Source organism: Lemur catta, chromosome 11, assembly GCF_020740605.2.
Source record: "Lemur catta isolate mLemCat1 chromosome 11, mLemCat1.pri, whole genome shotgun sequence".
NCBI lineage: Eukaryota > Metazoa > Chordata > Mammalia > Primates > Lemuridae > Lemur > Lemur catta.
Genome location: NC_059138.1, coordinates 30,777,540 through 30,921,718, shown reverse-complemented (window position 1 = coordinate 30,921,718; position 144,179 = coordinate 30,777,540). Strand labels below are relative to the sequence as shown.

The window sequence follows — 144,179 nt, the reverse complement described above, 5'->3', positions numbered from 1 at the left end:
CAAGAGAACAAAAGAGATTCTATATCACTGTTATTTCTTATAGCTGAGTAATACTCCAAGTTATACATATACCACATTTTACTAATCCACTCATGTATTGATGGGCATTTGGGTTGTTTCCACATCTTTGCAATTGTGAATTGTGCTGCTATAAACATTCGGGTGCAGATGCCTTTGTTATAGAATGTCTTTTGTTCTTTTGGGTAGATGCCCAATAATGGGATTGCTGGATCAAATGGTAGGTCTACTTGTATCTGTTTAAGGTATCTCCATATTGCTTTCCACAGGGGTTGCACTAGTTTGCAGTCCCACCAGCAGTGTATGAGTGTTCCTATCTCTTTGCATCCACGCCAACATGTGTTGTTTTGGGACTTTTTGATAAAGGCCATTCTCACTGGAGTTAAGTGATATATCATTGTGGTTTTGATTTGCATTTCCCTGATGATTAGAGATGTTGAGCATTTTTTCATATGTTTTTTGGCCAGTCTTCTATCTTCTTTTGAAAAATTTCTATTCATATCGTTTGCCCACTTTTTGATAGCGTTGTTTGATTTTTTTCTTGCTGATTTTCCTGAGTTCTAAATAGATTCTTGTTAACAGTCCTTTATCGGATGTGTAGCATGTGAAGATTTTTTCCCATTTCATAGGTTGTCTGTTTGCTCTTGTGACTGTTTCTTTGGCTGTGCAGTTTTTTAATTTAATCAGGTCCCATTTATTTATTTTTGTTGTTGCTGTGATTGCCTTTCACTGGCCGAAATAGCTCAGTTGGGAGAGCATTAGACTGAAGATCTAAAGGTCCCTGGTTCAATCCCGGGTTTCGGCAGGTGTTTCCTTTCCAAACTTGTTTTCTGTTTATGATCAAGGTAGCCACAGAGAGAATTGGAGAGATTCCTTTAGGTTACCAAAAAAAGTCCTAAGGTTGCTTAATGAATCTTGGCTATAATTTGTTTCTTCTTCAACTTTGAAGCAGAACAGGACTTGTCCTTCAAGTTGTGTTCTACAGCCTGCTAATAATGAAAATCTTATAGTGAACACAGAGCAGTTTTATCTCCCTAAACGTCAGTCCCTATGCACTTTGTTATACGTTTGTTTTAGATGAAGTCTTCCAAAGAAATCAAGTCACAATCACTTCAGGTTGGAAAATCTCCCTAATAAACGCTCACCTAAGCTCTCCATTTCTCAACATTCAGGGTCTAACACTTTTGGAACATTTGGATTCCACAAGCTACCCATTATTTTAAGTCTCTGCTCTGATCCCAGGCATGGTGTTGCCTAAAGTTCTTTGGCTTCTGGTAAGGATAGACACTCTGAGTGGTTCCAAAGCCTGCTTGATTGCAAGCCACAAGAGGGCAGCCATGCCTCAGGGCTTCCATTTCTGCAGACTTACGGGGCAGCATCGTTAAACCAATTTGAGACATTAATATCTTCTCCCTATCCAAACTAGGTGTTCATAGAGGTGGAGATAAAAACTAATTTTCATTTCACAACTTCATAAATGAATTTTGAAAATTAGATATAATATCACATAAATCTATTTTCCCCCCAAAAGATCTGGTTTTAAACAGGCATTCCCCCCTCAAAAGAGAAATTCCAACATCGGTATTGTGTTTAACATGTCTCTCTAATTTGAGGTTGTAGTTTTAGAACCACAACTTTCCATGTTTGGAAATGGGCACCTCTTTCCCACAAAAATCTAATAGTGAGGTAGAGGATTTCTTCGGCTGAAGTCTAGAAAGTAATGTTTTAATCTGAGGGGCAGTTAAGCATATTACCTAAGAGTCAAAATCTCTAAAGAACCTCCAAAATGTAAAAGGTGGGACCTCACAAGACCCTCCTTTAAAAGACTTGAATTCTAAGAAACACATCTTCAAAAACCCTTTCCTTTGAGTCTATCTGGCATCCCATCACCTGCTGCCACCAGGAAATGGAAATACCTCACTTAGAGAAGTGTGTGTATATATTGTAAGTCTATTATGTCAGCATTTCCTATTGTTCCCCAAAGAGCAAGATGATTCCTAGCTCCCCTGGACATCTGAACAAGTGTGAAGGCTATAGTCCCAAACCATTCAACTCACGAGTTTATCATCACGTTATTCCTCCTGCACAGTTTCCCTCCTCTTCCACTCCTCTTACTACCTTTAGCTAAAGGATGGGAGTTGTTTGTCATCACTCTCTGATAAAGGACAGAGCTCTGTTCCTTCTCAGCCCAAAATGGATTCAAAGCATTCTCCTTTTCCTACCTGCTTTCCATCCAATGCCATCAGTCTCATCACACACACACACACGCACACGCACACGTATATTGTGTAGCTCACTGCATTTCCACTTGCACGGTGCCATCCTATTTCTCCTTTGTCATCTATCCTCCTTTGTTTCCTTCCTTTTCCTGAGATTGGCCAGTTGTTTTTCTTTCTAGCTTTGTTTTCTTCATTGATTTTTTGCAAAATAGATGGGAGCAAGAAGGATTACTTGAAAGGCTAGGTTACTAATCAATGATTTCCAAACCCAGTTCATTATTAGAATCCCAGTGAAAGGTTAAAGAATACATTGGCTAGTCCATTCTCACAGAGTAGTACAACTCCTGTGAAGTCGAGGTATCTGTGATTTTAAAAAAGACACCACAGATAATTCTGATAGCTAAACCCTGTGCTTTTTAGCCTTAAATCTCCAGTACCTAGACTAGCAGCTATGAATAAACATATATGACATAATTATATATTTATTATCTAGTTAATTGATATTATAACTAATAGGAATGATAGTTGGTGATGATTACCACTAAGTTGTTGAACAGAAAGTTAAATATTCCTTAAGGAAGCACTTCTTTTTACATAAGATTTTAGGGAAATCTGAGCACATCAGAAAAAAGTTTAGTTAAAGCAGGATTTCTCAGATCTTTTTATTGCTAGTGTGAAAAATGAAACTCAGAGATATATGCATCATCAAGCTTAGTGGCATAGTGCATTTCTCCCTTTTAAGTTACTTCTTATTTATTTATATTTTTAAGGGAGCATCTTGCTGGACCGTGCTATGCAGAATATAGTTTAGGAAACCTACTCTAGAACTGGCTCACGTGCTGACAATGCTATACATCTGCATGAGTTATTTGGACCAGATCTTTTCAGCTCTAGCTGCATGTTACAATTATCTGGGGAACTTTTAAAACTCATAGATGCCTAGACCTCACCTGAGACCAATTTAATTAAAATCTCTGGGGGTAAGACCACATATTAGAATTTAAAAAAGATTAAAACCCAGATGATTCTAATGTGTTGATGAGGGTGAGAACCACTGCATTGAAACTATAAGAAAAATGTTAAATATATTCTAAATTATTGGCTGCCAATAATAGCTAACATTTATTGTTAATTTTATGCCAAGAATTTTCCTCATGTATTCCCTGACCAAATATTTATGGTTACTGTATGAGGCAGGTACTGCTATTACTCTCTGTCTTAGTTTGTGCTGCTGTAACAAAATACTTGAGACTGGATAATTTATAAGCAGTAGAAATTTATTTTCACTGTTCTCGAGGCTGGAAAGTCCAAGACAAAACTGCCAGCCAGTGTCTGGTGAAGGTTCACTCACGGCTTCGAAGACGGTGCTTTGTTGCTGTGTTCTCACGTGGAGCAAAAGATAGAAGGAAAAGAAACTAGGGCGCCCTAGTCAGCCTGTTTTATAAGAGCACTAATCTCATTCAGGAGCTCACTGCCATCATGACCTAATCACTTCCTAAAAACTCCACCTCTTAGTACTATCACATTGGTGATTAAGTTTCAGTATATGAATTTTGGAAAGAAAACAGCATCCCCATTTCCAGATGATAAAACTAAGGCATTAGAGAGAAAAAGTAAGTTGTCGAAGGACATGCAACTTGCAGGTTAGAAGGTTCATACCTAGGCACTTTGGTGCCAGAGCTTGGGCATTTGACCATTATACCATACTGCTTCGCTAAACACTCTCTCTCTCTTTTTTTTTTTTTTTTGGCAGACTCTCTACATGCTTAAAAGTAACACATTTACCATTTTAAAATGCTAATAAGAAATTTAATTAACTCCAGTGCTAAGTTCTTCTACCCATAAAATCAAATACTTGAATATTTTGACCCCTTTAAGATATTTTTGTATTTTTTATTCTACTCTACCAGAGACTTCAGTTATTATGATAATTTTGCCTATAGAACATAACCAACATTTTCTCCACTCCACTATCCCACTTTTGATAATGAAATAGGGAATTGATTTAGGCCAAATCTTCCTGCCAGTAAAAAGACATTAATGTTGATTCTGGTAGTCAAATAACTTAGCCCTTCTTTCTCTTGGGTGGTAAAAATGTTTGTACTGAATTCATATCAACTAAGTATTAAAAAAAAGGCTTAATCTAATTATCATTTCCTTATTATAGCAAAACCTTACTTGAATGGACCCCAAATAATAGAACTTTTAAATTATTAAGGAAAATATTCTATTTCTCCCTCATTGAGAAGCAAAGGAAGAGAAAGCAATTTGAAATCAGAGGCCTTCAAAGGGTACATCGCTATTGTTCCTTCCTGGGAAATGCTATTCCACTAATTACCTGCATATTTAAATAATGTTAGTTTTCTCTTGGAATCCTTTAGAAATCAACACAGAGCTGGCTGGTATGACCTCAAAATTAGGAAGACAGATAATCTTCCATTTGGAATTTAGGACATGTAAAATTGTATTGTTATTTATTCTTCTTTCTCTTTTAAACATCCATACTGTTGCTGCAATTAGATATTAAGTCTCTAGGGTCTGTGCATTCTTTCTCTTTTGATTCTCAGCTCCTAGCAATAAATGATGATTTCTCCTAGCAAATAAGGATGGTTGGGTGATGATGGGAGCAATACAGAACCAATCTTCTGTGCAGCCAGCTTTTATAACAACCATAACATATAAATAAGTTGATATTCCTCAGGCATTTTAAGATAATGAATCAATAAAAATTATTAAATTTTATTGATATATTTGCAATGCTATTCTTGATATTTATTATAAGTTATTTATATTTTATATATTTGCTTATATATTTATATATCTATATTTTATACATATTTTATTTGTATAAAATATATTATATATAATATGCAATTAATTTGGCCTGTTATATTATAATCTTATGGACAAACTTGCTATTCAAGGTAAAATAATAATGTCTTACATTTCTTTAGTGCTTTTTATTCTTCAACATTTTGTTGTCTCTTTGGATTTTCATAACCCCTGGACAGAAAGCAAGGTAGATCTTTCTTTCTGTGGGTCTCTTTGCTTGGAACAAAATTTTGCTCAAAAGGCACAAAGCAAATGGTGTCTGTTCTAATAACTAGTTATGATTTTACATAAAAATGAATTTTCATTTGGGATAATTTAAACACCAGCTTTCTAATTTGAGACAAAATATTGATAAAAGGGTTCTTCGCAAAACATATACAGCAAAAGAAAACACCATTTAGGAGCTGAGCATGATTGTATCCTCACTGTTTAACTGTATGGTAGCCATTGGAGGGCATGGTGGGAACTCCCAGCCTGGCTCTTCCAGCGGCAGATGTTACACAGAGAGGCATGCGCTGGGCTTCCTGGGTTTTGAACACTAAAGATTAGGATCCTCTACAAATTACCTGAAAACTCTTACCTAATACCAAACACAGTTTCAAAAATTGGGCTTTAAATATGTTCTTGTAAAGGAGTTTTTATACCTGATATCAACAAGTACCAATAACTTAAAAGGGTTTAATCTTATTGTGTAACAGACATTTTCTATATGTAAATATTTCTCTCTTTTTCTTTCAGCATAGAATTTCTCTTAGTTTTTGTCCTCTTCTCTTTTGAAAAACTTCACATGTCTTATCCCAGCTCAGTAACTTCACCCCTTTAACTTTGCAACTTGTAAAATGGGGAGACTAACAATATTGCTCCATAAATGCTGTTTTAAGGTTACATAAGATGAACCACTTCAAGTACTTAGTAGATTGATTTGCACATTCTGGGAGCTCAAACAATCATGGATATCATTAATAATAGCAATTAAAATATAGTTCAATAGAGCTCTAATCATATAACTCTTTGCAAAGTCACATAAAGATAAATTATTATTTGGGGTAGTTATAAAACAATTTTCAATGTACTTGAGATATAGCTTCAAAATATATTTAAAAGATCTTTCAGACCGGGCGCGGTGGCTCACACCTATAATCCTAGCACTCTGGGAGGCCGAGGTGGGTGGATCCTTTGAGCTCAGGAGTTCGAGACCAACTTGAGCAAGAGCAAGACCCCATCTCTACTAAAAATAAAAAGAAATTATATGGACAACTAAAAGTATATATATAGAAAAATTAGCCGGGTATGGTGGCACATGCCTGTAGTCCCAGCTACTCTGTACGTTGAGGCAGGAGGATCCCTTGAGCCCAGGAGTTTGAGGTTGCTGTGAGCTAGGCTGATGCCACAGCACTCACTCTAGCCCGGGCAACAGAGTGAGACTCTGTCTCAAAAAAAAAAAAAAAAAAAAAAAAAAAAGATCTTTCAGATAATATAAAGAAAAGAGTATTTCAGACAATGTGGAGAAAATCTGTTTATGTGCAATAATTTGTTTAATCTTCACAAAACCCTCCTGAATTGTTATTATTAATTCCTTTTTACAGATGTGAATTCTCAGTAGGATCATCCATAACTTTCCCCAGCAAAATTGTTCTGTTAAAAGTTAGCTGACAACATTTTGGGCTGGATGAAAAAATAATAATAATATAAACAAACAAACAAACAAAAAAGTCAGCTGAGCTGGAACTCAAACTCAGGCTTTGACTCCCAGTCCAGGGCTTTTTCCACTCTGCCATCACTGAATTCCATATTTTTAACTTTAGCCACTTCCACTTGTTCAGCTATAAAACGAATCACAACATAAGAACCTTGCATGCTGCACTGTTTATTACTTTTTATTTTTCAATAAATAATAAACTACAGTGATATACTTGGGGCTCTCAATCTTTACTGGCTAGGAGCTATATTGGTAATTCGAAACCTAATTCTCTCTCAGTCTTGAGAATCCTCTTACAACACAGGCGTTATGCCACCTGCCTCTAAGAAGGACATCATTAGACACAGCAGGTGAGAAGCTCCTTGCTACCTCTCCTGTAATGATGTGAACTTCTTGTCCATTCCTTTATAAAATATCCCCTCTCTTCCTCTCAGATTACAAATCAAACTTGACAAACGTCTATACTAATGCTTCAGTTTTCTCTCGTGGATACTGTCAACCTCATAATTAAACACGAGTTCCCGTTGATGTTACAAGCTTAGAGAACATTTTGAGTTCACCATTAGCAAGCGGACACCACCTCATGCATCTTGTGTCTTGCACTTATTTCTGGTGCCTTCTTCCTTTCCTCCTTTATGTTTTTTTCTCTCATTTTCCCTATAAGTTTGAAATTATTTTTATTTTGCTGCACTGTATACATATTTGTAAATACCTAAAACTCTTCGGGAACAAATCATTCAAGTAACTTCAGTTTTTGTACGTAATTATCTGATTTCTGGATACCTGGCCGTTCCTAAGAAAAACTCAGAGATATCTTACTTTTTGTCTTCGTTTGGTTCACCCAGCCAATTTATAGTGTAACATTCTTGGGGTCCGTACGAGGTTTAGGACTGCTTGTGTGTGGCAAATATGACATAAATAGATTAACTATCCCTGCAGAAAGTTGTAAACAAGTTTCTCTGAGAATTATTAGGTCACAGAATATTTTGTTGAGGAAATTGTAGGAAGCAAAAATAAAGCCTTTCTTACTAGTCATTTTATTAAAAAAAAAAACATTAAACAAGGCATTAAAAATTATGCCATGGAAAAGAATGCTCTGCTGAAACCTGGATTGACTGGGAGCCCCAAGACTCTAAGTGAAATCTCTCATTCATAAATCAAATGATTGGATAAAGATTCTGCTTAGAAAGAAAATATTCATTCCTTTACATAATACTTTAGTCTCTTACAAAACATTTATTTAAAATATTTCAAATAGTGCCATCCAACTGCCTTCCCTTTCCACTGACCTCCTACCCAGCACCTTTAAATTGGGCAGCAGGAGACGTTGTACTGAACATATTATCTTCATAATTTCACAGGCCCCTCAGCTGGAGTTCAGGATCAATTCTCACACTTTAATCCTATCTGCCAAAGAATTTTTAAACTACATAACTGACAAATAACCTCAGCTGTAATTTACGGATCTTTCCTCCACAGGAAATAGATAGTCATAGCTGGTTTTTAATACAAATCACCTTATAATACTGTAAAAGCTGAGTAGTCTTACCAAGACCGCTGACTCCAAAACAAACAAAAACGAAACAGAAGAGCAATATCAAAACAACTGCCAGGTCTTGTGTCTTTAATGAAGGACAAATTCAGGATTTAGCCCCATTATATTTTTCATTCTCTGATCTTACTGTATTTCCTCTTTAAAATTTATTTTAAATTTTACCGATACTCTTCCAATTCCTCCCCCAAAAGGGTACTCTGGGCAAATCATCATGACCTTCCTAATTAGAATATCATTACTTTAGCATGGTCTGTAATGGATTTAGATGGTGGTGGTTACTGAGTTGTACATGCATATTTGGAAAAGATGACAATTTTAAGAAATCTTATCTATATATCAAGACTATGTGCAAATTTTCCCACATATGCTATTGTTTATTTGACATCCACATCCAGGCTTTTCAAGAGAAGGACAGTATGTCCAAAACTACGTTTATCACCTTCCCTCCCCATGTAGTCCTCTTTCCATGTTCATATTTCAGTGATTACCATGGCCATCTTACTTTCCCTCACTAAGCACATTTAATTACATACCTCTTAAATAGCTCCAAACCCATCTTCTCCCCTCCTTCCCCAGCGCTATCGTAACTTCTTACCTGGATTAACATCATAGGCTCCCAATGCAGACTCTTCTCCTGGATTTTGGTCTTAACACTCCTTCCATTCATTCTCTAAACGCAACCAGAGAGATCATTCCGAAGTGCTGATACAATCATGTTGGGCCCCCATTTAAAACTCTTTGGTGTAGTTCTTGGTCTATTTCTTTCTTTCTAATCTTTTAGAAGAAGTTTAAAATCTTTTGTATGGCTACAGAGTTCTTCCAGATCTGCTTTCTTCTCCAGCCTCACCATTCTCCTTCTGTTATCCATTGCTCTATCATATCAAGCTGTCTTTATTTCTGCAGTGGGCTTTGCATTCCTTTGGGCTCATTGTCATTCCTTTTTGGACAAGAAGTCTTCTTCAATGACCCCTTTCTCTGCCAAAACTCACTAAGGTGTCCCTGCTGCTAGGTACTTGGATATGATCCCCCTTGTTATATTACTTGTCCACTCTATTTTAATTGCTTATCTCATGTCTGTATTTTGCCCACTAGATTGTAAGCAATCTGTGTCCTGTTCATCTCCTAATGCACAGTACCTAACATGTTTTTTAATTCATACTTTTTCAGTACAATTTTATTTCTCATTCTCAAGCTTTCTTTCCATATTCCTTCAATAGCAATTTATGTTATAGCCTCATTGTTTGAATTATTTTAAAAAGTACTTACAGATATATTAAAGATTCAATTACATATGAAAATAAAAGTATGCTAGGTGACAATTCAATTCTGTTAAAAATTTAAAGATATTCATTATGGGGACATAAAAAAGGAACTTTAATTTACTAAAAACATTTTTATTTTACTAAAAAGATCTTTTGAAAGCTTAGAGTATTTCTAAGTTGTACTATTTCTTTTATTTTGTTTTTTTTTTTCTCATTGGAAAGATTTTTTTTCTATTAAACATATAATGTAGGAACTATTAACTTGATTTATATGCTGTAAATGATGAAGCTGAAAAGGGCTTTAAGAAGTTATTCTTCTGCCCTTTGATAAGGCTGCACTTAAAACTTTTCAAAGGTAAATCTGTTTAGTTTCAAAATGACCTCAGAATGTATGTTTTAAAAACAATATAGCTTGGGCTTTAATTATAACCAATATTTATATGAAGATAGAATGCAGTTCATTCAAGAATTTTATTTTGTCAACGAGTAATACTGATGCTTGACATTATAAAATACTGCAATGGATTTTACAGCAGACTTCTAAATAACTTCTTTTAAATACTGAAATATTTATGTATACATTCAGATAGCAAAGATAAAATATTGGTCACATTTTTCCATTTGGAAAACCTTAGTGTTTCTTTGAGCAACATGATAAAAATCTAAGTTTAACAAATAGAGTAAGTTTGTAGTTCATTCCCGGCTTTGTGACCCCTTGCTTGTCTTTTCCTGTTTAGTTTTTAGCTTACTTGGTTACATAACCATTGCTTTTGCTTAAAGGTCAGCCAAGAGTAAAGTTATATCTTGCTGGAGGTGAGATGTAAACAATGTCTGATCTTGCCCTGCCATTTTTCTTAAATCTTTCACAGAGCTGGGTGAAATTGTGCCAGTATTCATAAAAGAAGATTATATTTTAGAATCTGTATTGTATTATTCAATAAATATTTCAAGGTGTCTGCAAACAGGGATTAATGGGTATTATATTTCAGGAAACCAGAAAGGTATCAACCCAAAGAATTAAATAAAACATTCATGTTTGATGCTCATATAAACTGTAACTTAAAATAAAATGTGTGTAAACTTCCTTTTCCTTTTGTTTCATTTTCTTGTCATAAGATAATATAGCATGAAATGAAATGAGACAAAAATGAAAGGAGATTTTTAACAAATCTAAGATTGACCTTCACTCTAAAAAGTAATGCCTTTCTTCCGTCGTCAATGTTAATAGTCAATGACAGTGTCTGCATGCAATTAAAACATCTGGATGAAAAGTGCATGCTTCAGTGTTTCAGCAGTGTGTTTCACTGATACTGTACTGCACGCTGGTGCAATTGGAGGCATCTGGACACGAGAGAACAGTACTACAAAGTATTTCAACATAGATTTGGGGTGTAGTGTGTATTCAAACTTACAGTCATACTAAAATGACTGGAATCTATGGAAACGTTCTTGGCTTTTTAAAAACATTCTAATTGTGTCATTATTAGAAAAAAGTATATAACACGTTGGATCTTCATTCAATGCTTATACTTAAAAGATTCATTAGTGATCTTAAATGGGTTTCTCATCTGTTGTAAAACTCCTGCAAGAGCCAAATACACTATGCTGGTGTGTCTGTCTGTGTTCCTGCCTCTGAAAATTCTGTAAACAGGTCAGTAACCACTACCTGGAATATTCTATAGATATAATTTAATAGGTCTTCTCTCCTCATATTAGCTATATTCATTTTAGACACTACTCATTTTAGTGGCCAGTAACTAACGATTTGATATGCAGAATGCAATAAGTAATGTTGTTTTTTCCAGTTGTTTGGGAATTTAATTAAATTTAACAAACTGTATTTATATAAATTGTAATAAAATAGAATAGTTATTTCCTTGTCAAAATATGGAATACATAATTATTATATAATATTAGGAAAGACAAAAATGACCCTTTCACAATTAATTCTTCCATGATCTCTTTGGTATTTAAATCTATTTTCAACATAGAACTCCTTAAACATCCCACTTCAGAATTTCTGTAAAAGATGATCAACCCTTTTCTCAGGTTTGTGAATCATGTTCTAAAAGTCCTTATGGGCAGTCTAAAACTTCTTTCACCTATAATATAGGAAAAGTTGGACTTCTATCTCTTCTGTGGAATTTGTTAAGCTTCTTAGAGATTCTAACTTTGGCTAACTGACTCTTTAACTGTAGTTTCAGAGTTTTCAGTAATCTAAAAAATCTCAACCTATTATGTCTTAGTTAATATTGTTTATTGTAACTTGGTACTACCCTTCCGTTTTAATATATATTTAGTAAATTATTTACAGGCATTACCTTTCCAGCAATCAAATGATGTAGATGATTTTTGGAATATTAAAAATTGGTGCATTTTAACTTGAAAAAAAAAGAAAAGAAAATTAATCACACTGTTATTCTGACTATGTGATAAAAGATCTATGCTGAGGATAAACACTAGAAGGATATACCAAAATATTAATAGTAGAATAATGGCCTAGTTAATGTATACTGAAGAGATTTAGTCAAAGCAATGGTTACCAAAACTGTCCTTTCATTGGAATTATTTGAAAAATTTTTAAAAGATACAATTGCCCAGACCCTATTTTATATCTATTGAGTTAGAATCCCTGTGGGCAGTGCCTGGTAATCTGTATTTTTAGTCCAAGGTTTTGTTTGTATTTGAAACCTGCCAGGCTGAAGAATATAGTATCTATTTGTTTCTTGAGAATACTCTGATTTGTAGAATTCCCTCAGAGGAAGCAAAACTTAACATGTCCTTCACATTTATTGAGAATGGCTATAAGAAATGGCAACATAGCCTTTCTGCCTATTTTGTAAAATTATCATTAACAAAAGTCTGAGTAGATGGGTATTCATAGGCCTGATGAATGGACTGAGGAGTAACTTGCACCATTTGTCCTGAGTCTAACCTATAAGGCAAAGGTCACCATGAATGAAGGTCATCAAATTTAGACTTTTGACACTTTTATTTCAAATGAGATTTGTGTATGCTAAAAGGGTTAAATTGTTATATATTTTAAATATATCAAAAAATGTTTAATCCTACTTTCTCTCCTGATTTTTTAATGTATTAGAGACTAAAACACTGAATCTCTCTCAACTTTGAATGATCCTGGCTAATAAATATCTTTTATTTAAAGTCTCATGAAAAGAACTGCCATTGAAGGTTAGAGGTAATGACAAGGTTGTCTCTCCTGACGAACTTTGAGCCTGGGAGAAAACACAAATGCTGACCCGAGTTCAAAGATTGACAATAACAACTGGGACTCAGTTTAAGGTTTCTTTCTTCTTGATTTAAACCATCAACCCAGCAAACCAACAGGGCAGGTTTTTCATGAGATCAAGGAACCATGGGGTAGATGTGTATCTCCTTGTTGCCGCCCTTTCTCTCACAGCACCTGCATTTCAGTGGTCACTTCACCTTCAGTGGTCACTGATGCCTTTGCAGAGTGACAGATCAGTTAATTCAGAGGAGCCCAGGGCCAGAGATTTCTAGCTTTTATATACTAGTCTCCATGGAAGTGAGGGGTGGTGATTGGCATTCAAGGTCACCCTTAGACTTGTCACTATGCTACAGTCTCATCTTCTGAGCTCTACTTTATCTTATTACTGGGCCCAGAATGGCCTAATCAAGCCTACCACAGGAGATACCTCATCATGTCATCATGTTACCTTTTTCTTGGCTTCTTGGATCTTCTGTATTATTTTTGTGTTTGATCTCAGGTGCATATTCCATGAGGGCAGGTACTTGGTCTTGTTCATCATTGAATCTCGAGTACCTTCAATCATAGTTGGCCCAGAGTAAGTGCTCAATAACTATTTATTAATTAAATGAATGAATGCAGGAGCGTCTCTTAACCTTAAAAAATTTAACTTTTAAAACTTATAACACAGCTATTTTTGTCCTTTTTAAAGTCTCCTCAAATTTCTATCTATCTATCTATCTATCATCTATCTATCTATCTATCTATCTTTAGAAAACTATTTTTAAAAAATACTCGTTGTACCAAGACACGTACCTTAATTTAGTTCCTTTTTACTTTCATTTTTTTGTTAGTCAATCAATAATCTTCACTGTGTGTGGAAAACTATACTGGGCACTTGGGAAGATGCAAAATATATATTATAGAAGACATAGCTTATAATGAGATTTTAGAAACCATTTAGTCATCTTCATATTTCTTAGAAAAATTAAATTTTATAAAGTATTAGCATCTTTATAAAAATGAATTTACATGCAAGTATATATTTTTAGGTAAATATATAAGGAGGTAGTTATGTGCCTAAAATTCAATACTGGTTAAAAATGTTATAATTACACAAATCATAAGAGAATACCTCCTCAATATAAAAGATTTACTATAACGCCAAAAAAGAAATGCCAGCTTAAACAGGAAAAATTTCTCTTTTACCCCCAACTCCTTATTTTCTATTTATTTCCCCTAAAGTAACCTTAGAAGCACTATTAATAGTTTAGGTATGTTTCAATTATTACATTTTTAAGGCACTTACATTTCCACATGTATGTATTTTCTATATCTTGCTTCTTTCACTCAGCAAATTTTGCCTTGGGGAATCTTTCAAAGTTAGTACAAAATAGATTTATTCCATTCTGATAATGCTAAATTATTTGGCGTTAAACATTTTTTAAATTTAACCTAGTTTCACATTTTGTCAATGGGCATATATGAACAATGTTTTATTTTCTAGGCTAATTTAGTTTTCATTATTTTATTATATTTCATTTTATAGCAAGATACTGAAATGACCTTATTTTGAGACTATTTAGTGCTTGAGATACTGGTTGATATAAAATGTATTTTATCTGTATTATATTCCTTTAATACAATAGTAAGTGATCTTGTTAATTTTTTGCCAACTTTTTAAGATGCAAAGTGAATTATGGATCCTGTTTTTCTAATTATATAGCAGAATCAACCCCTCATGCAGCAGGATTGCTCTTTCTTCCTTTTATCTAACTCTACCACTATGTACCTGGTGTTATTTGAGAATTGAATGTTTCTAGGCAAGAGGTTAAAAAAGAAAATAGTTCTTAAGTAATCACTGATATATTTACAGAAAGCGAAAGAATTCCAGGAATAACTACTACAAAAGAGAATATTTTGTTTGTTGTTTGTCTAAAATCCTTTTATCTCACTTCATTTGGATGAACCATGACCAATCTAACTGGATGTCACTTTAATAGAAAATTTGGCATTTACATACAACTCAGATGGTGTATGTCTTTAAATATATATTCCTAGTATTCAGTAACCTCCTTTAACAAGTACATTGCAACAATATGTGTTTTCTCAGAAAACTCAATCAAAATTTGTAATTTTTTAAAGCAGGTAACAAGTCTAATCAAGAATAAAAAGTCATGCTCTCTGGCCCTGAAATGGAGCTTTCTATGCTAAAAGTGTACAACCGAGTGCTAATGGCCAGAGAATAGGAATATTCCGAACTGTATTATTCCAAAAGGCTGACTCAAGGAGGTCACCAGCCATAGAAACAAAAAGGAAGGGCACGATTAATTCTCATTTATAAAATGCAAGCATATCATGCCCACTGATCTAGATTTAGATCCAGGCTACAAAGTATTTTATGTGAAGAAATTATTAAATTTGCACATTAGCCTACTTTTAAGTCATAATCAGTTTCTTTAGCAAAAATGTCCTAAGAGTGAGAAAGGGATTCCTGCTTTGCCCCAGAGAGCAATGTAGCGATTAATTCCACCACCTGAAGCAAAAGTACTCAGAGCAGAAGATCTGCCTTCTGCATGACAATCCCAACTTAGAAAATAGTTTCTCTAAGTGTTCTTTAATATATTTTGTTTCTCCCAATATATCAGATTTCTGAAGCTTATATGCCATATTAATTATCTTTCATAGTCAGGATACTTTCTAAATCTTAACAAATACTAAGCTGAGCCATTCAACTCTTTATATGTAATTCATTATAATTTGGTCTATTAGAAAGGGTAATTTCTAGTGGTATTTTGAGTTCTAAGAACATATCTTTCCCTTATGGAAGCTTTATTTGAAATACTTCACTTCCTAAAGAATGTATACTTAAGTTCATAAGTCAGAACTGCTTTCCTAGTCACTGAACTAAATAGTTAACTGAACCAAAGCTGAATTTCCTGTGTAGCTCCTATTTGCAGTTTCCTTTCTCAGCTTTAAATTAGATGGATTATAATACTGGGGATTTGGTTTATTATTTGTGAACAAAAACTACTTAGAGATTCTGTTGAGTGTGTGTGTTTGAGGCAGGTAGTGGTGAGGATTGAGAGAATTTTTTAAAAAAATTATGCTAGTCCTAGGTGTTATTTAATAAATCACTTGAAAATTAGCTTTTATCCTCAGTAGTATAATGAAATTACTGTTAGAGATGACTGGTAAATATTCAAAGTAAAAGGGAATGATCCTTTTTCTTCAATCTCCTTGATTTCACAGTAACATAGATGACCTTGTTGCCATCTGTTTCCTGTATCAACCAGGACTTTTTGGTCACATGTGACAAAAAGCCCAACTCAAACTTGCTTAAGCAAAAAGAGAATATATTGGTTCACAGAACTTGGAAGAAGAGGGATACTTCTGCTTTCAGGCAAACTGAATCCATAAATTGATAAAACTCTTGTCATCTCCCCATCTCTCTTTCTGTATATTAGGCTCTTTCTCTCCCTCAGAGAATGAATGGCTACTTACAGCTTGAGTCATATTCTTACAGTTTGTGAATCATGGGGAAAGAGAACTTCTCTTTTCCAGTAACTGTAAACCTCTGGGAAGGACTCTAGTTGGGATCAACTTTGGTCCACCATGATTACTCAGGCCAAAGTCATATCCATCCTTGTGACCACAAGGCAGTACACAATGATTGGAAACAGGAACAGAACCATGTTCAGTTGGGGAGAAGGTGTTAGTCCCCAAAAGACACAGAGGAGAGAGGAAAGGGAGAGGGTCTAAGGAAACATTTCATTGCTCTTGATTTCCCTCTGGTTTCTCTGATTTCTTTTTCCCAATGACTGCATTGGCTTTTCATCTTTTTACCCACTGCCTCTCATTTAGACATTCTCTAACATTCTACTCTTTAAAACAATTATATTCTCCTCCAAAAATATCTCTTCTTAACACACAGTTGCAACTAGTGCATCTATGCAGAAGCATTGTAAGTTTCTACCTTTAGACATCAGTACCATCACTGTCCACTTGTCACACAAGAAGATAAGTGTGAGTTATAAATCTACCCATCTTTAAGAAGCTTATATACTATAGAAAAAATAAATCTTGATAGAAAATTCTTAGAAACCACATTTTGCTCTTTCCCAGAACCCCTGAGACTTAAATATGGAATTGACATTCTTGCCAACAAAGTTAGCTAAGAAATGTAATTAATGGAAAGCACTGATTTTCACATATCAGAAACATCAAGTACATATGCAGAAACTCCTGGAAAACTCATCCTTTGAAAGAGAAATCTTTGCAATATATTTTACATTATGGTACTGAGTCCAGTGACATGAGTCCTTCCCACTATCTGTATTAGTCACATCTTTAGTTCTTTCTCTCAGGCACAATACATAACACAGTGTGAAAGCAATCATAAAGACCCTTTAATATATCACAGCAAAACATAACTCTGAGAAGTCAGCCTACCTGTGTTCTGCTATAGGTGCTCTCACCCCATGTCTGCTGAACAAAGAACCACTGCAGGGGAAGGAAGAGTGTATTCATTTTGCTTAAAGTGGTCACTTTATATTGCACTCTCTGTGTCACCCATTATAGGGCAGCTAGGGACATAATGTGGCAAGTGCCAAAGAGAGGAAGCAAGTGTTATAGGAGTAAAGGAAGAAGAGATTATTTTTTGAAGGAACAGAGTGGACCGAAAAACAACTTGAGGATGAAGACAAGTACAATATTGGACATTTTCAATTTTAACTTTTAAAAGTATCCATCCAGAGATTGAAAATTGTAATCTAGGTAGGACTCAGGTCAGAGATTTCTGCTAGAGACTGAAATATGGGAGTCATCCAATTAAATTCTACAAATGTTCAGCTGTGTAACTGAGCAAATAATTTCTCAGTACCCTGGTTTCCCTATCTTCGTAATGGGGAAAATGATATGTAATTATTAGGATTTTTTTGTGAGTATTACAAATTTATGTAGGAGAATTTCTCTGCCCAGTTGTTATCAATAAGGCAGCCACTGTTATCAGTATCCTAATTGCCATCATAGTGTGCTTGGCTCTGTGTCATGCTCAAAGAGCTCATCCTTTGCTGGGAGTAAACGAAGTTGTCAAGAAAGAGTCTCATAGAAAGGACCGCTGTAGTAGACTCTCCTGATCACTGCATTCAGGGGCTATTTACCACCCTGTCCTGACCCTCTCTCTCTTCATCTCCCAGGACATCCATTCCTTCAGTTTTATATCTTGAATGCCTCCATCACCAGGACTGCTGAAGTATTTGATGTCACTGATAGATTTCTGTTTTATTACTAATAGTATTATGCATAGCTTATATTTACTAAGTTCTGACCAAGTAATCCCTGCAACCACCCTGTGAGAAGAAAATTGAGCCAGAGTCATATCAAGTAACTGGCCCATGGTGACAGAGTAAGTGACAAAGATGGAATATGAACCAAGATAGTTTGAAATAGGATCCCTCCACCTTTCCCACCTTCCTAAGCTGCCTCTTCTTATAAGAGAATTAATTGTGCCCGTTTCTTCTTTATCCAAATTCTACCCATCATCTGATACCTATTTCCAGTCTCAAATTCAGGAAAGCACTTCATGAATATGTGACAATTGATGGTCTTCTCTAAACCTTGGTGTTCAAATACAACATCTTACCCAGGAATATAAGATTTGGAGAATGGAAACTTCTATGTGAGTTACAATGATTGGTGCAAATAGTAGGACAGTGAGAGTTTGGAAAGGCACATAAAAGGAAAAGAACCTATTATGCAGAGGTATGGCAAGAGCCTGGGTACCACTCAGGAGTGAACATGGATTGAGAGGAACAGTGGGGACCCTCCTGGGTTGGAGAAAATCAAGATAAACGTGAATAAGGAGAGTTAAATTGGACATTTGAATGATAGATGGAGGTTTTTAAACTTTTTCTTGAGTTAGAAAGAAAATACTAGAAGAAACTAATAATAATTCAAGATTTCAGGAAGACTTAATCCATATTTTGTATCTATAATGGATTGAAAAAGAAAAAAACAGAGTCAGGAAAACTATTAATAACCGAGAAGCTGTTGCAACAATCCAAGTATGGAGTAATAAGTACCTGAAATGTGACAATAGTGAAGAGAATGAAAAAGAATTTGTTTTCTAAAAATGGAAGAAAAAGAAAAAGGGAGGAGGAGGTGGAGGTGGAGGGGAAGGGGGAGGGGGAGGGGGAGGAGGGGGAGGAGGAGGTGTGTTCATTCGCAAAGCACTTGCAGGAAGACCCTAAGGAGCTTGCAAAGTCATAGGTTCAGGTCAAGATGATTGGGAAATACAGTGACTCACATCCACTTAGGTTTGTCAAATGTATGTGCTTCTTTGAAGTGTTTTCCTTTTTAGTGGGGAAACAACAAATGAAGAGCTTTGTAGGATTATGTCCCTCTTGACTTTGCTTCTTATTCCAAGGTGTGGATTTTTCCTAGTCCTGGGAACTGTGGCTTTATCCATTTTTGTCATCTTGCCATCCTTATTGTCAAGGTTTACAAGCATACTTTTGAGGGCTCACTTAATATTAAAGGATCATGGCATTGCTTTATTTTGACTTTTTTTTTAGCCTTCACTACTCTTCCCTGGCTGTTCAGAGAGGGGGCAGAAAATAGGAGAAAGAGAATTGTGGGGTTTCATGAAATATATGATATAATTTAATTTCAGATGGTTAGCCCCATAAGGTAAAAGCTCTATTCACAATAGCTCTCTAACTTGGGGAAGCACGGAATCTACTTTGAGTTAGGCCACCTCCCACTCCTCCTCAGGCAGAAGTCATTCATTCTCTTTGATTATTTCTTTATTATAGCTTTTATCACATTTTGTCTTAGTTCGGTGCATATTGCAGTCACTACCATCAAGTTTTGAGTCCTCAGGGAGAGTATTTACACCTGAAAGTAAGACTTTTAAGGTAGCTTCTCAATTTTTTTTTAGAAGGAGATGGAGAAAAAGAAGAAGAAAAAAAGAGAAAAAAGAACTTTTATCTAGGGAGATACAGATATATATGTGTGTGTGTGTGTGTGTGTGTGTGTGTGTTCGTGTGTGTAGCCAAAGAGAAGAGGAAACGAGTAATAATTAGTAATAATTACACATGGTCAATAATTTATACACTATGCACACACGTGCATGCACACACACAGTGTCTGGCTGTTAAAAGCCTGAGGAATTATCTGTTGGGAATGTTTTGAGGGTTTATCTATGGTATTGACAAAATTAGAGCAATAAGGCAGTCTTTTTGTTTCTTTTTGATAGTTTTAGATTCTTCCTTGGGTAATATAATGGTGTTATTATCAGGAATGAAGCTGATGATGAAGTGATAAATCATTTCCTATAGAATTAATGATTCAGCCAAGAGACAATGACAACAAGATGGAGCTGCGTTATTGGGTGAGTAAATACAGCTTCTTTTTAAAGCACTACAGCCACCCAGTTCTATTTGTTTGTGAGAACAATTGTTCCTCCTGGGTATCCCCAGAGGACAGGTTCCAGGACCCATTATGAATACTGAAATCTGCGGATGCTCAAGTCCCTTACATAAAATGGTATAGCATTTTCACATCCTTCTGTACACTGAAAATTTGTGGTTCCCATCCGGGGCTGCGGACCTGTTCAGGTCCCCAGCCTGTTAGGGATCACTGCAGAGCTCCGCGGGCCTTCCATGAAACTTAGGAACTGGGGGAAGGTGGAGATGGGGGTGGGGCGGGGTGCACAGCAGGAGGTGAGCAGCCAGTGAGTGAGCTTCACCTGTATTTACAGCTGCTCCCCACCCCGGGCATCACCGCCTGAGCTCCGCCCTGCCAGCTCCGCCTCCTCCCCCCACCGCGTGGAAAAATTGTCTTCCATGAAACCGGTCCCTGGTGCCAAAAAGGTTGGGGACCACTGCTTTAAGTCATTTCTAGATTACTTATAATACCTAATACAATTGTGTTAATGCTGTGTACTACAATGTACATGCTATGCATTCATAGTCATTATGCTGCACTTTTCAGTTTGGTTGGTTGGTTGTTACTTTTGTTGATCCTAGTTTGGTTGAATCTATGGATACTAAACCGCAGATATGGAAGACCAGCTATGTTTCTGAGACACCTCTATATTTTCTCTGTATATAGATATCATTTGATGTTGCACAGTTTATCTCTCTTATGACCCCTATTGCATATTGCCTTGGGCTTACTAATAAATAATTTAAGGCAGAATCATCTTATTTGCTTTGAAATTCCCCACAGTACTAAACTCAATCTTTAGACTATAGCAGGTATTTTTATATATTTAGTAAACTGAATAGAATAAAATGAATTAATGCTAACCGAAGTATTGCAAGAATGGAAAAACAAACACCGTTTGTAAATTAAATGTTATATTAAGCACATACATTCAATATATGTTCTATCAAGAGTTAGCTTGTTTTCTGTTTTTTCTTCTTTTCATTGTTTTTGACCAACATGTACTGAGTACATTTGCCCAACACTGAAATAAATTCTAGGAAATTTGAGAAACTAACTGAAAGAAATACAAAAAAATATGGCACGTATTCTCAAGGAATTAACTTTCATGTCACATAGTGTCAACCCTATCTCAATTTTTATTTGCCTAATGTGTTTCTACTTTCAAAGACCACCTGTCTGTATCTAGTTTTTCAGAATTATGTCATTCTCTATAAAGAGTGGAAAACTTTCATTTTTTGTAGGAATTGAAACATATGCCTCCATTTGTCATTTCTACTTTCATCCCTTACTTCATCTTTCCCTTTCTATTTAAAAGAGAGATGAAATTAAATGGTATCTTTAAATACTAAGGTGATGAGTGAGATGATAAAAATTGAGAAGAAGCAATAGAATATGTGACGATTGGTCGTACCTAGCTAAGGTGTGAATGTATAAGAATATGTTTTATGGGCCTATACTTCCTATATACCTCAAAATTGTATAACAATTTGAAAAAAATTTGGAGTATCTACTTTGTCATCAATTAAGAAATATTCCATGACATTTGAGGTTGTACTACTATACAAATTTTGCTAGGATATAAATTCTGTAAAGAATTTAAGAGCTGACATTCTGGTAAGGTAGTTTTACAGATGAGGTAACACTGGCACAAATCCCAATGATGACAAATTTGCAAGGTAAAAGAGAAACTTTGAACAGAACCCCAAATTCATGACTCTCATCTAGTCTGGGAGTCTTTGTCTTACACTGTGTGTCTAAAAATGTCATGTAATGTATTTTATTATTTCATTTTCTATGCCAGGTATCTTCATTGTCACAGCAATTCTAACACAGTTGGATATGTACAGCTTTGTCTGAATGACACTAGATGAGGTTACAAAAAGGAACAACATTTTAAGATATTCATTTATTTCATGCATTCAAAAATATTCAGAGTGCCTACTCTGGGCTAGGCAACTTGAAAAATATAGAAAGTTCTGAGGTATAACATAGACTTGGCCCCTGACCTTTAACAGCTGAGTGGCTCACATACTGTTTTTCAAACTGCTTCTTTAAACCCTCCAGCTCCATGGAAATACATTAATGATAAGACCAAAACTGAAAAAATGTCCACTAACCAATAAAAAATTTTAAAGTAGCTCATTTATTGATATATATTTTTTACTTAAAAAAACAAAAAATAAGTTTATTTCAAAGTATTATGGGGGCACAAATGTTTTTCGTTACATGGATTGCTTTTATAATGCTTGAGTCAGGGTTAAAAGTATGCCCGTCACCCAGATAGTGTTCATTGTACCTGTGAGGTAGGTTTTCACTCATCCCCTCCTTCCTCCTCACTCCTGCTTGATTTCCATTGAGTTTTACTTTCCTCTATGCACATGTGTGCTCATCAGTTAGTTCCAATTTAATAGTGAGTACAACAAAAATAAATAAATGGGACTTGATTAAATTAAAAAGCTTCTACACAGCCAAGGAAATAACCAACACTTACCGATATTTATCTGTTTTGAACATGCTCTTGGGGAGGATTTCATTTAAAGAAAAAATTCTAAATCTAGTCTAGTAGAATTGACTAACTTATAGAAAACAATGAACTATATTTGGAATAAAAGGAGAACATATCACTATTCATCCATAATAATAGACACTGTTTTCTCTAAAATATAAATGTATTATAAACACATTTCTGACTTTTTCTCTCTGTTTCTATTTTCAACACTCATTCCCACAGATAGTGTGGTGATTTTAATAATTATGAAACTAAGCTGATCATCATGTTGAAGAAAGAGCTACTTCCTCATAAATGTAAAGGTTTTGCATTTAAAAGGATATTTTTTCTTGGAATGATGTGACAGTTTTATTTTGCAGTTGATACAATATTGCATATAGGCATTTTGTATTAGTCACATGAGTGGAATGAATGACTACTGGCTGTAGAAACATTATCTAGATTATGAAGTGACTTTAGAACACATGACTCAATTGAAATCCTCTGACTAGATGTCTTAGATTTCATTGTCATGTTAGTAATGCCTCCTGAGTGCAGGGGTCTGTCTTGTTTGCTTTGTGCTATTGTGAAATTTGATTTCATTGTGGTAATTCATAAGTACTCTGCCTTTCCAGAGAGTTCTTGGATTTCTTAGCTGCTTGAAGTCACTCAGACTTCATCTTATGGCCCTGTAACACTATCCAAGGTATTTAAAACCACACAAAACCTCACAGCTCTTGTTGCTTTTATTTACTCAGCAACCAGCTAAACTTAAAAGATTCCTCAGAAATCTGAAAGACATGTTGGGTTGACATTATGAGTTTAGGTCATTTGGTTGATGAACAACTATCTAGCAATGATACCATATGATTTGTTAAATAGCTGCAAATTTTATTTCATTTACATCTTGCAGAATTTGGGAACTTTCATAAGTTTATCCAAACTTTTGCATCTCTTACAGGGCCTTTAAAAACAAGAGCTCTGAAATGAGCTCATAATGAAAATGTGTTGATTACAACTAACGTTGCTAATTCTTTTACCTATGTAGTCTATAATCTGATGCTGATGATATCAGCAGGAAGGATCCTATTAAAAAAACAAAAAAACTTTTAATATGATAATGTAGTCCTCTGAAAACCTGAGTTTCCTATGAATTTCTACTCCAAAATATAGAAATAACATTTAATGAATAGTAGAAAAGTAAAGTAACATGTTTAAGTTAATAGCTTTTGAATATTATAACTATATTTTTATAAATATTTTACTATCCATTCAATATGATGAACTCATAATATGTAAATGTATTCTACTGTTAATATGCATTCACGGCATTTGTTGATAATGGTTCCAAAGGAACTGTTATAAGAGATGCTCTGAATATGAATGAAGAATAACAGACACATGTTATGGGTTCACTATATAGTAAGGGTCCAAAAGGAAGAATACGTGGTTTTGTTAATCCTCATTCACTAAAATGCTGAAGCAACAGAGACACATGGTTTAAGTCTGAACACATATTTGATAAATAGCACAAACTTAGCAAGACTTTATGACTTCATTGATACTGCACAGTAATGCTATCAGTAGTATTTGTTTTATAGAACATTAGCTAGTCCATAAACATAAAAATAATATAGATCGAATACATAACTCATATTTTAATAAAATGAAATACTTGGAAGACATTTTGTACCTGTGATCTATTGATCAATGTATAGGCTTAGAATGCCTGCTTCTGTTATGGAGGAATAATTTCCTAAGAGACTGATTCTCACTCAGATTATAGCTATAAATTTTAGAGAAAACACAAAAAACAATTACCTGAAGGCTATGAATACAGATTATGAACAAAGGCTGGAGATTTTGGGGAAGGAGTCAAACTTGAATTGAGGAAAAGGCCCTCTATAGATTGCTGGATTTTGTAAGCTTTGGACTGATGGTGGGAAGTTGAAGCTCCAAGAGAAAGTTCATGGCCTTTCTGGCCTAAGAAATCAGAAGACAGAGCTCAAGGTGGCTGCTGTCATAGGAAAATGAGGGTTAATTCTGGGAATGAAAGAGCCAGAGAAGAGGAAGACCAATTCCCCTTGGGATTGATACCTCTCCAACAGGTGTCAATTCTGCCCATTTCTGAACCATGCATAAGGACAAAACAAAACAACAACAAAAAAACCAAACTGAGCTAAGATTTGGGATGACACAAGTGAGATAATGTTTTCAATTTGAAAATCAAATCAAGTTAGTTGCCTGGCAAAACAAAACTATCAGCACTTTTCAAAGGAATGTGATACAGTACAGAGTCTCTGTAGCATAGTATTCACAATATCCAGGATACAATCCAAATTACTTGACATACAGAGAACCATTAAACTGTGATACATTCTCAAGAAAGAGACACTTGATAGAGGATGTATTAGTTTTCTTTTTTTTTTTTTTTTTTTTTGAGATAGAGTCTCACTCTGTTGCCCAGGTTAGAGTGCTGTGGCATCAGCCTAGCTCACAGCAACCTCAAACTCCTGGGCTCGAGCAATCCTCCTGCCTCAGCCTCCCCAGTAGCTGGGACTACAGGCGTGTGCCACCATGCCTGGCTAATTTTTTCTATATATGTATTTTTAGCTGTCCATATAATTTCTTTCTATTTTTAGTAGAGATGGGGTCTCGCTCTTGCTCAGGCTGCTCTCAAACTCCTGAGTTCAAACAATCCGCCCACCTCGGCCTCCCAGAGTGCTAGGATTACAGGCGTGAGCCCTGCGCCTGGCCAGTTTTCTATCATTGTATACCAAATTGCTGCAAATTTAGCAGCATAAAACAACATACCTTTATTATTTCTCAGTTCCCATGACCCAAAAGTCTAGGTACAGCTTAGCTAAGTCCTTTGTTCAGAATTACAAGGATACAATCATGGTATCAATTGGGCTGAGTTCTCATCTGGAGGCTCTACTCTTTCCAAGCTCATTCAAATTGTTTGCAGAATTCCTTTCTGGTAACCAATAAGGCAAGTCCACCTCAATGTCCTTCTTTATCTTACTTTGGGTTTTTGGGGTTTTTGTGTGTTATTTTTGGTGGGAATGGGGGGAAGAGAGAGGTAGCTATTCTAAGGTATTTACTCTTCCATACTAATTTAAAAATCATTTTACCAAACAATAAAAAGAAAAAATGTAACTGGAAATCTAATTGGTGTAACATTAAGTGTATAAATTACATTTGAGAGAAATGCCATTTTATAATATTAAGAGTTTTCATTTAAGGCCATAGCCTGCTTTTTCCTTTGTTCATATCTTATGTCTTCTAATAGAATTTTACACTTTTTTTATATAGGTCATGTATCTTTCCTGTTAAATTTATTTCTAGCAATTTCTTAATCTTGGTCACTATTGGGAAAGAAATAATCATCTCACTTTCATTTCTAGTTTCTTTTTTTTTGAGACAGAGTCTCGCTCTGTTGCCCAGGCTAGAATGCCATGGTGTCAGCCTAGCTCACAGTAACCTCAAACTCCTGGGCTCAAGCAATCCTTCTGCCTCAGCCTCTCAAGTAGCTGGGACTATAGGCATGCGCCACTATGCCCGGCTAATTTTTTCTATATATACTTTTAGCTGTCCATGTAATTTCTTTCTATTTTTAGTAGAGACGGGGTCTTGCTCTTGCTCAGGCTGGTCTCGAACTCCTGACCTCAAGTGATCCACCCACCTCAGCCTCCCAGAGTGCTAGGATTACAGGCGTGAGCCACCGCACCTGGCCCATTTCTAGTTTCTTATTGCTAGAATTTAGAAAAAAGTTATGGATTTTTTAAAAATGCATTTATTTTGTATACATCCACACTACCATACGGTAGTTACTGTTTTTACTAGTCTCACAGTTCTCAGTGTACAATTTACCTGCAGCCAATAGAGAATTTTACCTGTGCCCACTCCCACAATGTTTACATTGTTTGTTTAACTTTCATTTGTATTATACTTGCTAGTTTCTGAGAATAATATTAAATAATGGGTAACATTATTTAACATCTTTTATTAAACTGGGTTTAGTATTAGCTATTTAGAGTAATATTTGCTCTTGATTTTTATTGAAGAGGCTACTGCATTTAAGTAGTTTCCTCAATCCCTTTTACTTAATGCTTTTATAGGTAATGACTATCAAATTTTATCAAATGTTTTTTTGGCATTAACAGAAAACGTGATGTTTCTCTTTAAATTATTGATTATATTTTGTTAAGTTGATAGATTTCCCACTATGGAATCACCTTGCATTACTGGAATAAATAATGTTTTATTATGCATTTTTATTCTTTTGCTACATGGTAGATTCCTATTTGGTAGTGCTTTATTTTAAATTTTAATGCATGATCATAAGTAAGATCTATCTATAGTATTATATGTTTATGTTGCTTATCAGGTTTTAGAGTTATTGTCATTTCAGAGTTTACAAAATGAATAGGAACCTTTTCTATCACTTACTTTAATCTACAATACTGCATTTGGCATTTAATTTATCTGTTCTTTGAAGGTTAGATGAAGTTGGCAATGAACCCCTCTAGTCCTAGTGCCTTTTTGAATGATAGATATTTAATCACCTTTGCAGGTGTGTCGATGTTAACAGGTATGGTCTATTATAATGGCTAAGATAAAAAAAATTACTGACAAGCTGAAATGTTACCAAAGATGTTGAGCAACTGGAACTCTTCAAGATTTTTGATAAGATTATAAAGTGGTATAACAACTTTGAAGAACTCTTTGGCAGTTTTTCATAAAGTTATCATATGCTTACCCAGAAATCTAGCTCCCAGGTGCTTACCCAAGACAAATAAAAACACAAGTTTACAGAAAGACTTATACTCAAATATTCACAGTACATTTATTTATTTATTTATTTATTTATTTTTTGAGACAGTCTCGCTCTGTTGCCTGGGCTAGACTGAGTGCCATGGCGTTAGCCTAGCTCACAGCAACCTCAAACTCCTGGGCTTAAGCAATCCTACTGCCTCAGCCTCCTGAGTAGCTGGGACTACAGGCATGCGCCACCATGCCCGGCTAATTTTTTCTATATATATTTTTAGTTGGCCAGATAATTTCTTTCTATTTTTTTTTTTTTTTTTTTTAGTAGAGACAGGGTCTCGCTCTTGCTCAGGCTGGTCTCGAACTCCTGACCTCGAGCGATCCACCCGCCTCGGCCTCCCAGAGGGCTAGGATTACAGGCGTGAGCCACTGCGCCCAGCTAGTACATTTATTTTTAAGAGACAAAACTTCAAATTACTCAAATGCTCATATAAATATAAAAATTATAATGTTAAGCTAAGTAAGCAGACATAAAAGAATGCACAGTGTTTAAATGCAATCATATTAAATCTAATTAAGGCAAAACTAGTCTATGTTGATAGAAATTATTAATAGATAGTAGGGGGTAGTGGGAGAAGTAAAAACAGAAAATGTGCAGGAATAAACTTTCTGGGATGATGGCAAGATGCTATAGGTTATTTTGTGTGGTGGTTACATAGACATATACAGTCACGGAAACCTTACAAACTAAACATTTATCCTCTGTTCATTTTATTATGTCTTAACCATACATAAATTTAAAAATATTAGAATACTTGATGTTTTATCAAGGTGGAAGAATTCACTTATTCACTGATTTACTATGATGAAAAATTTAGACTCTAACACAGTAGGCACACACTTACCCTTTGACTGAAAGAGAACTGTATTTATTGGGTTGAGAAGCAAAAGAACAATGATCTGCTTCTGGAACATCAGTGTTAAGTGCTGGGCACTAAGGCAATTGGCAAGGCTTAAGCTCTTATAGTTCTGAATTGTATTCTATTGTACTCTGTGAATTTAGAAAGGAAAAAAGTGGCTAAATGATTGTTTTGGTTATCTATTGTTGGATTACAAATTATTCCAAAATTCAGTGCTTTAAAATAATATCCATTTATTATCCCATAGTTTCTGTGGGTCTGGAATCTAAGCAAGACTTGGCTAGGTTCTCTACTTCAGGATTCCTCACAAGCTGAAATAAAGGTGTCAGCTGGGCTGTGATCTCATTTGAAGGCTCAACTAAGGAAGAATCTTCTTCCAAACTTACTCATGTGATTTATGACAAGACTCATTTTTCAAAAACTGTTGGCTGAAGGCCACCCTCAGTTCCTTGCTGAAGGGAAGATGGAGAGGGTTAGTGCCAACATGAGAGAGAGAGAGAGAGAGAGAGAGAGGGAGATATCACATAAGATGGAAGTCTCAGACTTTTGAAATCTAATCATAGAAGAGATATCCCATCACTTTTTCCTTATTATGTGCATTAGAAGCAAGTCACTAGGTCCACCTCACACTCAAGGGAAGGGACTGACTACACACAAAAGGAGGATCAAGGAAGTTTATCTTAGAATGCTACCTACCAAGATATTTACTAATGGTGTCTAGGTGAGGAGATACTAAGTATAGAGTAATATTTTAAGGTAAGTTATATTTTCTGCCTTTAGTATGCATGAGTTCTTTTACCTTAATGTGGAGAAATTTATATGATGCTACAAAGAAAATATAACAATGTTTAATCTATTTTCATAATGTATAGTTGTAAGTGTATAATATAGACAGTGGTTGACAGGGGAATAAAGTAATCTTCCAGAGTTATAAATTATTAAATTTGCATTACAATTTGTAAAGTTAATTACTAGAGGGTATATGGTCTACATAAAGTTATTTTAATTTGATTTTTTTAGTTGACTGTATCATTTTCAGAAGTATAAATCTGTACCTGGTGTATTTTAATAGTTTGTATAATATAGTAGGAAATATAGCAGATATAATTTGATAGTATGGACAATTAATTGCTTGTTGGCTTAATATTTCAATGAAAACTCATCCCAAACCACCAAAAATAGTTATTTAACTTTAAAGTTAGTTTTTTGAAGTATTAAATTTTTAAAAATTTATTAAATATATTACTATCACTATGCACTTAAAATATCTAGAGAAATAAATTTGAAAATATTTGTAATATAGGAAAATTATATTTCTTTTATTCAATATTTTGAAATTACCCCATTTGGCTTTTACTGAATACACTAAACTCTGTGCACGTAGACAGGTAAACATTTTTATAAATATATCTATTAGTCAAGTTTCTGTATCATCTATATTCTGGAAGCAAGATTCTTTTAAGGAGAGGTTATCACTTTTTGGAGGAATTTTAACAAACCAAAAGTATGATGTTAAACTCATCAGAGACCAAAATATGAATTTTCTTCATTTTATCTCATTTGAAATGTGCAATTTTTTATGTATTTGTTGCCTTGGGTCAAAGGCCACTAGGGAAATATTTCAAACTGCTGGTTGTTTTGTTCCAATATTTCAGCTTTCTCTTGGGTTACAGTTTAGAATTCTCTAATTAATCAAAAGTCTTCTCTTTGCCTGTTGTTTCATTGTCTACCATGAGTGGGGAGACTGGCTGGGGGATGCGATGTGGCTCCTTGACTTAAGAACCACTGTCTTCAAAGCATGACTTTAGGAAAGCTAAAGAAAGGGAGTGATTTATATTCTTAATGCTGTATTAAAAATTAAAATCACAATTTGAGTTATTTAAGAATCCTCCATAGCCTTGTTTTGAAAATAGTTGTGCTTACTTTGAGAATTACACTCAATTTTTAAAATGCCTTTAAAAAAGTGATGCTAAGAAAATTTCAGAACCTCTACAAGAATTGATTTTGGCCGGGCGCGTTGGCTCACGCCTGTAATCCTAGCCCTCTGGGAAGCCGAGGCGGGTGGATCGCTCGAGGTCAGGAGTTCAAGACCAGCCTGAGCAAGACCCTGTCTCTACTAAAAAAAATAGAAATAAATTATCTGGACAACTACAAATATATATAGAAAAAATTAGCCAGGCATGGTGGCACATGCTTGTAGTCCCAGCTACTCGGGAGGCTGAGGCAGTAGGATCGCTTAAGCCCAGGAGTTTGAGGTTGCTGTGAGCTAGGCTGACGCCATGGCACTCACTCTAGCCCGGGCAACAGAGTCAGACTCTGTCTCAAAAAAAAAAAAAAAAAAAAAAAATTAAAAAAATTAAAAAAAAAAAAAAAAGAATTGATTTATCAGAAAAAAAAATCCTAAGAAGTTGCTTCTGTCTGGTTTTGAACGCATTCACACCATTGTGTAAGAGAGGTGTAGTCTTTGTAATCCTGAGTGGTCATAGACAATGTTCGTCAGCCAGTGTAAGAGAAGAGCATCCTGGGTCCTAGTACATGCCAAATGGAATATTCTACAGGCATTCATTCCACAGTTTCATTTTGTAATGGTTTATTCAACCTCACCTTTTTAAATAATCTTTGGCATTAATGGTTGTTTCATATGGTTTTCTTCCAATACAGTTTAACAATTATATCTTTATAAGCACCAGTCTCTTTCTTTCGTTTAAAAAATTATCTTTTACTCATTAGTAGGCTCTCCAAATACGATCTTCTTGATCACAGAGAGACCCAGGAGAGATTTTCTGCTCTTCAGAACCTAAAAGATAAAGAGTACAGGATAAAAAGAGATCGACCACACAAAGGGCCTCTAGCCAATGTCACACCCCAGCAGCACTATGGGACCTATGAAGTGCAGCAACATTACTTTAATATTGACAGTGCAGTTTATGGTGAAAATAAAAGTCAGCCTTCTAAGCATACTTTTTTTATTTTTTTATTTTTTTTATTTTTTTTTTTTATTTTTTGCTATCAGGTAGATTTTCCAAGCGCCATATAGCCAATAGCATCTTGGGCATACTTTAAATGGATTTTCATCTGATCACTTAGGGGGAAATAGCATGAACAGTCTTATTGTTCAAGAGTAAAAAATTAAGTATAGAAAGCCCTCTAATAGAATTCTAAGTTGAATTAAAACTTCTAGAATGTATAAATGAGGTCCAATTTTGATACAGATATACACGTTGTAAGAAAGATAGTAGAATAGGCATGAGGTTTGGAGTTCTCGGCATGTGCCCACTTCCACCTTCTGCATGTTTGTGCTTGCTGCTCCCTTATCCTTCCTCTTCTTTCCTGTGGTTAACTGCGTCTCATCCAGGGTATCGTCTCCAAACCCAGTTCATTCTTCAAATTCCCCTCTTTTCAGACTGGCTTCTGTGCTGCCTCTCTGTCCTGCCACAGTACCTAATTCCACCTTCATGGTATGAACAACATTATATTTTATTTTACTTTATTTTTATTTGTTTAACTTCAAAACAACTTTTATTTGGGAAGAATTTGTCATTTCGTCAAAGCTGCAAACAAGTTCTCTCACAATTACAGTTCTAGAGATCTAGTAATTTCTGAGATCCCAGTGTTCAAAAGTATATTTCAAAATTAATAACAAACCCAAACCCACACCAAAAGGAAATAGCTTTTAGATTGGTTTGGAATGTACAGCCATTGATTTCAGCTATTCTCAGAAACAGGCCCACCACCTCCTTGAAAAACAGGTAAGATGGAGTCAATGCCCACAGAAGGAAATGTCTTTAAATAAGTTAGTCATTTGGATAAGATTATTCACTCCTTAGAAAATACAGTAAGGTAACAAGACGTAGCTGACAGGATATGTGGTACAGCACCAATTTCACAGGGAGCTTACAGGGTCCTGGGGTCAGCAGTTGTTGGCTTATGGCACACACAAAATAAGAGCAGTCGCCATTAAGTGGGGAGAGAATGCTGAAGGGGGTAGGCAGCCACCGACAGTCTTGCCCAGCTCATTAATTTACTAAAAGGAGAGGCTGTGTTCTGCATCATCTTTGGAAGAACATTTGAGACAGTTCAAAAGTAATAACAAAAACCCCAGTATTCTTCCCCAGAAAGTCGGTGTCTGAAAGGAAGGCAGACTTGGCTGGTCAGGGTTCCCACAGTGGACTTGCGGCTGCCATCCACTTCCGTCTCCATGTGATACATCAGCAGGGGTGTGCTCCACCACAGCGCCCAGCCCATGTCTCTCATAGGGTGATAAGTGAGGTCTTTTGGAGGGTACCTGAAGCACGGTCCAAAGTTAATGGAAACCGTACAGATCTTGTACAGTGAGATGGCTGAAAATAAACCCCCTGAAAAATAGCTATGTAAGCCACACCTTGACTGACACCATTTGGGAGTCTGCTTTAGGCTCTTCTCTCCTTTATCCATAAAGTCTTTTTCCTCAAAATACAAATAACTCTTGAACTTTATCAAAGCCTTATCTTCAGAATTATCAGGCAATGATTTGGCTGTCTCTGTGTTTTCAGGAAAGTTAATATAAAATCCCAGAACGTCTCCCTGTCCACAGCCAGAAGAGCAGTATTTGCCAATGGACGGACTGGTGGAACTTGGTTCCCTTTTTTGCTCCACCAAGAATAGCTAAACCTATCATAACCTAAGGGAGCTTGAAGGTTACCTAAGGGCTGGGACCAACACAGTCTGGCAGCGGTGTCTGGCGCCATCTCATCCATGGTGATTTCAAAGTACCAGGCACTTTTCCATACCCCACAAAAGGCCCGCACCATAGAGTAACCCTTCTCCTCAACCACACTCAGCCAGTCATTGGAGATCTTTAACTGGGGAGCTCAATCATGTAGGGCTAACAAAACCCGTTCATATAAGCAGGTTGTGTAGATGTCTCCAGGAATAGGTTTTCCTGCCCATCAGTCAAGTTTAAGCATCTCAGGTCAGGGGCATGGGGGTCAGGCTCAGCTAGAATATACCGACAGCTGCCTTTGTTAAATGGGTGTTCCAAGGCGCAGCCGTGAGGGGGAAGGCACTGAGCAGAGAACAAAGGGTCCCTCTGGACCTTCTTGGTGGCCCTGTGGTCTCTCCATCCTACTGTTTGAGCTTAGCACCTCTTCCTTTTCCACTGCCTCCTGCTGTGATTCCCCATTTAGATTCCCACCGGTAGACACTGCACTGCTTTGTTTTTGATTGTCATAAACAGGGCCGATGTTACTAAGATCTTCATCCAAAAGTTAAAATTTGGGGTAATCTTTTTCTGGGTCTTTACTCCCAGGATCAGGGTGATCCTTTACCAAGAATACATCCCTTTCTTTATTCATTGTTTTAACAATGTTATTTGGCCAAATCATTTTCCCAGGTCTCTGTCTGGTTGTCATGCACTCCCGGTATTTACCAATAAATGGTATGATATCCTTATCTTTAGGGAACATGGTTTTGGATGTTCATCCTGTGTTCGGGACTGCCATGTTAGGTTGGACAAGGCACTAAGGCACATTTCCTTCCAGTCTGCTCGCTTCCGGAGGAAATAGGCATTCCCACCATGATGGCATGCACTGCAATGAAAACTGTAGTTGGTCATGAAAGGTGGACAGGATGAGGTATCTATGCCAAAGGTGTCGGCCGTAAACCATTTTGTACGTTTCCCACATTGCAGCTCTACCTTTCTCAAATGCCAGCAATTCTCTTCATCCACTGAGCCAGCCTGGGTATCCATCACCTCTGAAGTATCCCGGGCACCTTCTAGTGTACTTTGCCCATTAGAGGATTCTATCTCCAAACCACCACTTACACCAACCAAGTTTGCATTCGGCTTTCAGCCTTTCTGGAACTGGGCTCAGCTGCCGGAGCAGGCGACGTCCCCTCTCAGGCCAGAGCGGTTGCTACGACCACCAGCGGCTTCCTCTTTCTTCCGTCTTCTACTGCTGTTGCATTTGCGGTGCTCCGGTGCCCGGTCTACTGCCCTCCGCCTTCAGACCTCTCGAGAGAATACTCAGCCACATTGTATTTTAATCTTTCCTTTGCTTGGCCTTTTCTCCTGCTCTATCGTTAAATTCCTTTAGAGCAGAGACTTTGTCTCTTATTCTATGCCTCTCCTACACTCTCTGAGAGCATTGCATCATTTTTCATCACTAATCATCGTTGCTATTTGTATATTTATATATGTGATTAATTGATTAATGTCTGCCTCAAGATTGAACTTTATAGCCAGGACACATCCACCTTGTTTTCCATTTTATTCCAGTGTTTGGCAGAGCACCTAATATTTTGTAGTTGAACAAGTGAATTCTGTATTGCCAGGACTTAACAGGAGGCCTGGTGTAGAATTGCACCCAATAAATATCTGATAAATAATTAGATGCTAATTTCAGTTTAAGTCCAAGCTTTTCAACATATACAGTGGGAATTACAATAGTTGACACCTATCACATGAGGTTATCCCAAAGATAAAATTGAGGGATGGATGGTAAAGAATGTGTATATTTTAAAGGACTTTGTAAATAAGAGTCATTATAATTAATGCTAAGAGATGGGCTGTAGCTGTGGAGGTATTAGGATGGACATATGTCAGCTGGGAAAAGGCTTTGATGAAAGGATTGAGTCCCTTCAGGAATTCAGAGTGCTTTTCCCCTTGATAGTGAGAGAACAACAAAATTTAAATAATTAGCATTAGCATATTGGGCCTGAATAGCCTCAATTTCACTATGCTCAAAGATAGTTATGGTAGTTTCCTTTGGCTGCTGTAACAAATTACCCCAAAATTGGTGACTTAAAACAACAACAATTTATTCCCACAATTCTGGAGACCAGAAGTCTGAAATAAAGTTATTGGCAGGACCACCTGCCCTCTGGAGGCTCTATAAAAGAATCTGCTTCATGACTTTCTGGTTTCTGATGGTTGCCAGCTTCTTTGGCTTACACCCATTTAACTCTGAGGACTGAACTCTTATCTTTTGCTTTGTCCAAAAAATTCCTTTCTAAGGGGGCCTGGTGACTCACACCTACAAATGACAAAATCTCAGTAAACAGGTTTTTATGATGTGGTTTACTTCCCAACCTGATTTTGGTATAGCATCACATAAAAGACAGAAGACCCTTATCTTAACTCAAACATTCCTTTCTGCTGATTCCTAGTCTTTTGCACAAAGTCTAACTCTTTCAGCCAATTGTCAACTAAAGAATCCTTAAATCCACCTATGACTTGTGAGCCCCTGGTTACAGATGTCCCACCATTTTGAGCCAAACCAGTGTAAACCTTCCATGTATTGATTTATGACTTTACCTGCAATTCCTGTCTCCCTAAAACGTATAAAACCAAACTGTAACCCAGCCACAGCGAGTCCACTTGCTCAAGGCTTCTTGGGCATGGCTCCAGGCCATGGTCCTCAAATTTGGCTCAGAATAAACGTCTTGTCTGTCTTCTTTTCCATTGACAACTACAAGGGGTGGGGAACCTGCAGCCTTCTGATTTCAAGATTCTTCTTTTTTAAGCAGTAAAGGAGGAAAGAAAAGCTTCATCTTTCTCTGCTGCACCTCTTTTAATAAAAGGGGATTTATTCTGCAAAATTTGGATTCAGTTAAAAGGCCACACTTAGAGACCTAGAAGGCCACATTTCACCTTAAAGCCACAGACTCCCTAGGCCTCAGCTGTGGTGTCCATCTTTATAGCACCTTCTCCCCTTTGTCTGTCTTCTCTGTGTGTCTTTTATAAGGACATTTGTCATTGAAGTTTGGGCCTACCTGGATAATCCAGGTTTTTCTCATCATCTTAAAATGTTTAACTTAATTACAATTGCAAAGACTCTTTATCCAAATATGGTATTATAACATTCACAGGTTCTGGGGATTAGAACATGGACATATCTTTTAAGGGGCCACCATTCAGCTGACTACAACAATCTATAAATGTTGAGTGTCCTTTATCTGAAGTGCTTGGGACCAGAAGTGTTTTGGACTTTGGATTATTTTAGATTTTGGAATATTTGCATATGCATAATGAGATACTTTGGAGATGGGAACAAGAAATTCATCTATATTTCATGTACACCTTATACACACAGCTTGAAGATAATTTTATTAAATATTTTTAATAAAATATGTGATCCATCATATGAAGTCAGGTGTGGAATTTTTCACTCTGCATCATGTTGATACTCAAAAAGTTTCAGATTATGGAGCATTTTAGATTTTTAATTAAGGATGCTCAACCTGTAGGAGCTTGGGTAAAGGTATATATAGAAAAATCTATACCTATGTACAGATTTGCTGTATTAACCAAAGTGTTCTGGTGCTGATCTTAAACAAAGACGAATTAGGTAGCCACTTCTACCTAATTTTAGGTATTTTAGGAATATGTGGAAGGTATTCCTCCCCTAATACATATTTCTAAAACATCATTTCTTTTGGTAATTTTATTGCATTCCCTGATAATCTAGCTATACAAAGATAAGACTTTTGTCATTATTATTATTTTTGGTGGTGGTGGTAGTACTAGTAGAAGTTGTCATCCCCACAGTCATAGTCATTGTTTTTGGACCCCTTAGGGCAAAGAGTTGAATTAATCGACACCTTTGTGTATGGCACATTATCTTCATTGGTCTGTGCAAGGCCCCTTTCTTATACCTGTTTGTCTACTTGTGTTTATTTGTTCTCTCTGATTCCCATTCTTTACTCTCTTCTCTGTCTCCCCAGAGGTCACCATTCTAACACATTTATGTACATCTTTGCTTATATGTATTCTTATAAAATGTGTTTTGTTTTGTGTGCACATATTTTTAATTATTAATGGATATTGAACTATATTACATTTTGCTTTTTACTCTTTTTACTAAGTATCATTTTTCAAGATCCAGTTTGTTTCTACATGTATATATAGTCTGTTCCTTCTAATAGCTCCGTGGTAATCCATGCTTTTCATCTACTTTATTAACTTTCTGCTTTCACAGGGGTTGACTTGAACTCTCTGCCACACAAATAATGTGGAATAAATAACCTCCTCATGTCCCCTTTTGGGCCTGGATACATTCTGAGGAGGACTCTGAATACAGGGACATAATTATTGCCCCTAGAGTAAGAAAAACTATGAATTATTTATATCTTTGTATTTAAGGTGTTAAATCAGATTTGTTCCTTATAAAGTTTGGCATATATCTGCACAGAGTCTAAAGTTGGGAACGTGGGGTAGCAAGAGAAGAGTATGGGATGCAAGTGCCTGGGGGACAGACTGGGGCTGTTCCAAGTAGGAGAGAGGAGAATAATAGTAGGTGGGAGGATATTCAAGAAAACTTTTCCTTTTTCCCAGAGTTGATTAAAGGTCCCATAATGGGTGAATGATCCACACTCATGCGTCACCTAACGACAGAAGTGTGTCCTAAGAAATGTGTCTTTAGGCAATTTTGTTGTTGTGCGAACATCGTATACTTACATAAACCTAGTGATATAGTCTACTACACACCTAGGCTGTAGGTATGGCCTATTGTTCCAGGCTACAAACCTGTGCAACATGTTACTATACTGAATACTGTAGGCAATGGTAACACAACGGTAAGTATTTGTGTACCTAAACATAGCTAAGCACAGAAAAGGTACAGTAAAAATATGGTATAAAAGATAAAAAATGGTTCACCTGTAGTAGGGTAGCTCCATTATAATCGTATGGGACCACTGTCATATATGCAGTCTGTCGTTGACTGAAACATTGCTATGTGGTACATAACTGTAGTTTAGTTACAATCCTGTTTTTATGATTTAGTGTCTATTTCTTAAAACAAAATTTGGAGACATATAGTTAGTGATTTAAATGTCAGAGTTGATATCTCCTCTCTTTACCTGAGAATCTAAATGAATTTAGAGGTCATACTAACAAAAGAATTCTCATCATCTATGTCATTTTAACCATCTTTGTCATGATCATCATGCTAACATGATCTCTAACTGTAGCTTCAACAGATGAGTCATCATTTTCAAGGGCCTCTTGCATTTACTACTTTTCTGTAATTCTTATTCTCCTGGTATATCTAGGTTCACTTTCTATATATGAAGCATTGTCTGCTGCATATGTTATGACCATTTTCATTTCTGTCTTCCATCGTGTTGCTCTTATCTGACATGTGTCACTGCATGCCTTACCATCTCGTCTCCCTCCCTTCCTTCAAAACACAAGCAGGGAAGAACAGTGACAGCAAGGAGAGACTCTGAATGCCAGTGCCCCAGCCCAGGAAAGTCAGACAACTGAAAGGGACACTAACTGAGAGCTTGAAAGGGGAGGACACATCTGGCTAATTCAGCAACAGAAGATTTTATGCCCAGTTCTTCAGTCACACATCCACAATAGAAAAATATTTGAGCTCCTAAATATGACATCAAGTGTACCTTTGTTTTTGCCATCACTTAGAAATGATGGATTCATTTACATGCATTATCCAGATAACTGGATCAAGAAGCCTGCATGTCGAGAAACTTAGGCTCCCAGTGCTGGCTCTGTAATTAACTCACTAAATGACCTTTGCCAAGTCATTTAACTTCTCTGGGCCTTTCACATTTCTGTACTCTTGCAAGTGTTTTCTCTTGTATCTGGAATTCCCTAACCTCTCTGACAGGCGAGCTTTTACTCATTGCCAACACTCAGTTTGGCATCATCTTCTCTCCGAACCATCCCCTGACTCCCCCCACCTACGCCTGAGCAGAGTTAGTTGCTACTTCCTCTGTGCTCCTGTAGTTTGGTAATTATTTATGTGAATGTCCCTCTCCTACTCTGCTGCCTTCTTATTCCCCTTGCCTTACAGACTATGAGCTCCCAGAAGACTAAAACAGTATTTCCTCTATTTTTGAAACCCCAGTGCCTGACATGTGGGTTGACATATAGTAAACAGTCAATATGTTTGTTGAACCTAGTGAATGAACTTTATGTCTTTATATTTCTTTATATGTCAAATGAAGGAGTTAGACAAGATTGCTGTTTTTTTAAACTTTCAAAACTGGAAGAAGCAGTTTCAAATTGAAGAGAAGGACCAATACATTATAGAAAAAAAGAAGAAAATGCTCTGTTTGAAGTAAGAACCGGATTTCAGAAAACTGTCCACTTGAGCTCTCCTCTTAGAATATAGTACTAGGAGGTGCAGCAATATAATCCAAACATCTAGGCCCAAAATCATCATTGCTAATTTCCCTTGCAGCTATAAAATTGTTATTTTGTGAAATTCACTCATTCAAATAGCAACATTTTTTATTTGAACATTTTTGAACGAACTTTTCCTAAAATGTAAAAAAATATTGACCTGGCTCCATAAAAAGTAGAGCATGGCACTCACATAACTGACTCTTTTCTTAATGACTCAGATCTTCATTAGGAACACTGAGTATTTCACTGAGCCAAATTCACAGAGGCGTTGTTACGACATATTTATTTTCCTGTATCTTCCTTGTCTGTCTGTTGTCATTTCTTCTGCTGTCCATATTACTAACCTAATAGCTCCCTTAGCTAATATCTTTTCAAAGCTCCGGTGCCCGAAATTTTCTTCTTTTATTATAATACACAGTGAGCTAAAATAATGGAAAATAAAGTTTATTTAGAGGTATGTGTTCACAAAAGAATGAGTAGGATTTGAACAAGTCAATGGTTTTTGTGTTGTCACTTTGTGAGGGTCATGAAGGTTATGTTAGATATTTAGTGAGATGGTGTTATTTGTTTGGTTTCTAGGTCTTTGGTTTTGCAGATTGCTAAAGTTGTGTTTCTACACAAATGAGGTATATATGTTTTCCAGAAAAACCATCCTTGGTACAATCTGGGAATGACTGAATGAATGTACCTTGAATGATTCAAAGCATTTAAATCATTTTTTGTTTTACAAAGAAACTGATAAAATATTTGAGTATGAATCCCTAATGTACGCTCTCTTATAAATTATACCTAAGTACTTTTTTACTACTAGGTTATATACCTTACAAAACATATAAAAAATAGAAATGAAAAATGACAACATGAAAACAAATATAAATGCTCCTTCTAACATTTTCTGCCCACCTTCCACAGGATTGTCTTGTACACCCCCTGGGATGTACGCCCTACTTGTAGATCTCTGCTTTAGATAACTATGTGAGAATATTAACTTTGACTTTAGCTAGGAAAATAAGCCTCTGCCCAAGTGAAAACTAATTTAGCTGATTTTTAAGGCATCAAAACAAATTTCTTTATCTCTAGAGCTTAACATGTGTCCTAGCATATAGTATGTGCACGATACATGTTTGATGAATGCCTATTGAAGGACTGATGAAGATTAAGTAGTCCATAAGAATGCTTTATAAATTCTTTTAATTAGTTCTTTATTTTTATCTCCCTAGCTCATGTCAGACATCTTTCACAATGTAATCACATATTATTATGTTATTATTGGCATGTATATCACTAAGTAGGAATGGTTGTAAGGCACACTGGAATTTCAAAGGCAGGGGCTTTTGATACAGGGCTAGGGCATTTAACTCCAATGGCAGGTTGGTCCTCATGGTAAGTTTCCACTCATCCAGATCACTGTAGCATAAGACATGGCAAAATCTATCTTAATAAAAAGATCATCTAGGGGAATTTGGGATAGCAGGTGGGACACTGGCAGTAGTAGAACTTAAATAATGGTGATTCTCCAAGCTGGAAAAATACCAGTATCTCCACACTGGAAAGGATGTGGAGAAAAGGAAAGAGGCCAGTAAGGACATGTTTGGTTTGAGTTTCAGGGCGTAGCTGCGCCTTGGGCCCTCTGCTTTCACTCTGCACGCTCACCTTGGGCACTCTTATCACCACGTAGCTAGTGAAGTACCATCTATTTGCCTGTATTTCAGACACATACCCAGCAGCCTACTGGACAGTTCCAATTAGCTATCTCAAAGGTACTATATCATTCACATGATTAACTCAACAGTTTTCCCCCAAACCTGCCTGTCCTGAATGTTTCCATCTCTGTAGGTGGTACAACCACCATCCACCTAGATGCAGAACCCTGGAAGTTTTCCTTTATTCCTCTAACTGCCTCATACTTTACCCTCATCTACTTGGCTCCATTTCCACTGCCAGGATCAGCTCTTGCCTCTTACTTGGACTTCCTAGATCCAATCTCAGTACCTCCAAATCATTTTACACATTTATGCCAGGGTGGCATTCACAAATGGTAATTTAGATAATGTATCCTCACTGCTGTGGTCTGAATGTTTGTATCCCCCCAAAGTTCATATCACCAAGTGAATCCTAATCATCAAAGTGATAGTATTAATAAGGTAGGGCCTTAGGGAAATGATTAGGTCTTCACATGGCAAAGAGCAGAGAGAGAAGAAGCAAGCTCTCTTGTGTCTTTTTATAAGGGTACTAATTATATTCAGGAGGGTTCCACTTTTATGATCTAATTACTTCCCAAAGGGCCCACCTCCTAATACCATCATATTTAGTGGGTGCTAGGATTTCAACATATGAATTTTGGGGAATGCAAACATTCAGCTCATGACATTGAGTGAAACAATGATCGAATGAAGTGGAGGTACAATCCTGGCAATTTACTTAAAGGGCTGATATAAGAATTCATTGCGATAATTTGTATAAAGTGCAGGGCATGTTACCTGGTATTTTGATATGGCCCATGTGATATAGTCATTATGCCATGCTCACGGCATGTACCCATCAAAATGCTTCTGTTATATAATAGTAATAATAGTCAGTACTTTTGAGTACCTTTTCTCGTATCCAACATTCTTCCAAATGTTATAGGAGAATTACCTTATTTGGTCCTCATAAAGAAACTCCATGGTGCGTTTCTCTTATCATTCTCATGTTATGAGGCAACCAAGACGTAGAAGGGTCAGCTAACTTCCGTGAAGTCACATGACTGAACAAAGTTCAGCATTTGGCCATTTTGATGATTCTATGATACAGCCTCTCATTTATTCCTAATAGTTTTATTTGAGCTTTATTTCTTCCCCATTAAAGAGTAAGATATTTAAATTTAATTCAAGGAGTATTTACTGACTCATTCACCATGTGAGCAACATTAACAACTGTGTGAGGTTAACAAATATTTATCACTGACTATGACTGTCTAGAAGAGTGCTATAACTTCTTGATATTTCTGGACCTTAACATCTTTGTGAGAGAATTAAGAAAAGGCAAGGTGAGGGATAATAAAGCAATAAAAAAGAATTTTCTAGAGCAGCTGCATTCTAAACAACTTCTTTGAATACAGATTATGCTGCAGTAGACAGTGAGGCTTCCTAAATGTTTATTCTCTGATAGTAATGCCTTCATCCTCAGAATTCATCTGTTTCCATCAAGCCAGTTCTATAATAAATAGTCCAGGCCCCCAGACAAGTTTTCAAGTGAGTTAAGGCATTTTCATACATACCATTTATGAAATCTCCACATTTTTTTTAAAGCATTTGTTAGTTATGGGTCATTGGGCAAAATGTCATTTGTCTTTGGAAGACTACGGTCTTGAATGACTGTCATCAGAAACTTCGAAGACTGGCTTTTTCAGGATGATTGAAATCAAGTTTGAATGCACTGGCTACAGGTAAGAGATGGATTTTTTTTCAATCAACTGGAATCTATTCCAATGGGTTTTTTGAGGAAATGAAATTCCTGGGCTATTATTAATGATACATCTAGAAAGAAGGTGAATCCAATGTACATTTTCTCCAATTTCGATAACATCACTGTGATTCCTCTTGTCCTAGAGAGTCGAAGAATGAGTTCCTTCTAGCTTTCTACAAATGAATTCTACATTTCACTCACAATGAAATAAAGAACAAAAGTTATATGAATATATTAGAGCACTTTATATCTCTGAATTATTGTGCACTTTTTATTGTTGGCTCATCAGATTAAGACACAATCAGAACATCTCATTTATGCACTGAGTGTTCACCAGTTTTTTACTTCCGACCACAAGTTTATCTCCCCACGAATACCACTGGTCCAGTGAGCCATGCAGCCTGCAATAGGCCAGTCTGGGGACCCGAGCCAGGACACCCTCAAAGGCGTCAACGTTGCTTGCCTGGATGCCTGGGTTTACGAAACTGCAACTGGTTCTACCTGATCAGGGATCCTGCTTGACCGAAAAGTGATTTCAGAGTCAAAGATGAAGAGATTAAACGCTGTTAGGGGCTCAGGGTTTCAAATGCACTGTCCCACCAGAAAAGTTAGTATTTTTCCGTTTTTCTTTGTCATCCTATAGATTTCTACTCCCCCGGGGCATTCCCAGAGCTTCTGGGGAGACATCTGGGCGGCCAGGGGCCGGCCCGCTCGCTCCCTTTTCCCAGCCCGGGGAGGGCGCGGCGCCCGGTGGGGAGCCCGCGCCAGCCAGTCCGGCCTTGGCCTCCTGACCCAGACAGCCTCGGGCGCGAGGGAGCGCTCGGCCGAGCCCGGGTCGCACCGCCCCCCGGCCTCGGGGCCGCCCGCCAAGAGTTCGAGGCCTCCCCGATCCGGATGTGATGACAAGGAGCAACAGCGGGAGAAGCGCTGGAGTGTAGGAGCGGTGGAAGGGGCGCGAGAGAGGCAGAGGGGGAAAAAGGCCCCCTCGGGGGGGACCGGCCGGAGCGAGCCGGCTGGGAAGAGGGGGCGGAGTGCGCGGAGCCAGGGGAGTCGCCGCTGCCGCAGTTGCCGCCACCGCGGCGTCTAGGCTGAGCCGGAGGGAGGCGGGGAGGGACGCGCAGGGGCGGCCGCCGCCGCCGTCGTCAGGCCACCGGGGCGACATGCGGCCGCTGCCCGAGCCTCGCTAACTTTCCGGGCGGAAGAGGAGGAGGAGGAGGAAGGGGCTGTGAGCTGTTGGGGGGATGCCGAGGTAGGTGGTGGTCTCCGGGCCGAGAAGAGGAGGGGTTTCATCCCCACCCCCGAACCTCTCCCAAACCCGACCCCTCTTCCCGGCACCCGCGGGGCGCGGTCCCCCCGGGACTCCCGGGGCACCCACTCCGCCGCTGTCAGCTTGCACTGGAACAGTTGTCCTCGCTACTTTCAAATCAAAACTTCCCCGGGGTGGAGTTTGGGGGAGGGCGGCAGAGGGGGAGGGAATGTCCCGCAGGAGTGGTGTGCTCCTCTCTGAAAACACTTTTTTTCCCCCTCCAGAAGCAGTCAGTTCCCTGCACCCAACACCTAAGGCCCTTCCTCCGTGCGCCCCGCGGGGCGGCGAGCTGGGCGGCGGCGCGGCGCGGGCTCGGCGGCGCGGCCCATGTCCGGCGCGGGCGAAGCTGCCGCTCCCCGGCCCGCGGGGCCGCAGCGCGCGGCCGAGGCGGGCGGCGGCCGGCCCGGCGCCCGGGCCCAGGGTGAGTGCGCGCTTGCAAGTTGCAAGCCTCTTTCGTTATTGCGTCTGTCAGTTTGCCCACACGGGTGCTGGTGGGGGGACGGTGATGGTGCCGTGAGGACGGTTTCCAACCTCGTAGTTGTGAACTTTTGCACAGTTCGCATTATTCAAGCAAGTTCTCCAGGATTCCTGCCCTGGATCAACAACCGGATAAGAGGGCGGGATCCGCTGGTCCCTCCACTCCCCCTTCCTTTGGTTGGGAAGAAACAGGATGACAGGATGGCTTTTTTCTTAAGCATATGCATTTCTGGGCCTAAGACTCAAATGTGAGTTCTGAAGCAGGTCCCTGAGTCTCTTCAGTTCTTGCGTCCTCATCAGATCCAGGACTTGGCGCTGCTCTCTGAACAAGCATGCAACCCTCCCTTTCATCTTTCTGTTTCTTGTGGGGTACTCTGCAACCCGGTTGATAATCCAGGTTTCTGTGACCAATTGCTTTGGAATGGATATGTTTTCAGTAACTGTTTTGTTTTGAAATAAACATGCTTTAAAAGAAACACTTTCCAAGAATGAATTAGCTCCTTTGTGTTCTTCCAAAGTGTAAACACATACAGCCTATAAAAGTAAGTAAGTACTCTTGTGTTTGGGAAACTTCCATAAGAAGCTTATAAACAAGTTAGACAGTATCTTTTCTCTCTTGAGGTTAACATGCTTGAGGTTTTCATTGGGGACAGAGAACAAGGTTCTTCAACTTCTCATGCGTTTACTTTAAGGGTGGTTCTGATTTAAAGAGTTCTGACACTGATATATCAAAACTAAGTACTTTTCCAGGGCTCAAAGCCTACCTTATACCCTTGATTTTAAGCATATCTTATAGCTTTTTTTCCTCCTGTGATGATAATGTAGTGAGCTTCATAGGATTTTTTTTTTAAGGCAGCAAAAAGTGGAAAAGAAGTTGTCAACGTTCAAGCCACAGTAAGTGAAAGCAGAAAACATCCATGGTTAAATTAAAATGTTCTGCCATCCAGGGCTGTTAAATTGAATTATATTTATCATTGTTTTTTGCTTCTAAAGAATGACTCATTTTTCTAAACAGAGAAAATAAAAACGATTAGCTGCAGAACATCAGAAAACTAGAACGATAAACATATGTTTTCCCAGAAGCAGCCTGTGTTCTACACGTTGTATTGTCAAGACAATCATTTTCCTGTCATTAGGCATGCCCTCAGTAGTCATATCGACTCATTGATGGGCTGTTTATGCTCACACTTGAGCTGTTAATCATTATTGTTAAACAAGTCTTATGTCAAAAGTCAACATCAAGCACCCAAGGAAAACAATTGGATTTGAAAATAGGTGATATCTACAAAATCCAACTTTAATAATTTGCATTTTCAAATCAGCTGGAAGAACTTGCAGTGGTACTTAATGCACCTGTGCAGTGTGATGCTGTGTGGTATAATGTGACCTAACCTTAAGGAGGAGGGCATCTAGAATGGCTTGAAGTAGGATGTTTGCTGTGTACATCGCATATTATCAGTAGAAACTCATGGGTTATATTTTACCTGAAAATTGCCTTAGCTTCAGCAACATAGTTACATGTTGCTTTTTTATTAGTTTAACTTTGACTCATAATATTCTTTAAATAGGGATCAATTTAATCACAAGTGTATTACACAATTGATTTTTAAAAAAGGAAATCCTTGGAATCTTGTTAAAATATTGTATCTCAAACAGGCAGATTTCATCAGGTATATTTAAAGAAAAAAATTATGGTGAGTGGGTACAGAAAAGCTTCAAGTGTAGCTTGCCATGGTTGGTTTTATTGATAAAGATGTTTGTGAAGAAGCTTTGCTCAAAGGCCGCTATTAAGCCCTTTCTGAAGTTCTTTTATCCTTTCTTTCTGGCCTTGGATTCTTTATCATCCTTTCTGAAGAATAGTTTGATAATTCTCCTGTAGGACATGGATGTGTATTTAATTGGAACTTAATTTTATAATTCTGTATATTAAAGTCAGCGAAAAAAACTGAATGCTTTGTAAAAGTTAACAGAAAATATTTCATGAAGAAGGATATGATCAAGTCTTCCTCTGCAAGCAGTTATATATATATATATATATATATGTATATACAAAAAGACTTTATAACCTATGCATATATTCTGTACTATGTTGTATTGAGCTGTCCATATTGTTAACCAAACGCATGGAACCTTAAAGTTGAAAGTAATTTTAGGGATTCTCTAGTCTGAACTCCCTATCAAATCTAAGATGCTATTCTATATCCCTTTTGGTGGTTGGTTAGTAACCTACAGTGTAGCCCCTTCTAAGTATCAGCCTTAAAAGTTAGGAAGATTTTCGTTATTAAGAGTCTTACTCTCCTTCCTTAAAACTTCTATCTTTTCGTTGTGATTCTGCAAGCTTTACTATTGCTTTGAAAGCATTATAAAGCATTGCAAGTCTTCCCCAGGTGTTTTTAAAAATTGTTACAGAGTAGGGACATCAGCTTGTGTGCTCCAGGCTGTAAGGGGACCAGGATGGTTGTCAGACAGTAGAGAGCAGTGGGGATTTCAGGAACTGGAGAACTCATGGGCCAAGACGCAGCATTCCTTTGTTCTAGCTAATTGTTGCCATGTGAGTTAGTATCTTCCAGTATTTCAAGTGATACTGGAAATCTGGATTTTCATGTATCATCTCTCCATTTTCAAAAGTTGGCAACTAATTAAATATAATCTTTGTCCAAGCCAAACAAAACAACCACACCTGCAGGCTGGATGTGGCCTCTGAGCAGCTGATTTGTGATCTGTGTTGTAGAAAATAGAAATTAAATGTGTAATTTAAAACCATTTTCCTATTTATGACTAGCTTGTGAAATATTGATTTACTTTCTCATGCAAAATACCTATATAAATATCTTGATAGGTGAAGGATAATTTGGCCCATACTTAACTTTTGTTTTAAGAAGGAATGGCTCTTGTATATGTGATTCTTCTAATGGTTATTTTTCTCTTTTTGATTAAGCACTTAAAATTGTGTTATCAAGCAACATTAAAAGTGTAGGTATTTGTTCTTTGATACAGTAGTTACTAGAATCCCTATAATTGAAAGAAACTTTTAATTAAATTCTTCTTTCATAAGTTTGTGATTTATAACTAGAGGGATCTTTAGAAATAGTTTAGTCCAGCCTGTTCATTTTTTTAAATAAGGAATTTAAGTGACTTGCCCAAGGTCTCATATACAGTCAGTAGCATGAAATCAGGGTGAAAGCACAAATTGTAAAATATATGTCATTGTGATAAATGCAGTTGAAGTGGAGAATCAATACAACTTTTTTATAGGGATGGATGCATTGAAGATAATAGGCTTTGGATATTGTGAATCACTTGAGCCTGTTCCCATCCCTGTATCATCTCCCCAGCCCCCACCTCATTGCATTTGCCAAGATGCAGATGGTTGGACTCTGAGTGCTGGAATATACTTTAATGTGATAATGTGTGATTTAATGCACTCTTCTCCCTTGGGAGAGTCCTCTGAGACTATTAGGCGGACTTTTCATAGCAGGATGCAAAATGCCAGTGAAGTTAATTAAAAATAATCTAAAATAGTAGCTAGGGAGAGAATCAAGTTGAAATTACATAAGAAGAGCTTTTACTTAGAAGCTTAACTGAATTGTCAGAAGTTTATAGTGGTTAATCAGATTTTCTTTCTGGGAAGCCTGTTTGTTTGAATTTATATAATGTATGCTTGTAGGTATCTATATTCTACTTTTATCATATTATTTTTGTTTTTCAAGTTCCAAAATTTAAATTGTTACCACTCTATGTAAACTCTGTAATAACACTCTCAAAAATTTTTATCACATATCCTAGTTCATCCTCAAAATATTCCTGCATATTCACCTTCAAAAATGTTTATTTCTTTTCAAAATATATATACTATAATGCAAATATATTTTGAGCATTATAAAAGAAATATATTAGTAAAAATAACAAAGGATAAGAGAATAAATGAATAGAATTTTAATACTTTCTTTTATCACCTCAGTAGATACTCTTGTCTTGCTACCTTGCACTTCTCTTTGGAGACTCCAGGATATGGCAAAACAAAGAAAAAAGTCCCAGTTTTTACATGAGTTGTGTCCCTTTGTAAGTTAGACTTTTGGAAACTGGATTATACTTTCTCATAGAAACAGCATGATAAATTATATTTAGTTCCATAATAAATCTCAAAAAATTGTTGGAAGTAAATTTTATTAATTTTTTTATTCTTACAATGATAAATCACAGGGAATACACTATTTATTTTCCCTTTGCAAAGAAAAAGAATCAAATGAAGAAGAGAAGGATGTAAGTGGGAAAAGAACTAAGAAGGGAAGAAGGAAGGAAGTGGTTAAAGAAGATATGTCTATAAATCTAAGGAAGTGTTTGGAGAGATTGAACTGTTTGAGTTGAGAACTGAGGGAAAAAAAGTCTCTAAGGAATGGCATGGTGTGCACTGAGCCTGTGACTGGCGTTAGGGAAATAGGCGCTATAGTAGAGACCCAAAGAAAGTGTGACGGCAGGACATGAGGGAGAGAAAATGTCTCTAGTGGGGCATTTGGAAAAACCTCAAGAAAAATTTTGGTTTGAGTTGCACCGGGAAGCATGCTTGGAGGACTTGGTGGTGTGGCGATGCATGGTAGAAAACAGGGCTCAGAGGGGATGGTTACAGAATATTGGGTACTTCACTAAGACCATCATATGGGCTGTATGAAGGGGCAGAGCATGGGGTAAAGTTGTAAAGATAGGCGAAAGTCAGTTTCATCAAGAGGCCCTGATTCTCCTGTTCAGGAGCTTGTGTATCCTTTCTGTTGTTGGTGGTGACGCACTGAAGGTTCTTGAGAAGGGGATGGACAGGACCCAATTGTTGTTTTTAGGAAAACCAGTTTCCGAGGATGGGTTTGGAGAGAGAGGCAAGAGTGGAGGCAGTGGTTATCAGGAGGCTACTGCAATAGCTTGACAAAAGACTAGAGAACCTAGGGCAGCATCAGTGAGAATGGAATTGAGCAAATGGACTTTAGAACAATAGCAAAAGTAGGATAGAACTCTTCCTAATTTTGAGAACCCCTTGAGGGCATCAACGTTTACTTATCCATCTTTGAATCTCCTGAGTCCAAGTACAGTGTTCACATTTTGGTGAATTGAACTGATATGGTTGGGTAAAATATTTAATATAGGAGATGGTGGAAAAGTAGAAATTTAAGGTAATTTATAAATTTGCATTGTATCCTGAGTGGAAACGTAGGAGGAGCTGTTGAGTCTTCTTTTGATTAGGTTGATTCCAGGGACTTTATCCCTCACCGTGATAGCCAATAGGCAGATGGAAAAGCAAATTTGTAGCCAGGAGTGTGGTGAGGGAGGGTCAGGCTCACAGACTAAGAATTCACCACCAGGGAGCTGATGGATAAGCATAAGAGTGAGGGAGCGGACTGAGGACTAAATTTGGGGGAATGGCTACACTTCAGGGAGGAGTAAGAAAAGAATACAGAAGTTCATAGTGCTTGGTCACAGAAGGATGAGATGTTTGGTGCGTGCAGAAGATGAAAAGAGTTGTGGGTTGTTGAAGGAGAAACCAGGTGCATGGAGGGCTTCTTTTGGATGGGCGGATTGAGCGTGCTCACCACGCACTAATGGGAAGAAAGCCAGGGGAGAGAGAGATTGCAGATCAAAGGGGGTGGGGGGGATGTTAATGGTGCAGTGGGTATTTGTATTAATAATTGAAATGGGAAAATTCTGGGAAGGAATGGGATAAATAGGACAGTCTTAGGACAGTTGGGAACATTCTGTTTTGAGATAGGGGTGGGAGCAAAGGATGGGTGATAATCTAGAGAAAATTTGTTATGATAAAGTATATCGAAGGCCTAGATCTTCTCTCTAAAGAGATGGTAACATTTGCTGAGAGCAAGGGAGGTTAGGATGAGTCAAGAAATTTGAGATTTGTGGAAAAGATTTGGAAGAGGGAAGAATTCAAGAGAGAGTGAATCTGGGGCAAACAAAAGGGCTGCTCAGTAACACTGAGGGCTTAACTAGGAATGAATGCCATGAATTCTGGTTAGCAAGATCAGCATGGTTGAGTGACTTTCCCAGCGATGAGCATGTGCGACCTTGAGAAGAGAAGCAGATAGAATGGATTTTGGAATTAGCATAGGGCTGGATGTTGGCAGGCTGGAAGCAACGGGAAGACAAGGGATCCGTATCACACGTGTGTGGGAAGAGTGTGTTTGTATTAACTGATCTCATGTTCCAGGCTGGGAAGAGGAGCCAGAGACCAAAAATGCAATTGGCAGGCTGACGCTTCTGGCGAGCAAAGCCTGCGGCTGTTGCTTTGTTTGGTCAGTTCCCATACAAAGATTTAATATATATGATCGGGTAACCTTTACACAGATTATGAGGGAAGCTGTGGAATTTTTGGGTGTATAAAAGCTTTTCCTGTTTCTTTGAACCTTATTTCCTGGATCTTGTTGAGGTGATTTCATGGAAAGAAGGCCTAATAACAGCGTGCAATTATGTTGCATTTTTTTTTTACATTATTACATTTTTATAGTAATAGAAGATTTGGGAAAAAATAAGGAAACATAAATTGATACAATCTAAAGGTATACCATTTGCAAATGGAAAATTATTTAGAACAACAAACAAAAGAGAGAAGAAATTTAACCAAATTGTCTTTCTGAGATAATGTAAGTGTAAAGACAGAGGATAAATCAAGTGATTTCTTGATTTTTAATAGTCTTTATTCAGTTTTTATTATGAGAAGACTGATTCTGGGCTGGCTTGAGACTTTGGATGGTTTAACTTCAGTGATTCATTAGAGTAGATCAAAGATGGATGCTTCTATCTTAATCAGTGCAATGTATATGTAGCAGTATGTTGGATGCTTGTGTGCTTTCTCTCTCTCTCTCTCTTCCTCCCTCCCTCTCTCCTCGTTCCTTGCCCTCTCACTCTGTCTTGCCAGTGTACTTTACTGAAGTTACTCAAACTTTTATATCTTCTTTTTACATTAGCATACATGTCCTGAAGGAGGAAAGCTTTTTAACCTTAAATTTTTGAAATCGAATTACATTTTATAGTTTCTACTCTAATCACTCAGGCTTCACTAAGTAGGAACTATGAAAAGAGTTATTTTAGCATGAATTTAATTTTGTTTGTGGTTTCTACTTGCAGTCTACTTCTGTTTTCAGATTCACACCCACATGATCTGAAGTAAGATGATTCATATACATGTGCCTCCATGCTCTAGTTTTTAGTAGTTCCAGAAATGAAATCTGAAATCAATTTTTATGCTAGCACATACATTTTACTATTGAGAGACTTTGAAGGGGAAAAACCCTGTTTACAGATTTTTTGTGTGTGCCTACAAGGTTCTGTGATGAAGAATATATATTTTTTTCCACAAGGAATTTGTAAACTAGATGAGAGACGATGGAATATGACTGTGTACCAAATTAACTTGCAATCTCTTATTTAAATATCAATTCAAGATTACAGTAAGAGTCATGCTGCCAACTTGCTTGTGTAATTCTAGAGCATATAAGTTTAAAGGTTGAGAGAGAATCTGAGGATGGCATGAAGGAGTCAGTTGTGTCTGGGTTAGGCTGCTAGTGACCCCAGCTGAAGAATGTAGTTTGTAGGTTTTTTTTTTGTGTGTGAATTATACAGAGTTGAGCACTAAAGATAAAGCACCTTGTGGTTGGGCAGGTGACAGGCACTCTGAAGCTACGTGGCAGAGTGCAAAGGAACCAGCTTCCTGTCTTTACTTTTCTACTATGAACATAGACCTGCTCTGTTCTTATTAACCTTTCATCACCTAAGCAACACACAGGATCTTTAGTAAGATTCTCTGTGAGGGGTTATACTATTTATTTCTCATTGGGATACAAGATGAAATTATCAAGCATGGGAAAGGTATAGGAGTTTAAAACCTTGAAAATACGTACAGTGTTAAGTAACTACATCAGGTTTTCATCAATATGCAAAATGAGTGTAATTCTTACTTTAGCTAAGAAGTAACATATTCAATCTTTGTGTTAGGAAAGTATTTCTGGTTGGAGGGGAAAGAGATTGAGGCACTGGTAGTGGGCATGGAGAAGAAAGTATAGATTTGAGAGAAATTGGGGAATTGTAACTTGCAGGATAATTGATTGTGTAGGGATAGGGGAAATAAGGGGAAAATAAAGAATTGAGGGTGATTCTGTGTCTACTATTGACCAAGATATAGATCACAGTTGGAGAAGAAAAGTAGTCATGAATTTTGGGAAATGTTGAGTTTATATCCACATAGAGTTATATCCATGTAGAGCTGAAATTTCAAATCTATAGCTCAGGACAGGGATCAGGGTTAAGATAATGGATCTACAATTGTCCTCCTGGAAGTGACTGAAACTGTGGAAGCTAATGAGCTTGCAAAGATGGTAGAGCCAGAAGAATAAATGTTGTGGGCTTAAAGGAGAATCCAAAGTATGCAGTGTCCCAGAGCAAGGGAGGAGTGTCCAGAAGGCTATGAGAAGCTCCTGTTTGGGCCTTTATGACAATTAAGAGAAAGGACACACCTTCTGACTTCACATCCATGTCTGTCATTCTGAAGTCCAAGAAATCAATTTCAATATACTTCTAATTGATTTACTATGAATTTTTTTGTGCTTTCACCACTGTTTGAAATGCTCTTCTGCGTCCTGTCTTTATTTACTTCAGGATAAGACTGAAATTATAACATGGAAATGCCTTTACAGATTAAAAAAGCCTTCTTTGGTTTACTTTTGTTATCCATTGCCCTTCATTCTTGTAATAGTGCCAAATAAGGGCTCATTGCTTAACCAGAGAGCTTGAACAAAAAGTGCTCTTGACAAATTAACTCTTAAAGTGAGAGTTAACAGAAAGTTTTTAAAACCGTGGCACTTATACAAGGGATCACACTGAAAGACTTAAGATGGGTATGTATTATCATTTTTAAAAAGGGGAAGATGGTAGCATCCCCAATTCCTTTTTATAGTAGAGTTGACAGACTGCTAATTAAGAGAACTGCTGTAGATATGACATCTTTGGATTTCAGCAGTCAGACAAACTCTCTCATGATAGCTTTCTAGACAAGATTAAGAAGACTATTGTGCCTATGAGAGTGAATAGAATGTGAAGCCTTTGAAAACCCATTGAACGAACTGAACTGAGGGTATTTCGCACAGGGAAGGTAAGACAGAAGAACATGAGATATTTTCTCTTTTTTTTTTTTTTGAGACAGAGTCTCGCTCTGTTGCCCCAGCTAGAGTGCCGTGGCGTCAGCCTAGCTCACAGCAACCTCAAACTCCTGGGCTCAAGCGATCCTATTGCCTCAGCCTCCCAAGTAGCTGGGACTACAGGCATGCGCCACCATGCCCGGCTAATTTTTTCTGTATATATTTTTAGTTGTCCAGCTAGTTTCTTTCTATTTTTAGTAGAGATGGGGTCTTGCTCTTGCTCAGGCTGGTCTCAAACTCCTGAGCTCAAACGATCCGCCCACCTCGGCCTCCCAGAATGCTAGGATTATAGGTGTGAGCCACTGTGCCTGGCTGAGATATTTTCTAATATGACACTGTCATATGCAGACAGGATTAGAGTTTACTTGTTTGATTGTTTACTTTGTTTGATTTTGCAAAGAGCAAAATATAATGAATAAGTGAAAATTTTACAAAAGCAGATATTAGCCAAATATGAGGATGGTCTGAATAATTCAAACAGTCCTAAGCTGGAATAAGCAATTTTCTGAGGCTGTTTCCCAATCCCTGCAAGTATTCATGGTTTCAGTCCTTGGCCTGTTTTTGGGGATGTTGGATGTTTATTGTTTTCATCTGAATTCATTTTATCAGGTTATTAGAAGGGGGCTCTAAGAGCCTGTCTAACTCCAGATTCCACGAGCCTATAAATCTTTGGCTTTAGCATGAGTCATGACTACTTTTTGGCTAAAAAAACATAATTGAACTATATTTGAGGAGGTAGGCGTTTACTGTGCCTCAATGCCAGTCATCCTGAAAATATGTTCTTAGAGTAAGGACTTTAGTTTAGATGTAAAAGGTGCAAGGGATTAAGATGACTGAATTAATATATCCTGGTCCCCCATATCGTATTGCTGTTATCTAACTTCCCTTACCTTTTGTTAAAGTGCACAGTGCAGATTTCTCCTTCTCACCTCATTTGTTTAGAGCCCTGATTTATTGAGGTGTGTTTTAAACTATTACTACATTTTGTACCTATTCCTTTGCATATTCATACTCAATTGCATATTCATATAATTTTGTAATTGTTTCCCACTTTGCTGTGTGCATATTTCACTCTTTTCTACTCAACCTAAACCTGTAAAAGTGATTATCAATGTCACTTTTTTTCATTCTTTTGAATTTGAACACACCATAAGCTTCTAAATACATAGGAAGCCCTTTAAAGGAATGTATTTTAGATCTTGCTCAGAAGTCTTATTATTTTTTAAAATGCTGATAACAATTAAGTTGATTTAAGCATTCAATTCATTCAACAAACATTTATAGTATATCTGTGGTTATATAATAACTTTCTTGTGTTTGGACAATTATGAAGTTTTATGCGTATGTTCATTCATCTGTTAAAATGCTTTGGTTATCTTAACATTTTTTGGACAATGTGATTTTAATATATTTTAGAATGTTAGGCAAAGCGGGTTGGTTTTGCAATGTTCCTTAAAGGTCATTAGGCTTGAGGTTTCTTTTTTTTTTTTTTTTTTTTTTGATCAGTGAAGAAGTAAAATTCCAGAGCCTCCGGTCTTCCTGAAAGCTGCCTTATCTTTGGTTTTTTAAAGGTTACATTTAGGAAGCATTTGTAGAATTTCCCCATTGTTCTGAGCCACTGGGAAAATACAGACCCAGGTTTTTTACTTTTCTGAGAGATTTTAGTCTCAGATTACTTGAAATTTCATAAACTGGAATATACATAGATCATTCATCATAATGTTGGTTTTTGGATAAAAGAATAAATATGAAATTGTTTAAAGTGATTTTGTTTATAGATAAAGGATGTGTGAATATTGATTGCATAGCAGTAGTGATATATGTATTATGTAGATTATAAATGATCTGTTGCAGATTATCATCTAATATTTAATTGAAGAGCATGAGAGCTAACATGAAAAACTCCAAAATTTAAGCAAAAAGAGAGCTACTTATATTCTTTTCTATAAGGATGTAAATATATTTTATACTGATTGTTTTGTGAGGTTTTGTAAAGATTTCTGCCAAGTACCATTATTTGTATTAGTCTTTCATGAAGTAAGCACAAATGAAATATGGATAACAATTAGAAAATGTATTTGATGATTGGTTTGTGAATTTGCACACACCTCTGCTTACTTCAGCAGAATATTTGAGATGGCTTATAAGCGCACATTTTAAAAAAAGATTAAAACAGAATAATGGAAGATGTAGGTAGCCTAGGAAGTCTAAGTCTGAGGGAAAATCAGAATGTATAGGTATGGACTGTAGGGTCAAACCTAGTTATTCAATTCTGTCTATAAATTTGAGTTAAAAAGAAAACTTTTTTTAGTATGATTTTTATTGTCTATAGGGAAAAAAAATAACATCTAGCTTGTCAGAGGAAGGACTACTTTCCTTTTCTTCAGTCTGGAAACAGATTTACTGTGTGGTTTTTCATATAGGGTTTATTGATTGGATGCTGCTCTTAACAGCCTCCCTATGATACATTTGTAGTGAGTTTTTAAAAGGTGCTTATTGTAATAACACTTAATATAATAATAATAGCCAGTGTGAATGAGCCCTTATTTTATATCAGACACTGTGCTTTCCTGGCATGACTCCATTTATTTCCACATCCACCTTATGAGGTAGGTAGGTACTGTTGTTATTCCCATTTTAAAGATGAAGAATCTGACAAAGATTAACTTGCCCAAGATCCACATCATTAGTGGTGGACTTAGGCACTCTGATTTCATTCATTCATTCATTTATTTATTTAATTAATTAATAGACAGGATCTTGCTTTGTCCTCAGCCTCCAGAGTAGCTGGGACCACTATGCCTGGTTAGCTTTTTTTTTATTTTTCGTAGAGAAGCAGTCTTCTGGCCTCAAGTGATAGCACCCTGCTTTCAGATCCTGTGCCCTTAACCACTTCTCTAGTGCAGGGTACAGTTTAGGGATTGGTATGTCTGTCCCAGAGACACTAATGAGAATCTTTGTATTCATCAGGAAGGTTTCAGCTATTTGGGCATTTAAATGGTAATATTATTCCTATTTTTTCTGAAAACTGTGGCATGCATAGACCTTTTACGTTTTGAAGTTCAATTAAACATATGTCTGTAGTAACTTTGATAAGCTCATTTCATCTTGAAGCAATATTCCTAGGTTCTTCTGTTACTATTATTTGTTGAAAGCATTCAGCTATTGAGCTAATATTATTGCTTGATTACAAACTGATAGAAAAATATCCCTCTTCAGTAGTTTGAACAGTTGTCTTATAGAAAAGGTTAAGCTTACTATTTCTACCTACCAAGAGCAGAACTAGAACTAGTATAGATGACCCGACAGCACATTTATGTTCAAAATAAAGAATAACTTACTAATGCACCAAACTGACCAAGAATAAAGTGTGTTCCCTTATGAGGTACCATTCTTTGAAATTTTGAATGGCTGAATATTGCAGTAGAACTTTATATGCTGAGTTAGATACGAAATTAGTTGAGCTGCTTAGTTGAGCTGCGAGATCTTTTCCATCTCTGCATTTTATCATTCTGTTTCTAACTGAATATCTACCTCTGAGACCTACTCTGTTTTCTCATCAGTAAGACTGAGCTAATGTGCTTTTTCCCCCCTTACTACATCATTGATGGTTCTAAGGATCAAGTAAATATTAAAGTCTTTTGAAAACTGCTAATACTGTAATTGCAAAAATTCATTAATTCTTTCAACAAAAGAAAGCATTTTCTTTTTTTTTTCTTTTTTCAACTCTTATTTAACAACCACATGCCAGCTAAGTGGCTGTTATATGGCATATATAATATTTTACATAAATTGTTTTACAATTTATTTTTAATGCTCTTAGTTTTTTCTCTCTTGCTAATCACCATTCTACTATTTTATTCCTCAACTGTTTGAGATAAGTAAAACTATCAAAGTTTTAAATTTGGATAATGCCAACTAGGTAAAATATTATAGCATTTTAAATTAAGAGGAAATTCTATTTACCTGAGTATTTTCCGTTCTCCTTCAGCAGAAATAATCGAGATTGCAGAGGTTTGCTTCCATCATTTATGCCCTTCTTTAGAAACAGGAAAAAATAAAAAGTATTGATCCTGTAAGATAAATAGTCATTTCTGAGTAGGACATATTGTGTTTAAATTGATCATTTGGAACCCTTTTTTTTTTTCTTTGACTTATTCTTTTGCTTAATTCATGCTTGCCACTCTTTGAGAATTAACTCAAATCCAATGTCCTACTCAAATTAACTCAACTCCAATGCCTTAGAAAAAGCCAAGTCTTTTCTATGATTTCCTCTACTCCATTCTAAACACCCTTCAGCCTGTATATGAGATTTTGGCTCTATTGTTTAACCTTTGTGCAGAGTCAGATTTACACAGTTGTAGAGCTGGAAAGGCCTCTGCAATCAGCCAGCTCAGTGCTGTAATTTCCCAATGAAGAGGATGAAGAGGATGAGGCTGGTTCCAGTCACACAGCTGGTCAGCTTTTGAGCCAAAACTATGACCCAGAGCAGTTTTCATTACCTTCTTTTTTGTGGTTGCTTGATTGATTCATACGTGTGTGTTTGGTCTCCCCAGAGAGAAGGATTCCTTGTCAGGGACCTAGCCTTTTTTCCTCATCCAAAGATTCTTCCTCACTTCTGTGTCCAGAGGAGGCACTCTGGACTGCTTGGGAGCTAGCCTTTTGGAAACAATTGCCATTGGTGTGCAACTATCCTTTGGTCTAGTACTATTTTTAAAGTGTCTTCAATTTTTATTTTAATATCTAAGACATGTTTCTTTCATCCCATCTATTAGTAGAGTTGATTAGCATTGTATATGATTCAGGTTTTTTATTCTGATAGTTGTCCTGACCTGGAGACAGAACTAAATACTTCTATATTAATTAGATGATTAGATAAAATTTTATTTTATGATTCCTTGGAACAGTGTGACAAGGCAATGAGTGGCAAGATCTGTATCTTAATATTTTATATGCTCTTCTAAGTTTTTTTCTAGGTAGTTCTGCAGTACAGGACAAAAGCTCACTTAGAACAGTGCCCCTCAAACCTGGCCATGTATCATGATGACATCAACACCCCACCCCACACACCTGAATTGAGACCTCTGAGGTTTATATTTAAAGAGCTCTGCAGTGGTTCTGACTCAGAGCCAAAGTTGAGAGCCATTGGCTTTGAAGGACAGCATTGTCAAGATGATGAAGGTCCCCTTTTAAGGTAAAATTGCTGTGTTGGGGAGAAGTGCCTGTTGGATGTGTAAATGGAAATCTTGTTGAAAGGTATAGTCTGATTTCATACATCAGTGAAATCACCTGATTGCCTGTCTTACAGGCCTACGTAGTATTTGAATTGCAACTGCTAACCTCCAGACACCAGAATGGAATTGATTAAACCAGGACTGTCCTCTGCTTCCCCATTCAGAAGTGACACAGCAAACCTGAATCAGTAACAGAAATCTATTATTAGAAACTGCCATTTTGTCATTGTAATGAATAGTGGCTGACCCAACCAGTTGCAAGTTGTAGTAAAGTTGGTTCTGTGTTTGTATAGCATGGTGCCTGTCTTAGAATTGTCTATCAGTTAAATCTTGCTTTCTGTTCAGTGCATTTCTTCAGTGTTGTGTTATATGTAACTGCTCACCATTTATGACGCTGTCTTATGGGTATTCCACTAAAATGAGTAAATATTAAGGACATATTAATAAAATAATATGCATATAGTAGAAAGTCATAGAACAGTCACGTGGTCACAGAAGTTTTGTTTTACCAATGGAGAACTGACAAAAGTCAATTTAAATTTTTTTACTTTGACCCATTTGTGAGCCTTGCTTTGGGCTGGGTGCTGTGGATCATAGCAAAAACCTGAGACCAACTTTTGAGCCAAGACATTTAGTTTTCAAACAAGGCAAAGTTGGATACACTGATGATTGTGACTTTATTGTAATTGCATACTATTTATCATTTCTTGAATATAATGAAACAGAGAATAATAGTTTGTGTTTTTTTTTGACCTGAGAAAGACACTGGGAATCAACTTTATTCTAGAATTTCCCAGATAAGGAAACTTTTATGAAAAAGTATGATAAACTGTCCATTAATAAAAATGTAGAGCAGGAAGAACTTTATTTTCCTCCTAGAGTGGGTCACATGATTGTATGTCTACGTGTATATGGACCACATGGCATTTTTATGTATTCAATGGAGAATTGAAAGGGGCTGTGTTTAGCACTCGAATATTGGACATGATTCAAATATGAGTCAAGTGTGTCTGGAGACTTTATTCAAACCTATTTTCTTTTAGTCAGCAATACTTCATAATGCCTTGGTTTCATGAATTAATTTTAATGGAATTAAACTTGAACAGTTCAAAATTATATAATTAATTTCATTCAGCTTCAATTAAAGTTACTAATTGAATCAAGCCTACTAGCATGACACCTGGCGGCAGTTAGCTACATAACAGTAGCAGCAAGTATGTAGGACTCTGCTGATGAGCCGGTTCATGTGTACTAGTGGGTTTGTATAAAAATCTCTTTTATTGATAATCTCAGAAAGGCCGTGAGTTGACTGTAGCAGTGGAAAGATTTCTGGAGTTGTTTAAAAAAGTAAAGGTTTTAATTGAAACTAACACATCTCATGAAGATTACATTTCCTCTAGGATAATGCTGAGTAAATGTTACATAAATCTAGAACATATTGGTTTAGCGTACTTTTAATTTATATTTTACTGCTATTTGAATATGGTTTGGCTTTCTAAAAATACTTAGAATTTATGCCCTGTTTTTTTTTTTTTTTTTTCAGAGATCTTAGCCTCTAGACTTAGTCCCAAGTGGGTATCCATCTATTTTCATGTGTTGAAATGTGTTTCATGGCAGAACTTTTCAATTGTTGTGAAATCCCCATGGGACATGAGAAATTTTTGCATGTGCAGAAATTTTTTCCTTCCACTGGAAATGTTAACACAGTTGACTAACAACTTCTGTTTGAATCTCTTTCCTTTCTTTGCTTCCATGACTTGACATCATCCAGGTTCTGTTACTTCTCTAACTCCTTCCTAATTGTACAGACTCTTCTTGGTACTCTTAATATAGTCACTGTTTTGGTGAGCTCATTAATTTGCATGATTTCAGCAATTAAGTTTAGAAAGATGGCAGTTTCTGGCTATAACTTTTTTTTTCTGACTTGCAAATTCAAATGTCTGGTACTGAACTCATCCTTGTAGGCCTGGGTTGCATATTATAATTCATTGTATCCTCATCACCTAGCACAATGCCTAAACATCTACTGTGTACAAATATATATTTTTAAAAAGAATAAATTATTGCACTGATATCTAGATTTTCCCAATCAAATTCAGACTGAGATTGGTCATCTTTAGTCCCCATCTTCCTTGATTATCTATACAAGCCTCTAGTTAGTTTCTCACATTTACATCGTTTCTATTTGTTTTCCAGTTAATTAAACTCTCACCTACTTCTATGTGGACTGTTGCTAAGTCTTTCTTTTAGTTTCTTTTACTCTATTCTGCCTCTTAGATGTATCCATACTCTAGCAATTGTAAGGATGTAAGTGCTGTGGAATCATCTGTTGCAGCCTCTTCTCCTCCATTTGAAATAGAATCTTTAGTGGTGGGATCCAGGAATGTTTCTTTTAAAGCTTCCAAGTGAATTAAGGTGCAGCCAGGATTGAGAACCACTGATGTGCACAGGTTTATTAATCTTCCTAATACATGGCTCTGATTAGGCATTTCATAAAGCTGCAATGGCTACTTTGACTTATTTTTATTGCTTTTGAATTAGGTCCAGATTTCTCACCTTTGCATTCAAATACCCACAACTATGTCTGTAATCAAACTTTTATAGTCTTAGCTCCCAATGTCCCCCTTCAAGTACTTCACAGTCCAAAGAGTTAGAACCTTTGCCCAAGTGTCTGCTTTTGGAGTTTGCTCATGCTGTTGTTCAACCTTTCTCCCATCTGTACTTTTTGAAATCCTACTGATCTTTTAAAGACCATCTAACATGCATCGTTTTCTACAGTGCCTTTCTTGATCTCTGAATCCTGATTGAGTATTTTTTCTTCCTTTGAACCTCTTTAGTTCTCTGGACCTCTCATAGCATGCATTTTACCTCATATTATAGTTTGCTTTTTGTTTGAATTATTTTCCCCAAAAGACTTTACATTTTCTTACATATTGTCTTTTCCCCTGAGAACCTGTAAACCCACACATGAATCTCTCATCCTAAACACCCTTCTCTGAGGATGCATGACACAGTCCTTGACTTTTTCCTAAGTTTCTATAGCGTGAACTCTGTCCTTGCTTTCTATACCTCCTCCTACTCAGTCACTCCTCATTCAGCTCCAGTCTAACTTTCATCCTCACCATTCATCAGAATCTCTTCTCTGATGCTTTCGAGTCTGCCCTCACTCTGCATGCATGGACTCATTCACTTTCATCCTTGATGTAACCTTTCCACAGTTCTCTATCATGGCGGATCACTTGCTGTGTTAGAATTATTTGTTTACTATAATAGATTATTTTTATTATGAACACCTCTGTTTCTTTAATGCAAGCAGATTGTGGATGCTCAATAAATTTCTGTTATTGAGCCAGTAACGTGTGCAATAGTCAATCAATGTATACCTGTCCCATTTCCTTAAATTACGGAAGCCTTAGAATTATTTAGAAAAATCTATAAACTAAAAAAAAAGAGAAAAATATGTAACATTCAGTGATAATAAACGTATATTTTTTTTATCAGGAAAATGTGATAAAGACAATACTGAGAAAGATATAACTCAGGCTACCGATAGCCACTTCACACATGGAGAGACGCAAGACCAGTCCATTTGGGGAAATCCTCTGGATGGTGAACTCATCAGAAGTAAGTATTTTTAGGAAAAATTTGAGTGATTTGGGGATATGACTATGATAATATGCTCTCAGTTAATTGTCCCATATTGTTCTGCTGCAAATCTGTAAATCAACAGCTTATCAATGGTGTTTTTGTTAGTTTTTTAAATTATAGAGCTAAAACTAGGATATAAATAATGCTGTCAGCTTTCATCCTTTCATTAGAAAGGAGGAATTGACCCATAAATTTTGGACTCTTCTCTGAGAGATTTAGTCAAAAATCACTTCCTTTTTGAGCAGTGACTAAGTGGAAGTCTAACAACTCTTAAGTATATGTGGACTATGAAACTGAAAAGAGAGATGGAACTAAAAGATAAATGCTCTTGTGGTCTCCGTTCTCCTAGCCAAACGGTAACACATTTTTTTATAATTAATATTTTATTTACTATTACTATTTACTATTTTTAAAAAACTTTTTCAATCCTCTCCTTCTTGAAATTGCTGTGTAGGATATATACAAAAGTTTTGGGGGGTGTGTGTGTGTGTGTGTGTGTGTGTGTGTGTGTGTATTTTACTCTGGGAATGCACTGAAACACCTGTTTTTTGGGTGCTGTTCTAATGCTGATTCCATGTCACGTTCTGTTCTTGACCTTCTGGAGCTTATATTCTGGTTGCTAAATTCCCCCCAGGTGGATTCAAGATGAATTTGCCACCTAATGAATTATTCTATGTAGCCAACATGTAGGAGTGAAGATCACTGCTGTGCCACACCTGGAGGAGCACAGGAGTACATTTTTTGAAATTCTCATTCATGGTAACTAAATTGCTATGTCTCATTCTCAGTTTTTCGGAGTAGACAAAGGAGAAGAATTTATTTCTGGGAATCAAGTGTGTTAATTTTTAAAATTTAATTCTTTAGTTCTGACAACTTTATAATATAGAACCTTTCTTGGGTTACATAGTACACTTATTTTGAAACTTGGAGTATTTCTTTCTTGTATACAGTGTTCTGTACCTGTCCCTATGTGGAAACCAAACAGAATAAAGTAGAAAAAGGAAAGAAGGATGAGACCAACTTAGCAGGGAACAAACAATAACAATAAAAATTCTATTGAAGGAAATTTTCAGTATTCAAACAAAAGCTCTAAAAATGAGTGTCTTTCAGTTTTAATTTTAGAACAATTTTGGTTTTTATACACTTTTGTCTTGGAGAAGGGAGTAGGAAGGAAGGAAATGAGACTCAGAAATTAGTAAGGAGCAAAATTTATCTAGCTTTCCCAAAAGAATCAAATAAACATTTTTTCAGGTAACCATTTATCCCCCAAATGTATATTGTTTGCCTTTTATCTAAATATTGAATATGCTGTTGTGAAACTTAGGTTTTATGAGATACTGGCATATTTTATCTGTGATTTCCTAGCAAGTAGAGTTACTAAGTGTTAGAAGAGGTAGGTCTTAGTGATAATTTTACCTCCACCTGTTGGGAAGCAAGATTGTTTTCTCACTTTATTTTGTAGTAACAGAATTTTAAGTGTGTGTGTTTCATTTAATTGATTTATTTCCCTAATCTTCTTTTCCAAGGCCCACACTAGGAAAATGTGAATAAGATCTCTTAGGGCAAAAACAAACAAACAAAAATACAAACACTGTTGAATAAGGATATGAAGAGTCATGTTAATGTATTAATATTAAATGTGTTTGTGTTATATGTTAAAGTTCATTGTAGTCACAGATTTCATACCATTTAAAAGGATAGGTTTGAAATGAATTTCTCTATTGCCTATACTGGTTAAGAGGACATTGATCAAAAATATTATAAATTGCATGACAGAATTTCTTTATTGAGATAATGATATACTCTCTGCCATGAAATACTGGAACATTCGGGAACAACTGTCTGGTTTCCTACTAATACACACTGAAGGAATGCAGAGATAGAGAGATTTATAGTGCCCTCTGAGAGGGCTGCTGGGAAAACTGACAGATGAATAGCTATAAAAAGGATAATGGCCAAAGACAATAGTGCCACTCCTGCCCGGAACAAGCCGGCAAATGTTTCCAAATATTTGTGGGTGACATCTGACTGAATTCTGATTATAAATTTCAAAAACTCTGTTCTTGTTATTTTCACAGTCACACTTTTTTAGACAAAGGCTACTTTGTTGGATCAACAGAAAAAAATTGATATCTGGATTTGCAAAAATGGAACATTTTATATCATCTTTAAAACTGACTCAATTCTGGATAGCATTTGAAAGTTTTGTCTTGTGGATTCTGCTATTCCAACTCCCTGATAAAACTCTGCATAGCTGCCTGACTTTCCTTCTTTGGCTTTCCCCATAGAGTCATTGGCCATCTCTGCCTAATTTCATGTCTGTGTCTCTTAACTCCCAGGTTAGGGAGATGTGTGTTTTCCTTTTGCTCCAGCATCTAGCACGTTTCTGGGGCCCAGTAAATCTTTGGTAATAACAAAGGGCCCTGGAAAGGGAGACTCCAGCTCAGAGCTCCATGGGGGAGGAGAGGCACATCTGTGGTGAGTCAGCACTGGGCTGGCTCCCATTCCAGGAGTCCTGTGTGGCTCCCTGAGCACCGTGGAAGAGGCGGACAGCTGGCTCCCACGGAACTGATGTTAGTGTTCCCACTCTAGTGCGAGGTTGGCTGGATGGAGGGATCATCAGAAAAATGAGACCGGCTGGGGTGTGGGAACGTTTTCAAATGCACAGCCCACTCTTTTTCCAAGCTTCCATGGCACAGCTCAGCAGCTTAAGCAAGAAGTGAAGGAGAGGAACTCTGTTGACTATGACTGCTTTTTCTTTCTGTGTTCCTGAGAGTGGTTAGTGACGGCTGGCAGCTCACGTCTTCATTGTCCCAGACGGGCTGCTGCCTTCTTTGTCAGACATTTAGGGCTTAATTTATAGGGGACCGTTAGCTGTCAGTGTAATGAGGCTGTTTTTACTTTTCTTTGCTGAGAATAACTGAGCTCTGGAAAGTCAAGGGAGTGGCTGCTTTGGAAATTGTATTCTAATTAAAGGGTGTATTCTCAGGCCTCATAAACGAGATCCAAGCTGAGAATAATTTCCAAATTATTTTGTGAACTTTAACCCTAACCTCAGTGGACCACCCGCTTGTGGCTCACACTTGGTTCATACTCCACACAGAAGTTCTAGAAAACATTGCAGGTGGCAGATTTGGGGTACTGCAGTCTTTCAGGGTGTGGGTTTCAAATTGGTCACCCTTGAGTTGCTAACTTATTAGAGAGAATCCTTTCTGGAAGTAATAAATAAAGAGAAGAAATCCATATGGAATCGAACATTTCAAATAAAATAGGCCACAGGCAATCTGGTCAGGGAATGTACATTGTGATTCTGTTTCTTATGAAATTTAAATTTAAAAAGATAATTCCAGCCACTTAACTTTGTTTAAAAAATATTCTAAATCAAATTAGTAAAGAATTAAAAGCACAATGGAGGTTTTGTGAGGAAATTTTATATTTGGAAAGTTTCTTTTTTTATTTTATGATTTTTTTTATCCTTTTTACAGTTCAAAAGGCTTTCATATTCTGAGAAAATATTTTGGTGTATAATTATTTTCTGGAATGGGGCTTAAATTTTGAAGTTTATAAGAGCATCTTTTTTATAGGATCACCAGCTAAAACTTTGCCTTTTTCCCTCAGATTAGCATACATGGTACAGTATATAATTTGGATCTATGCCTTGTTTTGATAATCACTATTCCTCTGACTTAGTAAAATAAATGTTGCAGTAAAGTGACACCCTCAATTAATATTAATTTTTCTGTTTAACCCATAATATGCATAAACTAGTAACAGGCAATAGGCAACATTTCATGTTTTAATTAGACTAGAAAAGAAACAGAAGTAACATTTTGATCTCAGTCTTTGGGGGGATTTCTAAGATAGGAAAAAGAGAGAGAGAGAGAGTGTATGTGTGTGTGTGTGTGTGTGCGCGCGTGTGTGTGTTCCTGTGCTTACACTCAGGCATGTGTAATATTTTTCTTTAATTTAGGTCAAATTCTACTATTCTAATTATTTCCTATAGAGAGCCTACATTTTCCTTTGTTCCTCTTTATAAAGTGCCTCAGGTCTCTATCTCAGGTTTTTCTAGTTCTTTCTGAAAATTCTTATTACTTAACTTTATCCTTGGACATTGCTTTTACATAAACGTCTCCTAATTCTAAATGTCATTACTTAACTCCAGAAATTTTCCTTAGCTTCTCTTCTGAAATAAATTTCCCATTAAATTAAACTATTTTGTTCAGCTAATTCTCTCCTTTGTGATTTTATAGAATTCCCATGGTCTGAAGCAAAGTTAGAATGCTCTACTTAAATGGTAATCCCCATTCTATTTAACCCATTTATTCATTCTGAAGAGTTTTTAGCTCTCATAATAGTAAGCACTTAATTGGCAGTGGAATGCCATCCCTTCTCTAACTCACACTTGCTCACCCTTAGGAGCTCTGGCATCATGCCTTTTCTCATCCTGCTACTTGAAACCTTCCTGTTGGCATCATCTGCATTTCCTCTCAACATCAACAGGCTCTGTTCTTAGGAACTCTATTATTTCTTTTCCTAGCCTTTGCCAGCTTACTGCTGATCACCCTTTAATGAATACCATTTCATCACTTTAGGGAATGCCTACTTTATAATAAATCACTGAAAGAAAAGCAGATACTCAGGTATACTATTTATATACGTAAAATATTTTTTACTTTGATGATAAGGAAAGAGCATCCAGAGGTTTGTATTTAAGTTTCTTTCATTGCTTAGCTCTCTTGTTTGAATACACATTTCAGTAAGTACTAATTTGGTTTTATTTAGAATTCACTTTACATAAAAAAGGCCATAAACAAGCCCCAGATAACTACAACCTAGTTAAGATTGGTAGATACAGCTTTCTTTCATGTTATGTTTCTTAGATAATCTAGTATTTTTTCCCTGGTATTTCATGCTCATTCATTTTTGGCGGTCCGTATTGGGAGCAAGTCATTCTGACTTTTGCCTTGCTTCGTGTTTTTTCCTCCTCCACTTAGCTCTCAGAAAAATTCTCTATATTTCAATGTGCTGACCAAATAGTTATGTGGCTTCAGTTCACATGCTTTGATTATTGTTTTAGAAAGAAATCTTTTGCCATCATTTATTCCAAAATAAAACTAATGGTTTAGTTTCAAGGTTGGGTAGATAATCTTAAGTGATTTTTGATGGGCTACTGTATTTATCTTATTGCTCAATGGCAGCCATTGGGCTGTGTTCTAAAATGGAGATTAAGTTCTAGACACACTTCTTGCTCAGGGTGCATGATTTCATCCTCATCTCAGTTTTGCCGAGAACCTGGGGAGAACCACTGGCCATCTTGTGTTTTGAGTGTCGTAAGTTCAGGGGCTGGGAGGTTAGTGGAGACTGACTGCCAGGGTTCAGACCCTGGCTGCATCATTACTACTGGTGCTGGGCCAGTTATCTAACCTCTGTGTGAGCCCTAATTTCTCATCTTTAAAAAGGAGGGGTTAACGCTATGTACCCCATTGTGTTATTTTTGGAATATACAAGAAAATGCATATGGTATGTTTCATTAGCACAGAACTAACTCCCTGCCCCTTTTAGGAGTCTTAGCACAGCTGAGAGTCAGTACTGTAACTTTTCCCATGATTCTTTCAACTAGCCCTTGAGGAGTTGGTGGTAAATCCATGTTCTACAGTTTTCCACCCAAAGCTGGATTCCTCCCAGGTCCCTGGTTCTGCAGCAGGATACACAGAAGTCAAGGGAAAACTCTTTTAAAACACTCAGAGGCTGGTATTAGAGAGTGAAAATTATATTAAGTGAACCATAGAAGAGAGTGGGTGGAGAAATTTGTTCTGCTTTTGGAACATTTTTTAATTAAATAAATTTGCCATGGTTTTTGAGAACTTGTGAGAACTCAGATTGGAAAATTTAAGTGAAAAAAAAAAAGATTCACACCATCTCAAATTGTCATGAATAATTGATTCATGCCAGTGTGATCATAATACGACCATACATCTCATCTTTGGATGCTGCCCATCATTCCTTGTCTTTTTGAAAAAGATACTAATGTATCATTTATGTAGAGGCCTGTCTTTGCAGGTTACCTTCACCATACTCCTTCTGCATTACAAAGGTGCTGTCATAATCACAAAGGTGAGTGATAATGTAGGCAGCGGCAGCAACACCACACCCAGTGCATGGTGTGATTATGAGTAATCATCATTTTCTTACTATTCCTTGTGAGTTAGGTTCTTATTATTGCACTTCTCCCATACATATCTAGTAGATTTTTAAGTCTTATCAAATAGTTCTGGATACAAATATTTACTATTGGAAATGTAAAATCAAACCCATATTCTTACATATTTAAATTTTCAATATTTTATCCAATTTAAGGCCATTGATTTTTAGTCTGGCTTTATTATTTTTTTAAAGAAAAAGAATTAAAGTCATTCAGTATTTTTTATTTAAAGGTTTAAAACATCCCTTTTGATTTTTAAATAAAAGGATTCCTTTTAAATTTATTAAATTTATTAAATTCCAAAGATTTTACCCCAGTGAAATTGTATGTGTATACATATATATATATATATATATATATCATAGAAATTTTTATAGAGGATTTGAATAATACAAATTTTGCCATAAAGTCCACATTTCTTTGGACTAATTCAAGGCAGCACGAACAGTTTCAGACACCAAGATCTTCTAATTGTTTGAGCATTAATTTGAGGCTAGATGCCAATCTGGTACCTGGACAGTTGATATGAAGGGGATATTGATAGTACATTAATTCCAAGGTCACACTGAAAATCAAATGGCAGAAACTTAAGATAGTCATTCTGCGAAGTGGCATTGAGTGTGATATGGCTGTGACTCCGCTCTACTTTCCAGCTTGACCTATGTGATCCCTAACTATAGTCATCCCGCGGTATCTGTGGGGAATCAGTCCCTGGACCCACCTTGAATACCAAAACCCACAGATACTCAAGTCTCTTACATAAAAGGGCATAGTATTTGCATATAACCTAAGCACACCTTCCCATATATTTTAAATTATCTTTAGATTACATTTAATACCTAATACAATGTAAATGCTGTATAGAAAGCTTTTATACTGTATTGTTTAGAAAATAATGACAAGGGAAAAAAAAAGTCTGTACATGCTCAGTACAGGTGCAAACATCCATTCTTCCTGCTCCTTGAATATTTTCAATCCGTGGTTGGTTGAATCTGAGGATGCAAAACCCACTGGTATGGAGGGTTGACTTGTAGTATCTTATTATATTTGACCTTCTAAGTCAAGTCTTTCTAGTGTTTGACTGATGTAGAGCTTCTTTTAATTTCTTTGAAATCTAATCAGCTTTTTACTTCTTTAAGTCTTATGAACTTATCTATTTCACACTTGCTTCTTTACACATATGCACACACCTTGGCCCTTATTATCACTGAGATCTGCTCCATTCTAAAAGTTTGAAATAGTAAGTTTGCTTTTTCATTTCTCCCTGCTCTTTACCATTATAATAATTATGCCTAATCTGCTAACTATGTTTATTTCCTCCGTAGTATTTCATCTCCTTCTTGGCTTCACCTGACTTTTTTCTTGGCCAGCTGGAACCTGCAAATCATCTTTCATTATCTCCCTAAATTCCGTGACCTTATGCCATGTCTTCAATGCTTACACTGAATCTATGGTAACAGACCACACCACCAGTCTTCTCACTCAGGTTCCAGCAGGGCTGTGGATCATAGAGGAAAATGTTATGTAGAGCAACGGTCCCCAGCCTTTTTGGCACCAGGGACCGATTTCATGGAAGACAATTTTTCCACAGGGTTGGGGTACAGGGATGGTTTCAGGATGATTCAAGTGCATGAGTTGCATTTATTGTGTAGTCAGCCCTCTCTGCTAGTGATAATCTGTATTTGTAGCCGATCCCTAGTGCTGGCATTACTGCCTCAGCTCCACCTCAGATCACTGGACATTAGATTCCCATAAGGAGCGTGCAACCTAGGTCTCCCGCATGCATGGTTTACGGTAGGGTTCATGCTCCTGTGAGAATCTAATGCCGTGGCTGATGCGAGTGATGGGGAGTGGCTATAAATACAGATGAAGCCTCTCTGGCTTGCCCACCACTCACCTCCTGCTGTCGGCTCAGTTCCTAACAGGCCATGGACCGGTACCAGTCCACAGCCCCCGGGGGTTGGGGACCACAGATGTAGAGGCAGGATTCACTGTAGTGTAAATGTTTGTTCTCTAATCTCTATTGATATGTCTCTACTTCTCAATTTTTAGTTGATTCCCATTTGTAGTCCATTCTAGCCTTTTGATCTTATGACACTGTTCTATAAGGATTCAGATTGTATTCTAGTTCCTTCATTACTGGGTCAATTTAGTTTATATTTAGGCACCAGCTCCTGATACGCAATCCCAATTCTAGTCTACATGGCTGATACTTTAGCTTATCTTGGTCTATGTCCTGGAATCATTAGTAAGTATTTACTACTACTACAATGGTCCTTTGGTACTGCATAGGTCACTTTTCTCAGTTTGTCCAGTGGCTTCTTCTCAGTCCTCATTCTGTCTAGCATTTAGCAGGACGTGTTTCCTACTTGAAATTTCCTCCCTCCTCTGCCACTCTCCCCCACTTTCTGCCTCTATAGTTACGCTGGCTTCCTTTCCGTCTCTCAGCTGCCTTTGGATTCCTTTCTGCCCCTGGGCTTTGGCATACCAAGTCTTCCTTCATTGTCACTTGCAAGAGGCCTTCCCAGACCTCGCCATCTAAAATGGGTTTTCCTGTTTTTCACAGCACCCTTTCCTTTTTAGCTTTTGCCACAATTTGTAATGTATTTGTGCAATTACGTGTCTAATGTCTGCTGCTCTAAGTTGCATCCCCAGCAATTAGCGTAATTCCAGGACCATGATAAACTTTCAGTAAACGATTTTGGATGATTGCTTCTAGGAATAAAATAAATTTTGCTTTTTTTCCACACTGCTTCCTTTCATGAACTTTTGCCACAGCCAAAATATGTTACTTGAGCTTCTCTCTGTTTGTCTCGTATTTCCCTTCTTCCAGGCTTCACTCACGTCTCCCCACATCTCCAGCCCAACAACAAAGCCTTTGTGATTTTTCTCCCTTCTGGACTCACAGTGTTTATCTTTATCTCTCCTAAAGGACTCTTCAAATTGCAGTACACGTGTTTATGACCTTCTTCCCCACACTGGACTGAAGGCTCCTTAAGCGCAGGATTGGTGTCTCATTTCGCTCTATGGCCCTCACATCCATTAGCCCAGGGCCATGCAATGAGCTTTTTCCTAATGCTTCTGTCTTAATTGTTGAATAAAGGAAAGTCTTTACCTTTTGACTACACTTAGCTTCTCTGTAGGAGACTGACAGCTTTCAATTAGTTAAGCTGTGGTAATTTGTTTAAAATGTGGATTGACTATCTTTGCTTCTCTTAAGGAGCTAATTTTCTCAGTCCACAGTTCATGCATATTAAAGCATGTTTTTTATTAGTAATATTAACAGTGTTATTACTACAGCTTTTTACAGTTAATGAAATTTTTCATATTGATAATCTAACCTGGCCTATCAGCAACTGTATCAGGCAGGTGGAAATAAGTATTATTATCTATAGGTAAGACTGAGCTCAGAAAAGTCAAGCAGCTTACCTAGGGCTACACAGCTAATATCCTGATTTCCAGCATACATCTCTTAAGCCTAGAGTGATTTTCAGTAGGGGCTGGGATAGAGGAAAGGGTAGGAACTTTGTGATGTTTATGGCCCACTAGAGATTGTATTAAAATCACAGGTGAGGGGGCAGGTTTTCAAAATTATAACCCTATTCCAAGCCTCAAATTCTAGTCCACTTCCCTAGCTGAAAATTATTGCTGTTTTACCAATATTACTGATAAGACTGTATCGTGTCTTTATGTTACAGAAAAAAGATGGAAAAATTGCAATATACTATACTCCTTAAAAATTTCATCTTTTGTTGTGCTAAATTCAAGACAATTTCTGGGTTTAACTATTTACATTAATATGTATGTACATGTAATAGATATATAGAGAATCTTGGAATATGCCCTTTTTTGCGCTATGAAGATACATGAAAGAGGTTATTAAGTATGAAATGTCCGATTTCCGTAAGTACTAAGTTTGACAGTTGATATCTCTGACATTTCATTTGGACACTTCTTTTATTTTTGCAGTGAAGGTACATCGTCATTCTTTCAAACACACAGTTTGGCTTGTGATTATCTTTCAGGGTTTTTGTTAGAGTAATTTTTGTGAAACCATGGATAAGTAAAAAATTTTGAGTTATTATAGAATATGAGTTCCATCTTGGAACCAATGCAGCATAGACAGCTGGAAATATCAACAAAGTATTTGGGAAGGATGTGGCTAATGAATGCACAGTATGTTGATGGTTTGAGAAGTTCCATTCCAGTGATTTTAATCTTGAAAATGAGCCATGTGGGTGACCTGAGACCAAAATGGATAATGATGAGCTGAAAGCTGTGGTGGAAGTGACTCCATCTCAACCTACACGCGAATTAGCAGCAAGGTTTGATGTTACTATTCCAACGATATTGGGCCATTTGAAACAAATGGGCAAGGTAAAGAAGCTGGATAGATGGATTCTGTATGAATTAAACAAGCATCAGAAGAGAAGTCATCTCTAGGGTTGCCCTTCTTTGCTGTCACAACATAAAGGTGAACCATTTGTACAGCATATTGTTATATGTGATGAAAAATGGATTCTTTTTGACATCTCGAGCATTCGGCACAATGGTTGGATAAAGATGAAGTGCTAAAATACAATCTAAAATCAAATATTCATCAAAAAAAGCTGATGATGTATGTTTGGTGGTCCAGTGTTGGCATTATCCACTACAGCTTCATGAAACCTGGTTAATCCATTATAGCAGATGTCTGCTGCAACCAATTGGATGAAATCATGAGAATACTTCTTAAGCAGCCAAGATTGGTCAATAGAGACAGGCCAAGACTTTTGCAAGACAATGCTTGACCACATGTTGGACAAACAACAGTGCTCAAACTACAGCACCTAGACCTGTAAACTCTCTGTCATCCACTGTATTCACCAGACCTTGCACCAAGTGACTACCATTTCTTCCAGGCTTTGGACCACTTCTTGCAATGAAAAATATTCAATTCTCAACAAGCTGTGGAAAACGCCTTTTGAGATTTCATGGCCACTCACTCTTCAGGCTTCTTTGCTGCTGACATAGACAAGCTACCGTTAAGATGTCAAAACTGTGACGATAGTTTAGGTGTGTACTTGGTGTATTGTACTGCTTCTTGTTTGAGATATAATAAACTACACTTTCGATTTGAAATCAGATATTTCATATTTAATGACCTAATATAGTTTCCTTCTGCAGCAAGAAGAAATCTTGGTAACTGAAGCTGAAAAATACAAGGTGGGAGAGGAATATGATTCTATAGTCATATCCCTTTGTGTGAAGCATTGGTTCTCAACTCTTCATGTTAGCTTAAAAAATATACTGATATTCAGAACCCACCTGAGACCAGTTAACTCAGAATCATTTGGGGGTAGGGCTTAGGCGTTCGTAAGCCCCCCAGGTAGTTCTGATCTACAGCACAGAGTGAGAACCAATAAGGTTTTCGATTGAAAATATTGCCCTAGAATCATTTATTTCAACATTCAAAGGCCCTTGTTTGGAAGGTGGTTTCTTATAGTTATGACTGATGACCCATGGGAGCTGGCAGGTGTCACTGCCTGTTTGGGATAGCCCCGTATTGGCTTTTTGGTTTAGCCCTTAGTGCTTTTGGGACGTTGTTTTCTTGAGAGATGTTAACATTGTTCAGAACGTGTTTCTTACCTTTAGTTTCACTAGCAGCACTTTATGTTTTATAATACTGCAAAAGTACTATTATAATTTGCACATGTAGCCTAGTTAAATGGCACAATGAAAGGACTTCAAAAGTTTTTAGTTGCACTCCTAAGGAATTATTTGATTATCTTAGGATTCTTGAGGTATTAAAGTAAAATCAAGATTTATGTTATATATGAGTAAAATTTTTAAGGATGAAAAACTCTTTTGCCTATTTTTCTGAAGAATGAATAAATACCAGCTTCTTTCATCTTCTTTTGCCATTGTGTTCTGAATTGGAGTAGGTTATCTCTTAGAGTTAAAACTTTCTGGAATAAGCAGCCTTCCAATCAAGTGTTTGTAGATAGATTGGAAATAATATCCCCCTAACTATTACAGCTAGAGTTTGTTCTTGGAGTAAAGCAAAGTCTCTTATAATAGAGATACAGTTTACCTAAGAGTCATATTAATAAGTAAAAAAAAAAATCAGCTTTTTGAATAATATATGAATTCATATGATATCACTGGTATCTAGGCATTTGGGACAATACATAATTAGTTTCAATTCCCTTTGAGAGGGAGATGTGGATGTTAAAATAAATTGCTGATGAAGCATATACTTTGGAGAACAATGTATTTCAAAACTTCTGCAATATCAGCTATTTCTTTCAATGGTATGGAAATATAGCATAAGACTGAAAAGATTTATTAGGGGCAGTTTTAAACCATTCTTATTGTATAAAAGTTCATAGTTTGCTCATTTAGGAGTAGTTACTAAAACAAACATAATATCAAATATTTATAGGCCTGCTTGGAAAACATTACTTCTGTACATTGTTTGTAGCCAGTAAACCAAAAATAATAATTTACTTGTATAAGAATAATCCGTATCACAATGTTTAAGAATTTAATAGGGCTTGTTCATTTAATTATTAAAAATTACTCTTTCATAAAATACTGAATAATGGATTTATTCTAGAAAAATCAGCACTCAGAGTAAGAAAACTTAGTATTGTGAAATAAATATATTCCTAGGGAGAGAAACTTGTAATAAGTTGATTTGAGTAAGTAAAAGTGAAGCAACTGCCTCTGTGGGAAAACACTATTTTGCTACCAGTAATAAATATTTTAAACTAAACTGTTCTTGCATAGAAGAATTTCTAATCGCTCTCACCTTAAGATAGTTCCTTCAAAGGTTTCAGTTTTGCTGTGGAAACTAACTAGGCCACTGTATACACATGTAGTGTATGTAGTATAAGACCATATGCAAGCACAATTTATCATCTACTCCTAATTGAAACATACAAAGTGCCATACTGTCTCATCTTTCGCACAACCCTTTGAAGTCTATACTCTGAAATTGGTGCAGGTTATCATCGTTATTTTAAATATGTTCAAAACTTTTTTTCCCTGAGAAATGGAGCCCTTTACCTAGCTGAGGGTTCATTACTCCTCAGTCACCGTCTTTCTCAGGTTTGCTTATTTTGATAAACACTGGGTTCATGATCAGGTCCTTGTCCTCATTAAGCCTAGAGAAAATGAAGGGTTTGTTATAACACTCACTGGGAAGAACTCTTCAATTAAGTTTGTTTATCTGATGACATCTACAGTGTAAAAGTAAAAATATTTTAATGGTACAGTCCGCAGAGTACATACTTAATGTGCAAAAGGCACAAATGTGTGGGAGTGTCCATTTTCTGCATTTATTTATTTATTCTAGTAAAAACAAACACAAGACCAACCGCTACTTCATGAGTCTGAAAGACAAAATTGGATAACTAAGCTTTCAGTCAGAATCTACAGCTCTGGCATGACTGAGTAGGTACGATCATAGCCTGGTCAGTAACAATGACAGATTTTAGTGTCCATTTTCGTGTATGAAACACTGAATTACAGTGAATTGAAAAATGGGTGGTTTAGAGTCCTAGAATAGCCTTTCTCGGGGAACAAAGATGACGTTAAATTATTTGGGGATGGTTTTATTCTTCTCCCTCTTAATTGATGGTATGATACCGTTTTTACTTCTTTGCGTATTAATACAAATGTGAAAATATTTGTGGTTGGTCTCTTTGGAAGAGAGACTCATTAACCTGTGCGTCTCCCACCTTCAGCGTATCCCTCTGATACTATTTTGGCATACAGCTTGAAAACTTAGACCCTTGGAAAAAATCGTAAAGACGTTTCATTATTCAGAGAACTTAATTTTTATGAGTCTTCCTAAGGGCTGCTTCCACGTAGACAGTTTGCAGTCAGCCGGCCTGCTGCAGCCCACCCTAGTGCCTTGGGAACGAACTGCTGGCATCTCACGCTGTCCGGGATTACCTGTGAAGACTTCGGAAGAGCTAGGTGTCGGTGATCGCAGATACAAACATAGCAGGGTGCTTTGTTAAAATAAAGGAACATATACATGTGGTAAGCCAATTAGCTTAATTCCCATATTCTAAATAGACAAAATAATAATATTACTACTAAAGCATCTGGAGGAAAAGTGAAAATAAAAAAGTGGCCAAAAGTGTGACTCACATGTCAGCTGCTCCATATATGATAGGCGTGAGGCTCCTGCTTAGACACAGAAAAGGGACAGCCAGCGCATGGCACCAGTACACAGGGAAGGTGCCTGGGAGAAGGGGAGGGGTGGACTCCTGTGATTTGGTTTCTAATCCTGATGAAAACTCATTTGCTATGGGACGTAGGGCAAGTCACTTGTCTTTCATCATCTTTGAAATATACTTGGAGGTAATCCCTTCCCTCAGCCCCTCACAGGGTTCGTGAAGGGTCTGACAGGAAAACCCTAAGTGGAAATATTTTGTTAAATCTCTACATGGATATTAGTTACACATAATGATGAGAATAATCAGTACCTGGGTTAAAGGAAGAGGTAGGGGGCCAGGTGGAGTTATGCCATGGGAAGGATAGCACCTGTTCCGTATCGCATGTTCAGGCTGGTCCAGAGATACTAAGCAGAGAACCAGGAAAGAAAAGCAGAGCTTGACACCCTGGAGCCTCTTACTGATTGTCCAGGAGTTAGGGGAAGAGTCCAGTAGGCATATTATGGCCTTTTTATATAATCCTAAAAAATAAACAAACCAAAAAAAAAAAACCCTACAAAAACATATCAACAGGATTTCCCACAAAAATTTGAGGAAATGAGCTAAATAGGTCCCTCTTTATTTTAAAATTAATTTTCAGTTTTAGATAGAATGAAATATCTCAATCAGCTAGAAAAATACACAAAAGGATATTTCAACCACACAGTTTTAACAAGGGTTAATATTTTGTCCAATGTTCTTGTTTATGTTTTTTAAGAAATAAGACGTTTTGTTCAACATAGGAGGTTTAACACAGATATTCCATTTATTTTGGGAATCCCACTTAAATGTTAGTAAATTAATAATAATTTTTTAAAAGCCATACATTTAAGGAGAGAGAGAGAGAGAGAGAGAGAGAGAGAGAGAAAGAAAAGACAAGGCAACCATGGTGGATCAGATATTTCAAGAATTTTCTGGAAGAAGGCAAGTGGAAGGAGAAATAATAGTTGATTTTGTGGTGCTGAGAAGCCAGAACTTAAATGTCAGTATGACACAACATGGTACTGCCCCCAAAGTTTCAAGATTTGGAGGTCCCTGGGCTCCTGGGAGCTGGGATGAAATTTGGGTTTGAGAAGAGGGCCTAAAATCTAGACCATCAGATTTCCTCTGCACTACCTTTCCCTGCTCTGGGCACTAGGCATGGCGGAGCAAGCACAGGGCTGAATGTCATACTAAACACAGGCTGCTCAGTGAAGTCGACTCACTGAAGGACGAGACACCCTCCTTATCTCCCCGTGACGCATACACAGCTGTAACCTCCTTCCCTCTTAATCATTGATGGTTGTGAACCAGATATCATGAATTAGATGGAGAAAATGTTTATTTTCATATTCTCTTTTATTCACTAGTTTTTTACTTTGAAAAAAAATGGAAGAGAAATTTAATCTTATCTCCTGCTGGTTGCCATCATCACTCGTAGCAGCCTTAAGCTCCTGACGCCGGGCTGAGGGCAGAGGGGATAAGATACTTGTTCAGTTAATAACTGTTAGCTGTAGGTAGACAGAACAGGGCTCAGTTACTACTATCACTCCTGAAGGTTAATCTTGTTCCCAATGAATGTTTCTATTGAAGCTGTCAAACCTTCCACCCTCTCTTACTTCTTTCTCTAGAAAGAAGAATGTTTTAATAATTATTTTCATAGATGTTATTTAGATGGCTAAATTGCAAGTTTCTAACAAAGTGGGCCTCTCCACTGATTTTTCCCAGATTGTTTTCTAGGTATCATGTCATATACACAGTGTTTTTCTACATGTTGACAATGAATCATGAACCTGTACTCTTGTAATATTAAAGATAGGGAGGGTGCTTAGAGATCATTGTGTTCAACCTCTGTGTTTCTCAGGTGACTGAGGTGAAAGAGACAAGCAGTTTGTCCAAAAATACTCAAGTTAGTGGCAGAACCAGGGCTGTAATTTTTTAAAATGATCTTTGATTATCAGCGAGAACATATAGTAACCACTTGCAATTTGTAAACCACAATGTGGGATTTGAAAGGCTATATTAATAGAAAATAATTACTAGAAATTAATAGGAATTTTTTAAGGCCCCAGGTAGATAAACTTCTTCAATTCACTGTTGAATTGCCCATTTTGTTCTCTCCTAAGGGTTTGCCTTTATGATAAAAATTGCACTTGGTCAGCATTCTAACCACCCCATGGTTCCAGTGTTAGAATTTGATTCTCCAGTGGGAAGTGCAAGGCAAGAGACATGAGAATCACTGGAGAAAAAGTCTGTTTCTTTTGAGCCACAGAAGATATTAGTAAAGAATGTGTGGTGCTCAAATAAACTCTGTGGAGTTGGAAGAAGGTTGAGAGCTACTGCCAGAGAATTATGTTTTAATTGAGTAAAGGAATCTGATTTAGGAAATTAGAATAAAATATAAAGATAAATACAAATCAGAGCAACAGTCTCATTTCTAAAATCTGAGCCGATGTGTAAGAATAGCAGCATGATTCCCCCACAACCGTTCCTTTCATTAGTAAAGAACATCAAATCATTCATGCTATTCTCTCTAGCCTAAGAACAATTTTCACTCAATTTCAATATAAATAAGTTTGTACATTTCAGGGAAATGGCTGTATGTGTTTTCTTCTTGGAGAGTAATTAAAGTATAAGATTTCTATAAATGTGTTCTAATATTCCAAATTGTGGTTGTATTTTACATTTATAAACAGTTGATAGCCCCTTTATGTAACTTCCTGAGAACTCTTTTGTTGTGAGAGCCTTGATTCACAGTAAATATATAAGCCAGTTATGCTACGAGTGGTCTTGTAAATGAATAATTTATTATGGTAATGGCTTCTATGGTAAAGAAGCACAATATCTGGAAGGAGACTGCCAGGAAGGGCTTACAGAGGCACATTCTGTGATTTTTCAAATATGTTTGTTAATGTTTGTAATTGGAATTAGGGAGTAAGTATACAGTCCAGAGGTTGGGGTGTGTATTTTCCAGTCACGCTGGCTGTCTAGCACGCCAGCAAATGTGCTGCTTCAGGGCTTCACGTTTGTTGTTAGGCTGGTCTGAGACCCTATCACTCCTCCCCTTTGAGAGGCCTTTTCCCCTTCAGGTCTCTGTTGCAACACCTTTCTTAGCTATCCAAACTATTTCCCTTGTTATTTTCTGCCAGTAGTACTTTTCTTTTATAGCAGTTTCTATCATTTAAAATGGTATATCTATTATTTATTCACATATTTAATATCTTTTTGTTCACCTTTATTTAACTAGTCTTGGCACTGTGTCTGGCATATAGTAGATGTTCAATAAATATTTGATCAAAGAATGTGCAACATAAAGGAAACATAATTTTATGTAGGATAAGCACTTCCATGCCCTGTTTATCTTTAAGTGCTAAAATCTTTTTGTTGTTTCATTTTTTTTATTAGCTCCATTTATTATTTATGGGTTTCTGGCTACTGTTGGAATACAGAGTAATATTCTTCTAAATACTGGTGAAATTAATAAGAGGTGATGAATAAATTTGACATTTTCATTTTTCCAATTAGTTTGAATTAGAAATAATAATAATTATACCTGTGAATTATGTGTAAGTGGGGGTTTGTAGGATATAGACACTTGCTACAGGAAGTAGAAGAAATCGGATTATGTCAGGGAGTGAAGAGAAAGGCAGTTGTGCTTATATTTTCCTATTTACTTATTTTCTAGGTGAGCAATATGTACTTATTAAGATTTTATTTAATCAGTTGAAATGGGCGCTACAGAAGAGCATTATTGTTTCTTTCTGTCCTTCATTTGTGTCATTTTCCTAAGTGGCCACTGTCCTTAGTGCTGGAGCGTCTATTCAGAAGAATAGCACTGTATGTACATAGCACATACATGTGGCATTTAATAAATGCTTGTTGAGAGACTCTGTGAATGAAAGAATGGCATGTTTCTTGCTGTGGAGGAGCATACAGTTTAGTGGAAAGAGCAGACCTTTAAATAAATTTTCTTCTAGGGACAGAGAAGAAGGAGCCACAAACTTCCCAGGGGAACCATTTAACAAAGGAGGAGAGTAGATGACATTTGATCTGGGTGTTGAGGTGGTGGAGGGCATTCCAAGGAGAGGAGTAGTAGATGCAAGGCCTGGAGGCATGAAAAGATATGTTTGAGAATTAGGAGAAATTTAGTGTAGCTAAAGCAAGGAAAAATAAGAGAAAATGATGGGATATGAGGTTGGAGCAATATTGTGAAGGGTTTGGTAAAGCCTACTGAGTTCTGATTTTATCCTCAAGATAAGTAAACCCTGGAGCTTTCATCTAGGGCATTAATATAAACAGATTTTGTTTGGGTTTTATTTTTTAGAAATCTATTTTTGGTAGTGGTCTGGAAGATGGGCTGGAAGAGAAAATCTGGAGGCAGGAAGCTTTGGTTAGGCGACCAAGATACCCTAGATAAGAGATGATGAGGACTTAAACTGATGTTGGCAAGGAAGGTGGAGGGGGGAGGATGGATTATAGCACAGCTGGCATTTGAGAGAGATTTGTGTGCAAGACACCCAGCTAAAGGGCTTACTGATTCAGTAGGTGACAGGTGGTGGGACATGAGCCGAGACAGGCCAGTTTTGTAATCTGGGATAGTCTTCCAAATGTAATTTCTTCTCTCTTTAACCTCTAGCACTTAACACAAAGTCTTCTGGGGGATGGGCACACTTGAACGTTTAGGTTATATGTAAACTAAACATTTGTACCCCCATAGTATGCTGAAAAACAAGTCTTCTGGATAGTATTAGGTGCTCAATAAAAGTTTATTGCATGAGAATGAGTTATCTTTTCTTTATCTTTCATTCTGTTGTATCTTTCCCTACTTTATTGTTTCATTTTTTTCTCTCATTTTATCCTTGTTTTCTGACACTGTTTCTGTTTTGTTTTTGTTTTCCCCCTAGAAGAGTACTTTGATTAAAATGTATCACACGTAAAAAGGAATAACATGTCTCTGTACAATGTTGCTTCAGGTTATAATTTTTCTTTCTATATATACAGTAGTATGAAAGGATACTCTTTCTAAAGAGAGAGTTTAAAACTAAAATCTGTAGGTTTACTTAAAGTTACTTTAGAGTTTTATGTATTTGACAAATGGCATTAAGGCATTGAAAATAGGGTTGACCAAATTTCAGAATTTCATAAATGAAAGCAGTCATTTGAGCAAATTTAGAAAATAAATACAGTTTTATTAGGATATATTAATTTGTTGTAGCAAAATTAGTTTTTCCCCAAATGTCAGATAATGGTTAGTGTTCTATGTTATCAAAGTGAATTCCCAAAGGTAAGGAATGATTTGTTGGTGCCACGGGGCTTGGCTGTGCTGAAATTATGAGCCTGTTGTTACTTCTGATTTATGGTTGGGAGAGTCCTCTCTCACTGTGCTCATTCCAGTGTCTTAGTGGGGAAAAAAAAAAACCCGGACTGGATGATGACATTTTAATATGATTATTTTCCCTATATTCGGAACTAAACCATCAAGATGACATTTTTGAAACACCTACCTGCACTTAAGGCTGATGAGCCCTAGATGAAGTTGTCAGAATGGAATTCTACAGTTCAAATTCATATAACTGCAGCTCTTCACCAGCAATATAACAAAAAGAATGGGTTGTTTATGGCTCTAAACAGTATAATAAAATAGTAAAAGAGAATATTTACAGTATAGCAATTTACTTTAGAGCAATAGTTTCAAATTGGTTTGATTATCAGGATCACCGGGAAAGCTTTTTCCAGAGACTGTTTCTGGGATCCACTCCCTGGAAGGTTTTGATGCAGTGGGGCAGGGGTCAGCCCCAGGAGTACATGTAGTTGTTGTATCTGGGAAGCAATAGTTAGGACAGTTTGCAAGACAGACTATTCTAGGAGATTCTTAAGAGACAGAATTTAGCTTCTGAGTGAAGTTAAGGGGTGAAGGTACAAGCATCCAGTCATTCAAGAAGGTATGGCTTTTTGAAAAAATTAAATATACCTTCTTAAAGCAAATATGTAAAAAAGCCAACTTTTTTATGTTGGTAGATATCTGGGTGTTATATATTATTTTCAATACTATTCAGTGTTTAAAATTTTTTATAAAGTGTGGGTGCATGTGAAATTGTTGCCCTCTGAACTTTCACCTTCTTTCTTAAGAGAGCACAGATTTTGTTCAGATGTCCAAAAGTCGGGGGGTGGGGAGGAAATCCTGATTAGTCTCAGCCAATCCTGGTCATTCTGTTCCTCTTGCAAGTAAGTGATGGGCTTTGGGGTCGGCATGTGACCCAGTGCTGACCAGTGAGATATGAGAGGACGTCTCCTGGAGGGTTTCTGGGAATGGATTTTTAAATATTTTTGTTAGAAAAAGACGTTATGTTCGACATGGTGGAACTGTGCCTGTAGTCCCCAGCTACTCCGAAGGGGCAAGGAAGATTGCCTGAGCCCAGGAGTTTGAGGCTGAAGTGAGCTATAATCTTGCCACTGCACTCCAGCCTGGGCAACAGAGCAAGACCTCATCTCTAAAAAAAAAAAAAAAGACATTAAGACAGAGTACCTTCTTTTTTCAAGAGTTGACATCATTCCTGGATGAAATGCTTGGAAATGCATCACGAAGTGTTGTAACTAGGAGGGGAACAGTCACAGTCAGATGGGAAAGTTAAACAGTTAAACATGCTGGAGATTACTATAAAAATACAGCACCTTTGTCTTGAATGGCATTAAGCTGTGAAATTAATAATACCAGAGCTGCCCTATCTTTGGATTTCTTATTATGCAAGATGATAAATACTTGTGAGCTCTATGAGGGCAAAGGACTTTGTAACATCCCTTATTCCTAGAACAGTGCCTGACACCATAGTATATAATAACAAATATTTTATGACTTATTTAAGTCAGTTTGCAGCCAAAGTTACCTTGACAGGTTTAGTGGGTTTTAGTGGCTAAATTAGACAAAGAAATGTTTTCATAAATGTTTGCAATCATGTTAATCTTTAAAAGTGGTTAATAAGTTTGTCTCTCTGGTTGGTGATTTGCTGATGCTTATGCTTGGGGTAACATTTTACTCCCACAAAGCATAAAATTGTCTTTGTACTTCGATGAAGACAAGAAGCTGAAATTCACATTCTTCAAATCAGGCTCCAAAAATATTAAAGCATCCCTATAAGGGGGACAGGATTTTAATCTTAGGAGGAGACAAGATGAGAATAATGAGAAAATAGTGTCAGTTTTTCCTTAATTGTTTACATATTGAAAAATTTTCATTGTATTTAAGCTATAATCTGTCATTCACATATAAAAGAGGATTTAAAATTCATATGTGCAAACTTCTTCTGCAGGTTTGAGAAACTTTACTGCACCATTTTTCTGAATTGTTGTTAAGTTATGTGGGATGAACAACTTGTGCATGATCCTCGCCAGGGGTTGGGCAGATAATTAGGACCATCCCAGTCTTTGAGTTAATTCTTAGAACTTTTCTTGCAGTCCTAAATTTTTAAATTATGTCAGAGAGAGCATCATTTGTAATGAGAACTGCTACTAGAGCTAAAGCACAAAGGTTTCCTTGTCCCAGGCCATATTTTAAGGGGATTTATGGAAGCCTTCCTAGTAACAACTCACCAATGAACTTTCAGGGTTATAAGCACTATTAAAGCTTCTGGAGGCATTCGTAATAATAGAATTTGCTTTTCTTCTGATTTACCTTGTATTAGCTATCAGAAATAAATTTACTTTTTAAACGTTCAGTGAGCAATCTATAGGTTCCTCTGCTGAACTCCGTGTCTCCTAACTGGAACTTCATTTGCATGTGCACTGGCCTAATCTCAAGGAGATACCAGTTTCACCTGTACATGAAGTTGGGTGTGCTTTTATTACAAGGAGGAAAGAAAAAAACTTTTAGATCTATAATTTGGCTCTGACTTTTCTTAGGCTGTTTTCAAAAAGGTTACTTAACTAGTATTTTTGACGCATTTCTCTACATGTAGTATGATATCTGTAACTGAATCTTTAATTCCCTTGTTACAACAGAGAGAATTTCTTGTATCCTTGCTACAGTTCCACCATTCTCATATTATGCTTTTACAGCAATTCCCTAGACTCATGAAGGTGAAGGATGAAGTTTATAATGGTATTGAATACCAAACTGTTGCTTGATTTATTCAGGAAGGTTGTTATGTGCTGGGATCAAGTGACAGCTTAAAAGCTAGTATAATTCATCATCATCAGCTAATTTTCACTGGGTGTCCACTGGGTGCTGAACATCATACAAGGCTCTTTGTCAGCATATATGTGCCTGATAAGGTTGATGGAATTCTAAGAATATGGGATCTTGTCCTTAAGGAACTCTATATATAAGGCAAGTTAGCAAACACCCAGTGTTGTCAAGCTGTGTACAAAATGTATGTAACTAAAAATACTTTATTTTTATGGAGGGTTCATGTCAGTAAATTGAGGTCCCATTCTTGTTAATATTTAGGTTATTAAGTATGGAATATTCGATTTCCTTAAGTACTAAGTTTGACAGTTGATATCTATGACATTTCACTTTGACACTTCTTTTTTTTTTTTAATTGTGAAGGTACATCCTTACTCTTTCAAATGCACATTTTGGCTTATGATTATCTTTCAACATTTTTTTAGAGCAATTTTTGTGAAACCATGAATAAGTCAGAAATTCATGTTATTTTGAATATGTGTTCTGTCGTGGAACCAATGTATCACAGATAGCTCCAAATATCAACCAAATGTTTGGGAAGAACATGGCTAATGAACGCACAGTACGTCAATGGTTTGAGAAGTTCCATTCTGGTGATTTTAATCTTGAAATGAGCCATGTGGGCGACCTGAGACCAAGGTGGGTAATGATGAGCTGAAGGCTATAGTGAAAGCAAATCCATCTCAACATACTTGTGAATTAGCAGGAAGGTTTGATCCTACTATTCCAACAGTATTGGACCATTTGAAACAAATGGGCAAGGTGAAGAAGCTGGATAGATGGGGACTGCATGAATTAAAAGAGCATCAGAGATACCATCTTGAAGGTTGCCTTTCTTTGCTGTCACGACATAAAGGCAAACCATTTCTACACCATATTGTTACATGTGATGAAAAATGGATTCCTTTTGACAATTGCAAGTGTTCGGCACAATGGTTGGATAAAGGTGAAGCGCCGAAACACAGTCCAAAACTGAATATTCATCCAAAAAAGCTAATGGTGTCTGTTTGGTGGCCCAGTGTTGGTATTATCCGCTATAGCTTCATGAAACCTGGTCAGTCGATTACAGCTGCTGTCTACTACAACCAGTTGCACAAAATGCTGGGGATGCTTGGTATTAAGCAGCCAAGATTGGCCAATAGAGACAGGCCAATCTTCTCACAAGACCATATGTTGCAAAAAACAATGCTATTCAACTACAGAAGCTGGACTTGGGAAATCCTCTGTCATCCACCGTGTTCACCAGACCATGCACCAAATGACTACCACTTCTTCGAGGCTTTGGACCACTTCTTTCAAAGAAAAATATTCCATTCTCAACAAGTTTTGGAAAACACCTTTCAGGATTTCATTGCCATTCATTCTCCAGGCTTCTTCTCTGCAAGTTACCATTAAGATGTCAAAACTGTGTCGATAGTTTAGGTGCATACTTTGATTAATTGTACTGCTTCTTGTTTGAAATATAATAAACTACACTTTTGATTCAAAATTGGACATTTCATATATAATGACTTAATAATTATACTACTACCAGAAGAAAGAGGCAATGTTGGATAGACCAAGAGTAGGTGTTTACTATGTTCCTGATTTGGGCTGACCAGGACATATTTATGCATCTGTATACATGCAGATACCTTTTCTTCCCATACATATAATTTCACAGTGTTTCTACTTAACAAGATCCCGTTATCCCTCACAGAAGCACATGGATACTTCACCTCTCCCCATTGAGAGTCAAATCAAAGTCACATCCACATGATGCATCTAGAGCTGGTGTCATATTGTTCCACAGACCTGTAGACGATGTTTATTCCTCCTCTGAAATGATTCATAAATCTGACTTGGATCAAATTTGGCTGTAGCTCCTCAGGATCCTGCAACTTAAGACTTAAAACACATCTGTAATCGTGAAGGAACTATGCAATACCCACAGTGTAAACTCTGAAGGACAGTATTGGTCTAGGGAGTATACCATATTGCCCCGGTTAGAGCTGGTACAAAAAATAATATGGCCAGGAACTGTTGTAAGCATTTTGTTGAGTTTCTTCCCAGACCTTGGCCTGGCTTCCATGGCCAGCAGATCTGTCTGCTGCATGATTGTTTGCTAAGAAGATTTTCCCTGTTTGGTGTCCTTGTTTGGTAGCCATCTCTGAGAAGGGCTTCAGGGAGGATTCCGTTGGAGCGGCCTCAGCAGTTCTTTTCTTGTTGGTAACAAGGACTTAGAATCTAGGATTGCCTTAGGATGAAACAGAAACAAGACTGTATTTTCTAGGCTAGGGATTTTTCCAGCAATATAATTTCTTTAACATTTTTGTTGCTTATCAATATTATCAATATTTTTTTTTAGGTAGTGGGGGAGGATTTCATTTTCTGGTAGTTGGTACCAAAAATGTGTCAAATAATGATCTTTGACTCTGGTACCTTGCCTTGCCACTTTTGTTTTTGAGTTCCCTGTCTCCCTTAGTTTCAGTCTAATGACTTCCTGTCACTGGCTCTACCTCTGTGGGTGGTGAGGCTCCACCCTTCCCCAGGCTTTCCCCCTTGGGAATCAGTTATCTGAACTACTCATGGGCAGTGAGTGGGGAAGCACTTGAGTGAGCCTGGAGTTTTAGGCTTCAGTGGTTCTTCTTTCTCCTTCCTAATATTTCCCATTCCATTTTCTAGCACTTTAATCAGCACACCAAATTTAGATCATAACAAATAATTCAGCTGCTGAAATTCATCTAACATAGATAATGATCTGAATTATAGTGGTCTCAGATCACTGGCTACCATGATTGTTGCTTATGTTTGTGTATCTGTGAATTGCACAAAGGCCACTGGGGGCTGAACTCCAGCCCTTCCTCTACTCACCAAGGTTTGCAGTCCAGCAAGGATTTTTTTTGAAATTTGTTTATACAGAAGGGAGCACCTTTTTGAATTTTTGCAATAGCAGATTTATTTGCATGTTGCTGGCTGTGGCTGTATTGCTTGCAGGTAAAAATAGCTTTAATAAAGCTATTCATGTTTTCTAGTTGGTTTTCACTTCAACCAGTTAGAATGGAGTTTGTAGTTTTATTGTAGAAACTACTGAAGGCCAAGAGAAGTCCAGTATACCAATACATGAACAGTTTTCTGCAGAGTTCCCTAAAACTCCACCCTTAGTATACACACTATCTGCCCCCAAAAAATTGATGGTAGCGTATATCAACTAACTACTTTTCAGCTGTTTAATATTAACTGCTGATTTTTCAAGTGAGGATGGAGTGATCTCATTGCTCCCATTCTTCCCTTTACTTAGCCAGCTTCACATTTCAGCAATCTGCTCCTGATGCAGGTGTTTATTAGATCAGAGTTTTTTGGTTTCAACCTTTTTGACTTGCATCCTTGTCTTATCAGGGAGCCTATATCACACAGAAGAGGCTATAGAGACCAAAGGCAGGACTGGGTCTAGGACCCATATCAGAAAATCGTTCTGCATCTGTCCAAGTGTGTCAATGTGTCCATTAAATTGAAACCTAAGAGTGCTGCATGCTTCTTAATGGGAGGTCTTCTTACATGCTTTGTGGTCTCTAATGCTTGTTTGTATCCTTACATGAATGGCAACTTTGGCCTTATATTATGCCAACTATTGAACCCCATAGTTTCTAGCTAATTTATCTGGATAAAAAGCATTAGCAAAAAGCTCCAGTTGGAGAGAATATAGTAGAGATTTTTGTTCTTTGGTTTACAATCTGGGGACTTTGTAGTTATACATGCCAATCTTAAGAGAAAATGCTGATTGTTTGTCTTAAAAATCTTTATATTTGAATTTATTTTTCTATGAAGTTATAATTTTTCTGAAAGATGAAAGATAATGTTTGCATATTTATTTAAAAAATGTTTATTTGCAAAAAATGTGAGTTGGTTTATAGAACAAAAATTAGTGACAGAATATAAAAAAGTAAAAGCCAAACAGTAAATCAGAAAGAAATGGGGGGAAATTATGTTGAGGAGAATAAGGAAAGGGAAAAATAAGGGTAAGGGACTGGGAAGTTAGGCCTTGTAGTACACAAGGATCTGTCATTTTCTCTCATTTTGCAAGTGAAAGTCCTAAGGCCCGGTGTGGGTGAAGGAGTGGGGTGAATTAACTTTCCCAAGACCACAGAACTGAGAAATACTGACTTTAGAATTAAAACCCTTGATTGTCTTGTTCAAAGCCTATAGGCTTCCCACCATTTTTTGTTGCCAGTGGTTCATTTGAGGAAAACTGTAGTAGTCATAAACAAATTGTACTGATATAAAGGTGACCAACTCATCCCAGATTGCCTGGGAATGACCTGATTTTAAAACTAACACTTCCCCATCCCAAGATCCCCCTGAGTCCTGTGCAAACAAGCTGAGATGGTTGGTGACCCCACCTGATACTCTCTCAGCCATGGTAAGGATGAAAATTTAATGGAATTTTATACAATTGTCTTTGAATGGCAAAGTAAAGCTGGGATGGATACCTTTTGTTACAAAACTACATGATATCATTATTATTCCTCAATAAAAATCAGATCTTGCATTGTAAAAATTGTCTACTTTCTAAGATGCACCACAGGCTGTGGATATGGCAGTGATCTTTCTACTGCTGGTAATAGATTATTTATATTAGTAGTAGAACTTCACTTAAACATTTCTTTCTTGTGAAATTTGATATACTTTGGGTCATTTGGGCTAGGGGCAGTTTATGTATATTATATGTATATTCACAGTACATTGTTCATAGGCATTGCTAGACATTATTAATGTTTTATAAAGAGGCCCAGCATTAATTCCATAGCTTAAATAGGATCAAAGTTAATTTCTTATGTAACAGTAGGAGATGGGTATTCCGGGCCAGTGAGACGCTCTGCTTGCTGCTGCCATGCAGATTCTTTCTGTTTGGTTTCTCCAGTATCCCTTAAGATGTTTTCCTCTGCTGTGGTCAAAGCTCAGTTGCTGCCAAGTGCAAAAAAGAAAGTATAGAGAGGGCACACCCAAGTCTTAAGGCCCAGGCCCAAAAGTGGCAGAAATAATTTCTGCTCTCATCCCTTCAGAGAGAACATGGTTGCATGGCTGAACCTAACCGCAGGGGAAGGCTAGGAAGTGGGATTAGCCTGGTGCCAGAACAATGGGGAAAATGGATTTGGGGAACAGTCTCCCCTTCCAGGCATTATTTAAATATGTGTGAGTAGTTTTCAAATGTTTTTATGAAATGCAGAAAAATTATTGCCTCTCCAAACAACTTCTAAAGTTTTATCGTTTTGTTTTGGGTAGTATTAGCTCCCATTGTCATGTGGTGATTTATTTGCATTTATTTAATTGTCTGCAACAATTAAAACTGAATTAATGTTAAAAATGGTATAAAATGTGATAGAATCATAAAACAATCCTTTTTACCCTGGGAGTTCCCAGTCATGTAGTCACAGAGTTTAATTTGGATCCTCAAATAGATTAATGTTCCAAAAATGTCAGCATTCCAAAATATATTTCAATATGTTAAGTATATGCATTAAATAAAATGAAGATGGAAAATATGATATGTGATGAAAGAGTTGAGGAGCTCAAGAGGTAAATAAAAAATTTTAGAAAGCCCTTGGAGGGGAACTAAGGAAACATACATAAAATTCCAGAAGCTTCCAGACTATGTGAATGTTAGTATATGGGATCTACCCAAGGTCCATATATTGAGAGAGGCTTGGATCAAACAACTGATGAAAAGAGCTGGATGTTAGCACATCTATTTTAATTGATTTTAGCCTATTCACATTGTATAGTAATAAAAAAGTGATGTAATTTTATCATATTAGTGCATATTGAAGTAACTTTTCATGTTCCTTATAAAGCTGTTATTCCATATAGATGAATATTTAATATATATTATATTTGATATAAAATATTGCATATATGTAATCTCTATCATCTGTGTGAGTGTTTGTCCTATAGTGACCATGGAGTAGCATTATACTGGGTGCCCAGGAAAAGCTTTGTAACTATTTCTGGAGAAGTAATTTAGGTTTACGCCTCGTCATTTTCACCTCCATATTCTATATTGATCATTTTGTTACCAGCAATTTTAAATCGTGAGCATTTAATGTTGATGTTTTTATGTGTATAACAACTTGCATTAAGATGCAAGTTCAGATCTTTAGTTTAACTAAGTGGCATGAGAATTCCTTTGTAATTTTATTAAATCTAACTTGTGTAAAGAGACCAATGACTGAAGATGATTTTCACATGCTAATAGATTATATGCTATAGCAAAACGTTGCTTTGTATTGCTACTCCAGCAGCTGCAGTTTCAAGTATAGTTATTACCAGCTACAATATCACCCAGTTTTTTCTAAAAAAACTTACCAAAAGAAGTTCATGCTATTGACTCATTTACTCCCATATTTATTATTCCTATTGAAAATCACTAGACCTAATTCTATTGGTTTCCTTCTTGATTGAAAACATTTGAACCTAGGAAGCACAGTATTTCTTAAGACATTTGTAACTATTCATCATGGATATTAAAATTACAATCATGCTGCATTGTGTGAGCAATGATTTTTTTTAAAAAAATCTTTACACACATGGTAAGCGGGTGACCAATGCTATCCATATTGGAAGATGCTGAATGTTCTTATGACTGGTATTTGAAATTTTGATGTGTATTGCATTCGTTACTGAAAATCAAGAATACGTTTTTTTGCTGGTATAGAGTAAATTTAAAATGGGGTCTTTTGTAGAAGCACCCGTCCTGTTTAGAATGATATAACAGATGCTGAATGTTCACATATCAAACAAAATGCCAGCTTTCTGTAAAAAAGAGGTGTCAAAAAGTTTCTTTGTACCTTTAACGCATGTGATTATGTAGTACAAAATGCAGAGTTTGTAAAATTTCTTGAATATACAGGCAAAAAAATGAATAATTCAAAACAATTCATAAGTTCTACATTCTATTGTCCCTTTATAACGCAGGCAGAAGATAACAGTGCGCTCCCAATAGAGCTGAATTTGCACAAGTTACACCTCTGAAAATGCCAGATGGTCTATGGTCTACTTTTGAGAGCTGTCACATATGTAAAGATTTGAAAAAAGAAAGACAGCTGAATGAGAGCAGTGGATCATTAAAGGGAGAGCGAGGGTCCCTAGGCATCACTTGTGTTTTAAGAAGCATTGTGTCGTTTCCATATTAGCGTGCCTTTTTTTTTTTAAAGCCATACACAACTTTTACACAATAAGGAAAAGAAATCTGTTTAAAGCCAAGTAGTTATGATTTAATTGGTCAGGCATTTTTGTTCTTTATTTAAAAATAAAATCATAGTTTCTGCTTGATTTTAATTGGAATTTTACTATAAGCTTCAAGTCATACCCATAAAAAATTTTCAACAAAGTTAAATTTGATATCTGTTGAGATACCTAATATATCTAGGGCTTATCCAATTTTGCTTTGACTTATATACCACATGCATCTCGCAAAATTATTCAAATAAGAAATTTTTTTAATATCAAAAAACTGGAGTAAAGAGATAACATTTGGTTATCTGACCATAATATAAACTATCATAAAAATAATTAGGTGACAGTGAAACAAAAATAATGTACTATTATTTATCTGCAACAAAAATAGGTATCATTTTGAAGATTGAAATGTAGATAAATCATTAAGGATATGTTACCAGCAATACCCGGTATTCACAAATAGTCAATTTTAATAGTAAAAAAAGGTCAAATCTGTCAATTTTAGAATTTAGTGGCAGAACACAGTTGTCATTTACCACCATTATTTTTCTTTATTGAGAATGTTTAACTATTAAAAATAATTCTAAACTTATTTTGGATTATGGAATATTACAGAACGTTTTTGATTGACAAGGAGTCTTCCTGGCATTGGTCAATGACATTTCAACTTAAGCTCTCAGATTGCTTGAATTATTCTTTTTAGAGAAAAAGTGGTACAAAACATTCCATTGATTTGGTGAGATTACTGGAAAGTGCTTTGAAAAGAACACCAAATTAGGTTTAACTGTCTTTTTTGGCATCCTTTTAAATTCATATGCATAACTACCTTTATGTTCAATAGCAGTCATTAGAATGTCATTCCAGTTGATACAAGAAGTTTCAGAAGCAGCAAATTAATCTCTAAATCAAATGATTGCACACCCATAAGAAATAGATCTTCTTTTGCAGATGCTTTGATTGTAGATTTTAGTTATGAAAAGGGCATATATAGCTGCTAAACAGATTTGTACCTTTTAGACAGTTATTCTGCTTTGTTTATCACTTAAGTATTGAAAAACTGTAAGAGGATTTCAAATATTAGTTTTATAAATCAGATGTTAATGTTAGTAGACTTTGTATGAAAACATGCTTTGGTTTATTAAGTAAAAAATATGAATATGTTCTTTTTCTTGAAACATGCACATTCATGAGTAGAATATTTTGGTATGTTAAGATGTTTTTCTTCATGGTACGTAGGATATGTGGACAAGAACTAAAGTAAACAGTGGGGTGCTAAAGACTTACCCAGATACAAACAGTCTTCTGTCAAAAATATGTACCAAGTTTTATCCAGTTCCCAGACTAAAGATAATCAGTTTCTTTTAGATATTTATCAACTTTATGTATAACTGTTATGGCTTTGTATGCAATACTTTTTCTAAGTGGAAGAGTCATATGTAATTTACATTTCATGATTGTTCATAATCATAAATAAACAACTAATTAAAGCAGCAGTTTTAGATTTTGAAATTCCAGGAAAGCATAGAATAGTAAAATTTTCACAATGATTGTTTTTTGTTGTTGCTGAAAAACTATGATTTATAGCTTTGCTTAAGATCTACACAATGAAGGTAAATGATGATTTTAATAATAACCTCATTAACTTAACCAATGTAAACAGATAACTTGTGGGGGGCATCAGCACTTTAAACTGCCCAAAACCAGAATCCATCTTGGCTGATTTAAATATAAAGTGAATTCATTATCGGCACATAGGCTCTCCCAGAGTTATACAGCCAAGGATCATATCCATCCATTCAGTAGGGCTTCTCCGATGGAAACTGCTGCTGCGCCGTTGGACCACCGTTTTCCTAGGAAGTGGACTTCAGAAGCTGCCCCAACTGCCAAGACCGGTAAATGCCTCTCCACTGCCTGTGCTGAGAGGCTCCACTTCCCTGGTGTGGCTGACACCTTGCACTTGTCACTTCTAAATGCAAGCCGTAGTTCTGCTGGCAGAATTTAGATCACATACCTGCCCTCTCTCTAGCTGCAGAGTAGTATAGGATGTAATAGGGGAATTTACCAGAATCTGTGAGTATGTTCAGAAACGCTGGGCATACAAATGATTAATATTCATCCTGCTTGTTTTAGGATTCATTGTCCAAATAATCCTACTTGTTTGTCCTGCCTTGTATCATGCTGTTAAAATAGTCTCCTGTATTTTCACTTTAAGCTAAAAAAAGTTTTGCTTTTCCTACACAGGCATTTCATATATCTGGAGTTTATTTGTATGAGGTATACATGCACATACATGTGCACACACTTACATATCTGGGATCCTACTGTTCCATTGGTTTATATGTCTATGCCTATTCCAACACCATACTGGTTTTGTTACTTTAATTTTATAGTAAGATTTCATACCTGGTAAGTCGAGTCCCAGAACCCTTTTTCTTCCTTAAAATTTCCCTGGTGGTTCTGAATTATTCTTCCATATACATGTTGGGACCAGTTTGTCAAGTTCTGTAAATAAGCCTGATAGAAATGTTATAAGAATTACATTAAATAATAAATTAGAGAGATTTATAATATTAACCAAATTAACATATTTATACTTTCTCCATTTACTTGGGTTTCTTTTATGCCCTTCAGTAATGTTTTGTAATTTTTGCCATAAAAACTCTGTCCATTTTTTCCTAGTTTAATTCCTAGATACTTGTAGGGTTTTTTGTTTGTGGGCTTGTTTTCTTTTTCTTTTTTTTTGCTATTGTGAAGAAAGTTAATTTTTTCTTGTATATTTGTTAATTGGTTACTGTTTGCATATGGGAACATTATTGATTTTTTATGTGGTTGATTGTGTATAAATCTTGCTAAATTATTAGCTTTTCAGAAATTATAGTCTCTTACTTTATCCCCAGAGCATTAAAATCTGTGCACATTCTCAAAAGTTTTATTTCTTCCTTTCCAGAATTCAGACCTATCAAAATTCTCTGTCTTGTTTCTTGCTTTTGCCAGGACCTCCAGTTACTGTTGCATAAGTGGGATGAAGGTGGGCATTGTTTGCTTCTTTCTGGCCCACATGGGAGTAATTCTAAAGTTCTGCTACTTAATTTTGGTAAATATATTTTATAAGATCAAGGAAGTTCTCTTGTATTCCTAACTTTTCATAAATGGAGAATTTTTTAAATCAAATTAACGAATAAGTATAGAGAAGATTTTCTTCTCTGGGATTTAAAATGGAATTTTAAAAAACCACTGTATTTCTCTCTGTATCATCCAGCTTTGAATATCTGAATTCACCATTCCTTTTCTTTTATTTCAAAAGATAATTGAGTAGTTTATTATTGGTAGTAATGAGAAAATGCTGTTTTGTCTCTTGTACCCCAGAGTGTCCAGCACATAGAAAACAATGAAGACTTGCTGAATGAGTGTTAAAATACTTTTTCAGATTTCTAACTTACATTTCCTTACCAAAACCAGTATTTTTCTGCTCTTTTTTTATATCCTTGTGTAAAGTCATTTCTGATGACCCCACTTCCATTTTCCCTGTTAATAAAGTATGCTTTCTCTATGTCTATGTTTGTATTTTTGTTTCTTTGTTGCCTCTTCAGTTTTAGTATCATGGTTAAAACCCCAAATCTCTGTTACTGAGTGTACTTTCATTTTCATTATTGTAAAATTTAATTTCTTTTTCTTAACTGTGTAAATTTTTTCTTTCTTTTTTAGCCCAACCTCAGCGCTTGCCTCAGCTTCAAACTTCAGCACAGGAACCGAGCGAGGAGGAAATAAGCAAGATAAAGAACGGCCACACAAGTCTGAGCAATGGAAATGGAATTCACCACGGGGCCAAACATGTATCCGCAGATAATCGCAAACTTTCAGCACCTGTTTCTCAAAAAATGCATAGAAAAATTCAGTCCAGCTTGTCTGTAAACAACGATATCAGTAAAAAGAGCAAAGTAAATGCTGTCTTTTCCCAAAAGACAGGCTCTTCACCTGAAGGTAAGTTTGAGATGTATGCATATTTTATTTCACCAGATGTAAAATCATGTTCCCTAGTAATTATTTGATCAAGCAAACATAATTGAAGAAACTTGCTTATCCTTCAGACAAACAGGAATTTTGGTAAAATGCAGCTTAACTTCCCCAAAGGAAAGCACAGGATAGAAAAGGAAGCATTAGCAGCTGACATCCTGCTTTTAGATTATCGTCTTCTAGAGTGAAGTCATTACTTTAAATAAACTGCTATACTTCTTTTTTTAATGCTACATTTAAAAATATGAATACAACATTTTTGTGGCATACATGAGTGTTGTGTGTGTGTGTATATTTTTATCCCTCCCTGATGCAATATGTTATTCTATAGTTCAGAGATAAGATTACCTGCTTGTATTTTTGTCTTGCAAATCGGTTCTTAAATATGCCAAGCTAGGATGAGAAAAAGATTGGAGAATTTTCATCCTTTTCCAGGGAATGGGCCAGGTGATTTCTGTGGCTTGACTGACCAGGATCTTTCAGCCACCACATTGCCACTGCCCCAGCCCATTCCAGCCTGACTGTGGTCTGGCCATTAGCTCCTCCTTTGCAGGCACTTAGCTGTGCTCTCTGACCCCTGGGGAACTAGTTACTACCTCTTCAGTTCTACCTCGTCCTGCCCTTGGCCAGGTTAAAGTCAGGTTAAATACTATGAACCTGAGAAAGTTTTTCTTTATTGTAAAACAAATCCATGTGATGACAATTAACCTACAGACTCCTTTTACATGGTTCATTGTATTATGTTAAAAAAACAAAAATCTCCGCTCATATTTAAGGTTGCCAATTTTTCGCAGCATATCTATGGTCCTCTGCTATTCCTCCTTTTCCTCCTTTCCGTCCTTTAGCAGTTCTTGGGCATCTAAAACCTTGAATCTGAGATATGTGGATATATTTCAGATATATGTAACCCTTGGCCTTTACCCTTCTATTCCCTTTCCCTTCCCTTTCTATTTTTGCCATGAAATCTTAAATAAGAGAAATTCTATGGAATGCCTCTGTGACGTTAGCCATGCTTATTCATAGACATAAATTGAGTTGTAAATAGGAAATTGTATTGAGAGTTACCAGGAATGAGTGGGAGAAAGGATATTACATTTTGGCTACAGGTGTCTCAAACTCCACTGAGGTAAAGTGTTAGGTTGATCAAATGATATGATAATAAATGGTCTGCATAGTTCCAGGTCAGTGACACTACTTTCCAAACTAATTAGATTGAAAGGGACTTGATTGACACTTTAAAATGAGTTTGACATGTAAGCTGCATGGTCATCTCTGAAGCATAGGTAGGCTGTTAACTAAACTGGCTCTCCAAGGAGTTGGGAAGGCAATGCAATTTTCTTTAGAGGATCTTCACTTCTAGGTGATTGGGTGAAATAATTGGATGCAATTGAAATCTACTTGTTTTATACATTTGAATTTACTTATTATGTCCCTAACCTCTTATTTTCCATTTGATATTTACTTATTTTAGTATTAAAGAATGGTAACATTTACATATCAATCCAACTTGAAATAGCTTATGGAATTTTTATAAAATTTTTCATTTTTGCTTGTTTTTAATACCGTGTCTGAATTTATTTCTGATGTAAGAATGCAGCTTCATAAGTAACATATGAAGGAGGAGGAAAATCACCAGTCTGTGAGTGAAATACAGTTCTGCCCTTCTTCTTCCTCTCTCTCTCTCCCTCCTTCTCCCCTTCCCCCTTTCTCTTTCCCTTCTTCCTCTCCCCCTCTCATGCGCACACCCACACCATGGCCTACCACAAAGATCTGGATGAGGGAAGTTCCTTGTTAATCTGCGTTTATCCCAAAATATGTTCCAGATTGGGTTGGAGACATAATGGGCATGAAGTACAAGTAAAAATGTCTAAACATATTGTACGAAGTCCTATCCATAACTTCACTGTTAAGTCTACAGAATGTAGCCAATTGTAGATTCCTTTTATTGTAATTGCTGAGATCTACATTAAAATTCCATTGTCCATATTTTTCTCAAAGTTAGATATTGTGATAAGTTTTGTCACTATTTAAGGTTGTGCTCTAAAATTTTGTTGTTTCTTCTGACTTTCAGTTTTGAAGTTAAGTTTTTTTCTCTGGCAATGTGCTAGAATAAAAAACAAAAACAAAACAAAACAAAACAAAAACCCACCAAACTGATAGAAAATTAAAAGGAAAAACACTCTGAACTCTGCCACCAGCTTGCTGGGGGACTTGGGTTTCTGTGGGCCTCCTTTTTCTATGAAATGAAGAGTTTGGATTAAGTCATTTTAAAAATTAAGTTTAGTGCTGAGAGTCTGTGATTCTCCTCTTACAGCAAAGCTGCTTCACTCTCAGGGCAGATCTCTTGCTCTATGAAATACGTGATCCCTTGCTGAGGAGAGACCTAAAACCTGCTGCGCCGAACAGGGCAATGGCAGAAACGGTTTTGGTGAACAGAAATTGCACCTGAATTTCAGGAGGCCTATATGTCAGAACATTAGGCCTTGAACAGGCTTGATTTGCTGTGCAAATAAAAATGGTTAGAAATTATTTTTACAAAAGCAGTAACAATGGGGGGTGGGATTTAATAGCTAGGAGTCTTTGTCCATTAGTGCTGCTATAACAAAATACCTGAGACTGGGCACTTGATAAAGAGAAGAAATTTATTCTCTCACGGTTCCAGAGACCGGCAAGTCCCAAGATCAAGGTGCTGGCAGGTTCAGTTGTCTGGTGAGGACCGCTGTCTGCTTCCAAGATGGTGCCTTACTGCTTCATCCTTTGAAGGAGAGGAACACTGTGTCCTCACGTGGCAGAAAGCAGGTCAAGAGATCAAAAACTGCGTGAAGCCTCTTTTATTAGGGTCTTAATCTTACTCATGGGTGAGAAGCCCTCATGGCAAAATCACCTCTTAAAGGCCCCACCTCTTAGTACAATCACCTTGCACGTTATGTTTCAATGCCTGAATTTGGGAGAGGTTACATTCAAACCACAGCACTAGGCTTTTTTCAGTTTACTGTTTCACATTTTTTGGAAGTCTTCATCATCTGTTCTACTGACAGCAAATGAGCAAACAAGTAGCAAAATAACATAAACCCAAAACCTCAAAAGCAGCTAGCCATGCCTACTTTGACAATGTTTGTTAGGGTCCTCCATGGTGCTTGTGGTTGTGATTTTTGTATTATACATAAATAACGTCAACAATGAGAGGGGCATTTTTCTGGTTCAGATGATGGAATTAAATATTTAACTATTTCATAGTGTTTGATTAAGAGCACTGAGGGCCTCTTTGGAAAACACTGCTAAGATGTGAGACCACTACTTATATAGCAGTAAGGACTGACCCAGCTATGGGATTGAGTCTGTGGGTTGATGAGATGTTTTAATATGCCTTTAACTGTGGGTCATCTAAGGCCTGAGAGCAAATGGGCCTGCACTTCAGCGGGCTCCTTTTAAGCTATGTTGATTCATATAGTTAGAGTGGCTTCTGGGTGCTACCTGCTTCTCTCGCACGAACTCATTTAATTCTCCCAACAGCACTACAGTTCTATGAATTATGTGCAATCATCTAATTATAAGTGAGTAAACTAAGGCACAGGGAAGTTAAGTGAAGCTGCTGAAGTCAACTGGTGCATGGTAAAATTGAGATTCCAACCCACACATTCTGGTGGCACAGTCTATGCCTCCTAACGTTTGTGCTACTTTGCCTTATTAAAGTCTGAGAAGAACATAATTTACTGGCCATTTCAACATCACATTGGATGTTAAGAGTGTTACAGCTGCAGGTCAGGCAGGGATCTCATTAGTACACATTTGCCTTCTTACCAAAATTTTATATACCAACTCTAACATCTGTGTTCTCTGTTGTTTTCCTTTTTCTACAAAATTGTAAATTCCTAAAAAGACCAGACAGAGTCTGAATGAATTTTTTTTTTTTAATTTATAGTGGTGCCCAGCATAAAAACTTCATAGAGTTTCTCATGAGCTAATAAGTGATATGGCTCTTTGTTCCAAACCACTTTATCCTACTCTTCCTTGAAACTAGCACTGGAAAAGAAAATGTGTGCTCATATTCACTAAAACATGTTCTTTTTTAAAAAGTCCCATTTTTGCAAGAGAGGGAAAAAAATAGCCATGTGGGAAAATATTGCACATTGCATTTAAAGGTTATTAAATTAGTAGATTTCTACTTGTTTTGTATAATTAAATATTTCCATACATACTTTAATTTTCTGATTGCATCATTCAGGTGGAGAGTTTTAAGACTAAATGCTTAAGATTCTTGACCTTTGAAGTAATTATAGTATAATTTAGTATCATATAATATTCAAATTGCCAAGGGTTTCCATTATATTTGAAGACACTTTTCTTATCACAGGAGTGGTAAATCCTAATGTGTTTTAGGTATGCCAGTTACAGCTGTATATTTTCGTAAAAATTAAGTTTCAAGAAAAATATTTTTAGGCCGGGCACGGTGGCTCACGCCTGTAATCCTAGCTCTGGGAGGCCGAGGCGGGTGGATCGCTCGAGGTCAGGAGTTCGAGACCAGCCTGAGCAAGAGTGAGACCCCGTCTCTACTAAAAATAGAAAGAAATTATCTGGCCAACTAAAAAATATATATACAAAAAAATTAGCCGGGCATGGTGGCTCATGCCTGTAGTCCCAGCTACTAGGGAGGCTGAGGCAGTAGGATCGCTTAAGCCCAGGAGTCTGAGGTTGCTGTGAGCTAGGCTGATGCCACGGCACTCACTCTAGCCCGGGCAACAAAGTGACACTCTGTCTCAAAAAAAAAAAAAAAAAAAAAGAAAAATATTTTTAAAGAGATTTTATACTTTTCAGGAATTTTGGGTGGTTAGTTTATACTCCATATTTGATAATCTAGATTTAGTATTTAGTTTATACTCCATATTTGATAATCTAGATTTAGTATTTAGTTTATACTCCATATTTGATAATCTAGATTTAGTATTTATAGAGAAATACATACCCAATCGTAGCATGTCATTGAATTTAAATGCTGAACAATAAACGCTTTGTGTATATAGCAATAACTAGGATCATCTCACTGTTAATCGCATAGAGGCAGTATGGTCTGGTGATTAGAGAACAGGCTCTGGAACTGGTCTGCTTGGAGTCAAATACTGGCTTTTTCACTGACCAATGATGTGTCCTTGGGCAGGTTACTTAACCTCTTTGTGCCTCAGTGTCTTATCTGTAAAATGGGGATATTATTAGTACCTACTTCATAGGATTATTATGAAGAAGAGTTGAGTTGATACTGCTCCGTGCTTAGAAAATGGGCTGGCCCAGATATAGGATGTGATAACTGTCAGCTGCTGTTATGATCATCATTATTAAGGAGCACAGAGGGCTCAGGAATGTTAGCTTCCTGGAAAAGGCAATGGCTGGATGAGGACCTGAAAGATCAGGCAGAGTTAGGTTAGGGAGTTGAGAATACAGGGAGGCATTCAAGGCTGAAGGAGCTATATGAATTAATGTATTTTGCTCAGAGAACCATAAACAGTTTGGTGTTTCTGAGAACCTAAATCAGGAGAGATGAGACCAGCAGGTAGGAAAGGACCAGTCCAGAGGCAGCCTGGGATGCTGTGTTCTTCTGAAGCGATAGCCAAGATCCATATGTTTTCTCTGAAGGACATCATTTCATATCCCATACATGCTTTTTTGAAAAATTATGCTTTCTTTTCTCTCCATAATTCAAAAATTCCATGGCTGCAATTATGTAGAACCAGGGTGCCTTGTTACTTGTAGTAAATACTGTTCTATATTAACCTACACTGCACTGTGCACTCTGATTGCCTTTACAGGCTTTTTGTACATTAATAATGAACCATTACCATGCATACAATGATGAATTGGTTTTAGACTTGTCGAGCTTGGGATGCTAACAAGCTCTGCAGGAGACGTTTGGACCTATGCATGAACTGAAGCCCAGTTCTTATTTTACTGCTTCTTTCTGCTTTCTTTTCTTTAAACTATTCTTTTAGCTTCTCACCTCTATGACCTTTCTTTTTCTCCTTTTTAGGCTCCTCTTCCTCTTTTTGGTGCATTTTCCCATTGTATTCACTGTGTAGCGTTTCTCACACTAGACCAGAGGGCTAGGGCATACTCCCCAGAGGAGGCATTCAGCCATGATTCTCCAGGAGACAGTCTGGGTGGGACACACAGTTTTCAAACAGGACTCAGCAGGATTGGGCAGGACAGTTTGAAAAGCCCACTAAGTGATTCAGAGATGCCCTGCCCCCTCCTTCCTTGTGAATTACTGGTAAAGTGGTAAAAATATCTTTCTGGACCTTACTACTTCCCCTTCCCTTATCATCATCTACAAACCCTGATCCAACTCCTTGCACCTGGAATTGTGCCTTTGCCCTAATGCTTAGAGGCATCCGCACACATGGTTAGGAGACACCACTGTGTGCCTTCATTTCTTCTCTCTCCTCAGCCTGGAATGTTCTCATAACTCCCTTTGCCTTCTTGACCTCTACACATTCCTTTTCATAACTCATCTTAGGCATCATCTCCTGATGCCCCATTTTGGGTTAATTGCCCTTCTTTGAGGTTTTCACAGCACCCTTGGGGTACAAAATTATACTGAAATTTATCTGTGTTACTGATTTCTTGTGCTCAATTGTAATCTCATTGCAGGCAAAGACTCTGTCTTACTCATCTTTTAATTTCCAGTGCACTGCCTAGTGCCTGGCTTACAGGAGTCCCCTAAATGTGGAAGTGAGTAAGGAGTGTAAATTGGAGGACATAGGTACTTGTTCTTTAACATTCCATGGACATCGGGGCTGAAACTGCAGGAATGGTTGACATCCTCAAGGGAGAGAATATGAAGAGATAAAAGGGAGTGTGAATACTTGAACTAAAAAAATTGCAAAAAGAGACGCAGTAGAGGACTGGAGTGCAGAACTCCTGCCTGCCAGCTGCGTCAAGTTTCTCATTGTTCCATACGGTTTTCATACAACTACACATTCCCAAATCCTGAAGCCAAGAAAAAAGTTAGAAAGGTAAAATCAAAATTGAGTTGGTTGTTGTTAGTTTCGTCTGTATTGTAAAATCTTATATTCATTTATTTCCATAAAAAAACTTGTATTTTGTAGTACTTCCATAATTGTAGAAGTACTACAGTAGTATTTTAGTGGAAGGACAATAATAGGACTTCATGATGTGACCATGGTGTTATAATCAGAGCTTCCAGAAACAAATTTTCTGTGACTTTGGCAAGATATGTCACTGCATTCCTCAAAATACTTAATTTGCTTGGATGATGTTTTGTTTTGTTCTGTTTTTTCAGGCTCAGTGCCTTCCATTCCATGTCAGAATAATGGTGTGGGAGAAAGGTTTAGAATTCTGCTTTCCAATGCAGTATTTGCTAGTACTTTGGAAAATAAGATTTTAACAAATTTTGCTGCTCAGCCAACACACTAAATAGAATAGTAATAATACAGTGAGGTGTGCATGTGGAAGAGTAGCCATAATCAAAGCTGACTATATCAAAATATAAATTACTCTCCACATATAAATCATTGCTTTTTGTTTACTTGAAATATTTAATCAGCTCTTCTTAAAAAATTAAAGCAATTATTCATCAGAAGTACTTATAAGCAGTAGTAAGTGTTTCTGTGGGCCGAAAGTAAACATTTAAATACATTACCTTTAAAGCTTAGGGAAATAGGCTAACTATGTAATTTGTATTCTCACACCCATCCATTTGATGAGGAGCAAAGAAAAGATTTTCCAAGGTTCTGAAAAATACATAACTTAACATTGAAACTTAGAGACAACTCAAAATGTGCCTTGCATCTCAGAGGTCTTTTATAATAACCAGTAGCCTTGCAGACCATCTTACAGAAGACATAGAAGTTGTCAGCTACACATGGACTCCGCTTCCTTCACCTTTTGTTTTTGATTTTATAAACAGGCTATCTTAGGCCTCTGCTCTTGCGATTTATGTTAAGTTAGCATTCACTCTGGAGATGGGTGGGGAGGAAATGAAACAATGGAGATACAGATAGATTGGCCAGGAAGCTCTGGGGTGTGGGGCGGTTGGATGAAGAGACTATTTAGAAACCAGGTTTCAGAATAATAAGCTAAATGGAAAGAACTGAATAACTCTTATGACCCTATAAACACATCAAGGGTTTTTTTTTAATATACAGTGATGAAAAGTTAGGTGACTTTTTTTTTTTTTAAGGTCAAACAATAATATGTAGGCACAGCAGCCAGGCTGGAGATGAAAGTTTGCTTTCAGCCCAAGTTACGCCAAAGGCAGGCAGTCAGGGACCCAAAGGTTTGGGACTGAAGGAGGGGTCCTGGCCCAGGGGTAAATCTGGGTAGAACTGGAACAGCAGTCAAATATGCATTCTGAGCATATTTGTTCCCATAGATGGGAACAATTTGGGTATGTTTACATTTGGGTACAAAAGATCCAGGAGAGATAAGTTAGAAAAGTTTGAAGATATAAGAAGGTAGTAATGATACCTTCTTGACAAGCCAGCATAGCTTTAGAGTTCAATACACTGAGCTAAGTGACTGTGCTTGCATTAGGCAAAGCAAGAGAATTGAGCAACCAGAGCATTTACTGGTTGTTGACCTCAATGGCTCTGCTCTCTATGGGTCATGTGGTTGATTAATCTTAGAAGATTTCTGAGTAATTTCTATGGAATGTGTTGGTATGAAGAAATGTAACCTTTGGTGATTAAAAAGCCTATCTCAAGTCCCCACTCCTACCTCATTCCATGAGCATTAATTGCATTTTAACAAAAAGGCATTGGCAGGGCCCCGTAACTCTGTGTTCCAAAAATCTGACTTTTGTGTTTTGTGCCACAAATTGATGGAAGTTCATAGCTTCTTATAGTTGATACTCATAAGGCTCTTACTTGAATTTAATTATAGCTTTTATGCATAGTATAAGAAATAAAACAAAACATAAATAGTTAACAAAAACAATTAAAGAGAAGTATAGGAAAGCTGATTAGGAAAACCATTGCATAATCCAGAAAAATAGAAAACAGTAGGTTAATTTTAAAATATATTTAAAGTAAATTTTTTTTTGTATGTCCTATTCATCATTGAATTTCTATCACAAGCAACGGCTTGAAATGGCTAACACTTAAACTTGGTGGCGCACGCTTATAGTCTCAGCTACTCTGGAGGTTAAGGCAGGGGGATCCCTTGAGCCCAGAAGTTCCAGATTGCAGTGAGCTGTGATCGTTCCACTGTACTCCAGCCTGGGTGACAGTAAGACCCTGTCTCAAAAAAAAAAAAAAAATGGATTTTTGATTAATTGTGATAGTGCCTTACATAGTAATTCTTATCATTTTTGGTTTCATGGGCTTCTTTAAGAATCTGACAAAAGTTATGATATTTTTCCTCCAAGTTTTTATGAAAAGTGGTGAAATCTTATCATGTTATTCTTGGAGGTGAACAAAGAGATTGGATACTTTCAGATATCATATTCTGAAATAAGATGTCCTTAAGAACTTAAGAAGGAGGGGCCTAATGAGTCCTTGTAAGGTTTTTGATTTTGAGGTAAGAAGCCTGTGTCAGGCTTTGAGCCGATGGCTGACATGATGTGACTTACCATTTTTGAACATCATCTTGCATTTTGTGCTGAAGGTAGACTCCGAATACGCAAGGGCAAGGAAGGGAGACCTGCTGTGATACTATTACAGCGACTCAGATGGCACGTGATAGGGCTGTATTAGGGTGACAGTGGTGAAGGCCATGAGATATTGTTGTATATGGATGTATTTTGAGGACAGAACAGGATTTGCTAAAGAATGGGATTTTAGTGTGAGAGAGAGACAGGGATTAAGGATGACTCCAAGTGTTTTGGCCTGAGCAGCTGAAAGTATGAAGCTGCCATTAACCAAGATGAGAAGACTGTGGGAAGAATAGGATTTGGGTCTTGGAAGAAGATAGGTTTGGTTTTGAATATGTTAGATTTGAGCTGCCCATTATATATATGTGTATATATTATGTATAAGCTGTGGTGTGGAATAGGTGGATAGGGGAGGCTGGAGTTCAGAGGAAAGGTCTGCAGCTTGAGATACATTTTGTGAGTCATCAGGGTACAGAATGTACAATGGACAGGATCACCTAGGGCTGGGGTTCTCAAGTCTGGCATCTGGGTATTTGGGGTAAGAACTTCAGAGCAAAGGGAGCAGGAAGTAAATACAACCCTGGGCTTTGCCCTCAGAGATTGTGATTCACTTGGAGTGGAGTGAGTCTGAGGCCTTAGCTTCCTTTAGAAGCTCCCCTTAAGATACTGATAGGAATGCAGAGCTATGAACTACTGCCCAGAAAGAAGATAAAGTACAGAAATATTGTAAAAACTAAGCCCTGGGCCACTCCTTGAAGGAAAGATCAGAAAATAAAGAGAAACCATGAAAAAAGTGTGGATGAGTAGTCAGTGATGGAGAAGGAATAGAGAAGGGTAGCTTGGAAACCAAGTGAGCAAAGTGTTAAAAGGGAGGGAGTATGATCATGTGTCAAAGGCTGAGGAGTCCAAGAAGATGAATGAGGAGTGACCATTGAAATTGTCATATGGACATCATTGGTGACCTTCATACTTCTGGTGGTGTGATAGGGTCAGAGGGTGATTGAGAGGGATTCTAGAGAGAATGGGAAGAGAAAAATTGAAGATAGCAAGTCTAGGTTACTCTGTGCAAGGAGTTTTCCTAAAGGGGGATGGTAAAAGGGCTAGGAACTAAAGGGGAATGGTTTTAGAAATGGGATATATTGGTTGCATGCTGTTGAGCTAACAGAAGGCTGATGACACAGGAAGAGGATGTTCTTGAGTAGGCATGAGGAGAGGCGATCCAATGCAAAGTGCCCTGGGCGTTGTAATTGTGTGTGTGTATGTGTGTGTGTGTCTTTATCATCCTTCTCAGATTTTAGATCATTAGAAGAAAGGAGTCGTGCTTGGAGAACATTACTTTTTACAGTGACTGCTTTAGTCTTACACATATGAGGGACTTTCTGTTTCTTTAACTGGAGATTTTTCAAATGGCCCGTGGGATTTGGCATAGTAGATTTACAAGTTTTGAAGACCTTCTACTTAAGAAAATATTTTATCATTTGGATTGATGGTAAATGTGCTAAAAGTTTCCATTCATTTTAGAAGGATTTCAAAACATTTCTTAGTTACAGTAATAGCACTAGATACTGTGTAATACTACAATTCAAAGGAAGACGGTTTTGGGAAAAGATACAGAATGTGCAGGATGTTTTGAATCTTCTGACAAAAACTGGCTAATGACTCATCAGTGTCTTGTAGTTTATAAAGAGTATATAGAGATAAATAGTATCCAAGTATTATTCATTGAATATAATTTTTGTCTTCAGCTATTTGAGATAACCATCCTGTAGTAAAACTTCATCTCAGATACTCATGATAAATCAAAATATTTTCTTTATATTTTGTATTTCACTTTAGCCTGAATTTTACTTTAGCTAAAATATTTTCCCTTCTGGAAAAATGAGTTGTATTTTTGAGAGTGGAAGAGTAAGTATATTTAAATTAGCTGTTGAAGTGAGGAAATATACTGATGTGTAATACATACCTTAATTCATGTCCAAATACCATGTGGTCTATTATTAGAAATCTGCAAGAAGGAGAACATTTTAAATTTTAAGCTTAGCTGGACTACATTCATGTTCCTTTGTCTTTAACTGAAACTATTTTTTATGATACTATATTTGGTATTTTTTTATTATTGTATTTGATGCCTTCATAATTTTCCTGCTTTTTCCTTGAGTGTTTTATTACTACATTCTTTCAATTCCTTTTTTTGTGTGCCCCCACTTCTAGTTCTGCATGCTCAAAACATCTATTGTTTTCCTCACTAAATTGACACTACAATATTTAAGAATAGAGAATTTTCATATTGGAAGAAAATTAACTTTGAACATGGAGTTTTTAAAGAAGAAGAGAAGATTCTGCAGCAATAGGAACAAAAGGGTGTCTTTCCTGGTGAGGAGCGTGTCTGTTTTGTGCTATAGTGAGAGGACCTCCCATCTTTGCAGATCTGGCCTGCCAGGTCCAGGGTTTTGGTTGTCTGATTTTGGTCATTACTCCAAAGTGCACCTTCTATTAACACATCTCTGTCCGTCTCTGTCCTGCACCTCTCTCTCATAGCTCCTTCCTTTCTTCCCTCCTTTATTTTTCTTACTTGTGCTCCCTCCCCTCTCCTTACCTGTTTCAGTTGAAAATTTTGCATGATTCCATTCAATTATAAATTACACTTATGGGAGCCCAAATAGCAGTGATTCATAACATTTTCAAAAATTATACTTTAGTACTTTTTCAGTTATTTTTATTCTTAGTTTGTATGTTTGTGAGTATGGGTACGTAGCTTAAAAGAAATAGCTCCAGAAATCTCTTATCTAAGACCCAAGACTTTTTCAACAATGATTTTTTTTCCTAGATTGACTTAAATTCTCATGTATTTGAGTTCATTTCTATTCTTTTAGAGTACATAGCAGTTTGTTGGGGTTTTTTTTAAATACATTCCCAAATGACTCCCCCCTCCCCAACTCCCAAAACTAATTGATGTTACATAGAAATACTTGTTTCTCTTAGAAATGTTTTCATTTTTCTAAATACTTAAATATAGTGTTAAACTATTACAGTTTTGAGAACCTTTTATAATTAATATGTATAATTGTCAACTAGTATAGGGTGAAATAGGATAGAGGGGAGCTCATGGTATAAAGCTGTCAAATTTCTGAAAAACCCTTGCAAGGTGAATTTTTTTTTATATAGAAGGTTTAAGTTGACTACCCTAGAAGCAATTTGAAAGATTTACTTATGACCCTCTAGCTCAGGGGTCTTTAGCTTTGAGGAGTTCATGACTTTGATGAGAAAAAATAATCAACTTAATTTCATTAACCTTGTAACTTAAAATGAAATTTAGTATTTCTCTCAGTTATGTATGTAGGCAATAAACCTCAGTAGCATTAGTAGTACCTGTGACTTTGTCCCTGATATTTTAATATCCGTAGGACAGTTATTGCAGAAATCATGAAATATTGTTTATGCCAATCACCACTTTAAAATTATAGTAATCAGATTGCTACTTGATTTTGTTGTGAATGTGTTTATAAAGCAGCGTACATTTCTTCTACCTCAACTTTTAATATTATAACTATTTTAACATAATTGTTTATCTTCAAAATCTTATGCATTTTATTTTACAGATTTAAAAACATTTTGTATCCATGGCCCACAAAATAAACCCCACAAAAACTAAAACTAAAAATGCTTACCTCTTTGCATCCTAAGCATTCTTCATAGTAAAAAATAATTTCTTTTGTAACATACTTGTTTTGTCAATTTACATTTCTCTGTGCAGTTTGGACAATGCAGACAACACAGAATTTTTTTAATAGCTTTGTTTACTCATATTATATTGAAGTGATAATAAAGGAATATCTAAATTTCTACCTGAAAAAATTATAGTAAATAGTAAATTAGTAATTGTTGTTTTCATGTTTACATTGTAATGTCATACTTTTCCCAGTATATAGTCAGCAATGCCAAGATACAGAAGAATGGAGAAAATTAACTTCATAGTTTTTGTATGCTACAATTTGGGAAGTCTTAATTTAACTCTCCATAAATAAGTACAGGAGAAAACACAGGAAATGCTTCGAAGTCAACAACCTGGTAACACATTTTTTTCAGGGCTTTTAGGCAAATCTTCCAGTGGGATTTGAATTGATATGCACCATAGTGTGGCCTTGGGCCCCCTTCCAAGCACAGGACCCTGGTAATTTGTGCTGGTTTCCCTTCCTCTTGTACACTTGATGGAAGGAAAAATGGAAGGTGGTAGGCTTCCTCTCAAGTGAATGTAGGAGGCAATTAGAAGAATAAAATAGAATAATTATAAAGCAGTTTGCTCAGGGAAATTAATGATGCTCCTTATTTTGAAGGAGAAAAAGATATTCATACTAATAAATAGTGGTTGTCTCTTGTAAGATTGAGAAATCCAGGAGTTTGGGGGAAATGTGAAGATAATTGAAAGAAAAGAGCAAAATGGATTGATATACTACTTTTCCAAAGACATATTAAACCTGCCTAAATTTCTACCATTACTTCTCTTGGGAAATCAAACTGGAGGAACTGGACCTCTTGGGGAATAACATCCCCATAACATAACATAATTTAAAGTTGACACTAGAAGTTGAAGTTTATTTTTTTCCTAATAATTATGCTCAGTGAGGGATGCAGCAATTGCGTTTTGGAATGACAGAAGAGTAGTTATTTTAGAAAGAACATTTCAACATCTATGGTAGATATCTCCTAGAAAATGTGTTCCGTGGAGTGACAGGAGAAGTTAAAGTAAAACCCAAAGTCATCTTTACCTCAGGCCACACAAATGAATTGCATCAGGTCAACAGGTGTGTATGAACGGCCAGCCGTGTGCCAAGGCCTGTGTGCTAGTGTACATAGAGGAATTCCATTTTATTTTTTAATCAAGTGCCTTTGATTTTTCTTTTCTGTTGCCTTTAAAAAATACATTTCTAGTCAGAAATAAGTATGAACCTACTGGCTCTTGAATGCCAGTTGACTACAAAAAAATATATACAATATATACGTGTGTGTGTGTGTGTGTGTGTGTGTGTGTGTGTGTGTGTGTGTGTATTTAAAACTGGCCTCCATACATTTTTACCCCCTTTCCAGATTTGTATCTTTTGGTGAAACTTCTAACTTGCTTGTGACCCTGTCATTCTGGTATACCTACCTTTTAGAACCCAAAATCTGGATTATCTGTCTTTTCAACTTCTGTCAATAACAGGGAGCTGAACACTACTAAGGAAACCTTGCTGACCATAAAAGTCTCTATCACTGGACACGTATGGTCTCAGGTCTCAACTGATTCCCAGAATCTTGCAGCGGGTCTTTATTACGTCCCAGATTCGTGCAACAAATCATCCTTGAGCACTTGCTCTGTGGCCGGCGCTCTTCTAGGTACAGCAGCAAACCACAGAGACAGGCAGACCTGCCTCTCCCGTTTTCACAGTGGCTGTGACCTTGTGTTGCTACTCTTTTGAGAGAAGCTCTCTGCAGCTTTGCCTCACTCTCCAGGGGGAGAAGTGGCCGTGCAGCCTTTCCCCGCAGTCCCTCTACCCCGGGCCTTACAAACTCACCTAAACCGGATGCTGTTGTACCTTCCACTTCAAAGGAGGAGAAGCCCGTCTTCCTGTTGTAGCTCACATCCTGTCACTGCAGCTCTGTCGTCAGCTCACGCCACCCAGTAGCCCCTTTCCACTCTAAGCGAGTTTCAGCTCTCTTCCTGTCTGCAAGTGTATGTGCGGTGATGGTGTGCGGGTGCGTGTGTCTCTCCTCCTGCATTCTGCGTCCCGTTGTAGTTTTTCCTCACGCTTCTCCCTCTCTTCACAGACAGATTTCTCGAAAGGGTGTCTGCATTCGTGGTCTCTGCTTCTTCGCTTTTCAGGCCCTCCCCAACTCACTGCTATTCATTTACGTGCTTAATACATCACTGATGTCTCTGGCCAGAGTATCGGACACAACCTCCTTGAGATATTTTTCTGTCTTGCTTCCATGGCACCTTGGCCTTCTTCTAGTATTTCTACTCCCATGTTCACTCCCCAGGCTCCTCTGCCAGCTCTTCTTCCTCAGTCCTTTCCTTAAATGTTGTTGTTCCCTCTCATCTCTTCTCTCTTCACTTAGTACATCCTCCCTGGGCACCTGAATAATTATAGTCACAATGAGAGTTTTGGCCACCTTTACCCCCCAGCCCAGGTCTAACCACCTTCCAAGCTCCAGAACAGTGTCTTCAGCTGCCACGTGAGCATCTCCATTTGAGTCTCATGTTCAACATGCTATCTTTTAAACCAAACTACTTTTCTTCCTTGGTAAATGGCTCCACCATCCAGGGGTGGGTCACACTTGACTCTTCTCTTCCCATCACTGCCTCATCCATTGTCTTATCTACTCATGCTAATTCTAGCTCGCTTGTATTTCCTCAAAGTCATCCTCCCTGACCTCACTGACACTCTATTATTATGTATTATACAGTGCTGTTCCTGCTGCCTCATTTTTGACATGGGAAATTGAAGGCATTTTACCTGGTTTGTCCAGTTCCAACAATATGAAGCCACTTGGATCTCTAACGCTGTCATATTCTTGTATTTGGGCCTTTGCATAACTTTCCCACCAGCTGGAACAGCTTTGCTTTTTTTTTTTTCCACCTAACATATACTTCTCTAAGGCATAGCTCAGAAATCACCCCAACATCCTCCCTTTACCCTGTGCTATCTCCTCCCACCCCTAGTAGAGCTCCATCTTACAAGTCTGAATTGGATATTGAATGTTCCATCCGTTTGTGCCTCAGTTTTCTCATCTGTAAAATGGGACCAATAATAGTATCAATCTTATAAAATTGTTATAAGAGTTTATGTAAATAAATATTTGTAAACTGCTGACGGCAGTGGCTGGAACATAGTAAACACTATGTAAAAGTTACTAAATAAAAATAGCAATTAATACAATAAAACATGGAGACAGTATATCTTGGTAATGAGAAAAGCCTTTGGAATCACACAGACCTAAATTCAAATCCTGGACCTTCCATTACTAGCTTTGCACCTTGGATCATTTATATAAACTTCTTGAACCTCAGTTTCCTCATCTATAAAATGACCCAGATGGCCACATCGTGAGATTCTCTGTGATGCACAGACAAGGGCTGTGAGTCACTTACCATCTTAGTGCTCCTGATTGTCATTTGCCCCCAGCCCCATGGGTTTATCTGAATCACAACTGTTCCCACACTGTATTGTAATTATATTTTTATTTAACTATACATTGTGTTCCTTGAGATTCATCTCTGCGGTTTAGTCAGTGTCTGGCATGTAGCCAAATGCTCATGAAGTTCTGTTGAACGAACGTTTAACCACCAAGGCCTTGTGTCTGGGTTCCTGTGCTGGGCAGGAATGAGGACTCTATTTATTACATTTTTTTCCACTTCCTATAAACTTGCCACTTCAGAAAGTCTTCTGTGGCTAATACCATGTGACTCATGCCTTCTATGGACCAGAGTACACAGTTTATACTTTGACCGCGGCCTGTTGTTTATACGAAGCCTACTTTCTGGGCCCAGAATCAATCTCTGCAACAAGGCAGTCAGGGCCTGTGTCCTCCTGGGTCCTGCACAGCATGGCCATCTGCTCCTGGGGCTCAGCCAACTTATAGTCAACTTATATTCAGCATTAATTAGCTTTTCATTGTGCTTTGAATATTGCATTAAACCCAGTAATGGCCTCATTCAAGGCAAAAAAAAAGACTCTTAGCTAGACTGTAAAATCTACTGGTTATAGGTAGAGTCTAGATTCTAGGTTATAGATAAGTTTCTAGATTTTTAGTGCTTGAAAAGAACTTGGAGATCATTTTCCCTTTCACTGTGTGCCTGTCGACATAGAGTGAAATGACTTGTTCAAGATTACTCAGCCAATTAGTGACAGAGCTAAGACTAGAAAGCCAGCTTTAATTTTCCAGTATCACAGTCCTCGTAAATAGGGTGATACCTGGCTGTGCCACTTGTGAAGAGGGAAGGGTGATCATTAATTGAAGCACCTTTGTTTTTGTGCCCCAAGTATGTTGCTAATAGCCTCATTTAAACCAAACATACAAACAGCAGTAACAGCCGCACTATATTATAGCCATTTATTTTTGTAGTTCTGGCCGAATGGTACTAGTAGGTAATGAGCTGTGATTCAGGAAAAGCTCAGTTGGGGGGTGGCCTGGATGGAATGCAGAGGATTTGGAAGCATCTCGGTAAGAGGGTTTTTATTTTTATCTTCTTTTCCACAATTTAAGGTAGTACACAGAACTACATTTTTTTTTTGTTTTATATGTGAAAACCAGGTTTATCTGCTTTCATCAATTTTGGAGTATACTTGCAAACAATGTGTTCATAGATTTTTTTTTTTTTTGGCTCCAGAATTGTTTGTCCACTAAATTAAAGTGGAGGTATTTATGCCTTATAATTTCAGTGTCATGCTGCCCTGTTCATCCGAGGCTTGTGATAGTGCCTCATGAAAAATCAAATGGTATTAATAGATAACATGGGTGGAGAGGGAGGGATGTGGAAAGAGTAACAATGCCATCATTGATTCACAAATTAATTCCATAAATAATAGGATTTACCTCCTGTGCACTGCTTTGAAACGTGCTTTGGTGTCTCATTTTGCTGTAACATTTCGCTCTGCTTGTTTCTCTTCATCTTGCCTGGCGTGTCTGTTAGACTGCTGTGCCTCTTTGGTTGGGGCCTCTCTCTTCTGTGGGGACCGGGGAGCTCATCCTAGGCTTCTCCAGGAGAGGCTCCTCCTGCCTGTGTGAGGCCTGTACTTCCTGCTGGGGTTGCTACCCCTGCCTCTGAGGGCGCCCGTGGGGACAATCACTGCTGGGGACCTCTCAGCCCCTTAGATTGCAGAGGTGCCCTTTGGACCCTTGCTGAGCTATGGTGGGTCAGGTGCCTGGAGAATTGCTGTGCATGCTCCCAGTCCTGTGAACACGGTCAGCCTTCTCTGAGCGTGTGTTTCCTCCAGGCTGCTGTGAAGACTCATGTCATAGGTGCCCTGGTCAAGTCTGTGCATCTCTGTAATAGGCTAATATCAGTGACTAAGAGCGTCAGATAGGGCCGGAGTGTCATTTTACTCACCATCATCATCACTGTAACCCGTTATGGAGTCACCCAGTGTGGGTACATTATGGTTTAAAAAACAAAATAAAACAAAACTGATTCTTTTCATAACATACCTTGCACAATGTATAAACCAAGGACAAATAAGAAGAGGTGAAGCCTAAACATGTGAATTATGAAATAAACATAGTTGAGAAGATAAAATTGGAAAAAATACTAAGCATGTGGGAAAGATTTTTTAGATCATTTTATGCAAATACATGTTTTTGTTAAAAACTGGAGGATTTATTTTCATATATTTTGTCCTACCCATAAATGGTATTGTTACCAACCTGAGCAGGCTTTTGGACATTGACTCTTTCTAGGAAAAGGTTTTTAAGATCTAAAGTAGATTTTATTATTCAAAATTATACTCAACCTTGTTATTATTTAAACTTGTGTTAGAGATATTTCAACTGCTCAACTTAAAATAGTGGGCATTGAATAGGTTCAAGTAAAGTATAGTCTTACTCTGTTTTTGCTTTCTAGCTTTGGGAGAAAATAAATGGATAATAACTGAAATATGGAAAAATAAGTTGTTATTTCTAAATTTTCTGCTGTAGCCAACCACAAGATTACTAATTCTTTCTGGGCAGATTTATGCTTCATTCTTGTGCAAATTCTGTCTCTTAGAGTTGCCTTCTTGGTTCTTTCTCACTTTTCAAGTGTTTGAGCTGTGATCAGAGCCTTTTACAAACCTTCTTAGGTTAAAATAGAATGGTCCTATGTTGGTGTGGGAATCAGAGTGAATGGAACTTAGGTAGATGGACTGGTGTGGTTTTCTAGAATAAATATTCTGCCATCTTTGTCATTGCTATCACAGTAATAGTATTTCATAAGCATTTGTTAAATCATTTATTGAGTACTTTATATGCATTATTTCTTTTAATCTTCATCATAACCCTATCAGGACAGTCATATTATAACCAGCTATTAAGTTTGTGATCTTAAAATGTAGAAATTCAGTAAACAAATATAAAAATTATTTGCAAATATTATTTGCACGATTGATTTTTTTTTTTTTTTTTTTGGAGACAGAGTCTCACTCTGTTGTCTGGGCTAGAGTGCCCTGGCGTCAGCCTAGCTCACAGCAACCTCAAACTCCTGGGCTTAAGTGATCCTTCTGCCTCAGCCTCCCGAGTAGCTGGGACTACAGCCGTGCGCCACCATGCCCAGCTAATTTTTTTCTATGTATTTTTAGTTGTCCAGCTAATTTATTTCTACTTTTTTGGTAGAGATGGGGTCTTGCTCTTGCTCAGGCTGGTCTTGAACTCCTGACCTCGAGCGATCCTCCCGCCTCGGCCTCCCAGACGATTGATATTTTTTAGCCTTCTTTTTTCCTCCTCTCTGCCCAAGTGCTAACTTGATATGTAAAATGTTTTAAATAAACACCTCTAATAACTGAACCTTTACTCCTGTTCAGATTTCTTTGTTAAGCTTCTGGGAATCCCAAGGTCCTCTGACGTATATGTGATCTTCCTAGACTTTGTAAAATGCATCTCTTTAGAAAGAACTACTTGGACCAGTGCTAGAGTTAAGTCATGACCGACAGTTACTAGATCAGATCTGTCTGAGAGTTTGGAATACCTAATGATTCAACCATGGATCAGGCAACAGAATAAATGAATAAGAGAAACAAAAAAATCTGTGCTATCCACTTGCTGTAATTTAAAATACAAAAGTAACTCCCATAGGACTGGAATGGATTGTAGGATTTGGACATGTGGTAGGAAAGTTATTGACGAGTCCCTTTGTGGGGCATTGGAGGACGGTGCTGTTTTTTTCCAAGGTTGTGTTGACTTTGTTGAGATTAAAAGTAATAGTAAAGATTATTGTTTAATTTCCCAAAGTGTGATTTTCTTTGTCCCACAGTGGAAAATGTAGCTCTTTTCAAACTTTCTTTTTACCTTCTGACCTGTCTCACTTTGTTCCCCACTAGGAAAATGTTGACTGTGTTCTGGCTAAGACACCTGGCCTCTCAGGACAGCCCTGTGCCAGAGAGTTCTGTGCAAGAGGCGCACTTTAGGCCAGTTTATTCAGGCAGCAGGTCGGTCTAGGGCCGCTGGCCAGAAACTCTGTGCGTCCTCTATCTTGGCGACATGGAGCTACTTGGAGCTGAGCTACTGTGCGGTATTAGTAAATATTTCCTTCCCCACACACACTTGAGGAGCAGAATTCTCCAGAGATGTCTGTCTCGTCCCTCACAGCTGGGTTTTCACAGAGGCTAGATACTCACTTAGCTATCTGGGCTGTGATTCAGGATAACCACAACCCACTTCTAGCTTCTTTTGTAGTTTGTATTGAGCAAGAACAGTTGCAATAAAGCAATATCTGGGAAGAGGGATGCCTCCACTAGTCAAGAGCCTGCACAGTGAGTCCTGTTATACCACCACTGGACAGATGGGAGTCTTAGCAGCTAAAACATGGGGAACAACTGTGGGTGCTTGGTAGCTTTGATGGTAAAGCTACAGAGTCAGGGTTGATCTCAGAGCAAGTTCCCAAATTACTAATTACACATAACTGACTGCTTATATTCTAATCTGCAGTTGATTTTGGGCACATTGTTGGCATGTTAGATGCTGATGAACTTCTGTTTCTCAGAATATAGTGTATGTGATGGGGGCCTCATTAAGAAAGTATTTTCGGGGTGGGGGTTGAAAGAAAAGAAAAAAGAAGAAAGTATTTTTGAGCATTTTATTTCATAGGAAACTTTATTAGAAATTTGTCAAGATAAGACAGATACAGATCTGCATTCTCTTAAAAATGGGTTGTGGGTTATTCTCAGAATTCTCTGCCCTGTCTTTTCCTGTACTCCGCTTTAGCTGTTTGGTATCTTTGTTCCAAGAAATTCAGAGCACCTGTCACACCACATCTTAAAAGAAGGAAAGGAAATAAATACAAGAGGCTTGTTTAGAATATAGTTGAGTTTACTGTATAGATGGTTTTTTGATGACTCGATTATACTTCCTTTCACTTTAACAAACTGCCTTTCTCATATCCCCTACCATATTTTTTGCTACATACTGATTAGGTGAATCAATTTGGGCTAATTTTATTATAAACTGAATAGTTTTTACAAAAACTAATCTTCAGTTTCATTTTAAACACAATAAAAGTTCAGTCCCAGACATTTTCTGCCAGTCATCCAAGATGCTAAGCAGGTGCCAGTTGTTACCTTAATGGTGTTGGGCAGGCGGGGAGATACACCAGCTGCATGAGCATGACACTGATGACCTTTCATAGCACTCAAAAGATTTTGCCAGGCGCGGTGGCTCACGCCTGTAATCCTAGCATTCTGGGAGGCCGAGGCCCGCGGATCATTTGAGCTCAGGAGTTTGAGACCAGCCTGAGCAAGAGCGAGACCCTGTCTCTACTAAAAATAGAAAGAAATTATATGGACAGCTAAAAATGTGTATAGAAAAATTAGCCAGGCATGGTGGCACATGCCTGTAGTCCCAGCTACTTGGGAGGCTGAGGCAGGAGGATTGCTTGAGCCCAGGAGTTTGAGGTTGCTGTGAGCTAGGCTGATGTCACGGCACTCTAGCCTGGGCAACAGAGTGACACTCTGTCTCAAAAAAAAAAGATTTTGTTTGGGGTGTATCTTCAGTAATTCATAATAGTTTTTTTTTGTTTGTTTGTTTGTTTTTGCTGTTGTTTTTTGGTTTGGTTTTGTCTTGTAAATCAAATGTTGTGCTAAAGATTTCCTCTTATGCTTTGTTTTTAGTTACTTGGCTGCCAGTATGTTCCTTTGATTTCCTAAATTTACAGTAGTTGTCAGTGTTGTGCTGAGTTCTCCTGTAAGTACGCTGAATTGTGCAATTCTTGCTTGGCCCAGTTTTGGACAGGCATCTTTCCCAGAACCCAGTTGGCTTCTCAAAGGTTAAACTCTTTTGGCAAAAACTGCAAATAATGACCAACTAAATAAAACTATAAATACTGAAAACCTCAAGAACAGGGAAAAAAGAATTATTTCTGACTGCGAACCACATGGATGCAGAGGACCCATCTTTTTTAAAGTTCGTTTCTCTTTTCATGCCATCTTGAGTTTGATAATTCTTATAATCTTCTTTGTTTCAAATAGAACCAGTATCTTTATGCCTTTTATGACTCCTGACTCCCTTTGGCAGTTGTAGGGGTAGAAACTATGACAACTATTTCTTCTTAGTTTATTTTAACCCTTTCATTACCCTTAGTCACAATCAAACTACTCTTTATAGAACACAGCTTAAAAAAAAAAAAAAAAACCTTTTTGGCAAGAAATAAGAATTAGATTATTTAATTGATTTGATAGAATTTAAAGATCCTTTTTCTTGTTTTTTTTGGTTTACTTTTTATTGTCATTTCTGGACATTTCTCTACTTACAAAATATGGAAAATGAATGTGTTTCTGTTGGGTGTTTCTGTAGATACAGCTTGTTTAATACCTCTATAATCTTTAAAACACATTTTGGTTTGTGGCACATTTAGGTATCTGTTAATAAATTTAGTTTTCAGAGTAGCCACAGTACTTTTCTAGTAAATAATATAGGACCTCTGTTTTAAGATGATGTCTCTATTTTTTATAAGTTTTAAAATTTACCTAAAGAGCTTAATCTTTTGAGTTCTCTGTCATTACCCTGTGTTTTAACACTAGAGTTCCTGGATCATGTCTATATAGCTCTTGTTCATGTAACTATGGACCATAATTTTTGTGTTTTAGATTTACAGACTTGCTTCTTTTGATTGAGACCTCATCCCTCTCTAGGCTGCCTACTGTCGTATGTCTGTTTTAGCAACATGACTCGCAGTTCATTAATTCACCAACTCGGTGATGATTTTGTTCTTACATGTTGAAAGATAACATTTACTATCAACTTTCATTAAAACTGAAATTCAGAATAATCTTTAGAAAAGAAAAGGAATATGAATTAACACTAAAGCAGATGAACACAACAAATCAGCAGAAAATTTTGGATTTTAACTGATCTCCCTCCAAAAAAGATCAAGCAAGTGTTAGAAGTGACCCACCCATGTAGCAGCAGCATAGCATGCTGCATTAGAGCATGGACTTGGGAGGTGAGTGGCCTGGGTTCTGGTTCTGGCTCTGCTACTTACCAGCTCAATGACCTTGGGAAAATTTCCTGAATTTTCTGTAAGCCAGTCTCTACATTGGTAAAATAGGGATAAAACCAGTACTACTTTTTAAGACTATTATTAGTATTAAATGAATCAATATTTATAAAGAGCTTAAAACAGAATTTAGTACAAAGTAAGTTTCTTTATTTTTTTTAAATGGAAGAGTGATGAAAACATGTCATTTCCTAAGATAACCCACTTCTTCATGTTGAAAATAGCAAATAAATACTGTTCCCGCATTAATGCTAGATTTCACATTCTAGTAAAGCAACCACTCATACCTATTAGTTGTAGAAGTTTGGTTATGTTGAAGAAGATAGGTTAGAAAAAGAACGTTTGATCTACTTAGAGCTGGGAACTATTAAAATCTTTTTCTTTGCCTACTAAAACTAAAATGACATTTTAACAGACTTAAATTAATGTGTACATCTGGTTTACTAAAAGTAGGAGTTAGGAGAGATTCATTTCTTGGCTTAGGACTTTCAATTTCTGCATGACATCTGTCATTGTAGTCTAAGATCTGAAAGAGATACTAATCTTCAAATGAATATATCCTATGAGCAACAATGAGTTGTTGAGTTGACAATATCACTCCCATTTCTCTTCCTCCTGAGGACTTTTGATTTCATACCAATAACATTCGGTCTCTCCCTCCTCATTGGTTATTGGTTTCTTCCCTCTTTCTGTATATAGGCATGGCCAGCCTTCCTTATTTTGAATCAGACATTACAACTTTTTATTTCATTCTGCTACCAAATCTTGTTAATGCCTCCTCTTCTTCTTTTCACTGATTAGGGTGTCAAATTTGCTTATCTGCCACTTAACTTCCTTAACCATGTAATCTCATATCTCCAGCTAACTATAAGACTTGGATTTTCCTTCATCACCTCAAACTCTCAGGGTCTAAAAGCTAACTCATCTCCCCTTTTTAAGTTTATTTTAACTAAGAAAAGTCACATGCTGAGAGAAAACAATCATATTTGACAAAGAAAAGATATCTTGAGGATATGAAAAACTTCTACAAATCAATAATAAAAAGGCGGCAACTCAGAAAAATGAAGAAGAAACATGAAAATACTGAATGCCCATTTCAAAGAAAGGGAAACATGAATGGCTCATGAACTTGAAAAGATGTCCAAAGTAACTAGTAAACAAGGAAATAAATGCAAAATAACCACCATGGGTGCCATTTCACACTCAACCAACTCGCACATATTAAAGTCCATCAATTTCATAGATTGGTGAGAATGTGGAGCAATGAGCACTCTAATGCTTAGTTGGTAGAAGTCAATTTTGGTGTAATCACTTTGAGAACAAATCTGGTATTAACCAATAAGATTAAACATGTCCAATCTTGTGACCCAACAATCCTACTGCTAGTTGTTTAGCATGTGTGTTCTAGGGGACTTGCACAAAATTGTATCAAACAGCAATGTTTGGAACAGCAAAAACACTAGTAACCACCAAAATACCCATAAATAGTAGAATGGATAAATCAATTATGGTATATTAATTCAATGGAATATTATACACCTGGAAGATGAGTGAATGACAGCTACGTGAATTAACATGTGCAAATCTCAAACATGTCATGTTGAGCAAAGAATGCTACTCACAGGAACGCATATGGTATGGCTTCCATTCTGATATATTGTATAGGGATGTTTACACAGACACTGTTGTAAAAAATACAATGAAAAGGAAAGGAAAGAGTCACTCAATATTTAAGGCAGTGATTACCTGTCTGGAAAAGAAGATGCACTCAGGAAGGGACCAAAGGAAGCTTCAGATATTGTAACCTTCTATTTCTAAGGCTGGATGGGGCAAACATTCTTTCCCCTTTAAAAAGAGAGCCATGTCATATGGATGATGTCTGATGAGTTTTATGACTAGTATGTAAAGAATCTACATACTCAATAACAATTCTTAGATTTCAGCAATACTTGGTTAAATGTTATTTAATATCAAGTGAATTTTGGTAAATTCCCTCACTCCGTCTTGAAATTTAAGCATTCCACAATGGAAGAGAAAGTTAAGGTCTATGAGATATTGTTGGAATTAGTTAATATGGGTATTCACTTGAAGGTACATTGAATAAAACTGGCTTGCTGCCAGTTAAATGCTATTTTCTTACTAATAATAAAGCTAGCTCTTTATAACATTTTAGATATTTTACAAACCACGATGGTAATATAATCCTGGAAAAGCTCAACTGAGGAGACATAAAAGACTACTGGGATTAAAGTATAGAAAGACAATTGATAGAGACAAACCATGTATACTCTCTAGGAACCCAGAACTTTGTAAGGTCATAGACTTGGATTCCTGTAGGTTGATTTCAGGGTTCTCATGAAGTGATTGGGTACTAGCAAAAACCAACATTGGGGGAAGATGGAGAGACTTGGAGACTCTTACAACTCTGTGATTTTTTTCTTTCACATTGCTGCCTGAACTAACATATGTAAAAGTGGATTTGGCACTAAGAAGAAAAAAAGAAAGAGAAGATTGGTGTGTCCTGTTAGCCTTTAATTCTACAAGCAACTCTGGAGTTTCCCTTTTGAGTTCTCTGACCTCCCTTCTTTTCACCATCTGGCATGTAGAGAGCACTCTGACTTTATATTTCTACATTTCCTCCTTTCATCCTCAGCATTGTCTGCAAAGTTAAAGACTGCAGAGAAACAGAGGGGTATTCTAGGAGTTGGGGAGTTCATGATGGAATGGTTAGAGATAGTCCTATAGAGTTGTGAGACTGCCCTAGGAACTTGGTGTTTGAAGCATTTGTAGCAGAGGAACTTGCAGCAGACACATTCTGTCACGTCACATCTACATCTTCCTTTGCCACCAAAGGAAGTGGGAAAGCAATGTTACTGTGTCATTATTCACTTTTGTTAAGGTACAAAGCCCTTTGTTAGAAACAGGCAAAATAACTATTCTAAAACCAATGGATGGACCCAACCAGAGCATCTCACTCTTTTCTTTGAATTCTTGTGAAATTAAAAAAAAAAAAAAAGAAAATTGAAACCATGAAATTGAGTCAGTTGTATTGGAAAGTAAACTATATTGATCCCAGTTCAATGGATTCTGGTTTAGCTATTGAATTAATTATTCAATGATACACCAAATATTTCATGTTTAAATTTTTTTCTTTCCAATTTTAGAGCAGGTTGGTAGAGCAATTGAAGGACAGTTCTATTTCTGAAGGACTTTAATAAATATCATGGAACTGTTTTAGCCCAGTGTTACTGAGGGTAATAGGATATAGGAAAGATGGGTAAGGGACATAGACAAGTGGTACCTAGGACCAAGGGCCACTGCACAATGTGTGAGAGTGATGATCTAACACACATGCACACACTACAACTTCTTTTCCAAAGGCAGTATCTAATAATAGTTGTAAAGATTACTCTTCTAGAATTTAACTTAAGCTCTTTTTTGAGCTTCCTGCTTCATTTGGATTGTGGCTTATTTAATTATTTCGACCAATTCTTATTCAGTCCATTGATGCCATGTATTTTGTGTCCCTTCTTTTTTCACACTACGTGGTTTCGTCGTAACTGAACATGAAGACTGTTGTGTCCACTGTATCCTGGCATGCTTGTTCTGTGAATTCCTGACCCTCTGCAATATTGTCCTGGGACAAGCGTCGTGTGGCATCTGCACCTCAGAAGCCTGCTGCTGTTGCTGTGGCGATGAAATGGGGGATGACTGTAACTGCCCTTGTGACATGGACTGTGGCATCATGGACGCCTGTTGTGAATCATCAGACTGTTTGGAGATCTGTATGGAATGCTGTGGAATCTGTTTTCCTTCGTAAATATTTATCTTTTGTTTGTGTTAAAACTGGAGAGTGTTTTAAATTTTTTTTTCTTTTGAGGGGGTAGAAAAGCACATGGTAAGATTCTCATAAAGCAATGCGGTATTTGCACTGTTAACTTGTTATTTTAAGTAATCTCTGAATGCCTTTTTTCTTTAACCAAATCTACATGGTTTAATATGTGAAATTTCAACTACTTTTTTAGTTTTTTAAACTTCTTAATAGGTTACAATAACTTAGGGACATTTGGATCCCCCCTCATATTAAATGTCTCCTCCTTTTTATTGATATTTCTGTTTCTTCTAATCTTTCTTAGGAGTCCCTTGCTCCAAATATGTTATTTCCAAATATATTATTTAAACCGGACAGTTTATTTTTAGGTGTGTATCTATTGATGGTTAAAAGTAAGCATTCTTTGCTTTAAAGTACACTTTGGGGGGAAAAAACCCGCACAATAGTTGGGCCACCAGTGATGATCTCCGCACTCCCTGCCTTATCTTCTCCACTTGTTCAACCCACCTTGAGTGCCTGCTGTGTAGACTTTCTTGCCCAAACTGTGGAGATGGGTACCGTTCCTCTCCTGTCCACAGGAATATGCAGTTTAGCAGAGGAAAGAGACCTGTAAAGAATGAACCATACTAGAAGACATACTGAAATGAAGACTACAAGAGAGATAAACTCAAAAGGCTGTCGTAATACCCAGAAAGCAGCTGCCAGAATATTCAGAAAGGCTTCAAGGAGGATGTGGCATTTGAGGAAGCCTCTTAGGAAGAGTGACTCATCTCCTACTTGAATGAGTTATTTAGATTTAGGACAAAGTTTAAGGTGGACAGCCTGGACTGTGCCTTTAACCAGTTAAAAGAAAAATGTCTTCAGCATATTTTGTTTTTGTGTGTGGCAGACATACAGCGTTTTAAAGCAATAAAATTTAAATTCACTAAAAACATGCATTTTCTTACCTATAATTTAAATGCTATGATAATTTTTGATGAAACAATAACGCTATTATTTATAAATAATAGCTATTTTTTATAAAGAAGATTGAATACTTTTGACAAATTGCATTTAAATTCAAATTGCATTATATTAAAATCCCAGTGTTCTGATTTTGATTTATTCAAAGGATTTCTTTTATTTTGAGAGCTTTATGTCTTTTTTTTTTTTTTTGAGGGAGGGATATTGTTTGTTTGGTTTGTTTGTTAACCAATGTTATATTTTATACATACAGTTAATCTTAAATGCAAACCATTCCTTCCAATGTAGAGAGAATCTAGACATCCACTAGTGTGACCAAATCTCAGTATTGCAATTTTATGTTAAATTAAACTAATACGGCAGGTTATAAAGATCCTTAAGTATAAAGAAATAAGTCAATTACAAGACTAATTATGTAGTTACTGAGACATAGAGACTGTGTGGCTCAGATGAAAGGGAGAGTGAATTTTCATACACTTTGCTCTCCTACTCAGTCTGATCTCTCCAAAATTATAGTTTGGTTTCATTTAATAGAATTCGTTGTAGAAGTTTTAGAAGTATACTTTGGGATTAATAATTATTTTCAGTTTTTCTGGCTGAATATCAAATTGGTAGTAACAACAAAAGCATACTTTTAGGAAGCCTTTAGCAAATCTAGACTTTTAAGAGAAATTTTTAACCTGAAGCATGAGAACGTCACTTATGATTTTTCCTTTGAAATGAAGCCAGGTTTCTAGTTATATCATTACTTAAACGGCTTAAGAAATAAAAAAAAATGTTAGCAAACTCTTGAATCTCTCATTTAGTGCTATTTACACACACACACAAAGCCTTTAAATTGTTAGATATAAATAGAATTCTAGTAAACAGCTGTCTCCCTTTTTCTCCTCTAAAGAATTTCTTTCATTTGTTACATCAAATATAAGGAGATCTTTGTACTATTTCACAATAATCAGAATCTGGATATTTACATATATCCAAAATTAACTTATGCTTATATATTAGAAGGTAAGAGTATCATCTGTTTATGAACACGTAAAGCCTCCTAATGACCTGGAATTGTTAGAATATTTAACTTTTTATCCTGCAGAGTTTTTCAATGAAGTGGTTTGTCTAATATTTAAATATATCCTGCTACTATTTGTGATCAAAGTATTGGCACATTTGAAATAATGTTTCTCCATAACAGAGAACATTAATGGATACCAGAATTTTATTTTCATATTTATATTCATAGTATTTTTCCTCTGTTGTCTACTCCAGGCAGTCATTCCATAAAGCATCTTGTATAATTTCAAAAAGAAAATGAAAAAGTAGGCAAATGTGAAAATAGTTTCAATATCTTTTAGGATTTCTGTATGTAAAATGTTTTGTTGAATTATATGGCAATCATGACTAAGTGCTGTAATGTACAGTTACAGATTTGGTCTGTTTTTAAATGTGGAAACTTAATCTTAAATACTTTTAAACTGGACCTGTATTATCCTGAATATATTATTTTAAAATTAAAAAAGTACTTCTTTATCTTTATTGTGCTTTAGCATATTTTCATATCTAATTGATACAGTGATTTATATTTGAATGAATTCAACCATAATTTAAAACCTGAGGGTTTTTTTATCCTGTTACATCCTTTTCTGAAGATCTCCTAGTCTGTTTATGTAAATCACATGACTCATGCCCATAAATGAACTATGAAAGATACAGATCTTTATAGTGTAAATCATAGTTGATATGTGACTTCAAAAAATAGTGTTCTTTTAAAAATTCACAATATTTAAAAATACAAATTTTGTACATTTTTTAGTAAATTGGTTTCATTTATTGACTTTGGAATTATATTTCAATTTATAAAATTAAGGTAATTTTTTATATATGCTAAGATTGAACACCAAGATAAAAATACTTAAAGATGTAGGAAATTGGATATTAGATTTAATGAATTTCACACAAAAGTAAACCATCAAAAGCATTTCCATCTAGCTATTTTAGTGGCACCAGTTTTGTAAATGTCTTGCATTTAATATTTAAGTAAAACAATACACTATGACTTTAGGAGAAGCCTTTTTATTTAGCAAATTTTATTTTTGTATTCTTACAGTGTATTAAATGTATCTATTTTCCACACCTGAATAGTCAGTTTATCTGAGCAGTTCAAGGAGTAACCAAGGCAACCTTATGTAATAACTTTCCATTCTTATCCATACAGACTCTACCAGTGCCCTAGATTCTGTGTTTTAAACATCAGACATCACTGCCTAACATAGATAAGACTCAAACCCAGAGACTCTGTGTCTTGCCTTCTTGAATACTATAGTTAAGTGCTTAGATTTACCCAACTACCTAATGAATAAGTTTATTTATTAATAAGGTTATTTTTCAAATTATTCAAGACCTTTATGCCCCTTCCAATTACTTGTGATTTGTAGGCCTGTAGGATTGCTGCATCTAATCTGACAGGCAAGATAAAATTTCATCAAATACTATAATACTCATTTTTCTCTTCCTTTTACACTAATGCAGGAGAGCATATCATTTTTGTTTTAAACAATGGTTAATATATTGAATAGAGTTTATTCCATACTTACTATTTATATTTTTAATCAAAGATTGGGTATTGCAACAAAGTACTTTCAACCCTTTATCTCCATGTACCCCTTATAACAATAAATTTATAGTGAGTATTTTCTTTTTGCTTGGATTGGTACTAGGAACCTCAAGGAAATCACAGAGCCCTCGGGAAGTGTCAACCCAGGGAAAAAGTTTGGCACCTCCCATGAGAAAACTGTTCCAACAGTGAGACTGCTAATATTTACTTATCTATTTAAGATTACTTTTAGAGATTTTGGTAAAAATGGAACACGTTGTGGAGAGGGGATAACATTGTGATGCAGCCCTGATATAGAGGGTGAGTTTTGCAAAAACCATAATTGGTAATTACATCCACTATGTATTTTTACACTGCAAAATTCCCAGTGATCAGTGATCACTGCCTTTAAAGGGCTGTGACTCAAAATATTGTATGTATGATCAAATTTTAATGAAGTCAATAGGCAATCGGTAAATGAAAAGGTTTATAAACAAAGTCATGGCCAAGCTCCACCTGGAAAGCAGGGTCTCTAGGCAAGCAGAATCTGCTTCACCCTGTTCTTTATCAAGCTGAGACAACAGCATGACATTTTCCACGAGGGCCACAGCTATAGCTCCTAAGCAGCCAGATGTCAACATAAGTAGTTTCCTGCCTTTGGATTGAATTATTGGCAGTAGTTCTAGTTTCATCGTTTATTTGTTTGTCCATTATTTATACCCTCAATCCCTCGCCACATCCCATTTAATGTTCACCAAAAGAGAATCATTAATTTAGTTGTGAGATGACTGTGAAGGAATCATTTTAGATAACCATCCTTTGACACATTACCAACATGGGGCATAGATACATGTGCTAAAGACAAAGTATAGCTCTGCAATTAGATGTTCACTTCCAGGCAGGTCTTTGTGTAACGTTTAGTTGAGAATATAATTATTAAGAAAAGGGTGAAAAGCAAATTCAAACAAATTCTAAGTTTAGCTTGAAAAATTGAAAAGGTTCTTAAGTTCTGTCTGATGCATAAAGGGGTAGAAGCAAAGGAATTATGTTCCAAAGCCAAGAAAGAGGGTGTACAAAAGCAACTGATCCACTTGACATAGTTCATAGCCTTTTGCAGAGGAATAAAAGCCTGTTGAGCAGGGAACCAAAAGATCTCATTATAGGATGAAGCCAAGCCATATTAAAGCTTGTGCACTAGTAACTATGTCTAAAAACAGCCTGCTGTTTTATATTGAACCAATACATTTCTTAACTTGGTAGGTTGCAGTGTAAAGATGTACAGAGCCTGTCTGCTGGATGCTATGCCAATTACAGATATGGTGGAGTGGTGTCAAATACCTACAAACAGTTATTATCGCAAGTAATCTTAGAGTGAAACAAAAGAAGTTTTAAAATGTCATCTCAAAACCTAGAAAGCACAGTTCGTCATGTCTGTTTGACTCTTAGAGTCTTGAAATCACCTTTATTATATAGTTTAATGTGGACGTCATATGATTCCTCAATCAGAATGCACAATTCTTTCAAGGACATGAATAGTTCCTGAGAGAGAAGGAGAATATCTTTTAAAAGTAACACCTTTAGATATGACAAAGCATCTCTGATCAGCTCTGCAGAAAGTGTGTTTTATTGGTGTTGAGGTGAAGGAGTGAAATACCCGTGAATGCTTATTATATTAGATTTTGTTAGATCATCAGAAAGAATAATTGGGCATATTTACACAATTACATTTTAGTAAACTATTATGCCAGCTTAACTATAACACATATTCTGGTAAAAAGTACATTAAATCTCAATCCAAAAGCAATTTAGCTGCTGGGGACGTTATTTTTTTTATCTAATTATTCACAAATTAATGAATAAAATTAAATTCCAATCACTGAAGAAAATGAAGCAATGGTGAGAATCAGAACTACAGATTAGTTAAAGCAAAGATATGCAATGCATAACAGAATTAAAGCATTTCTTTTATTCAAACCCAGTGCTTAAAAAAGAACAAATCCATCATCTTGAAATTTGACTTGTAGCTTGACATTAAAAATAATATGAGTAGAATTTTCAGTGGGGTAAGCACAAAACTAGTTCAAGTTGTGTCACTCTCAATTACTGTACTCAGGTGGTGTACCCATTAAAATTCCCACTTGTGGGTTCCGCTCACTATGCAAATGGGGTCATTACCTGGAGAATTTAATTGGTTATGACACTGGGAGTAGGACTTTTCCTTTCAAAATAAACCCACTTACACACATTTTCACTAGAAATTTGATTGTTATATATACTTTGGATTGTTTTGCTCTATAAATATTTACTAAAATTAGACTGTCCTTGCTTACATATTTCTTACAGATAACTCAAAATGGATCCAAATTACTTTGATATGGTTTTATTTATTTGTCTATAATAAGGCTAGTCAAAATGAATCTTTTGTAATTCGTATTGCTTATCAATATATTCTTTTAAAAAGTACTTCCATCTTTCAAAGCATCCACCAGATGTGGGTACATGTCCAGTAAAGGTTTTCATCATTTAGCATAGTAATGTTTTCCCTTTTATAATAGTTCTAAATGTTTAAATTGAGAGGATTTTTCTATTTTTCTCCTTTTTTTGTCACTTAAAAAATATGCAGTTAAAGAGTTGACTCACCCTCTTAGATGTTTTATTTATATATATATATATGTATATGTGTATGTATGTATAAAATATTGCTGAAGAGCCATGTCTATAACACTTGCAAGGTCTTTATATTCCCTGATAGGACAGAGTGGGGACACTAAGTTGTTTGTCAGAGTCGGTACCACAGACGATTCCACCATGAGCCATGGGACTATTGAATTTAAAGTGAACAAACAACAAATTGGTATGAAAAGTGCAGGGCTTCATACACCTACCGTCTGTTTTCATGGACTGTGGTAACTTCACCTGGAGAAACCCGAGTTTATGGCTAACAAGAACATTGAGAATGGCCTGAATTTACAACAAGCCCTGAAATTACAGGGTGGTTTCGTGGATTTAATATTAAACTGAACATCCAGGAATTTAGTTCCTAGACAGTGACTCTCTAACAGCAGTTCCCAGAGTGAATTTGAAGTAGGAACAGGGTTTCTCTAAGTATTAATGGGATAATCTCAAAGAAGCACTAACAGTTCCTTAACAGAGGGGTTATGCAGTCTAAATTTTTGTTACCACACAAAGTTTTACAGCAAGCCAAGAATTTATCTCTAGTTTATCTGGACCTAAAGAGAATATTTTTCCTTTACTGTAAAGAGAATATTCTAAAATCAGAGAAAAAATAATTCCAAGCATATAGAGGAGGAAATACTACAAATTCATAACTGGACCATTGGGCAGGATTTTTAACATCTGTAACTATGGGAAATTTCCCATAGAATATCAAATATGGATCCAAGTCTCTGACATTCATTTTTCTATGATATTTCTAATTGTGCCCGGAGGATAAGAAAGAGTTGGCGCATCCAATAAATATAATCATTTACATGCACAGAGCTCCCTTTGAAGTTAATAGGACCTATGGAAAGGGGAGTTATGCACCACGAAAACGAAGTTCAACATGAATCTAGTTCTTTCTTTTTAACATGCAGTGGTATTGCCAACGCATTTGGATTTTCTTGCTGCTTATCTTTCTTTTGTATGTGATGTTTAAGTTGGAGTTGAGTGACGTGCTCCATGTGTACAGGAAAGATAGCCAAAAAGAGAGGATGTGATGATTGGCAAGCATACACCCAGGGACCAGCTTTATAAGATAGCATCCAAAAGTGATAGGGCCTGACATTTGTAGAGCTTGTTTAACGTTTCAAAAAGAAACCATATCTTTTTTCTCATTTGATCCTCACAACATTATGATTCTTCTAGGATATACATCTTTACTTCCATTTTACAGATGAAAAATCTAGGAGAGATTGCTTAAGTTTACTTCCTAAAGTGACATTGTTAGTTACTGATAGACCTAGGAAACCTAAATCCTAGATCTTTCCATTAGATCCATACTTTTTTTTTTGAAGAATTGTGTCATTTTCTTTTTTTTTTCTTTCTAATTTTTTTTTAAATTTCAGAATATTATGGGGGTATGAATGTCTTGGTTACATGGATTACTTTTGTACTGTTTGAGTTAAAGTTGTAAGTGTACCCATCACCCAGATAGTGTACATTGTACCCTTAGGTATGGTTTCACCTATCCCCTCCTCCCTCTCCCACCTGCCTGATTTCCATTGAGTTTTACTTCCATCTGTGCACATGAGTGCTGATCACTTAGTTCCAATTTAATAGTGAGTACATGTGGTGTTTGTTTTTCCATTCTTGCAATACTTCACGTAGGTGAATGGTCTCCAGTTCCATCCAGATTGTTGCAAAGGTATTAAATCATTTGTTTTATGGCTGAGTAGTACTCCATGGTGTACACATACCACATTTTATTAATCCACTCATGAAATGATGGACACTTGGGTTGATTCCACATCTTTGCGATTGTGAATTGTGCTGCTATAAACATTCAAGTGCAAGTGTCTTTTTGATAAAATGAGTTTTTTTCCTTTGGGTAAATACCCAGTAGTCAGACTGCTGGATCAAATGGTAGATAGGTCTACTTTTAGTACTTTGAGAAATCTCCATACCATTTTGCATAGAGGTTGCACTAGTTTGCAGTCCCACCAACAGTGCATACATTTCTTATAAAATCTTACATATTACTCAATAGGCTTAATCACAACTGCTCTGCTTGAAGCTGGGGTGGATACACAGGGATCTAAAGTCTTGCCTGCCTTGTTTCTGGTCTCCCATCTTTCCTACCCTGTGTGGATATCTTGGCTTGGGCTCTAAGAGTGAATGAAAAGCATAATAACTACTGTGCTACTTACTTCTCATTACCTGTTTTGATCCAAAAGTCAGTGCACCCACACTATGTTACGTCTTATGCCTTCTTATCAATGATGTCTTCTTTTTTTAGATTGGATGAGCAGCCAAGAGTTAGATGTTCTTCATAAGATTGTCTGTTGCTTATTCTCTGTTTATCCCTTCAGATCTGTTTTCTGTCTCTGCCTTTTTATGTGCCAGTCTCCCTTGCTTTCTGGTTTCTCATTGGCTTTGGCTAATGGTAGGCAATGGTGGGAAATCAAAAGGTGGGAGGAGAGAGAGGTCAAGGTATTAACACCCACCTTACCCCTTGGCCTCCTCCCTTCCAGACAGTGGTTTGACAGTGGCTCTGTTCCTCCACATTAGGGGTTCCCATATACTGGCTCCTCCACTGTAACTATAGCTCCCTCTACTCAGGCGTAGGGAAGTAAGGGTTTCCCAAGGTTGCTAGTTCCTGGGACTTTAAAATCCTTTGTTGGTTTCCCTACACTTGATTGTTTCTCTGCAAAAGTCCCCTTTATTAAACTCCCTTCAATTAAGCCCTTGGAGTGAGCCATCTGTTTCCTGCCAGTACTCTGAATGATGAAGTAGTTAGGAAGAGTGAGTTTGTGTGTGTGCAAATGCAGTGTTGTTTGAATCCAATCTTGTTATCATGTATTTATAAGATTTATCAAAATAATCTAAGTCCTGGGGTTTCTTGGATGTTTGTGTCTAACATGAACAGTTACTCAAATATTAATATAGTATTGCAAGAACTACATTAGACACTCCAGAAATTTACTCAACAGTTTTGGTTCGATGATCACACATCCCCCATTCTAACATTTGACACTATAACAAGTTGGGGGCCGGGGGAGAGAAAGTATCATTACCGTGAGTGACACAAAGTTTACAATTGAGTATACAAAGCTTTAGGATCCCGGGAGGTGATGAGGTTTTCTTTTGTTCCCCATAGCCTAAAATCAGTCAACATCATTATCAACATAAGCAGACCTATAGCAGAAATCCTAGCCTGGAAGTTAATCCACCAAGAAATGTCCTATTTGGGGGGGGGCGGGTGGTTATATAACTATAACCAATAGTAATAAAACAAATTAATATGACATCTATATGTCTTTAGCACCAAACACTTGTAAACTAGGTCCAGTATCAAGCCTTAGATATCTAGTTCAACCCTAGGTTAGTAAACTGGCAACATTTTTATTGAGGTCTCAAATATTCCTCTCCTTAGTCAAGGAGCATTTATTGGTCACCTGTGTGGGCCAGGCTCTGTGCTGGGACTAATGATAGCATGGTGTTCCTCAATGAGTTCTTAGGTTAGAGCGAGAGAGAGTGCAGATGAATTTGATGGAATTAAAGAGTTAGACTAGACACAAGTATAATTGCCATGAGAGTAGTCAGGTGAGAGTGATTAAGGCTCCCTAGGAAAGCCAGGAAGATCTCCCAGAAGAGCAAGCGTTCAAACTGGGAACGCAGCCTCAGGTGCGTTCTGAGGTTGCAGTTCAACCTCGTGCGTTCTGAGGTTGCAGTTACGTTGCAGCAGGTTGAAAAGCAGGGGGTGATGGGAAGAAGTAGAGCTGAGTCCAATGAGGCAGCACCTTAAATGCCTTGCTGAAGGCCCGAAAGTCTATTCTGTAGGCAATGTGAACCCTGAGGATCAAGGAAACGGTGAGATCAAATTTATATTTTGATCACATTTTTATGGGGGTAGTAGTGTGGATGATAGAATAGAGGGGATCAAGAATGAACTTGGACAGGCATTTGAGAGCTTGGACGTTCATACACACACACAAAAGATGCTGAGAGCCTGAACTAAAGCATTGACTGAGGGATAGATTGGAGAGAGGGAATTGAATTAAATGTTTCTGGGAGTGAATTAAAGACTATCCCAGGTGAAGGGGCATGTTAAATGTGCCCTGTGTTTATGTACAAAACCAAATGTATGAATATTAAATAAAAGTCAAGTTCATAGAAGTTTGGGGAAAGTACATTCATGTTTCAGGCCACAAATGTCATGTTTTCCTTAAGATAATGGATTTGAAAGTGCTTTGTAAACAGTTTCACCAATATTAGAAACTTCCATCATAATTGCTATTATGGTTTACATGGTGGCAAGGATAGTATATGTGTTGCTCAGGTGGGTGAACTAACAAGTTAAATGCCAGAGTGAAATCTTCCAATTCCCTAGTATGCTAATGCTGTATGCAAGCCAGTGGGTACAGGGGTGGGGAGAGGTGAGAGGAAGGCAAGGAGCAAGGAAATATGGACAAAGGATATTCAGAGTGCCTGGCATATGAAAGGTGTTTAATTACCTATTTTTAGATTTTTGACTAAATGAGTGCATATATATGCATATTATAGCTTGAATAAATTATATAATGTGCAGAATCAGATATGTAGTACTAAGAAGCATTGGATGACAATTACAAGCATAATAACTGAAAAAAGAAGAAAAATTTCCACGGAGCTATACACACACACTGGCTTGACCATTTTTGACTAAATCAATAGATTACTACTAACCTCTTATGGGTTACTAACCAACTGGTTAAATGAGTCATTCTTTAACTGGCTTAATGAATAAGTCCAATTCCAGTCATAAGTCTTAGGTACTATATGACCCAAATCTCTTTGGTCAGCCTCCAGCAGCTCTAAAATGAGTGAGTAATTCTTCCAAGGTTATGTTCTTGCCAGCTTTTGTCTTTTTAGACAACCTGATTCTCAGTTCTCAATTGGGCATGTTCCAATTTTTTGTGTTAGTCCAGGAGGGTGTTTACTGGCCCTAAGAGATTGCCTAATTTGTCTTACGTTATATGCATCACACATCATGTTTTCTTAGTCCTAATAAAATGATCCAAACCTGCTTTAACTATTTTATTTTCACAGTAAATTACTAAAAGGTCATGGAATAAAATTCTGTTTTTTAAAAAAAATAATTACGTTAAAATGTAAATATTTAAATTCACATTGGAAATACCAATGAAATTTCAAGGTCTTTAAAATACAGGTGCTTACTAAAAATAACGAGGGGGAAGAAGAGCCACCAGGGCAAGAGCAAGTCACTTGGCTTTTGTTGTTGTTGTGTTTTTTACTTTAATTTTGTTATTGTCTCTAGTGGTAGAGGCTGGTACTGAAAGGAAATCACAATGTAGGTCCGAAGGCAGAAGTTCAAGTTGCATCTGGCAACTGGATCATCAAATAGGAGCTGAGAGCTTTTATCTGTACATGCAAATATTTGTTTTTGAAATAATTGTTGAAACTATGAGAGGGGCGGACAAAGCAGTGGGAAACCAAAACAATATTTGGAAAAATTGTCAGATTCTTAAAAGGTTTCATATTCTGATTCCGTGTTTTTGTATTGAGCGAACAGGTCATAGAATAGGAGTCATGTGTTGAGGCTTTCCACTTACTGGGAAGTCAAAAGTTTGTCAATCATTTGGATTAATTTTCTTTTAAGCAAAACATTCTTTAGGTTCTTGAAGCTAAAATATGATAAATTATACTGAAGTGTATACATAATGCAGATATTTATGCAGAGGTTATTGCAAAATCTATTTATTTTTAAAATATTTCACTGCTTAGTGTTATTTTAATCACTTCTTTTTTAAAGAAGAGCATCTACCTAAGAGAAATGACTATTTCCATGGCGAGCACAGTTAATATCCAATAAGAGAAAACATTTTACTTTTATGCATTCTTAAATTTCAACAAGTATATGATTTTGAAAAGCACCAGAATGCTGTAATATCTTCCTGATGAAAAAGTTACATTCCTTCTATATTCACTAAAAGTTCCCGTTATTTGTAAGCTGGCAGACTGTCTTAAAAAAGTTTTTTTTAATGAAAAAATATGGGGGAATAATACATTGCATAATTACATTCCCAGTTTGCATTAATAAAGTATTATACTTGTAAGTTTTACAACTAGAAGTAGCACTGTGGTTGTCATATATCACAGTACACACAATTTGATTGTTACAGAGTAGACATCTGCCAGAAACATTTCAGTTTAGCATGATGAATTTACCTTAGCCCTGTCAAGAATCACATTACAATGCCAAAGTATTGCTTTGAATATATGTTGAAAAACAGAAATAAATTTGTTGAGGTAGGGTTTCAAATCCCCTCAGAATCATGTCATTACTGTTATTGTGGCTAGGCACATGTGAGCTCAAGTTACTCCGTGGGGGATTTACCAATAGTGAATGTCACTCATTTAATCAGGATAGCTAAAGAAAGGATATTGTTGACTGTGGGTGATGCAAGGAGTTTATCAGCATCACAGCAAGGATTCTAGCATATTCAATTTACGTGAAAGTATAAGGATATTTAAAACATAATTCCTTTCCAAGCCACTTAAAGATATTCACATGGGAAGTTGCTTATCTGTAACCCTTTTTGACTGCGAATGGTGTACTTCTCTGAAAGATTTACCCTAACTCTAATAAAAACTATATTTTCCTCAAAATACCGAATTATACCCTTTGTTTGTTCAAATAGTGGAATTTACACTTTCCTTGTGTGTGAAGTACAAGGTTATTATAAGGCAGACAGTAGGAGCTACAAACAGGCAGATTCCTCCAAACTCACTCGGGAACTACTGACACATTCATTTCCAGTGTCTTTGGGAGCCTGGCTAGATCATAGTCTCCTCAACAGCATGCCTCAGAAATGCCGGTTGAAATTTTACTCTAATTTCTGGAAAGGCCTGTGAATTCTATCAAGAATTTGCTGCACACTGTGGGAAGATTTTACGGTGTAGACATGACCACATGATAGGCTTCTTATATCCCTAGCAACTTTTAAAGTCTAAGATGCGGAATAAAGACTACTGCCTTAATAACACCAAAGGGCCACATCCACATAGGCCGGATTGTGAGCAAGGTTCACAGTATAACTACCATAAAATTTAGCTGCCACTTTCATTTGAGAAATGTGGCAGATAAAAGCAGTTTCAATATTGCACCATTGCATTAATGTAGATGTCGCAGAGATATATTAAATTTTTTCCTCTCAGCACCATGCTCTAAGAAAGTAGTAAAAGTATTATGTTTGCGTGATACTGATTTGACATGTAGTCTGAGAAATATATGAAATGTATTTTTAAAGGACTTGGCTTATGAAAAGTCATATCTGAGGGAGTGTGGAATCAATTCTCAGGGATAGTTTATGGTCCAGGAACTCTTACAAGTAATGGGAGAAACTGGAATATATATATATAAAATATCCTATATTGAAAAAAGAAATATTAATATCCTATATTGAACTTCATCATGAGAGAGGAATAAAATTTATACAATCCCTTTTTAAGTTTATATTTGCAACGTGTCAACAGTATTCACTTAGTCTAAAAATTAGGTTGATGTCATTTTCCAGTTTACCTTTTGTATCTTCTGGATGCTTCCAAGTCAGCTAGAAATACAGATTTCTGTCATATTCTGGTAACCTAAACATAAAAAGATCCTAGAAAACAACTTTCAATTGTGTATTGATATAAACAGAAACAAATACATTATGTATATATTATTTGTATATACATATATATATATATAGGAGATACATATATATATATATATGCACACACACACATCTCCTTGTTCAATGCAACCACCTATATTCTGGAAAAGTATCCTGAATAACTGATATGAAGATTTGCTGACACTTCTATAGCAAAATTGGTTATAATATAGGCATGAGAATTCTAGCTGTCTCTTCCCAAGAGGAGGAACCCATGGCAAAATAGTCCAGATAAACAGAAAACATGGCAGATAGAGAACAGATAAATAAAATTACACTGTACTAAGAAAATATTAACAGATACTATTGGAAGTGTGTCAAAAAAAGAATTTATAGAACAGCAAATTGTGGTACAACAGGCTATCATATCACTGCAAAATGGCATAAAAAGAACACTGTACTCGTGGGGAAAATATCCTTTTTATTAGAACTATGGAAAATCCTTTTTTGTATGAATTTAGAAAGCTGGGACATCATAACAAGTCTGGTATCTCTCCAACATATCTTCTACATTAAAATCAAAATAGATTTCAAGTCTGCCTATTTGCCTACTATAGTCTGGCAAGGGGAATTAATACTATAAATCAAAACTGTTTCCTCTGAAGTTACTTGTATGATGAGGCATGTTGAATTTTTTATTTGCAAAAGTTTCAGAGCCATTTTGGCAGCCTAATACCACTACTCATGGGGCTCCATCTCTGGGTTTTAAATTAGGTAAAATATGAGAAACTCAGAAACTGACACTCAGCATTCTTCTGAGACACGAGATTGGAGCACCAATGTTCTTAAAAGGAAAATTGCAGTTTATAAAACATTTCCAAAAATAGAAAATATCATTTAAATCCCTTAATAGTATTGTGTACATGGTCCCTTTATATGTACAATAATTTTAAAGAATAATTTGAAATATTAAGCTAAATTAATTCTGAAAATACAGGAGTTTGTATACATAGTATCAGTACCTTGGAAATAATAGCACTAATCACTTGTGGAATAATTTTTTTTTTTTTTGACTGTAGCAACATCCCTGAACTTGAGCATCTGTTTATCATCTGTATTACTCTTTTCTTTGCACTCTGTTTGTGGACATTTTTCTTCTTATGACTTCTGGCTTTCCTTTTATATTTGAGGTCTATTTTCATTCATCACTTTGCATTCTTCCCCTAAACTGCCTATTTATAAATAAGGCCTCCTTAGTCCATCTTCCTTCTTTCCCTGTGCTTTTCTTCAACATCTTCTTTCCTCTTGCCATTCTTGGTATCGTTCAATTAATTCGGCACACATTTTTTAAGTGGCCACTTTCTTCTAGGCACTGGGAAGACAAGATAAATCAGAGGTGGCCCCTGCATTTATGGGGCACACAGTAGACTGAGGGAAATAAAGAAGTGAAAAAAATCATTAAAATACATTGTAAGAAGACAGAGAAATGTGAAAATTGTATGGGATTACAGAAGACTGAAGCTTGAGAGGAACACAAATTATGATGGAGATGTCATTCGAGCCAGTTCTTGAAAGATGATGTAAGGCACATGAGAGAGAAGAGGGAGGACCATTGAGGCAGGAGGCACAGCATCTACAAGCATATGAAGTGGTGAGGAGCACAGAATGTTCTAAGACCAGAGAATGTTCAATGTGTCTGTAAAACAATGTGTACAAGAGGAACAGGGTAGGAGATAAGACTGCAAATAAATTATGGCTAAATTGTGGAGGTTTTTACAAAATTTTATGCCATGCAAAGTAAGTTAGATTGTATCCTATATGCAATAATTTAAAGCCCTAAGTGCAGTTTCAGATTTTTGGTGTAGATAGATCATTTAGACAAATAGAATGGGGGATACTGGAAATGAGGGAAAGAGAAGAGAGAAAGTGAGACCAGATATGAGGCTGTTACAATAGAGAGGTAAGCAATTGTCTAGAAGCCAAGGCTGTTGAGGCTATGGCAGTGGGTTAAAGTGAAGGGGGGCGGGCAGGGTGGTGGAATGACGAGACATTCAGAAGATAAACTGATGATCAAACAAAGAGATGGGACTTAGTAATAGGATGTGAGCGTGAGAACGAGTAAAGAGTCATGGACGACACTAGGTTTTTATCTTGAAGAACCGCCTTATAATATTGTCACTTAGCCGAGATAAGGAACACTAGATGAATGGAATGTACTAAGAATGAAGCCCTCATACAACACGAAAGTTAAATTATTCATGCAGTTTGACACGCAGAATGGGATCTCAAAAAAGAGGTCAGGACTAGGAAAGTAAATTTGAGAGCTGTTTTAGCCTGGATAGGGTTGCCCTGAAAGAGCCTGAAGCAGGAATATGCACTCAGTTTATTTGGGAGGTGACGCTGCGAGCAAGACTGAAGGAGTAGGAAAAGAGAGACAGGCGAGGAGGAAAAGCCAGTTTAAGAGCATTATTGAGGCTGTCACTGTGGATAGTGGTGCTCGACTCCCCCAGTGCTGCTGAGAAAGGACTTTTCCCAGAAATGTGCACCTGAAGGACAGGAGAGTGGGGATGTTAATACATAAAGTCCTACTCCTTTGGCTGGCATTTCTCCCAGTGGTAACATCCCACATTTCCAAACTACACTTACACTCTGGCCAACCTTGCTTCTACAGTGGTCTGAGCTAGAACTCTTGGTGCAGAAAATTAATAAGCGATTCTTTAATGCTAGATTTGGTCAGGATGAAATAGGTAGAAGCCCACATGGAACTGTCCACACCCTTCACAGCTGAAAACAGAGTTGGCACTTACAGAATGTGAGTCAGGGCATCAGATGTGTGTGCTATAAGAGACAACTACATAGAGGTGCTGGTTGGAGCTGCTAGACTTGATGAGATCACTAGAGTAAACATGAAGACCAGCACCTTTTCAAATGGCCAGATTTCACTGAAAATCCCTGGAAAGTATTTGTATTTATTTCTATATGCACTTTTCTGGGAAATAAGTCCATGGTTTTCACTAAGCTCTCAAAGTGGTTCTGGATCCAGAAGAGTTTAAGAAATACAAATTTGGAGCAAGAATGGAAGTGTAAGAAAAGAAATTTTGGAAAAACAACATTTAAGTCAGAGAGGAAAAGATGGAGAAAAAAGTGAGTGCCTAGGCTTTGGAATCATAAAGGATGGAGTTTGATCTGGGCTCTGTAACTTACTGCTATGTGAATTTGAGCAGGTTATTGCATTTTCTGAGCCTCATGATGATCCTCTGTAAAACAGATAAAATGGAGATAATAACACATATCACATTGGTGGTGTGAGTATGCAATAGGAAAGGAGTTCCACATACTTAGGATAAAGCAAATGCTCATTACATGAAGAGTTGTCAGAAAGGTAGAAAAATACTCAGGAAGAGACAGTGTAATAGAATCCCTTCAAAAGTTTCAAAAAGAAGCAAATGATAGTTTTAATTAGGCAAATATATAAAAGATATGAAAAAAAGTGTATTGAATTTTTGATGACTTTCAAGAATAATCAAAATTCAATGGATGGATAGAGAAGGTCAGGAGAGTAGCGTGTTGAGCACCGAATATTGAATTGTCAAAGCAGACTCACAAATCAGACATCACACCCAATATCAAGCTTTACAAATCATTTTAAAGATATTCTCAATTAAGAAACACAGATGAAGCAGAAAGTTTTGGGACATCTGTATGGCTCCTCAGGCTCTTTTTTCTACATTACATGTATTATTACTGGCCCAGAATCATGTATGAGCCCTCCAAATAAAGTCTTCCAGGGTTACTTTACACAGTTGGGAGCATTTAAGTTATGGAACATCTTCATTTTATACCCAAGAGAGTTCTGTAATTTATGAGACATCCTCCAAGGAGCCATGTCTCATAAATCTATAGATCCTGGGTGTATTTACCATAAATAAACCTTTACTCAGGGATATTCTGCTAAGGGAATTCTGTGAATAAAGTCTCTTTCTCCTAGCAAATAGTATTAGTCTATTTACATGGAAGTGCAGTGGACAAGGAGATTAGATCAATTGACTTTTCCATATTTTTTTTCACCTAGGGGTTCTCCCCACCCACCAAGAGACTGAATGGATCACAAGTCAACTGCTGGAACTCTTTTGTTCTCAACACACACGTTGTCCAACCTACTTCTAACCCAAATGCCCAATCCCATTTCTCTTTCAGTAGGTAAGTATTCATCTGTAATTATTTTGGTATATATTTTCCAGAACTTTCTTTAGATTTTTATACACTTATTTATGTATATTGAGTTAAAAATGGGTTTATAGTGTGTATATATTCATATGCACACATGCATGTATATATAATCATATTTATGTCTTAATGCACACATGTGTAGTTTTGAGACTTTTTTTTGCTTGAACAGTATGTCTTGGAGATCTTTCCACATTTCATGGAGTCTTACCTCAATCTTTTAACAATGTCAACAATTGTGAAAAGTCTGAGAGTTTACTCTATTTATCAGTTAAAAGTTAATCTGCCATAATTTCATGATGGTAGAAGACACAAGACTCATGGGTTAGAGACAAAGAACTTAATTACTAATAGCAATAACAATCAGCACTTGTACCATTTCCCTGAGTTCCAGTTCCACAGGGTAAAACAAAGAAGGACAGGCAATGCCTGCATATGCAAAAGGTTGGGTTACCTAAGCTTATGAAACTCAAATATTTTCTAATCTGCAGTAAGCAAATGCACTTTACTTTTGTCTGGAGGAAGATATTATGTTTATTATACTAGAAAATAAGAAAACATGGCTTGTGCTCCAGAGGGAGATAATATGTCTAACTTCCAAAGATGTTCATTGTACAAACATTCTTGTAAGATACACAGAAATGTGAGCAGTTAATATCTGGGTTGAGTTTGGGCTTGGCTTCAAGTCTACGTTTGCTACTTCCTGCCTCTCAGAGTATGTGTTGTTATATAAATCATGGTCCCAAGAGATTGAAAGCAGCTATTTTCTCCTCCTTTCAGAGAACAGTGAAAGTCAAAAGCAGGGAATAGGAAACAATATCCTACTAATAGCTACGTGTTTCAAAAACTAAGGCTGATTCAGATTACCCATATTGTGTGGAATCTTCATTGTATCACAGTAAATGAACTTTCTGCTCTCTTGACCTGTGTCTGGATCTGGAGCCCAGTGAACCCACAGCCTCAGCCTCATTTACCACTTACTTGGTGCACCTGTTCCAGTCTATTCCACAGAGCCACAGAGCCACAGAGCCACAGAGCCACAGAGCCAAGAGCCCTTTAGCTTGTTTTGAGATCAGGTCTCTCTCTCTCTCTTTCTGTGTATATCTAGAGATATAGATATAGATATAGATAGATATATAGATAGATAGATAGACGGATATAGATAGATATAGATATAGATATAGACATAGATAGATGGATTCGTAGTTTTCCACATTGCTGTGTGTCGATGTTTTGGAACAGAGAAGGATCTCAAAGGATGACCTTAAAATGCTACCTTGACTGGAAGAAAAAATATCATAATAAAAGCTAATTTAAACAGAACTGTGGAAATGTATATGCTATAATTCTTTCACAAGGTTATTCACTGACACCTAAGGCTTACAGTTAGTTTTGAGCTGGGTTTTAAATCAATGGAGTTCTTCACTTCCATTTGGAGAGTAAATTCATAGCTTTGATGAAACTATTGATTGTATTTGTAGTCTCAGAACTTTCTTTTGGGCCCTAATAATTTGATGACCTTAAAACATTTATATACTTGCCACATACTAAATATTACTGTCAGGTCTTCCAAATTATAATTACCTAGAATCCAGACATAACCTTCTGGGAAGTGGGGACAGAATAGTCAGGAAGGATGGGGAATGAGTATGCTCAGTTTTTAAATGTATCCGTTTTGTCAATATTAAAAATTAAACACTATATTTTCAAGCCAATCAACTATTTTTGGACCTCCAATTTTAAAAATTAAAAAATAAGAAA

General features: G+C 36.8%; 1 protein-coding gene, 1 long non-coding RNA gene, 1 other non-coding gene and 1 pseudogene across 3 annotated transcripts; 2 read left to right on the top strand and 2 right to left on the bottom strand.

The window, feature by feature from the left end:
- Positions 1 to 750: 750 nt before the first annotated feature.
- TRNAF-GAA lies at positions 751 to 823 on the top strand. Its single transcript has one exon. It is a non-coding gene; the product is annotated as a tRNA-Phe (tRNA).
- A 31,772-nt stretch (positions 824 to 32,595) lies between these two features.
- LOC123647196 lies at positions 32,596 to 34,187 on the bottom strand (annotated as a pseudogene).
- Positions 34,188 to 43,941: 9,754 nt separating this feature from the next.
- MDFIC (MyoD family inhibitor domain containing) lies at positions 43,942 to 126,809 on the top strand. The gene is made up of 5 exons (XM_045564062.1): positions 43,942 to 44,271; positions 44,553 to 44,749; positions 62,726 to 62,848; positions 96,363 to 96,638; positions 124,063 to 126,809. The coding sequence occupies exons 2-5, from the start codon at positions 44,656 to 44,658 to the stop codon at positions 124,308 to 124,310; spliced, it is 741 nt and encodes a 246-aa protein (XP_045420018.1). The 5' UTR covers positions 43,942 to 44,271; positions 44,553 to 44,655; the 3' UTR covers positions 124,311 to 126,809.
- Positions 105,877 to 111,873, bottom strand: LOC123646886. The gene is made up of 3 exons (XR_006738082.1): positions 111,825 to 111,873; positions 108,236 to 108,277; positions 105,877 to 105,916 (listed from the first exon to the last, which is right to left on the bottom strand). It is a non-coding gene; the product is annotated as an uncharacterized LOC123646886 (long non-coding RNA).
- Positions 126,810 to 144,179: the final 17,370 nt, after the last annotated feature.

Excerpts from the sequence above, each read along its gene's own strand:
- MDFIC (XM_045564062.1), top strand. The coding sequence starts at position 44,656 with ATGTCCGGCGCGGGCGAAGCTGCCGCTCCCCGGCCCGCGGGGCCGCAG. Across the intron at positions 44,750-62,725 it reads GCCCGGCGCCCGGGCCCAGG|GAAAATGTGATAAAGACAAT; the intron begins GTGAGTGCGCGC and ends TTTTTTTATCAG. Across the intron at positions 96,639-124,062 it reads GACAGGCTCTTCACCTGAAG|ACTGTTGTGTCCACTGTATC; the intron begins GTAAGTTTGAGA and ends CTGAACATGAAG.